The 139,077-nt window shown below is 38.7% G+C and overlaps 3 protein-coding genes and 2 long non-coding RNA genes across 9 annotated transcripts; 3 read left to right on the forward strand and 2 right to left on the reverse strand.

The window, feature by feature from the left end:
- Positions 1-3,058: 3,058 nt before the first annotated feature.
- Positions 3,059-71,115, forward strand: osbpl3b (oxysterol binding protein-like 3b). Of its 3 annotated transcripts, XM_053494173.1 has the most exons (24): positions 3,059-3,392; positions 16,663-16,777; positions 37,061-37,285; positions 41,909-42,025; positions 42,699-42,752; positions 43,552-43,665; positions 44,803-44,967; positions 46,528-46,639; positions 46,867-46,970; positions 47,855-47,947; positions 49,650-49,809; positions 51,197-51,327; positions 53,109-53,216; positions 55,965-56,102; positions 56,760-56,853; positions 57,004-57,227; positions 60,139-60,276; positions 60,385-60,448; positions 60,558-60,636; positions 63,732-63,876; positions 66,632-66,776; positions 67,483-67,609; positions 69,141-69,263; positions 70,192-71,115. In XM_053494173.1, the coding sequence occupies exons 3-24, from the start codon at positions 37,190-37,192 to the stop codon at positions 70,286-70,288; spliced, it is 2,628 nt and encodes an 875-aa protein (XP_053350148.1). In that variant the 5' UTR covers positions 3,059-3,392; positions 16,663-16,777; positions 37,061-37,189; the 3' UTR covers positions 70,289-71,115. The 3 variants fall into 3 exon arrangements, with proteins under 3 accessions (XP_053350148.1, XP_053350150.1, XP_053350149.1); XM_053494175.1 differs by lacking the exon at positions 53,109-53,216; XM_053494174.1 differs by lacking the exons at positions 3,059-3,392; positions 16,663-16,777 and adding an exon at positions 22,800-22,904.
- Positions 71,116-77,884: 6,769 nt separating this feature from the next.
- LOC128519760 (uncharacterized) lies at positions 77,885-78,857 on the reverse strand. Its single transcript, XR_008357879.1, has 2 exons — positions 78,757-78,857; positions 77,885-78,642 (listed from the first exon to the last, which is right to left on the reverse strand). It is a non-coding gene; the product is annotated as an uncharacterized LOC128519760 (long non-coding RNA).
- gsdmeb (gasdermin Eb) lies at positions 78,832-89,538 on the forward strand. Its single transcript, XM_053493599.1, has 10 exons — positions 78,832-78,954; positions 79,616-79,835; positions 80,863-81,055; positions 82,743-82,917; positions 85,695-85,812; positions 86,143-86,259; positions 87,250-87,377; positions 87,999-88,191; positions 88,301-88,374; positions 88,718-89,538. Exons 2-10 carry the CDS (start codon positions 79,625-79,627, stop codon positions 88,949-88,951), a joined length of 1,443 nt encoding a protein of 480 aa, XP_053349574.1. The 5' UTR covers positions 78,832-78,954; positions 79,616-79,624; the 3' UTR covers positions 88,952-89,538.
- A 1,059-nt stretch (positions 89,539-90,597) lies between these two features.
- Positions 90,598-117,273, reverse strand: pals2a (protein associated with LIN7 2, MAGUK p55 family member a). 3 transcript variants are annotated; one of them, XM_053493596.1, is made up of 13 exons: positions 117,163-117,273; positions 113,025-113,137; positions 104,992-105,110; positions 103,764-103,916; positions 103,074-103,223; positions 101,723-101,950; positions 99,788-99,919; positions 99,524-99,620; positions 99,340-99,411; positions 99,046-99,207; positions 98,698-98,900; positions 97,705-97,833; positions 90,598-92,919 (listed from the first exon to the last, which is right to left on the reverse strand). In XM_053493596.1, the coding sequence occupies exons 2-13, from the start codon at positions 113,053-113,055 to the stop codon at positions 92,743-92,745; spliced, it is 1,653 nt and encodes a 550-aa protein (XP_053349571.1). In that variant the 5' UTR covers positions 113,056-113,137; positions 117,163-117,273; the 3' UTR covers positions 90,598-92,742. The 3 variants fall into 3 exon arrangements, with proteins under 3 accessions (XP_053349571.1, XP_053349570.1, XP_053349572.1); XM_053493595.1 differs by lacking the exon at positions 117,163-117,273 and adding an exon at positions 113,364-117,140; XM_053493597.1 differs by lacking the exon at positions 113,025-113,137 and having other exon boundaries at positions 117,163-117,268.
- A 10,003-nt stretch (positions 117,274-127,276) lies between these two features.
- On the forward strand, positions 127,277-132,722 carry LOC128519911 (uncharacterized). Its single transcript, XR_008357887.1, has 4 exons — positions 127,277-127,389; positions 132,093-132,217; positions 132,447-132,505; positions 132,597-132,722. It is a non-coding gene; the product is annotated as an uncharacterized LOC128519911 (long non-coding RNA).
- The last annotated feature ends 6,355 nt before the right edge of the window (positions 132,723-139,077 follow it).

Here is a 139,077-nt window from a genome sequence, read left to right on the forward strand (position 1 = left end):
TTTCCACATTCATAGACCTTGAGATGCTTCTACTGTATTTAACTGACCATCATTTCTTGAAGTAATGATGGACTGACTTTTTCGCTTTACCTAACTGAGTGTTTCTTGCCATAATATGTAATTGATTTGTACATTAGTTGTATATTGTATATGATTTGTAAATTAGTTGTAGTAGCACTAATAGGGCTATTGACTTTGTACCCTTTCACTGCACAACTGATGGTCTAAAGCAGATTAAGAAAGCAAGAAATGTCACAGATAAACTCTTGACAAGACACAGCTGTGAACTGAGGACCATTCCAGGTGACTACCTTGAGAATCTGCTAAGAGAATGCCATGAGTTTGGCCAGCTGTCATCAAACCAACCATATACCAACTACGGACAATGTAAAACATATTCTATGTTGTTTATCTTTTTTGTACTACATTATCCCATTATTTAATATGTGTTTTTTCAATCAATGTTGATAATAAAAAAGAAAAATCACTGAAGGAAAAGGTGTGTATACAGTGTTTCTTTGTACAGTACAGTATACTGTACATTTTACTTGTTGCAATACAAGCAAATCTCCACTAGATGTCAGACATTAACAGTTATTTAAGGTTGTCTTTCAGCATGCATTCTGTGAGCCATCTTTCCCACACGTTCAAATTTTGCTCCTGGAATTGGTCCCCAAACTTGTCCCTGAAACCTTTATTACAGGATCCAGTTTCATCCTTTTTCTTATCAGGCGAATTAATCAGGCAGATCAGATCTGTTAGATCATGGCTGAAGCCTTCCTAAAGATTTAGTGTACACTAATGTAGGCCTATACGTGAAATAACATAAAACATGAATATTACATAGGTAAACATTTACAAAGCATTTAATGTCAAGTGGTGTGATGCATGATATATTCTATCATTCCCGTTTCGCAGATTAGAGAAGCATCATTATTATCACATCCAGATTTGACTTTCTGGAAGAAGAAACCAGGTGAATTGTACAGTAAGCAATGTTTATGTCTCTCAATGACACCCATGTGTCTTCTGGATACCCAGGATCCCTATCCCCAAATCCATACTAGTTGCAAGGATATTGAGGTGGTTGCTGGATTGCAGTGTGTTAAAAGCCCACAACACTTACGTAATCTAACACACCCACTTCTGTGTGCTTGTTCCTGTGACACACCTGAGCCCTTTCTTTCATGAGGCAGTGTGTAATACCCCTGGAATGTGCTAAAAATACATATTCCATAGCAAACACACTCCCATTACACACACATCATGCTGGACCATGACTAACAATATGTATAAATATACACAATTTATACATATTCATAAAAATGTCTAATACCACAAACAGTCTTGTGTATTGAGAAAAAAACCTAGAGGGAATTTGTATGCGCTAAATAATTTTTATATCACTTTTAGACATATGGAATGAATGTACAGAAAAAAACACTGCCTTTGCTCAACAGATTCTGTTGTCATCTCACAAACATTGGCATTTTTTAAAGAAATGTTGATTCCATGAGAGAGTTACTCATTTGTATCCATGCATGAAACATTCAGCATCACTTTCATTCCTCTACCAACATTTATCCTCTTATTGGTGTTGTCATGGTGATGAAGAGACTATACTGGGTATAAATGAGCAGATGTAGACCACATTTAGCAGGAGGATATGGCATACTGTAGACATGGTAGCAAGTGTATCACTGAGTGGAATTTTTGTGCAAACAGCTTATACTTTTTAAAAATCATAATAAAATTAAAGCAAACTGTAATATTACACTGGAATTAAAGTATCCCAGTAGTCGTATCCAACAATAAAAATATCATACGAATAGCTTTCAATATCAGATTTGATCATGGTATCACATATGAAGAAGGACCTCAGGTACGTAGTTAGTCAGGTAGAATGACAGGTCAGAATGTGACAGGGCAGTTCTGTGTTCTCTATGTCTCAAAGAAATAAAAAGCACACCCTTAGTACAAGCCCAAAATGCCCAGTATCTAAAACACAAATGTAATGTCACAGTAAATCACGTTCAATTTAAACTTTGTTTATTTGTTTGTACCAGTGGTTGTAAAGGTGGATCCAGGTATCTATGAAGCATAGCCAGGGAGTGATTTGATGATAATGATTATAATATCTAGTGAACGCCTGGTTGATGACATAAATGGGTGTGCCGCAATTTAAAAGAGGAAGCTGGAAGTGGCCCTCACTGTCTGTGTCTGTATGCAGTCTTGTATGCAGTTACTCTGTCACAAAAGACAAGACATTACAATCATTATCATTGTCATCATTATCATCATCATCATAATGATCTTATATTGGTTGAAATCACAGCACCTTCAGTCAACAAGTTTGTATTTATTACCAATATCCATAAGAACTTAATGAGAACTTATTCACTTAAAGTGCAAGTGACTTGTAATAAATAATCATATTAGTAGATTTGTTCATCCCATGCTTGGTGGGTTTCCTCTACATACTCTCGTTTCCTCCCACAGTCCGGAGACATGCAGATTGGGACTCCCAAATTGCCTGTAGTGTGTGAATGTGTATGTGACTATGTGTATGTGTGTGTGTCCTGTCCAGATGTGTCCCTGTATAGAGGATAAAGCGGTGTGGATGATGAGTGAGTGAGTGAGTGAGTGAGTGCCTGGGTAATCCAATTCTCAATATCTCAAAAACAAATAGCTTCAAAGATAGTTAAATTAAGTTAAATTTGATGAACATTTCTATAAAATGTGTTCTGTCTGTGAAAACTACACAATAGCCCTAATAAATATAACATTTATTAGAAGAAATTTGATGCGGCCAATGTTGGAGAAAGTCCTCTTTACACACACAATTTTAGGGGAACACATCTGCGGTTCATTCAGATGGGCGGCCGCTTCTGGGGGGGAGACGCTGCGCCTGCGTCACGGAGCGACGTTGATCAGGGTAGAATAGCCCCGCCTATTATTGCAACCCTTCTCCTTATTGGCTTGGAGGGGTGTCAATCACTCTTTGAAGGCACAACCCCAGCTGATTGTGGACTGCTCTTTCTGAAAGTAGGCGCTCGTCGGACGTGACATTCTATACTACTGTGTAGGTGATCTGTTGGAGGAAAACCCATACGAAGAACGGAAATATCTGTTCACTCTGACATTTTCAGATCTGCTTCTTATTGGGGAGAAGTTGCGATAGTGAAAAGGAGTGGAATAGTTTCTTAAATCTAAGGCGCTTCTATTTGTATTTAAAGTAGTGTAGTAGAAGCGTCCATACTCCACTTTTACTCTTCTCTACTCCATGTCCGTGTTGCTGCCTGTGATTTCTTAAAGCTTCCGACACACCAGATCACTTCTCGTCTTTTGCCGGAAATCGGAGCTGAAACACGCTTTAGCTTGCCGACAAGCAGGTAAGTGAAACGCCTGCCGTTACTTCACACTTCATCATAGCCGGTGATGGATTATCCTGTACCCGCCTGCGTGGCATGCGATCCAACGGCATGTTATTACCTAACTGGTCGAGCCGTGTACGTTTAGCCCGGAGCCTGGAGAATAGGATGCGAAACAAAGTTCACTAAAAAAAAAACGAAAGTTTCCTACGGCTTCTTCGAATAAGTAAAAAATTTTAAGCTTCATAAACATAAAACTTTTTTTGAAAAAAGTTCACGGCTTACATTTGCTGGTCCGCTGCACTTCCTGGAAAAGTTTCATACTGGTTTTAAACATTTTTTTAGTTTCTATTTGGTTTCCCAGAGTACACTATATGGACAACAAATATTTTGCAAAATTTACAATGCCATTGTATCCACATAAATACAGAGTTCTCCTTTTGCAAATGTAACAGCTTCCACTTTTCTTGGAGGGCTGTCCACAAGATTTTGGAGTGTTTCTGTGGGGATTTGTGCCCGTTCGTTCTGTAGATCATTTATGAGGTCCGATACTGATGTTGGATGAGAAGGTCAGACTCGCAATCTCCCAGTTCCAGTTCATCCCAAATGAGCTTGATGGGGTTGAGGTCGGGGCTCTGTGCGGGCCAGTCGTCAAGTTCTTCCACACCGAACTCATCAAACTATGTCTTTATAGTCCTTGCTTTGTGCACTGGGACACAGTCATGCTGGAATAAAAAAGGGTCTTCCCCAATCTGTTGCCACAAAGTTGAAAGCATAGCATTGTCCCCGATTGTCCTTCACTATAAGGGGCCTGATTGAAAAACTTGAATTCATTAATTAACAGGCAAAAATAATTTGTTTGGGCAAATACATATACGTCTTATTTACGTCCATATGGTTTATATATTGTGCATGCATATGCCTAAATCCTATGTAAACCTGTTACTATAGTGATATAAACAGTTGTCTATATAACAGTTATAATATCGTTTTTCTATAACAGCATCATAAACATCACCATAAAACAACATATTATTCCTAATAAAGGGGTGTCATAAAGGCACAGTGGTTAGCACTTCCATTTCATAGCTACAGGGTTCAAATCTGTGTTCCAGTTACTCTCTATGTGTAGTTTTGCATGCTCTCTATATATTTGCCTGGGCTTCCTAAAAGTTCTCTGGTTTCCTCCTGCTTTCTAATGCATGCAGGTAGGTGGACTAGTCACACTCTCTCATGCCATGCAGATGGATGGGGTTTGATTCCCAGTCAGTGCCTCAAACCCAGCCACTGCTGTTCCCAAGGAACGATGGGAGGGGAAGCATTAAATGTATTTTGTGCCACAATTAATGTGAGCTTTGGATGGTCCATTGTGGGAACACCTTAATAGGAGCAGGCAAAAAAGCAACAATAACAAGTGTCATATTGTTTTGTCCTACTTTTTGCACAAAATTTCTACCAGTGTCCTTGATGCAAGCACTATGGCAGACAGTGCTTGCATCAAGGATACTTGTAGGAATTTGGGGCCTTACTTGATTTTTGCAGTAGGGAACAATTTTGGTGCCGGGAATCCACTTAAAATTCCTGAGCAGTAAAATCTTTACTGTTGATTTAACACATCCAAGTCCAATCTGACCTATCTAAACACTGTACGATGATGATTTGACACTCTGTGTTTTATTTTAAAACTGAAAACTTTGCCCTGTGTCTGCCAAGGACTAGTCTGACAAACCAGACCCCTACCAGCTCTAGAGAGCGTGACAGATTTGTCAAATTGTCCCACAAAGGGCCAATTACATGGCAGATAACCAACCAGAGACCTTTTTCCCCTGCAGCCTGTTAGCCAGCATGTAAGAATATCTAATTTACTCATGACTGAATGTAATCTTGAACAACATTTTAACATAGAATTCTCTTAATACTCAGTTAATTGTGTTTTTACATGGGTATAGGGAGAGTCAATCAGATTAAAATTTTGAAAGTCTTGTTGGTTGTATACAGGAAAGTGTACAAAAGAAAATATATATGTTGTGTTTAAAGGGTACAGTGTCTGAGGCTGAGACAAGGACATTCAGGTCCAAAAGTCCATTGAACACTGCCATAATCTTTGTAAATTTGTCTTAGTACACCACCACAATGGCTTTGAAGTAAAGCAATCAACATGTGATCAATTTTTATTAAATTATAAAATGGCAAAAACATGCATAATAAAATAAAAATAGGTAATAAAACGCTTAGTAAACAGGTTAATTTTAAAAACTGGTTTAAAAGCAGACAGAAACTGTGGACTGTCTGGGAAGACATTCCAAAGATGAGGTGCAGTAGAGCAGAAAGCTCTATCCCCTACTGGACAGAGCTTGGGCTCCAGCAGACGAAAGAAGCTTTTCTTTCCCGGTTGGAGGTTAGGGGAGACAGATGTTCTTTAAGATAACCGGGGACAGTCTTATGGATGCGCTAGTGGGTCAGAAGTAGAATTTTATAGTCATTTCTGTCGAAAATATAATGCAAGTGAAAAGAATTGCAGGACAGTTATGATTTGGTGAATTATCTACATGGTAAATATTTATTGACTGTATCCCTCATTTAATAAAATATCTGTAAATAAGTAAAAAATTTAATTATGTGGGTCACCCACATACAATTAAAGAAATGAGACAGATTTACGCACTGGTCAATTATGCTGCATGTCAATTCAGAACATTTTGCACTAATATTCAGGTTTTCTCGTCTGGGCTTTATATCTGTGTGTTCACAAATGCATGGATTTATAGAGTAAAAAGAGGTGCTTTATATGTTTGCGATTTGTGTTTAAGAGTAAAATTTTACTAAAAATCCTTGACTAAATGTTTAACATCTTTTGTTATACAGTATATGGGCTCTAAGCACTGTGCAGTTGTAGGCAATTATATTATTGTGTCCATAAAAAAGCATGGTGTTCATTATCATTTCAAGTTTAAAATAATTTTATACATTATATAGTATTTATTTTCTTAATTCCAGCAGTGTGGAAGGTGTGCTTTCTCTGGAGTGATTACTTAGCTTTATGAAGGAGTCAGGTAAATCTAGTTATTTTTAGTTTAAGTTGTATATTATTTTCATACAATGCAAATGCTGATCTTTGATCAAGCTTAGATATATTTGGATAGATCAAAGTCATTAAACATAAAATATTTAAAGAGTGTAATGACCATTCTTATGCACACACATACACACATATCCAGGGTGGGCCATTTATATGGATACACCTTTATAAATTCGGGAATGGTTGGTGATATTAACTTCCTGTTTGTGGCACATTAGTATATGTGGCGGGGGGGAGGGACTTTTCAAGATGGGTGGTGACCATGGTGGCCATTTTGAAGTCGGCCATTTGGGATCAAACTTTTTTTTTTTTAAAGGAAGAGGGTCATGTGACACATCAAACTTATTGGGAAGTTCACAAGAAAAACAAAAGTGTGCTTGGTTTTAACATAACTTTATTCTTTCATAAGTTATTTACAAGTTTCTGACCACTTATAAAGCAGTTATAAGCAGTTTGCTAACTGTAGCATGAGAGATGGGTGGTCTCGTAGGGTGTCTTGCATTGAAATCTGCTGCAATGACCCGGTTACTGCGTTTACCAGACATCAACACACAATTTCTATCCGTTCCTCACGTGTCATTAGTATGTAAACTGCTAATAACTGCTTTATAAGTGGTCAGAAACTTGTAAATAACTCATGAAAGAATAAAGGTTCAGTAGTAATCCAGTAGTCTTTGAATGTATTATAGTATAATGTATCTCCAGGAAAATATCTGTATACCGTAAATAAAAGAAAGGTTTTGACTGTGCATTGGTTAAAACTCATTGGTTTCATAAATTGGAGGACCCAAGAACCAGTTTTGGAAAAAAAAATTTGTCCATCTCTATGTCTGTCCAGATTATGTCACATATGTCACATATGTCACAGCAACTAGCGTAGTTTTTACTCATTCAATGCTTTCGTCATAAGGTTCGCGTGGCTATAGGTGTCACTCAGCAGAGGCAATCAGTTCAACACCTTTGCCAGGGTGGGCCTGGTTATATGCGTCACTTAACTGATTCAATCACCGTGATAGTTTACTTTGTATACACAGAGTATGCGGAAGACAGAAACAACTGTAAGGCATCTAATAGCTGGCACTCCTGAACACAGTGCGACTCATCATGGCTTACTCCAAAAACAGGATGTTACACTATGAAAACTGAACCTTGCACCATAAGTGAAATCAAAATTTTTAGCAGAAGGGAAGTTATGAGCAGTTATGTGCCAGATTATGAACTGCAAGTTTTGCGTCAAACTGTGGGTGCGTCTTAAATCGACAGACTTTTATCAATCATTTGTGCAGTACTGTACTGAGATATCTGTCTAAAGTGTAAACTGTACCATAAGGGAAAATAAAATGTTGAGTAAAAGTTATGTTATGAACAGTTATGTGCTGGATTTAATAATCTACTTTAAAATAAGCAACTAATAAGCTAGTTGCTCAATGCAACGCAATAGATGTTAATTAGAAAAGCTAACCTGAATATTTTTACGGATATACTAATATTTTCATCACTGAAATAACAGTGCTGAAGTGGTATAAGTAAATTTTAACACGCTGGAGTCCTTTGAAGATGAATTATAGTCTGCTTTCCATCTACTTTTTCGATTTCTCATCTGTGATTCACTCTCCGATTACTGAACAGGGAGTGTATTTGGCTGAAGACATAAGAAATAAACTACGCATAGGATACTCAACTTTACAAAATTGTATTTCTTTGTATTAATAGGTTAGGCTGATAATAATCAGGAAGAGAGTTCTGTCGTACAGAGAGACAGGAAGACATGTACATAGACTTCAACCTGAAAAAATATCACTGATTACATTAAAGCTAATCAGCTTAAGCTTTTAACTATTTCTAAAAACTCTGTAACCATCAATGCCGGGTACTAACGCAAGTTCTTTAATATTTCCCTGTCACCATGGTAGCAGACTGTGAAATCCATGTGCAGTAGAGTTGCATGCCAAGAGAAAAAGCCTGTTTAAGGCTCACTGAAATACCTTCACTATCATTATGGGGAGCTAAGGTGTCAATCAACAGAACAATTAAACTATTGTTATGCAAACGTATTTATTTTGTGTTTTTAATTAGACATGTTGCCTGTTATCTCACTCATACCATTTTAGTGTAGGAGTTGTAAGGAAGATCTTTTTTTCCCCCACAGTGTGCGTTTGTAGGAGAGCGAGACAGTCAAGCCACAAAGCAGCAAGGCACAGTAATGAAAGCATTAGGAAAAAAGTGCCTTATTATATTATGAGATTTATTGCATTAATGAAACATCTGTTTAGTTCCAGGTCCATATAGATGGGTGGATTCCAGGGGAGGTGATCACTGATGTAATGCTAATAATCATACTAGCCATCCACGTTACATAAATTATGAATATTTTTTAAATTCCAGTTGCAAAGCTTGAGAGTTGATTTAATATAAATGTTGTAGGTGTTACATAAAAAGCTGGACAATCTTCTGTCAAATAAATAAATAGAAATATTATGAATCATTAGTTTATCTACATAGCGTATTAACTTGACCGCCTTTTTTTTCCTTTTGCTTTGATTATGTCTCTGACATTGTTTTTGATAAACTTATGCAATGTAAAAAACATTTATTTCCGTTCAGAGTTGCCTTAATTTCTGTTCTAGATCTTACATTGTTGGGGGAGTCAGACTGTGGAATTAAAGTGTTCTCCAGCCAAAGATTTTCAATGGGGTTAAGGTCTGGACTCAGTTGGGGAAAATCCATGTGTGAGAATGATATCTCATTCTTCCTGAACCACTCTTTCACAATTTGGGCCCAGGGAAAAAAAAAAATCAATTGATGCTCACCTAATTTTTTTGGCACATCAACCTCTCTTTACCCACCATTCTTGAACTTGGGTTAATCTGGACTTTGGGTCTGGATCAGACCACATGACCTTTTTCCACTCTTCTACAGTCCATATGTTACCTAGCAAATTGAAGCCTTTAGATTAGAGTAAACAGCTGTTTAGTCCCAATCCCTTCACATTGTGCTCTTGGAAATGTGCTTTCTTTTACTACTAAACATAGCCATGAGTTCTACTGTTGTTTTTTAATTATATGATTTTACTAAGCATTTAAGTGTTATCCCATCACGCTCATTCCATTCATGTTTTTCCGACTATATTTCGTTTTCGAAGATGTCGATTACCACTATCCTTACAAATTTTAACAATTTGTTTTTTAGTTATTAACCCAGTTTTAGCAGCTTCAACAATCCCCTTTGTTGTTTTCTTTTACAGGACAATAATTTGACCCGTCTGAAACAGAGTGACATCATTGTCATGTTGTGAATAATTTTTTTTCACTGTAGAACGTTGAACTTGATGCTTCCTGATAGGGGAGGACCTTTCCTTTTCTGGTTTCTCTGTAACATGAAAATTTGCATCATTTTTGTTGGCTTCAAAACAGAGAAAAGGGAAATTACTATTGATCGTTCAGATCTCTCTTATAAGAACGTTATCCCATCACACCTGAATGCTCCAGTCCTGCAAATTGGCAAAAACTTTGCTTCTACAGCGGTTTGTACACCTGGTGATAATAATTAATCAAGCTGATGATTAGCAGCACCTGGCTGCAGCTTGCTCTCTAAAATCCTGCGGAATAAAACTAAGGGGATACTTAGTATTGCCCATATGTTTTTATTTATTTATTTATTTATTTATTTATGTGAAATAAATAATGGCACAGTGAAGAAAAGTTATATATTGTTATTTGTCTGAAGTTGCATGTGGCCAATACTCAGACCAACTATGATTTTATGACTCTGACTCTCTCTCTCTGTCTCTGTCTATATACAGTATAGAGAGTAAAGGGAAATGCTTGTTGATAGTTGCCATAATTAAAAAAATGTAACGTGTAATTCTTCTAAGGAATTCCGCACAAAAGGAATTTTTTTTTGGTCCTAACCAATCCTTTGTTTAGCATTTTTTGTGTGTTAACAAATCCTTTTTTTAGCATTGTCCTAGAATAAAGCACTTATGAAGGTGTTGCTAGATAACCAACACTGGGAATGTGACTTGTGTTTTATTATCACTAGAGCTCCTTTCTCTGAATTCCTCTGTGCTGGTGTGAACATGTGTCTTGAAGTATGTAGGGTTGGGCTGAAGTAACAAGCTGAATTCAGTGATCACCTATAGTGGGTGTTGTCTCTGTCTGCCAGTCCACAAAAACAGAGGTTTTGCCAGTTAAACTATGTTGTTTATACAAGAATACTGTACATGTTAACATCTGCAAATCCATGTATGTGTCATTATTTAAGGCTATACGTAATATATACGCTAAAGTAAATTATATGAAATAACATGGATCCATGTTTAAAAAATTTTGTTTCCAAAATTGTCCAAAAAAATACATGTGTACCTTATGTTATTTATCTTGAACTGTACCAAAAGTCTTGGAATAGTATTAAAGAATAATTGTACACCAATAGTTGCACACATTGTGTTTTATAGCTCTGCTACAAAGGTACATAGATACATGACATAGTTCTAGGCTAAAGAACTACGCATCAAATAATGCAAAGTGGTCACTCAAAGATACACCTTTTCTTCGTGCACTCACAGATACAGATATATATATATATATATATATTTTTTTTTTTCATTTATATATTTATATAAATTAAAGCCATAATTACTGATGAGGTTGTTTACTACTTCTTTTGTATATGTAATATTTTTAGTTTTTCTGCATTTACACAATATTAAGGTTTTAGTGTTAAATTATAATGATACATTTATTTGTTTAATGTTTTAGGCTAAACAGATACAGTACTTGACCTGACTTATAATAAAAGTCATAACACAAGTCAGTGTTAAAGTCATAATTTAGCAAGTGTAATGCTAAAGATTATCTACCTGTAATACCATTTAAGTATTAGTAACTTGATGCTTTCTAATAGGGGAGGACCTTTCACTTTCTGGTTTCTCTGTAACATGAAAATTTGCATACCTTTTGTTGGCTTCAAAACAGAGAAAAGGGAAATGACTATTTATCGTCGCTATAATTAAAAATACAGGAACTATATGGTTTCATGGACATTTCATAACATTACACATACTCATAATTGGGTAAATTGTGTGATTTGACGATCTTCACTGCAAAAGGAAGAAATCGGCACAAAGGCAAATTCTTTTTTGGAAATAACACCACATTTGTGTGAGCAAATCCCTTTTTAGTATTGTCCTAGGGGTACTGAATTAAACAATAAAAAGGTCAATAAGATTTTCTTTGAGATGAGGTCCAAATTTAATGTTTGTGTTAGTTTTCAGATCTATCTATCTATCTATCTATCTATCTATCTATCTATCTATCTATCTATCTATCTCTACTGTATACATACAATCAATTATAAGTCTATAAATAATAAGCACATTTTAAAAGGCATTTCAGTAATATTTATTGTTAATTTTCAGTAACTATTTTAAACATGTGGACAATTTAAACTTTGATAGCCTCAATTCAAGCATTTTACAGTCCCTAACCTCGGACTGCTCAAACTGGTGTTTTGACTCATGGTTTCACGTTACTGCTTTTTATTATTACCACAATTTTGTACCATATGAGACAAACTGGTGTTAAACTTCACCGCTGGAAGAATAAACATATATTGATCTGTCTATTCATTGACAGTTTAGTTTTCCCAGTCTGCTTTCCTTTTCTTGGAGTAAGCCAAGTGGTGTCTCACTATTGTTTATGTTTTTTGCACACATTCTGTCTATACACAGTAATATATCGCGTTGAAGTATAGCCACACCCTCCTCAAGGGGAAAAAGCCCTAGATTGCTGCTACAGTAGAGCCTTGGATTACGAGCATAATTTGTTTCGGAAGCATGCTTGTATATAAAAACACTCGTATATCAAAGCGAATTTCCCCTATAAGAAATAATGGAAACTCAGACGATTCATTCCACAACCCGAAAATATTCATATAAAAATAATTAATAAAGTAAAAATAAAACAATTACCTGCACACAAGTGATACACGCGCACTGAGACCGAGCATGGGAGACGATTATTTACAATTCCACATCTTGAGAGAGAGAAGAACCATTGCCTCAGTTGTGATCATGTGATGCTCGGCGTCAAAAAATATTTGTTAAACCGTCTCTGTGTGCAAGGAGTTTGCATGTTCTCCCCATGCTTGGTGGGGTTATTCCCACAGTCTAAAGACCTGCAGATTAGCCTAATTGGCATTCCCAAATTGCCCATAGTGTATCAGTGTGTGTTTGTGCGTGCCCTGCGATGGATTGGCACCCTGTCTAGGGTGTATCCTGCCTCGTGCCCTGAATACACAGACGATGAGTAAGTGAGTTAGTGAGTGTAAAGCACTCAAGGTGTCAAGGTGTTGCTCTCTCTGTCCATACTGTATATAGAGATTAAAAGGGAATGATTGTTGATAGTTGCCATAATTAAAAAAGCAGGGACTATATGGTTTCATGGACAATCCGCAACATTAAACTTACCAAAAATGGGTAATGTGTCGTTCTTCAAAGGAATTTCGCACAAAAGGAATTTCTTTTTTGGCAGTAACAGCATGTGCGTTAACAAATCCTTTGTTCAGCATTGTCCTAGAATGAAGCACTCATGTAGGTGTTGCTAGATAACCAACACAGGGAATGTGACTTTATTATCACTAGAGCTCCTTTCTCTGAATTCCTCTGTGCTGGTGTGAACATGTGGCTCGAAGTACGTAGGGTTGGGTTGAAGTAACAAGCTGAACTCAATGAATCGTTGAGCTCATTCACCTACTGTATAGTGGGTGTTGTTTCTGTCTGCCAGCCAAGTCCACAAAAACACTTTTCATAGTGTGCTATTCCTCAACTTGTTCCTCTCACTTTGAATATACTGTAAAATACCTTTATCGAGCAGAAAAATGACAGGACGGTGAGTAGCCATTTTGTATAAGGAAGTATTTGTTGGTAAGGTTGGACGCTTTACAGAACTCCTCTCCCCTAGAAATCATTGCGCAATCCATTTATTATATCCCTAAAACTTTGCAGCGTTTCTCGTCACGCACTTTCGAGACGACCCACACGTATTTTACACCGTTCCGTGCGGCTCGCTCTGGAATGTTGTGCTATGACTTTTGGTGGGGGGCCATCGGGCGGTCCCATGGACTTAACATTGAGGCCGGCGTCTGCTGTGACATCACTGCCCTGACTGTGATGCATCTGAGGGCTCGACCACGCACTGGATGGTGTCCACGTACATTAGCTGTGACCCGGCCGTTGCATAGGCACACTTAAAATTTCTCCAGAAATTTTAGCTTTCTAGTATTTATTACCTTTCTGCTTTTACAGTAGGTGTAACAACTTTTCATGTATGAGATATGACAAAACTTTTCATGTATAAGATATGACATCATATTCTGTTCAGCTTTGCTGCCCCTTAATGCTAGCTGTGACTGTGACATTGAAGCATCTGCCCTTTGAAAACAACAGCCTTATCATCCACCTCCAGATAAATGTGTTGCAGATGTTAGGCTCAGCTTGTGTCTGCTTAATGCCTGTGTGCTGTCCTCAAAAAGATCACACCATTAAGAAGAGATACTGCCTTCTTTCTATTTATGTACTGTACAGCTCTGTTTTTAGCCTCCTGCATTTAACTTGAATTACAAGGCCATTTATTTTTACTCTAGTTTTAATGCTGGTAAGTAAATCACTATTAAATATCCATTGTACTGTTATCGCATGATTTTAGCTGTATTTGACTTGCCATTATTCCTATTTTACAAATGATACATTCAAAAACTTTTTGGTGTATTAAGACTAGGTATTACCATAAAAACAAAGAAGGGTTAGGACCACTGATAAATATATTTATAATTGATTTATAATTTGTTATTCTTAACTTATTTATCCTCTAAATTTCTACTTTTTTAAAAAAATTCTGACTTCATTCTTAGAATTCTGACTTTAATCTCCTGTAAGGACTTAAGTGAGAGAGTCACTTATGACCCCTCAAAAAATTTGTTTAATGTCAGAATTCTAAAACTAAAGTCTCTTTCACAAACTACCTGTTTGTATTGATTTCAGTTGAATTTAATTAAATTTTATTCAATTCAAATCCATTTTATTCTATTGAATTTTTTTGAACAGTGGTCATTTTCGCAAAGCAGTTCTATGGAGTCTAAAAAAATAAATTAGGGAAATGAGTATGAAATGTGTGATGAAATATGTATGAATCTAAATGATCAGATTGTCCCTTATAAGCAAGCCGAGGATGACGGTGGCAACTGGTTATGTGTGTATTTCTGTGCAACATGAAGCACATTACACATAAACATGCATACCAAATGGAAAGATTTGATTCTAATTGTCAACGTGAGGATTTTTTTCTTTCTTTTCCTTGTCTCCTGGGAAACAACAAATAAAGAAAAAATAGTCTAGACACGAAATCTGCGCATCCCATGAGGGTACTATTTGTCTACTTCTGAAGAGCACAAATTAATAGCCAGTCAAAATGTGGAAGAGCTTCAAATAAGTGTTGATCATTAATCAGCAAAATAACACCGATCAGAATTGTGAGCTATTTTGTTTTCAAATCCCTATTCTTTCCTGTTTGCACAAATTGCAACTCCAGAAAGAAAATGATGTGATAGATTTGTGTTGTTTTTTGTTGTTGAGATTTTTGGATACGTCTTACATTTTGTCAGGAATCTCACAATGTGAAAAGTCTTGAAAGTCTTTATTTGTGTGACTAGGGTTTAAGGAACTCACAGGAGATGAATGTTGGTACTGTACAGTATATGTACAGTAGTGTCAGAAGTAAAGGAATGAATATTAAATCACATGGACATCCTACCAAATTATAAAGTATTATTTAAAGGTTTGGATTTCTGTTACTTTGGACATCTGTTAATTTTTAATGTTAGGTGGCTCATTGTACCAGCTTTGTGTTCAGGACTACACACTTGTTTAAGCCTAATCAAACTTGCAAAGTGTAAGGCCAAATAAATAGGAATGTACAGTTAATTCATATACTTAGTTTAAAGGTCCCATATGTGCCTGTTAATGCTGCAACTGAAATACCCATTAGTAAATTAATTTTTTATTTCTGTTTCATTGTTCTAATAAATGCTATTTGGCATTTAAAAATTGCATGTATTTTAAGAGTTAATGTGTGTTTGTGTGCCCTACAATGGATTGCCATCGTGCCGAGGGTGTACCCTGCCTTGTGCTCAGAGTCCAGGCCTCCAGGCCTCCCGCGACCCTGTACAAGGTCTAGAGAATGAGGGGGTGAGAGTGATGACTAAAAATAAAACTCAAAAATGGAAACGTGAAGCATTAAAAGGAAACATACATGCAGTAATCATGTCTTATTATAAAGCAACAACCTGATTTTTAATGGTTAGGCTTTGAAATGATACAGTTGTTGCCATTCAATTATGTAAGCTACTTATCTTGACTTTTGTAAGCAAAGAAAAATTTTATATAACATGACCTTCTCAATTTTAAGTTGAAAAAAAAAAGGACCAGATTGGAGTACGTAAGTGTTTTTGTTTTGAGAATTGGTAGAGAAGTGTGGCTTTTTGTGACGGCTGTGTGGAGACAGTGTTATTGTGTGTGGGGAGGATGTTTATGAAAGCAGTCAGCACTGCCGATGCAAATAAAATTTTGCCTGGGTATATCTGTTGGATGAAGTTGTGAGACTTCATTGCAATCCTTAATAAACACATCTGATGAATGCTGGCCTTGCTACGTTACCCCTCCCAAAAGTTTCTATTTGCATAGAAAGCAAATGATGGTTAGCAGCCACTCCTCTGCAAACAAAAACCACAAAACCTGTGATACTATACTTGGCTAGCTCTGTCTTATGTATGTAGCAAGTGTCTAGTTTCCATGTACCATCATTCACAGCCATCATCATTCTTATTTTGGCAAATATACATTTAGGATTATGATACATAGATGTGTGTAATATTAATTATACAGTTATTATATATATATATAAGTTATTATACAGGCTTTTAGTGCGTTAGTGCTTGATGAATGTAGCATGGCCTTTGTGAGAACGTTACAACCGAAATCTTACCTTTATGCTCTTACTTGTGGCTTGTGTTTCTGCTCAGACACAGCCACACAGCCGTGTACAGCTGTTTCCTACTTGCAGCCCTTTTTTTTCTTCGCAGCACTGTGGCCATCCAGATATAGTTCTTTATTAGTTCTAAACTTTGTTTCTGGTGTTCTTCTATATTTTGGTACAGGTGGACGTATCTTCTCATGTCAGGAGGATGCGGCTGGTGAAGCTGACTTCACATGACTGAGACATGGCACTGTGGGTCTACTAGGATGGTGGTGTTGCCTTTGCTGCTCTAATCAGTGAGTGTGTTTAGATACAACTGTCAAATTGGAGAACTTTAATGAAGTGGTGTTTGTGAGACATCATGAATCCCATAAAGACGTAAAACAGAACAAGGAGGATGTGGTTAATGCACAGGATGCACAGCATGGGAGATAAAGTTTGCTTGTAGAAAAAAATAACCTCAGCTTTTAAATACCTGAGAATACTCACTGCTTTGGAGACATGGGCATGAGTTTTATAATTCTCTCTTTAATTTTCTTTAGGTATTTATCCTACTGTCTGTAGGAAAACTAACTAAATAAAATAAATAAGTAGAAGTGGACAGCCCGAACCCAGGCAAAAGCTGTTCTACTACTACTAGAAGTGGGTTGTCTTTTTTGTCTGTCATTTTATCGATCTGATTTTAGTTTAATTATTATTCGGTGTTTACAGTACCCCACTTCTATACTTCTATTCTCAGGGCACGAGAATAAGCTACAGTTCCCTGCTACACAGAATAAGTGGTATAAAAGATTAATAAATGAATGAATAATGAATAATTATATGATTATTCGAATATGCAGTTATGTAGAGCAAACTCACAGTCATATTAAGTTTTAATAAAAAGCAGAATTAATTAACTGAATTCAGAATTTGAAAGTTTTGTCTCAAAACATTTAAATCCTTGGTAGACTGAGCCAAAATGTTATCATGGAAGATTTTAAAATGAGGTGACACAATGATGGAGATACGCATGGGTACAGGGATAATGCAGTATTGTAAGCACAGTCTAAGGAGTACATCAAGCAGAAATTTGTGTTAGAGAGTGTTCCACTAACCTGTCTTTTGCCTCTTGTAGTTCCAAGGTGTTTAAAAGTTTAAAATCTGCCAGTAATAGTTAGATCGATTGATCGATGGATAGATAGATAGATACAGTAGATAAATAGATAGATACTGTAGATAGATAGACAGATAGATAGATAGATAGATAGATTGCATAATTTGCTTTGTTTGCTATAGTACTTTAATGATTTAAAGATCCATTTAGGACATTTGGTATTCAGGTAGACCCCATTCTTCATCATAAAAGTTTGTCCACCCTACTTTAGAGAAGACTAAGCCAAGTTTAGTCTTAGCGTGTATGTAAAACTGGGCTTTCAGACCACATTTAAGATGCTCTCGATCTCTGAGCTAAATCTTGCACCGGCAAACGCACTAGTGCAGGCTTCTTGGTATCTTGCCAGAATTGGAGCCCATCTGTTTGGTCTCTCGGCGAGCCCATTTGGCCTGAAGCACTGCCGATAACTACAGGCTTGTAATGTAGCATTATTACTTTAGCGTCCTCTTTAATGGTCAGACTGCTTTTATCCTGGTCAGTGCATAACATGGAGATAGAAACAGTATTCGTATTTTTTTTTATAAGGTGCCAGTTTTTCAGCATTAACTTGGCAACACTGATCAGTTCATGTAACTGACAGGTTGTTTCAATCTCTGCTTTGAGATGGAGAGGCTTACAGATGTGGGCCATGTACTCATTAAAGCGTGTATGGATCTGACTGTTTTTGAAATCATGTGTGACTAAATGCAACTTGAAGTTTAAAGGGATTTTTATTCATTTTTTATGAACTCATTTAAAAAAGTTAGTACCCCCTCTTTAATTCTACGTGTGTTTGTGTAATAAATTAAAAATCATCTGATTGTAGTGGGTCTAAGTAAGTTGCAGCCATGTGCTGCTAATGATCACCCCCTGATTAATTGATCAGCAGCAGGTGTGCAGACCCATAACAGACTCTATAAAAGAAGTGTTAGCAGTTGGCTGGTCTGGAGCATTCAGGTGTGTGTTAACACAGTGCCGAGAGGGAAAGACATAGGCAATAGTCTTAGAGAAGCATTTGTATACCGATCTGGAAAGGGTTATAAAAACCAAACAATTTGGAGTTCAAAACACTAAATTTTTCCTGGAGTAGATTTCCCAACATAAATGTTGAAGTCCATTACAGGACAATAAGTAGAAGACTGAACAAGTATGTTTTGCTTGGAAGGTTTGCCTCTTCTGTCTAAAAAGAACATGGAAGTATTATAGAGGTTCACAAAACTGCATCTGAACAAAGCACAAGGCTTCTGGAACAATGACCTATGAACAGATAGGACCAAAGTGGAGTTGTTTGGCCTTACCCATCTGTCCAACGCCATGTTTGGGAGAAACATGCTAAACAGCCTTTTAACAGAAACACCTTATACCCACTTTCAAGCATGGTGGTAAAGGTATGAAAAATAGGGCTTGTTTTGCAGCCCTAGGACTTTGGCACTTTGCAGTCAGGTCAACTATGAACCCCTCTGTATACCAGAGTATTCTAGAGGCAAATGTGATGCCATCTGTCTGACACCTAAAGCTCGGTCGAAATTGGGTCATGCAACCAGATAATGATCCGAAGGAAACCAGTCAATCTATATCTGTACTGCTGAAAAAACATAAATAAAGGTTTTTGGAATGGCCTTACCAAAGTCCAGACCTCAACCCAATTGAAATGCGGAAAACTTCAGAGAGCTGTTTATGCAGTAAGCTCAACCACCCGAAGTAATGTTGTGAAGAAAAAAGGTCTAAAATTCCTTTACAATGATGTGAAAGACTGATAAAATCATACAGGAAACATTTCTTTAAGTTGTTGACAATAAAGGTGGATCTTCAAGCTATTTAAATTATGGGGGCTACTTAGTATTTCTTAGTACTGTATATATTACTTAGTATATACATTTTTATTTATATTTTTTTGCATTTTTGTTAAATAAATAATGGCACAGTGAAAAACCAATGTTTGTCAGAGTTTGTATTTATGTAATGCTAAATCTTGCTACCGTCAGATGATTTTCATTATGTTTTTACAGAAACACACAGAATTAAAAGAAGGGGTACTAAATTTTGAACATGATTACATATTAGGAATGAGATATAAATCACTGTTGAGGAAGTGAAACTAGTGCCCTGATATTAATCAATAATGAGGAAATGATACTGGCTAATGCTACAATTGTGCTGCACATGATATTTTTTTGTGATGTTTTATCTATCACTTCCTTTGCTGTAGAGTTATAAAAACCGACAGACAGACAGAAATCTAATTTTTTCAGATAACTTGTTATTAGCATTAGCTTGTGTGAGAGGAGCATAGTGTGAGTGGTGGTTCTAGTTTGACTTTTACAGTACATGCATCATTGGTGGCCTAAATCTGCAGGACCCAGTGGACAGATACAGTATGAATTACCATGTCCAATAAATCTAGTATGTGTGATCTTGTGTTTTCCTAAATAGTGTCTCGGTAAGACTGGAACCACATGTATGTTTTACATTTACGCTATATTAAATTTAGACTTGTATCAATTCTCACTAAATAAGACTGATTTAAGAAAATTTGCCTGATCAAAATCTCCATATTTATCACTTTAAGTGTAGAAACCTCAAAGTGAGATGTTCAAACCATTTATTCATCAAGGTGTCAACTTCAGAGGTGTACTTTAAACACATTTACTCTATGCAACTTCATTATTATAGCTACTGTCTTAAACACCTATTCCACTGAGCCGAATTTGCTCCTGAATCTACACCAATGCAAATTTATTATGACCTCTGGAGAGCTCTGTAAACGGCACCTTATTTGGGCTCGGTGTAAATTCTGACATGTTTAATAGCGCCCTTAGTGGCGGAAGGAAAACTGGAGCAAGAAGTGGTTATCGTTTTTTATCGCCTTCTTACCTGATTGGCAGTTGAAAATATTTGTTTTAAATGTAGATGGAAGTACTGACGAAATTAACAATGTGATATTTTAAGGAAAAAAAATTGTGATGATTTAACATGATTGCAAGATATATTACATGTTAAAATCCAATAGAATACAATATACAATAGAAATGTTTTTGATCTAAAATGTCTGTGGTTTGATCATTTTGGTTAATTTCATAATAAAGTCTGATGATAAATTTACCATATAATTTTTATTCCTAAAATATACCTGGCATAGCCACCCCCTTTCTAAAAAAGTTTGAAGTAAAATACACGCAAACGACGCCCTAACCTGCGCTCACCATGGCATTACCAACACTAACCATACATCTTACCCTGCATTGCTTAGGTTCTGTATATTCTAAGAGTAAAGTATAATATAATAATATCTGCATTGAGTTTTATCATACACAAAACAGTGCATCACTATTTATATTCATGAGAATATTCAGGGGATAACACACTTGATTAAGAGAGAATTCAACAAAACACACGCAATATCATGTGTAATGTATGACGGCTTCTGCACACAATCGTATCGCCGAAGCTCAGAATCAAGTCACAAAATAAACAGAAATAAATAGATAAAAAAATATATACACAGATTTAACTCTGCGGTCAAACAATAAGTAGACTGAAAATTAATAAAAATTATAATAACTGCAGCATTATTACTACTACTACTACAGCTATTAATAATAATAGTGATGATGATGATGAAGGGGAAAGTGCAGTCAAAGAAGAAGCGTTCTTGATACAAAAGAACAAGAGAAGAAAAGAAACGGAAAAATAGATACCAAATATATAGTGGGATTGTGTGTAACAGTGATTCTTTCCCTCTCTCTCTCTCTCTCTCTCTCTCTCTCTCTGTTTCCCTCTCACGCACGTGCGCTTTTTTCATAATCATGTTTATTAGCCTTTCAGTGTCTTATGGATATTAAAAGTGCTACATGATTAAATTCGAAGCAAATATGTTGCAAAAATGCAACATGCCTCTTTGGATAATACTATGTCGCTGCCTTCATACACTCTTTAATGTGTAACTTTGCTGTAGTCTAGAAATGCATTTAATGCCCATGGTAATGCATTGTGCCCTCACATAGTCGTACATGTGTGCTAATTACAACCTGATTACACAATTATTATTTCTCTTCACTTGGAGAGAACAAAGTGGCCAAGCCTCGTGACAGTGCCCTCCGGCTGGAGTATACGTATATGTATGGCAGAACATGTGCTCCATTTCTCTAATGTTTATAGGTCAGCGTCTATCCACACAAGGACACAAGGATACAGGACAATATGAGGTCATTATCACATTAATATAATAATTGTAATAATGTTGTAATGTTGGACGAGAAGACTTGGCTTGCAATCTCTGCTCTTGCTTTGTGCAATTGTTCGCACTCATGCTGGAACAGGAAAGGGCCATCTACAAACAAAAGTTGGGAGCATGAAATTGTCCAAAATATCTTAGTATGCTGAAGAATTAAGAGTTTCTTTTGCTGGAAGTAAGGGACCGAGCCCAACTCCTGAAAACCCACACCAGTTCTAACATGACTGCGCACCAGTGCACAAAGCAAGCTCCACAAAGACACGGATGATGTGGAAGAACTTGACTGGTCTGACCTCCTGTCGTGTCCTGACCTAATAAATAATTCCCATAAACCTTGTGGAAAGCCTTTCCAGAAGAGTTGAAGAGTACAAAGTGTGAGCCAGCATCATATAAAACCCTATGGATTTAAGAATTGGAAGTTACTCAAGTTCATGTGCATGTGAAGGCAAGCAAGTGAATACTTTTCTTTTGTTGAATACGAATGCTATTGATTGTGGAACAACTACAGTCTGTTACACCACTGAGATTCATTTTGTTAATCATTTAAATGAATCCAGATACACCACAGAATCATCCTCATGTGATATCATGTTCACTGAGAGTGAGTGGGTTAGTGCTGGACTGTTGGCTGTCAGCTTGAGCCTCATGTTTCAAACAAAGTTAACGGAAGCCATTTACAAGGCTGTTTTATCTGTATCATATTTCAGTATTATGTCAGAATGTAATCTCTTGATTTTTTTAAATATATTTCAGGATTATTTCAGAGTCAAATCTGTGACTATATTGGTGATGATAAAAATTTGTCATAGAATGCTGGTAGATTTCATTCAGTTAATGAGATATAACTTTCAGAGGTTGCTATAGTACAAGTACTATGCAGTTATTTGTTTGCTGACCCATTACAGATTCTCCCTCTAGCATTTCCTGTAGTGCTGTACTGTAGTGAGTCATACTCGGGAAGCCCGTGACTAAGTTCCATATCGTTTGAAACTGTTTCTTTTAGGGCGTCTCCAGCAAATCATAGCAGACGGATGATAAAGACATCCTGAAGCAGGTAGGGAGTTGGTTGCTTTGTGCATTTGTGTGGATTAGCCTTTCTTAAAGTGGTGTTTCTCAGTGGAGGGATTTAGTTGCAGTTTTTTAAAAGCTCATTTAAAGAGCATTTTTTAATTGCTTGGCCATGAAGAAGTTGTATTAAGAAATAAATAGTGCCAATGGTCGGGGTCTCTCTCTCTCTCTCTCTCTCTCTCTCTCTCTCGTAACCAATCAGGTGACTGTCAGGAGATGTTCTCTTTGTTACACAGTAACCCTAGGCAGTCATGCATATTTTATCGTTGGTGTTCTCTCCCTAAGGCAAGGGAGTATCCATGTTAGGTCTGTGGTATTCCACCATGTGTCTGCAAATCATATGAACAGTTTGACAACAAAAAGCAATTAACACCATTTTTGAACATTTATTGGTTTTGGCAAGAAGAAACACAGAGTACAGGTTAAGTGTAAAAACAGGGCTAAAGCTTGATGTTACAGAAATGCCTGATAACATTTCATGATAAAAGAAAAAAAAAACACAAAAGTATAAAAAAGTAATCAAAAACTGACTTGTGCACACATAAGGGGGGACAAGTTATATATATATATCAAATAATTGATAGGTCATAGGTGGAGACAAGACAGAGTCCTAAACAAATGCACACAGCACAACAAACAGAAGCACACAAAAGCAGCATTCATCACAGCGAGAGTGAATTCAGAATAATGATTTGACAGTACACTCACCAGAAATGTAATTGCTGATTGTTCGAACTAATCAGTATAAATTGTGCGTTTATAGAGTGCTTATTTGTAATTAGTTACAAATTGTTACAAACTGAGTGTGGCTCATTTTGATTGCACAAGCAAATATTCAGAGAACAACCACACTGACTAAGCTTTATAGAAGTCCTTACAGAAATATGCTATTATGAACTTATTAAAGGCGAGTGGTAATAGTATCATTTCCCCAAAGGACTGCACTTTTTTAGTTGGAAAAAACATTTGTTGAAAAATTATTTTGAGAACAATCACATCGAGGTCTTGCCCCTTAGGCAGTCAAGCCATGACAAACTGCCAGAAAATGTTTCCAATATATATAAAAAAAATCTTTTGTGATGATCTGAGTGGTTGTCATCCATCTACTGTAAGCCCTAGGGTTAAACATCCACAAGGCCATTCTTTCTCTTCATCCTTCATTACTCACCAGTTCCTGTATCCTTACTAGTATGATTTGATTAAAAAGATCATATTGCATTTATTTTAACATATGAACCTATAATATTTAACTATTAAACATACTGTAACATTTTCATTTAAACATATTTATTAGAGACGGAGGAAAATCAACTCAGTGATGTATCGTGAAAATTTAAGTATCCCCCTAAACTAATTAGATTTGTCTAATCTAATTAGATTTTTTATGTATTATAACTTATTTTTAAATTTGCCAGAAAAAATTAATGTTGCCTTTCCTCTATTATCCTACAGGTGATAAACTATTCACACATTGGCAGGCAGCAGAGCATCCTGTGTGGTACAAAAAAATATTTGCTAAGTTTGTTTAAAATTGTAAAAAAAAAAAAAACAAACTAAAAAAAAAGTACTATGGAACTGGGATATTTATATAATCTTATATATATATATATATATATATATATTGCAATACTGATTGAATTGGCAACTAGGTATCATGCTAATATTGTATTGGGTGGTATGAGTCATATATATACATTATTGACCAACTTGCGAGCATAATGTGTTCCAGAAGAATGCTTGTAATTTAAAGCGTAATCCAAAGCACTCATATATTAAAGTGAATTTCTTCATAAGAAATAATAAAAACTCTGATGATTTGTCCCACAACAACGGAATCACAGCTCTCTGACAGATGGGGACAAAAAGGGTCATTGTTGCAGTACAGTTACGAAATAACAGTCACTAGACTTGGACATGAAATGGAAGACGATTACCCACAAACCCACATTGGCTCAGTTGTGATCACGTGACGCTTGGCAGACAAAGCGCATGCGTACTACTCGTACTGTATGTTAAGACCTCGTTCGTTTATCAATGTAAAATTTATAAAAAAATTTGGCTCGACATGCAAAATAGGTTTCACGGTATTTTCTTACGCTGGAGTGGTCCAAGTACAACTGAATACATTTTACATTTTCTCCTTTTAAAATGTCCTAAATCTAATCTCATAGGATTGCAGGTCACCAGTGCTTTATAGTAATGGAGTCAGTTAGGGAGAGTTAAAAAAGTGCATGGCATGGACAACTTTTTACAATTAAAGTTGTCTATTTTATAGAATATCTAACATATTGCAGTGTTAGGGTATAATATGGATACCGAATCTATTTACTTTTAATGTCAAAAATGTTATTAATTGATTGGTTATTGATGATTGGTTAATTATTAATGATGCATACTTTTAAATGAGTGATTACACAAGTAATCATACTGTGCTTCATAAAACCCAGGAGTAGGTCATAACAACTACAGCAAGGTGTGGTAACAAAAATGCGTATTTATTGCTTTTTTTTCTGTTTTAGTAACAAAACTTTTTTTGCACTACATTTTGCACTAAATTATAATCCATTTTTCTTACAAAGACATAGTGTGATTTAGAAAAATAAATCTGTCTTTTATTTTAGAAATAACAAAAGTCTAGTGCTTCTGGCTCTAAATTCTCTATGCTCTATTCATGACGGTGTCAGAGAGAAGTATGTTGGTATAGTGACAACACTAATTTGAATTTTGAGTTTGAACAGCAATTGTGTTTAACACCTTATTTAATTATTTTTTTCATCCATGACTGATTTGTAAAATATTTTTTTTATTTTTCTTAGAAAGCATGGATATGCCATTTATCTGTTGAAATTAGTATCCATTGCTAGTGTGGTCAAGCCTGTCAGCTTACTGTCAAATCATTTTAAGAAAACTCTGGTTTAGAAAACATAATATAAGCCCTGGTCATCCACCATGTCCTTCCCTTCTGAAGCAGCACAGTCTCATCTTAAACACTGTCATCTCAGTAAACACAGTTGCTCCTCCGCTACAATTGGGGAAGTTGTCATTAAAAGAGTAAAAAGCTATGAGTCACCCCCCGGGTGTTAGAGGGAAGCAATAGCCAGCAGATTCTGTGCATTTTTTTCCAGCGCAATGAATTGCCTCTGTCTTTCTTCTCAGTTGTTATTAATGGAAAAGTCAACCGTGTTCAGCCGAGAGTGTGACTCTGTCCTACACAATTCACCTAAAACTTGTTTTTTCAGTTTTTTTTTTTTTTGCTGTGTTGAAATAAATTGTTTGCCATTTATATTTGCTTTCACATACCTAAAGGTCATAAAAAAACGAGAAAGAGAAGCACCTATACATTCACCCACACCACAAAATCCTAATTCTACAAATGGAAATACCCCAATCCTCTACACCTCACTTGCTTTTCTTGGAAAGCCTCTGTTGTGTAACATACAGTACATTTGCATAATGAAGCATAATTTCATGTGCTATGATATAATGCTAGAAGGTTTTTCCAGTGGTACCAGTAGGTTTTTCCAGTAAGCACTTTTCAGGTCCTTCTGTTTCTAAAAGTAAGGCAAAAAAATAATAACAATTCAACGACTCAGACAGCTTCCACTGAAAGCCGTAATCCACTACCACCTATTTGAGAAATTTAAAGCTTAGGATAACTTTTAGAATTTTGTTTTTACCCAATGAACTTCCACTGACAGTAAAAATGAGAAGGACTCTGATTGAGAAACAGAGGGGCAACACTCTGGAGAAGCTCCTGCTAACTAACCTGTTACTACATCAGCACTGGTGGCTTTTTGACACAACGTTAGCAGGTTATGGTGTAACACTCTGTACTGTGCATGTCATTGTACCTTTTTTAAGTCTATTTAAAAAGGTGGTCTTGGGTTTGGTAGAATGTACTGAGGCATGGGTTGAATCGAATATGAACCCAACTTAAACACAGAAGTTGATCTTCTGTTCAGAGCACGAGGTCACCGTCTCCTCTGATATTTCTATATGCATATAACACATATTGATCTCATCCTCTGAACAACGCAGCCATAGTAAATAGCTAAGAAAATTAGAAGTCAGGGAAAAGGGTGACTGTTGATATCTCCTCCCAACTTTTGATTTTCTTAAATTCTTTTGTTTTTGTTTATTGGTGACTCCAATTACAGGCATATTGCTACCTGCTGTATTAATATACACCTAGAGTGAAATCAGTGAGGTCTCTAACCTGCAACACTGTGCCCATGGCATAGAGAGATTTGAGAGCCACATGCCATTTGCTTAAACAAATAAAGAAATTAAATCTTTAATCTCAGTAGAAAACACACTGTGGCAGTCAGTTCTGTAACTACATGCCATTCATTTCGCTCGGTTAACACTTTGTGCCGTTCAGCCACAGACTATTAGCTCACTATCGCAACTGATACGCTAACAGGCTCCTGCTTATCCAGATGCTCCTTAGTGCAGGGGATTTTGCACTGAGATATTAGCAGTCATGTGGCCTGTCTTATCCCGCTGATTATCCAGTGTGTTTAAGAAAGAGAGAGCTACAGAACAGTTTCCACGGCTGGGTTCTGTATTCAGCACCTTTAATTCAGTTACAGGATGGCACGACATATTGATGTTCTGATTAGTACTGTACACTGTAGATGTAGATCAGAATAAATAAGAGTAAAGTGAAACACTGTTTGTCTGGACTGTAACAAAGTACAGTTCCCAGTATACAAAAGTTTCATAGTAATTATTGACTTTTTGGAGAAAAGATATCTTATATTTGACTGAGTCTATGAAAACCCAGTTAAAGTCATTTTTTCAGGAATTATTGTTTTTATCATAAACTCATATAGATAATGCATTTAGGTTTTTACACACAATGTAATGTCTTTAGCTGGGTTTTCTCAAACTAGATCACATGGCCGTACCCAACCCACTTTTGTCAGATGCTAATGCTCCTAAACTATAGTTTATTAATAACTATTAATTAAAGGATCAGCATTTTTTTAGGATTGTAATAAAAGCATTTAAATGTTTCAAAGTACACTTACCAGGACTAGGCTTTTTTCAGGCACTAATAGAGGAAGTTAAATAATCTTTTCCTGTCAAATCCGGCCTTCTGAGTTATTTTTGGTCAAACATACTCGGTATCTGTAATAGTGCAGAATCCCTTTTAAATAAAGTTTATATAGTTCTGGGCTGAGCATCCTTAAGCTAAAATAATATTTAACTGACAGTAAGTAACAAATGTTACTGTTAAAAGAGGATGCATAAAAAGCAAAAATAACTTCTGGTGTCCAAAAATTCCGAACGTTTAACTCACACGAGTAACTCTTGTGGTACAGACTGCAACAGGCTGGGTACAGCCAATCTAGCCACTATAAGGTATCTAGGGTTTGCACTTTAACTCAGTGAAACGGTAATCTCACACACACACATGCGCGCGCACACACACACACACATTGTCAGGTTTCACTGGTGACATACCGTGTCTTGCAGTTTTTATGCGCGGCATTTCATTTTTCTTTTTTTTTATTATTTTGTTTGTTTACAAATTTTTGGAAAGCTATTTTTATCATCTGACCCTGACCTGGTTATTCACCAAACACAACACTAATGCATAATTCATTTCTTCATGTTCTTCAATCCTTATTCTATTAACTGTTCTTAACCTTGTCTCGTTACAAAGGGCAATAATTGTATTATATTTAGTGTTATAGATGTCAGTGCATTAGAACTGAATTTCTTTGCAAAGGTTTGGTGGCATATTTTTTTTGCTGTCAACAAACCAGTTTGTGAATTTTATTAGCAGGTTTTACATATTTAACTTATTTTTGGCATGCCCCTTTGATTTTTTAGACACACATTTATACAGACTTAGCCAAAGGCAGTTTACTTACTGTAGAAGTAAATGTGCTTATATGTACAGTGTTAATAATATATGACTGTATGTATTACACTCTTCTTCTGCCTATATTCTAAATGAAGCACAAAAACAACAGAAAAGACAATCATGAATAATTTATTTTTAATGATATACAGTATGACAGTTAATAGCCTGATCAAATGTCATAATAGACATGATAGACCTGATGTAAATTTCTTTAAGGAGTGTGTGTTCCAACAGTTGCACTTTCTAAATATAAAAATGAAAATATTCATCCATCTGGTCCATCTGTTACAAAAGTCTTAGTCACTCTTATGTAGTTTTAAGGAATGCGGTGTAATATGATTATTCGTCAATAATAGTGCTCTTGTGTCTGTTGGCCTTATGGAAAGTGTTTTTACTGAATCATGGAGGATTACACAGAATTCATTGGAAAGCATAATTTCTCTGCAAACATCTTGCAAACAATTGTGATAGCAAGTAAATTTGTACTGGCAAACATTTCAATTTTATTTGTTACAATGAATGATATTACTCACTTTTTTGCAAATTAGCTGTTGAACCTTCATTTGATTGTCAATGATGTCTGGTAGTGTAGACTGGTTTTTAGCTTTTTTTTTTTTTTTTTACGTTATTGATAAAGTCAGTCTCTGAGGGATGGGAGGTGTGCTCACGCAAGCGGGAGGGATGACGCTATTATGCCACTCCCAACAGTGTGTGAGTGAGCAGTTCGAAAAGGTGCGGTTGGTTGGCGTCAGGTGGATCGGAGAAAAGCTTGATAGTCTTCATCCCTCCCTGACTGGAAGTAGCAGCATGGGGAGTGCTGGGAATTGGGCATGACTAAATTAAAATCTGGCAGGGTAAATAATTTTCACTTCAGCTTTAAGTGTAACTATGTTTGATGCAGTGACAGTAAATTTGACTAGTGGGTAATAAAAGTACTTTTGTTATGTCAAGCTGGCTCCACACATGCAAATATTTTGGTAATGTTTTTTTTTCCTGGTACATACAGAGTAGGAAAGCTCTTAATGTGAACTGTTCGACAGCAAAATGAGATTTCTGCAGTTTGGGGGGAATTTTTTTTAAAAAAGCAAGAATTATTGCAAACTGATAACATTTTTTTTGTGCATGCTGTCTCTCAGTAATAAATATTATATATTTTTATATGCGAATTTTGTATGATGATGTATGATTTTTTTGAAAAAGCTATAACTTCATCTTCAACAGTTCCCAGATAAATCAGCTTGCAGATGGGTTTATGGTCATTTATGTATACAATTCAAAATACTGTATATAGTAACACATGCTTTATTTGTGATTTTGTATTAAGTCAGTTGCACATAAACACTTTTTAATGACTAAGATTATTGAAAATCACAAGAATCATAAACAATACAAAACCTTAGTTTATAGCATGATCATGATAGACATCTTCCTATCATAGTAGAGGTATGTATTATGTAATGTCCATTCATTTATCAACCGATGAAACCACATTTTTCAATGGGGACCATTTAGATTATAATTTAATGAGGTGGAATGGACAGAATGCAAACCGAGCAACTTCCCACACAGTCTATGTACCTTATTTCTCTTGTACATTTTTATGTGTATGTTATTTCTCTTGTACTCTTGTGTATCTTATATTTGTTATAACATTATTTCTTTTTTATATATATATAATACCCCAAATTTATATAATGTCCCCAAATGCAGTAAAACCCGTTCTATTGCTAGCAGGAAAAAGTGATATGTTGATTCACAGAACACATCATGTGGTATCTGTCATTTATTACTGCTGGAGTGTAGTAAAATAGAGAGTAAATATTCTTTTTCTTGGCTTCAATATTCTCCCAAAACCCACTGAACACATTTTGTTCACTCACAGCAGCCAGACAGAAAGAAGCGAAGCAGTTGTCATGTCAAAAATGTGGGCAGTTCATATTGTGGTTTGCTTAAAACATGGACGTTTAAAACTAAATTAAGGTTATAAAATGTTTTGTTATAGACAACTTTGTCCAAAAATAATGTTGATCGCGTTAGCGCTTAAACTCTTCACATGTAAATAAAAGCATCAAAACAATCAAAATAATACAGTCATCATTGTAAGTAAGCGTGGGCTGAATGAATCAGCCTCGTTTTGGAACACCATTACTGCACATGCACAACCATTTAAAACATTTAAATAAAAGATGAAGACATGATAAAAACAACTTAATTGTATTAAACATTAAAAAAAAAATTCTAAAAACAATCTAAAAAATGATGTTGGCCATTAAAAGTACAATTTGTTTTTAAACCACTAATTGGGCATCTTGTTATAACAGCGCCTCTTTGACTTTGCTCTAATCTCCCGGAACATTATACGAGCTCCTCCTGCGTTCATCCCTCTGCTGCTCCTGCTGCTGTTTAGTCACAGCTTTGTGCCGGTTATTTTTAGAACGGTTCTCATGGTGCTTCCCTTTAGAGAAAACACAAGCTCTACCTGCTGCCTGCGACGGAAGGAGAGGTGGAATTACGGAGCGACGGACGCAAACAGAGCTGTCACCTTTAGCTGAGTTTGTAATTACACCGCTGTCCCTGTTGCGTGGGAGGGATGTGAGGGAATCAGGTCGCCACTGATGGAGAAAAGATGAGAGCCGCGACCCGTGGAGTTGCTTCAGTGACACGTTCTGCCCTCCACTCCATCTGTGTTTAACCTTTAATAGGACGTGTGTCATCCCCGTCCTTTCTTTCAGCTATACCACATCAAATTATAGGCCTGACATACTGTCTACTTTTTAATTGGTGCTGTTTTTTTCTTTCTTTTTTTTATGCTGGGGGGAAAATATTTCCTTTTGATTTAACTTTTAGTTTTATTTGTGCTTGTTTTTGTCAAGGTGTTTTACTACAAATAGAAACTGATGATGTGAACAGCAGAAGGAAAGAATGAGTATTGCTCTGTTGTCATGTCAGTGTGTATAATTAATGGCCTGTACTGGAGGTCCTGACGATGAGTCAGATTTGCCTTAAGCCTGTATTAATCTTTTATTCTCACCGGCTGTGAGATCTGTTAAGCTTTACACATAATCTCTGCAATATTTCCACCTCAGTCATTTCGCACATAGTCTAATTGATTTCACAGTTTCTCAACTGAAATGTAACTTCATCTGCCAAAGGACCGTGGATTTTAGTATGACCCTGTCCGGTAGAATTTACCATGATTGTGGTCAATTCAATGCTAATTTTATGTCTTATACAAAAGCCCTACCTGCAATAAATGGATTTGGATGGGTGTGTAAGGATTTTGCGTCACACTGTGTGTATGTGTGTGTGTGTGTGTGTGTGTATGTGTGTGTGTGTGTGGAAAGTGAATGAATAAATGATTGGCCAAACACAAAGAGGCAGCTGCTCTCTGCCGGCTTCTAAAGAGGCGCTCTGATGAGGTGGGGAGTTAAGAAGTGGCAAGTGTCGTTTACGCACAGCCTGGAAAGAGTTTAGCGGAAGAGCTCAGTCATTGCTGCTACTTAAAGAGGCATCATGCCCGCGCTGTAATTAGCCGAGTCCAACATTGCTCAGCGTGCGGTTTAGAAAGCCACAGGTCTGCACATGCTTCGATAGGAATTGAAGAAAAAAAAAAAAACGCCTCCATGCTGCCAACCAAAGCTCATCTCGTTGCATGAAGGCAACCTGCCGGCATGCTCTGGAGAAGCAAATGAACCTCAGAGAAGAATGTCCACCTGGATGACTGCATGCATAATCATCAGATGCTAATCACAGAACACTGTGGCTGGTGTTTAATGTGTTAATAAGCCGCATATGAAACATATTCAAAATAAGCCCTGAGGGGAATCTGTTTTATAGAGGCCATCCAGAGTCTCTGTCATCCCTAGAAACATCTATAAATATAACCAATCATGCGTTGACCTTATAAGGGATTTTGAAAGGGCAGAAAGCCCCTCGCTAACTGACTGTCTGAGTGATCCCTGTTGCTGAAACATAGAGTTGGCTGGTTACGATATTATATAGGACACCAAAAAACTGAGAACATACTGTAGATATTAAGGTATTACAAGGTCTCAGTGATGGCAAGATTTAGTGGTTTGTGATTTCTATTTTTAAAGTTTGTAATACCCTTCTGTCTTCTTGCCATATTTCCTCTGAATACATTACATGTATTCCAATAATTATATCTTCATTCCCTGTAGTCATCGGCTGTTGCCTATTGATATATAACCTTTCAGCCTCCACCTTCATTCTATCATATTTACTCTTTCCTGTATTTAATTGAAACATTTCACTATGTCAATGCTTGCAGGTGTCACTGCAAGTAGTTGCATCATGCTTAGTGTCTGATATCTGTATTGTATAGTTTCTGCACTGTACAGCTTTTTTACACATCTGTACAAATTAGAACATCATCAGTAAAAATACATCCAGAGAAAATGGATCATATCCACTGTTTCTATAACTATAGCCAGCCAAACTAGCAAACTCTACATTTCGAGGGCAAGTGTTGCAAAGGGGTTGGTCTCCGTCCAGATGTGTGAACACACCAGAAACATAACAGCTGATGCTGCACACCTGAACCTCGGCAAACCCATTTATACTTGTCCTCTCCCTCTATGTGTCAGGCGGCGTAATCAGTGAGTGGCTGTGACAGCCTACAAATGAAGTCAGCAATTTTCAGCTGGAGTTTTACCTTTTTTTTAGATGAACCTTGATGCTTTTTTGATTTGTAATTTATAATCTGAATTATAGAAATAAATGCATGGGTGAAAACCAGTAAGTGCTACATGAACAGGCACAAACAAAGGCTAGGATTTACAGTAACAGGTAAAAAAGTGCTTTGACTTTGCCAAGCTTATTGAGTAAATGAACAATCTGATAAACTACTAATACAATGCAGGTACACACAATCAAGAAACACACCAATAATCAAATGGAGCAATCCATCCATCCATCTAGGAACCTCTGTAGTCCAGTCAGGGACTATGGAGGCCAGTAGTGACCATTGTATCTATTCCCATTTTGTACTGTGGTAGGACCTCACATACAATTTCATGCACTCTTTGGAAAAATTTGGGAACGCCAATTAGCCTAATCTACATGTGTTTAGACTGTGGGGGGAAATCTGAGAACCCGGAGGAAACCCACCAAGTGCAGTGAAAAATGCACAAATATCCGACACTGGAATCAAACCCTGGGCCTGAAGGTGCAAGACGACACTGCTAGCCACTACTGCAATAATAGTAATGCACACATACGAGCACGTGGTGCTTGTTGCCATGGGAACCATCATATGAAGGGGAATCTGTGACAGTTTTGAGGTTAGGTTACATATTTCCACCCAACCCTGACATGTATTACATCGCACACTTATTTTCTTTCTGTGTTCTAGCTAAAAACCAAAAAAAGATAAACATACATTGGACTCATTGGAAGTCATTCTCGCTGTTACAAGTTTGAATCCTGACCAATTGAGGCAATCTTGCTCTCCCCGTCAATCACAGTGACACCAACCAATCATGGGCATCTCATGTACAGCATGTGAAACAGGGTGGATAGTACTTTTTCTCGGGGTGTTCACCTGCTTATTGATGTAACACATTCACTCCTGTACAGATGTAATGAATATGAAATCCAGTATCCAGTAAATCCAGAATACAGTAGCTATGAAGACCAAATCGTTTTTGCACCATGCTTTTTGTTGTAGATTTGGACATTTTAACATGGGGGGTCTTTGAGGATTGAGTCAGTTTTGGAGCCATCCTTAACTGTCTTCCTTTAAAAGACACACACAAACCAGAAAATCTTCCTTTCTCAAACATTCTAAGGGCATTTTATCACATTGTGTCAGGAATGTTTTTGGTTCATTTTGATCAGTAAGAACTGCGCCAGAATCTGCTTGAAAAAGTGTTCTTGAGAACCATATGCATACTTGAGCACTGATTGAATCAGATATGGATTTGTGTCCTCGTAGCCGATCTCATCCTTGGATCTACAGTATACAGCCATAGCTGGTAAAGTAGGAAGGCACGTGAGAGCGTTGTTCTTGACATTCTTCCCGAAATATCAGTAATATTAGGTAAAGCACAAAGGTTGACTTCTTCTCTATGTGATGGTTTCTGATGGTGAAAATACACAAGCGTTCCCAAGTACTGAGAAAAATGAAAATGTGAATGCTAGTCTTTGGGGGAGTGTGGAGAAGAAGGGGAGCAATCATTTCTGGGCACGGTACAAATCAATTATGCCGAAATTGAAAGTGCCCTAAGAACCAAACCTCTCACAACTACGGTTCACAAAATCAGACACACTGGACTGTGGTTGGCTTTTAAGTTAATGCAAGTTATCAGGTTGTATTTTCTCTGTGTGTGAGTGTACCGCGCTGTGGGGATTGGTGCTGCAGCGGGGCTAAGCCACTCCACATCACTCAGACACACACACTCTATGGGAGCACACGGGTAGGGATGGAAAGAACTGTGTTGGCAATTATGTGTGTTTGCCCAGGAAAAGTGATGCATCCACATGCCCCTATCTCACAGTTCTTACAGGAATTATATCTAGTCTTTACATATTAAAGAATGTACTTAGTATGTAATGTAGATTTGGTAACATTTTAGATTTTTTACTCGCTTTTTTTTTATAACATTTATCGGAAAAACTATTTGTAGGGGTGTTCTGGAGTGTGCAAGGCCTTAAGCAGCCACTTATACCTCTTATTAAGAACTCCCACTCTAATAAAACCGATTTGACTGAATGATTGATAGCTAATTTTATAAAGTTTTATAAATAGTAATATTTCTTTTTATCAAACACTATGGACATAAGAGCATCACAGTGGCTTAGTGGTTAGCCTTGCACCTTCAGGGTCCGAGTCCGATTGCTGGCCAGATTTTCCCCATTCTTGGTGGATTTCCTCGGGGTACTCTGTTTTTCAAAGACATGCAGATTAAGCTAATTGCCGTTCCCAAATTGCCCGTATTACTGTATGTGTGTATGTGTGTGCCCTGCAATGGATTAGCACCCTGTCCAGGGTGTACCCTGCCTCGTACTGTAAGACCCTGAATCCAGGATTAAGCAGTATAGACGATGAGACTTTCTAGTGAAGACCGTATAAGGGGAGTATGAATCATAGTAGCTCAATTTTTGAAAATTATCAGTAAGTCAGATATCTGGGAATTATTTAAAAATGAGTGTGTGCGGGTCTAGTGGCACTGAAGTGGCTATAATTGATGTATATGTTATGGGTTCTTTGGTATATGTAATGTAGACTCAGTGCAGTATATTATTTGCACTGCATATGTAAGTTGAGCAAGGCTGTCATTTTGAGACTGCTATTAATTAATGTCATATAAATAAAGTCAGTTTATAATGTTAACCGTCAACAGGTATTTTGTTACTTGTAAAAAAAAATGTGCTACATTTTTTAGATAATACTCAAAGCATTTCCCTGCTCAGCTTTTGTATTAAGGTTTCCATGGAATAAAACTGAAAAAAAAAAAAAAAACGGTGCATTGTGCAGAAATGTGTCACAGTGAGATATAATAATGAGCAAATGTTTGTAATGGGATTAGCATCACTAATTGCTAGACTCATGCTGATTCTGTGAAGTAGTTTTTATGCATTAAAATCTTGATATTTAGATCTGATGAATAAATTTTTGTTAATGTCAGTGGCAGTAATGGTGGACGTGTCGTGTTCTGCTCTGCTCTGTTGTTTATACAGTATACAGTATGTGTGTGTGTGTTGCTTTCACCTGTCGAGGACGTTAAGTGGCAGTGCCCTGTGGGTCAGCTCTTAATCTAATTTACCTTGAGGTGCTGAGATACAGAGAGGGTGCGTGAACAAGGTTGAGAGCTCTAAAGAAAGAAAAGAGCTAAGAGGGTAGATAAGAGAGAAAGAGAGAGAGAGATTTTGAGAATGCATGAGTGGGAGTAAATGATGTTACAGGGATGAAACAAGTGTCAAGAGGTTATACAAAATCTAAACCGAAAGCAATTGTGGCTTGACTTTCTGCACATTTCATATACATATACGAAGGCACACACAAACACACACATTTTAATTTTTAGCTCTAAAGAGAAGAGTATATGGCCAGTGATGGTAATACCTCATGAATGAAATTGATTTTGAAAAAGGTCCTTACGGTTACTCCAGGCTTTCGCTATGCTTTTACAACCTAAGTGCTAATTCTGAATATGGTAATGAAATGAACAGTAATAGTGAGCACTGATTCATTCATCATATCTCTCTCTCTCTCTCTCTCTCTCTCTCTCTCTCTCTCTTTAAAGGGCTACACCTGAACCAAGCCAGACTTTTGCAGAAAGCATAGCTACATGGATGTCCAAAGCTGAGTCTCCTTTACTTCCTTACCTTCCCTCTTCTTCCTTCTTCTCCCACATTTTGTGCAATTGTGGGGGATGAGCTCTGAAGAGAAGAGCTCCACTATGTCCCAAAAGATCTCCTCTCCATCCCGTAGCAACAGCAGCACCTCCTCCAAACACGACAGCCGACAGGTGAGTATCAGCGATTATACAAAAAGATAAAAACTTTACTCTACAACGATGATGTGACCATAGCATCAGTTTTATTTACTACAATACTTTTGTATTTTCCATTTGTGTAAGTACCAATGGGAAGAAAACGTACCTGCCTGGTATTTCATAGATTATAAAAATTTTCCTAAGGACCAGTTTGTACAGGTGAAACTAAATGGAAATGATAACATTAAACTTATCGCACAGCCACAACCTTTAGTCCCTTTGTTGAAAGTATGCACTGCAAGGACAGAATGTACTGTGTATAACAAACACCACACTTTGGCACAGAATTTGATGTGACCATAGACAGAAAAGAAAGTGATGTAATTACTAATGTTAGTCTTGGGGCACGGGGAGTGATACTGTACCATGACTAGAGAAACATCTGATTTAGAACAGTGAATGTATCAGTAAATTGAAAATACTGTGATGTACCTTCAGGAAAGTCTTATAAGGTGACAAATTTATACAGTTTTCCTGAAGTCACTACACAGTGATATTTTTTTTTTTAATATGTGCCAAAGCGGCTCACAGCTCACAGTTAGAGACTAAACTAAGTTTACCGTCTCGGGAGTTTCTGTGCATGTAATCTTTTTGCCTGCATGGATGCCTCTACATTTTCTCCTGCCTCTGAAGAACATTCCGCTTGGTGAAATGGCATTCCTAAATTATGTGAATGGGTTTACTGGTGACTTATCCCAGGGTGTATTTCCAAATGGTATTTCCAAAAGGCTCTGGACTCACCTATATTAATCAGTCACTGTACCTGAATGAATGTTATTTTTATGTATTTAACAAACTAGTGGCAAGTTACAGTTGTTTACAAAGTAGGCTGGTGCGGTCCGGTACTGTGTAGCACAAAAAGATTAAGTGGCACTCCACAGTACTGGAAAGAGAGGAGAGCAGCTGCCTGGTCCAAACCCACATTCAAGAACTTAGTCACTGTAGCACTTTCCAGAGGAAAACTAACTGAGATAGTGTTATGTCATCTTAAACAACACTCTTTCTTTTGCTTCTAAGTTGATTTCAATTGTCTCTGTGTCATCCTTTATGAGTGCTAGTTAATATGACCTCTAGCTTCTGTTAGGACACTGACATGTTCATGACACACCTCACCTCTTTGTTCACAGCTAACGTGAGCTACAAAGCTAACTAACTTCTAACACTAGGCAAAGCTAACTAACTTTTAACACTTCTAACACTAGAATCCAAAATCCCTTGGTGTGTGGAAGAAGGCATTCTATACGAGTGTTCCATTTTATACTATTTGAGATTCAACCTCAGCCCAGTTACTTAGCTGATATCCTAAAGTGGTATAAGTAAAGACATAAAGAGGAACGTTTTTAAGAGGAAATTTACAGGACTGTCCGCCACCTTCATGATTTATTCTTATAGCCTCTTGGTTATGTGGCTACTGTATGTATGTTCCTCCCACAGTCCAAACACATGTCGTGTAGGATAATTGGTGTTTCCAAATTGCCTGTATAGTGTTCATGGGTGTGTGTGTGTGTATGCTTGTGTCCTGCACTGGGTTTTGGTAAGTGATAAAGATAAATGATCATTTTTGCTATGACATATGACCTACAGTACACAAACTGTATTTAAAATAATAAATAATAATTAGTTTTAAATATTCAGTTAGCTAATTTTTTAGCACCATGATTCAGGTTGTGATACTGTTCAGGGAATTAAACTGCATTGATAATTAGATTGATAAACGCAATCAAATGTGGTTAATGACAGGCTTGTTAAGTTTGCTATGTTGTTAGAATGCAAAAGACTAACTTTGATTTTACATCTTGCCAGTTACTTAAGAAGCTACAGCATTATCAAGGTTTATTTCCTTTTTTAGATAAATCCTAACCTGAATGTGTGTGGTCAGCTGTGTTTGATAGACCAGGTGAAGGCAGGCAGCTCGTGGGTTGACAGTTATTTCTTGAAAACAGCATTGGTGTGGTGCAGAAGGAGAAAATGTCTAGAACAGCCTAGAACCTGTTTGTGCCAAACACATATGTATGGATTTTTTGTGTGGAGGCTGAAGCACCACCTCTTACCATGTAATGGACAGTAAAAGCACCTGGCATCAGATAACATGTCAACCACTTACGTACTTACCCCTCTTAAGCCGCTCTCAACCACTGCCCCTGACATCCAGATGGTAGTGTGGAGGAAATATATAATATATCAAATCAACCATTGAATGAATCTAAGACAGAATAACAATTAATATTCATATCAACTGTGTATTGAACTAAACTAATTAAAAATGAACTATTAAACTGATAGGATATGTGTAGATGTATTTAGAAAGAGATTGACTTACAGGTCCGGGGAGTTTGACCTATGCTTTACAGCATGGTAGAATTTGATAACATCAATTTTTAATGTATTCTATTTGAATCGATGTTGCTGTATGTGGAAGTGGGTGTATGTCTGTGATGCTTGATTAAGCTTAGAAAAAGCAGGCTAGGCTGTCTTAAATATGAGACTATCTCTCAGCTGTTGCTTGAGCTACATTCAGCTCATTACTCCTAAGCAGAAGCATGTTCCACCGATCAGTTCATTGACACCATTCTCCTATGCAGGCTGTGATCACAGAGTCTTATCACAGAAATGAAGATAGTAATCTCATCCAGTTAGATAATGGCCATCACTGCTGAGCACAGAGGAATCGACTTACTTGAATAGTTGAAAGCCGATTCCCAAGATCCGATGCAAATGCAATTCTATTTGGTGTTCACTCAAATTTTTTCCATTAAGGCTTCTCCCATCAGTGAACTTCACAGTGGATCATCAGATCAACACATTTATTTTTTGCACCGGATGCCCTTTATGATGCAACCAGCCCATTTTAATCCAGGCTTGGGACTAGCACCACTGGCTGGAACTTTCACCAAGCCTTCCACATGGTAGACGATCAGTCTACCACCGAGCCAACTTTTTTTCCATTGAGGTGCTTTGGAAAAAAATTATTTATGAACATCAAAGCAGTTATTACCGAGCAGCCTGGGCGATACGTGCAAATTTGTAATTTCCTTCATTGTCCCATAATCCTTATAAATGGTTGGCTCACAGAATCACAACTACTAGTGACAAAAGAAACATTAACATTATTAAATTTACTGTGTATTCCTACTTTGGATAAGAGGCCAGTCCATCACAAATGACCGTTCACACTTGGTTTTACATGTCCGGGGGATTTAGCATAGACAGTTCACCCAGTTCTAGGAGGTAGGAAGAAACTGAGAACCTGAGACCCAGGGAGAGCAAACACCATGAGACTTCAGGTAAAGAAGTCAGGCGGATCAGGCAAACCACAACTGATCCGAGCATGGCAGTAGGAGTACCCTACAGTTCCGTGCTGCTGCTCATAATTTAAACAACCTGAAATCCCCAAACCCGGGGGGAAAATTTGTATTGGGAAAGTCTACAGCAGAATGTCATGACATTTGTCAGTGATCAGAGTGATGCAACACAACTGCTATCCAACCCACAGGAGTACCTCAACTGCAGAGTTACATGACTAGATATAAAACACAATACATTTTAAAATAGAGAAACAAAGCCCTGACATCAGTGCTTCTAAGATGCTGTGGCATGGTGTGAAACAGGTCATGTAAGAATTTCCAAAAATACACATGAACTGAAAAATCTTTGGAAAGTACTTGGCCCAAAATACCTACGTGAAACAACACAAGACTGTTCAACAGAAAGTCCTTTATTAGTAATTAGTAATTTTACATAATTATACATACCTTGTGGCAAGCTCTTATTATGACTCAAATGAAATGAATATACAAATGAAATGAATATATACTGTATACACAAATGAATTCAATGTTTCACACAAATGAAATGAATATATACTGTATATCTGCTTAGATTTTGGCATCACTTAAATGTGTGGATTAATTACTAAATATTTTAGCATAAAGGATCACAATAAATGTATAGTCTTTTAATTGTGGGACGTCCAAGAATTTTTTTTGTTGGATTTCAAAGGTCCTATATTGTGTTATTTCTTTAACAAATTAACACAGTTCTCAGAACTCTTTAAAAGTGTTTTTTAATTATCTTTAAGGCTCAGGGGTAGTTTGTTGGTAAAGGCATTGGACTATGGTTCAGAAGATCCCAGGTTCAAAACCATCAAGTTGCCATTGTTGGGCCCTTGAGCAAGGCCCTTAACCTTTAACTGCTGCGATGTATAATGAGATAAAAATGTTAGTCGCTCTGGATAAGAGCATCTGCCTATATGTAAATGCTACATTTAAAATTTCCTTGAGTGCCGTTGTTGTACATTAAACTCTTTTGTTTCCTCCAAATACAGTGTTACATTGTCTATGTAAATGAGCTATTGTCCAACCAGAGAACAGAGCTAAGAAACAAAGCAGGGGAAGAGATACCTTTATATGAGGTCATATTAGGGGAACCATTGGCTTGTTTAAGCTCTGGCCAATATAAAAATAGAAAAATAGCAAAAAGCAGAATGTTTTTTTTAACCTTTATCTACTATGAACCACATTCACCTACTGTAAGATTAATCAAGGCTGATTTCTGTGCATGTTTCTGCATATAATCATGTGCTTTGTTTGTTTACAGGACAGCTGGGAGATTGTGGAGGGGCTGCGTGGTGGTCTAGGGAATGTTCAGCCACCTGAGAGACAGGAGGGCTTCATGCTGAAGAGAAGAAAATGGCCCATGAAAGGCTGGCACAAGGTCAGTGTGTGTGTGTGTGTGTGTGTGTGTGCGTGTGTATGCATGCAAAATTCCCTACGGTTCCACATAGCGGTCACTTTCACTCACTTGTCCTCAACAGCTCTTGGCACAGTGGGTTTTAACTGATTGCGCCACTTGATGAATGAGTGCCTTGTGCACACAACGTCATCACTGTGTTTACTGTATCCACAAATGCTGTTTTATGTGTGTGCTTACCGGATGCCTCCAGCAATGGATATGTGATGCATTAGTTGATTAAGTACATACTGTAGAAACAGAACGTATATAATGAACAGCATTAGACAAGCCTTGCAGCACAGAATATAATATCCCATGTGCTCGCTTTGTCTGATTGTATATGTGTGGAGGGATGGCAGGTGATAGTTTTAGAATTGGAAATCTTTGGTTATACTCAATATCCCGATGTGGAATAGCTCTTCTGAGTAATTATAATTAGCTCAGCCTTGTAGGCAGTGTCAAGAATGAATGTGGAGATTTTTTTTCTCACTGTTGCTAGGTAATCAATTAATGAAAATTTTAAAGACATTTATTTAAAAATGTTCGCACCCTTAGCCAAGTATTCAAAAACCATGTTAGAAGCAGAAATGAAAATATGAGCATTAAATAATATAACACAAGCTATATTTTGTAAAATCTCTCTTTCTGCTTACAGAGATACTTCTTCTTGGATAAGGGAATCCTGAAGTATGCCAAGTGCTCAGCAGATGTTAGTATAAAGAATGTCTATCATTCATGTGTCACTATACATATGCATAATCACTAATTGCTCACACACATTCCCTGTCATTCCGTTGCTTTCTATTGTGTGCAGCAGGTGGGCTTCCTCCTCCTCCTCCTCCTCCTCCTCTGCCTTCATCTTGTTACTGACAGAGCTTAAACATATTTTTTTTTCAGCTTTTAACTGCAGGGTGATTCTATCTCAGTCGTTCCATTTACTCTGCTGGAGTGCCAGGCTAGTGATTTGAAGAAATCTAAAGTCTGTCTATTAAAACTGTAGCATGTCAGTGGTTACCAGGATACTTTTTCTCTGTAATGACAGTGGCACAAAACAACAATTTACTCAAAACTTTTTTAATTAAACCCTAAGGGCAGCTTTTGGATGGATCAATAAATGTTCAAGAATAACATTATTTTTTTTCTTCTATGATTTTTTCTGTCAGTGTTGTTTGCAAATAAAGCTTTAAATCGGTTAATTTTCCATTACATAGTAGTGTATTTGTAATGTTTATTGAGGACAAGTCAGCGGGATCCCTAGGGCCTTCATTACAAGAGAGTTTCAAATAAAAGACTTTTTTCAGTAAAGGAAAGTAAAACCTGTTCAAATTGGTGTCTGTGGTAATTGACCATACACCATACACAGCAGAACCAGCGGATGTACAATAGGTTAAAGAATACCTCAAATCTGTGTACACAGACTGTTTACTCACACAGCGGAGGTTTTGTTTTTTTCTGCCAGACTGTTGTGTAGATTGATGGTTAACCATATAATCCTGCTGCGTTTAAAGATCGAGAAAGGCAAGCTTCATGGTTGCATTGACGTGGGTCTTTCTGTCATGGCCATAAAGAAGAAGTCCAAGTGTATTGATCTGGATGCAGAGGATAACATCTATCATCTAAAGGTAAACATCAGTAAGAAATCAAATGAACAGATTTAAACTCAGAAATAGCATGTGAAGACTGAGATATTCAGAAATTGTCAGCAAGCAAGCATATGAGGGAAAGTGATGCCCCTGAAATTCCTTCTGAAACATGAAGCCAAAAAGACAGCATGTTGAAGACTCATGTAATAGCCCCCGAAAAGGTAGCACTGTAGCCTCATTTTCTAAAGTCAAGGGTTTGAGTACCACCTTCGGGTCTGTGTGTGTAGAGTTCACATGTTCTACCAGTATTTGCTGGGTTTCCTCCCATAGTCCAAAGCCAGACGGATTAGGCAAATTGGTGTTTCCAAAGTCTGCATGCGTGTGTGTGTGTGTGTGCTAGTGTGTCCTGCAATGGACTGTCCAGGGTGTACACCACCTAGTGCCCCGAGTTCCCTGGGATAGGCTCCAGATCTCCTCAGACCCTATACAGGATAAGCGGTATAGAAAATGAGTGAATAAGTGAGAGATTCCCCAGTAGAAAATTACATCTTTTTTATAAGGGTGTATTCTTATATGGTGTTCATAAACCCACAACAAGCAGAAATGTTTATTCTTTATGTCCTGCCATTTTTAAACCTTTGTAACCTGGCAATACAAGAGAGAGAACTTTTAATGTAAGACAAAAAGACCATGTATAATGGTAATTTTGTGAATGTAAAATTGGGCAGTGATCTGAAGAGTTTTGATGGTTTAGTTGAAAATAGCAAAGCATTTGTGACCTTGTGTAAATACATGCTTTATATTGAGTCTGGATCCATCTGGCAAATGAGCAAATGCTGTAAAATTTAAAAAAGCAGCATGATCTCTGTGTGAGGAATTCTGTCTTATATACACAAGAGTGTTATAATAGATTATAATAGAGCGTTATAATAGAGTTAGAATAGATACTTTATTGTTAGTATCAAGGCCATCTTGAGTCTGAGCTAAAAACAAAATATCATACTTCATGTAAGAAGAAATGTCCATTGATCCAGAATATTGGGCCACACTGTAAAATATAAAGCTAATTTAAAAAATCTAAATGTGCTTAGATAGGAGACACCCATAAATTCTCTAGAGGTACAGATCTGGAAAATGTGTGGAGTTGTTAATTTTATAATCTCTGTGCTATGACAGATCAAGTCTCAGGAGCTCTTTGATGAATGGGTCTGTAAGTTGCGTCACCACCGACTGTACAGGCAGAATGAGATTGCCATGCTGCCCCCTGAGAAACCGCTCTTCAGCCCTCACTTCGCTGCCACCTCATCTCCCAACTTCAATGAGAGCCAAGCTGCCAGAAAGGTAATTCTCAAGCACGGTTTGTATCTCAATTATTATTCAGTTCTCAGAGCTCATTTTTTAGTGTATGTAAATCCATCACTGGTTTATCCTGCTGTGAGTTTGAAGGACACATCTGTGCCTCGTGAAGAATACGTGAGGTTTAACACAGGACAGGACATGCTGGTTACTGTATGTACTGTAGGAAAAGAATCAGACAGGGTGGTGTAATGTGGTCTGAGATTCACTAAGAAACACAGAGATTCATTATATAAAGTAAGTTTCTCTATCCAAGATTGATTTATTTCTCTTACACTACAGCATCTGCCAACAATTAAATTTTTGCATTAATTGAAAATAGCGCATAGCTTATAGACAATTTTTTTAATTTTATTATTTAACCCTTAAACCTCAAGCAACACTGATCTGTGGTCAATAGTTTATTAAAAATTAACTGCTCATATGGATGCTGCTGGTGTGTGTTGATGAGTCGGATGATGGCTCAGACATTAAACTGTGCATTTAGGTTTTTAGATATTTCAGGCATAACTGACAGTTTAGTAATTTTAAAATGTAAAATTTTTTTTCAGCTACTAAATAAGGGAATAATCAAATGCTTACATTATTATTGTTGTTATTATTATTATTGGTCATCAAAACAAACAAAAAAAACTGACTGTAAAAAAATGTGATCATATCCATCTGTGCTCTTTCGTTGCCTATGTGACATATTTTTTTATTTTTTGTTTAGTCAAAATTATAACACGGCCACCCGCGCAAAGGGCAAATCTGCGGACAACTACAGTAGGCAGATTTATAGGACGGCCGTGGTTGCTAGGCAACCCCACCAATGCAATCAGAGGAGACAAGACTACACCTGTCCGGCAGGTTATTTAAACCCCCAGAAACCAGCACACTATGTGCGAACATAAAGGTTGCTCTGGTGTAGGGGAAAAGATAAAGAAAAGTAAAAAGATAAAGAAAAGTTAAAAAGATAAAGAAAAGTGAATAGATAAGGAAAAGAGAAAAGTGAAAATAAAAAGAGAGACCTAAAAAGAGAGACCTAAAAACACGGGAAAACAATCAGAAGTAAGGTGGCATTATAGTAACACACACCCTTTTCTGAACAGAAGAGAGTTAATTAGAGCGGTGTATACTGTAAGCGCCCTTACCTTGCGCTGCGTGGTGCTCACACGAGCCAATCATCCTTGGCCAAAATAAACACCCCACGTCCTAAAGATCCCTTATAAGTCCTGCATTGGGGATCCCACGCTTAACAACATACAGTACTTGGTGGCGCCATACAGTACATAAGCACCCCCTTGTAAGTATAAAAAGTATACGACACTGTATTTTCCACAAAAGAGGGGAAATGAGGTTGCTGCTAAGGGTGAAAAATAAACAACTTTTAAAGGCACTTTACAGCCTGTCTCAAGAAAACATTTGCCTCTATTTCTTTCATTGAATCTTAATAATTTAATATGAATTGAATATAAAATGAGGGATGGCTCAAAACATTTGTACAGAGCTGTATATTTTGGGATACAGCAACATTAATGCTTTTTGTTTTTGTTTTCAACTCAGCGTGCTTCTCTTGCCAAGCAGGCTTCTCTACACTCGCCCTTCACCTTCACCAGTCAAGCTAAGGTGGCCGCCTGGCTCCAGTGCTCTGACGACATGGACAGATGTTCTAAAGGTGTGTATGTGTACTGTGTGTATTGTATGTATGCACATCTTACTATAACTCACTCTTACAGTAGTGCCATGTCTCCTCATATGCTTCTTTTGTTCATGATTTTATGGACCTACCCATCTCCCACTCTCTTTCTGTTTTTCTCCTTCCTCTCACTCTTTCTCTGTTACACTCCGCATTCTCTCTTTCTCTCTCTCTCTCTCTCTCTATCTCTCTCTCTTTTACCACAGAGCTTACTGAGTGTGAGGCCCAGTTGCTAGACCTGAATCACCTGCTGAGGAGTATGGAGGTTCTACACCGCACCTATTCTGCGCCTGCTATCAATGCACTGCAGGTCTTATTCAATTTTTCATTCTACAACAGAATGGAGTCTGCTTTTCATTACACAGAACCTATTTTATGTGCAAATCAGTCTTATCAGGAAAGGAAGTGTCTTCAGGAAGTTCACAGTTAACGAACGCAGTGTGAGAGGAAATAGTCATAATAGTCAAAATAGGTTTTGTCAGTCCCACTGTGAGAGATGGAGGAAAACATTGTAAGTAATTATAGGCAAAAGTATGTTTTAGTTATATTTTGCCCACGTAAAAGTCCATAATATCTAATTAAATACCCGTGGTAAAAGGTGAAATATAGACATTATCTACCCAAGTAGAAGTTATTCATTAGATAATTACTTTGAAGCTTTCTGTTGCTACAAAGGTTCCAGTAGGCAAATATAAAGGTGTATTTATATTTTTAAAGTAAAATATTAAAAAAACCATTATTTATTTAAGGTATTTAAATATTAAATTTATTAAAATTAAAAGTTATTCAGAGATGCAAGCAGGAAAGTGAGTGAGAATACTTTATCTTAGCAAGACCACATCACTCAAACAGTAGTCAATCAGCAATTTAATAAATTATTATTATTACATACCAAAAGTATCAAGTGGTAAAAATGCCAGAGCAGACCAGGAAAGGAGTGTCAATTTGCAGCCTGAAAACCCAGACCAGAGGCCTGACAGTAAATGCATTTCCTCTTTTTTATAACCTTGCATTAGTAATAATGGTAAGATAATGCCTGACTCCACATCCAAATTGTTTGCCAATAAAACCGGATGTGCACAAGTCCATTTCCACATTAGTTGTTGCTGTTGTGATTTTGTGAAATCCATCCATCTGAACAGACACTGCTTTTGGATTATCATTTTACTTGTTTTTTAATTTCTCTACTTGCAGGCATTTGCATATGACAGCCCTAAAAAAGAAAAGAGACATCCCAGGAAGTGGCGTTCCAAACATTACAGCAAAGACAATAAAACAACCCTGCAGGTATTATGCCTTCTTATCTCCCGCCATGTATGATTGAAGGAGAACTTCACTGTTTATTTTGATATATTTGTTTGTTTAAAGATTCTGGTGCTAATTTGTTGGTTTGTGTCATATTTCTGCTGTTTCTGTGAGAAGTTGGCAGTTGGCCGCTCTGATAACACATTGTAATATTGCCAGTAAAATCACATATTAATAGGGAAAATACAGCCATATTAGACCTGAGATGATTGATGATTCTATTCAGGATGGTTGATGGGTTGTATCCGTCAAGATAGCTTTCATGTTTAATGATTTAAATGTCTGTCAAAAACCAGACGTGTGCAGCTTAATGATAGACAAAAATAAATCATGTTGTACACTGCCGGGCCAAAAAAAAAAGTCGAACTTGTTTTAGCTTTGATTTAGGTGTGCTGTGAAATGGCCAGTTGATGCGTGAAAGTGATTTAGCTACGGTCATCAGCTGACTTCATTTTATTGCCTCATAAAGTTGCTGAATCTAGACCTGGCCAACTGAAGCAACAGATCATAACTGTACCTTCTTTTTTGGACCAGACGGTGTATTTCCTAATGTTTTTATTTTTAAGCTTTATTGTAGTTCTGCGTAATTCTTATTAACCTGTTGTATGACTTCAGCAGCTTGTATGTGCTTTTCTTTTAAATGTAAAACATTGTTGCCTGTAAAACATGAACATTTTTCTTTAAATCATGAAAATGTAAATAAAAATTAGGATAAATTAATAATAAGGATATTTGGTGCTGTATAACAGAGTATATGCAAATAGAATCCAAATAATTTATTTCATTATTACATTTCATGGTGTGAATTTCATGTTAAATAGTTAATACCGTATTATTTATTAATAGAACAGTATTTTATGAAATAAAAATAATTTATTTGATTATCACATATTAATTAGAATAGAGGTATGCAAATTTCATGCTGATTTCTTCAGCACTAGCATGAATATATTTATCTGTGTGAGAATTTTATTTTTAAAAAGCCATTTAGTCAAAGAATATTACGAATATGAGAACAGTTCCCACATATTGCATAGTTTTCAGCAATGGCAATACCCGTAAATGAAATAACACTGAATATGCTTTTGTCATGCTTTCTGAAGAAGACATAAAAGCCTTAAAAATCACAAGAGGTTCGCAAATGGACTGACTCCTACTGTTAAAAGTGTTTTTAAAAGCTAAAACGAAGCAGACTTTCAGCTATTTGTATGGTAATGATTATACAGTTCATTATACTTTGTTCATCTGGAGCCATAATTGTGTCATATGGGCTTTTAATTTCAGTACCTAAAATATTCTACTTCCAAATCATATCATCACATGAACCTTTTCAGCAACTCTTTTAGCAATGTGTCACTTTTTTTCCCTGTTTTTTTTTTTTACTTGAGTAACTGGGGCTGATTTTAGTTCCTGTGGGGTGTTCAAGGCAAACCGGGACTTGTGATGAACACAAGGATTGTGTTTTTTTGGGACTGATTGACATTTACAGAGGAATTCGAGGACAGTATGGAGACTCTTAGCTGCAGTAAAACATTTTAAAGTAGCTTGTATACCTGTGAATGATCATACACCCATGGTGACTCACAGAGCCCACTGCAGTCGTGACTACTCAACATTCTTGTTTCTGACAAACTTGAATAACTGTGTGACTTGTGCTGCCATTTCCTCTCTCATCCTCTTGCAGGTCCCCAGCTGTATCTCCTCAGGTTCTGTACGTCTCCATGCCTCCAATCCCAACCTCTCTTCTGCTGATCTGGTCATCGAGAAAAACTATCCAGAGCCCCTTGACTTGCCCTTAGACGTGTCCAAACTGCAAGAAGATTTTTGCCGTGTGGCCAACAGCTGTGAGTTCTGCAGAGATTCATAATATCTCTGTATTACAGAAGCATCTTGCCAATATACAGCAGTTTTTCTAAATTGAATCATCTATGCAAAAATTTGTATTTAGGGGCCTGGCATTCAATTAGGGGCGTAGTGGTTTTCTGCCTTATAAATCCGGGGTTTCCTCCACCCGCATGTGACTCTAAGTGTTAAACGCTCTGTTATGAGTAGTGCTGTGCTCACACTTTTAAGAGGTTTCTCCTTCCGTCTGGCTTCTGAGAGAACAACTGTTTTAGGAGGAAATGCATTTGCATAGATATTTTTGTGTCGCTTTGTTATTATACAGTGTCTAATATTAGAAGACTCTAAGTTGAAAACCCTTAACATGTTCCATACTTGCATTATAAATGGATTTTTGTGTAAATGCAGGCTGCAAGTTAATTCTCTCATTAGTGTAACTGTATGTAGGTACAGTACAGACTTAAAAGCGTGGAGCATGTCATGCTGCTGAATTAATTATTTTATCTAGAGATTCATAATTTCTGAACCTAATTACAATATTTCTATTCTTTAACTGATATAAGGATCAGTTTTTTGCTCTATATAATATGAACAGTGTTGCAGGACTACTTCATTTAGCCACTTCATTTGCATCATGTGGCACAATTAATTATTGTACCAAATTTGTTCTTGGATTGTTGTGATTATATTATTCCTATGCTCAAAAGCAAATCTTTGTATGGTTAAGGATTATTGTAATGCAGTTCTCTAAAATTACATTGTCTGAGATGTACTGAGATTAAGGTTGCAGCATTTTTATTCACTGAGTTAGGTTTACACACTGATCAGCCATAACATTAAAACCACCCACAGTAGGTTCTGGGTCCACCTTGTGCCACCGGGGCAGTTCTGGCCCCTCAGGGTCTCTAGGAGTGTGTTGTGTTGTCTGGCACAAGGACCCTGCCAGTGGATCCTTTGGGTGCTATGGGTAGTGGAGTGTATTTTGTGCTTGTGTTTTAATCCAAGCTGCGCACAACCTTAGGCTTTAGGTCTTAGCCTCCCACTTAAATCTGAGTTCCTGACTCAAGTAACTTTGTTGATTTAAAAACATATATATCATCTGATATTTAAATTTTAAGATATTTTAAGATGAGTCGTAAAGCCTCGATGCTCAGTAAGGTTGAATGCATTTTTATATTTTGCATGTTTTATGTACTGTATATATTTATTTATTTTGCTCCAGAAAACCTGAAGTGGAGCTGTACTGGTCTCATGGGTTTTTATGACAAGTGTGCAAAACCAAGCCACAGTTTTATAGATGACTCACACAAGAGATGAGACTATTGACACTTGGCAGATTTTACGCATTCTGTCAGGAATAAAGATTTTTGAATGTGTTTATGATTCCAGTGCACACAAACCTGAAGTCGGCGCTAGGCTCCTTGAAGTTAGAGAAAGAGAAACTGAGGCAGATGATGGAGCAGGAGACATGCACAGCTCCTTCTGCACAGCTCCTGGGACTGAAAAGTGCTCTAGCATCTGTAAGCTGGTTACACACACATACAATATCTTTCTTGTTTTCTTTTTCCTTTTTACATTGTCTACTCTGCATGTGCTTTTTAACACCCTGCTACCTGCATATTGCCTTCACAAGCTGGATGCTTTAAATTATATGAGCTGTCCTGCTTAATTAACAATTGCAAAGTAGAATTTGGGTTGATTTCACTGTGATGCAATGTAATGGCTGATTTTAAATCATTTGGTACTCAAATATTATATGAATTGGATTGCTGAGCTTGTTGACCTAGAATCGGAGTTGCCAAAATTTTTAAGCAGACAACCTCAAATGGACAAATTAACATTAAATTTTCTGTGATGTTAATCTTTGTCTACCCGACATGTTTTATTACAGATGTTAGGATTAGAATTTGGGACTATTGTAATATTTGAACATTTAATCATTGTAACGATTGATTATAGTCAGGATAATGAAGAAGAAGAAGAAGCTTTTATTTGTCACATATACATTATCAATATAATAATCATACATTCCATCCATCCATCTGTAGTAGGTACCTCTGTAGTCCAACTATGGACAGTGGAGGCCAATTGGGACCATTGTATTTTTTCACATTTTACATTTTTTACAACCTTGTTCTAGGCCTGATCAGCACGGATCGTGTTATGGACTGTCATGCACTAAGAGTAATTTATGACAGTCTTACTGTATTCTAGTAACACGCAATATACTGTAGGTGCCTGAAGAAAAAACAAAAAGTACAGTTTTGACTCCACAGTCCCTTCTAACTGGAAGGGTGAGCTTGATAGTTTTTCAAAAGGTCAGAGATTGTGTTTGAAAGCACAGATCTTGTTTCCCCTGTCACATACAGTTTTAAGCAAGATAAAAGGAGGAAAAACATAGCAGAGCGGAAGGAAACGAACAAGGAACTTTGCCCATATTATTACTAAACCCCTACGCTAGTGCAGCATGCCAGGATAAAGAAAAAGGCTAAATGACACAAAAAAAAAATGTGACCCACATTTAAATGGCATGGTTGCTTAGTGACTGACTGCTTGTTGAAAAATACATCCTTTTCCTAAACCTACTCTAAAGTATAGACCAAAAATCCTCAAACATTAGTGAGGAAGTGAGGAATAACACCAAACAATGCCTTTTTTTTGTCGCATTCCAGGACAATCATTTCCAGCTGTTTCTTTACTGTAGTTCATCCAGTCCTGTCAGAATTACAGTGATCACAAATAATAGCTTGGGATACTTAAAACCTTGCATTATGCTGTTTCAAGCCACTGTTCCTGTTTCTCAGTGGTTTTTAGTGTCACTTCACACACCTCCAAGTCAGAGTTTTGAGAAAGTTCAGCAATCCCAACTGCTAATTATGAGTTTGGCAAAGGTGCCTTTTTGAATGCTTTTAAACTCTTAATTACTATCATTCTGACATGACTTGAATGCACCACTACAACTACACTCTGCTATTTTGTACTCATACTCTGAGGTAAAACTTTTATACGTTCTTTAATAGGACATCAAGAGGTGGACACCTAAGCTAGACTGTAGAAAATTACTACTTTTCAGTTTGAGAATTTTACTGATGGCACTTTGAGTCTTGGCAATAAGCAGAATCATCTTTTTTTAATACCATGTTTTAATAAAAACACATTCAACAAGAGATGGTTATACAGTAAATGGGTTCTGTTTCAGGAGAGTGGAGAATCTTTTGGGAACACTTTGCTGTGTGTGCGTGTGTATGTGTGTGCGTGCGTGCACGCTCATGCTTGTGCTGGTTGCTCTTTGCTTTTGCAGGCTTTAGCACAGAACTCTGATTTGAGAGAGCGCCTCTGCAAGATACACATAGAGTCGCATATCTCAGATCCCACCGTCCTTAAAAACTTCAGCGCTGGCTCGCTGCAGGTGGGTGAGGAATACATTCATACTGTACCAACCGCACAGTCTTCAGCATCCTTCCTTGATTCCAGGAAAAGCCATTGGCATGGGTTGATCCGTTTTTATAGATGAAACACAAAGAAGGGTTGACTCAGTCCTTCTGCTACTTCCAGCTGTTGTTAGCAACGACTAAACATGTGCTTAGAAACTCCGACCATTTCTGTGAATCATCAGGAAAAATTATTTAGAACTATGTAGGGGAAAAACAAAAAAATCCAAAATAGTTCTCTGTGTAGGCGTATGATATTTATAGATTAAAGCTGGGCTTGACATGGTGTGATTTTCAGCCAGATTTTGCTGTCACAGATAATAAATAAATAAATAAATCTTCACCCGTGAGCTTCATCATGATTGATTTAGTGCCAGTGTGACCAGAGGAAGGCGACCTCATACTGTAGTTCTGCCATTATCTGTTTTGTTTTGTTTTGTTTTTTAAAAGGGGAGTGCTACTACAGTTCAAGATACACAATATGATATGAAGCTCCGAGATAATATGCAAGTGGCAAAGGAGAAATGAAAACCAAACATGAAATTCCACAGAAAAATTTCAGTATTACCCCAAGCTCACATAAAAAACGCCTCTGTTTATGCAACACTATTTCACACTATAATCCCCAATCACAGTGACTGATGTAAGTACAACATATTCATTCACAAGTCTATCCTCAGAGCATCTTCATTGTTTAATCTGGCATGAAGCACATTATCACACGCTGTCCTAGAATTTGATAGAAATTTGTTTTGCACAGTGTGACAGGAAATAATTTTCAAACAACATGATAATCACACCATGTTAAAATAGCATACGGGTAGATTCAAGGAATTTTTACGTTGTTTTAAATAGGGCACATTTCTGTACATGAACTTCAGGAAGCAATCTGATAAATGGTCTGAGCAAGTGACGCTAGAATACCGCGGACGTTTTTTTGATCGATCCAGCAGGTTTTGACAAATTACAAAAAAAAGACATCATACTATTGTAAATAAAAAAAAATTAAGAATGTCATTAAAACATTACATTTCACTATTGTCTCAATACTTTTAAATGCTACTGTATATATTCAGTACATAAACCGATCAGCCGTAACATTATGACCACCTATCTAGTATTGAGTAGGTCCTCCCTTTTGCCACGAAACAGTGATATTGTATAGTGTATTGTGTATTCTACTGGATCCGACAACATGGGCCAGTTTGTTCACTGCTTTTCCTTCCGTGAATTTTGGTATGTCCTAATCACTCCAGACCAGAAATTTCCCTCAAGAGTTGCCGTTTTGAGCTTATCTTCTAGCAATCAAAACTTGGCCCATGTCGAAGTCACTCATATCCTTAAGTTTGCTCATTTTTTTCTGCTTCCAATTAATCAACTTTAGGAAAAAAGTTAGTTTTATTAGGCCTGCTGCCTAATATATCCCGCCCACTTCCACCATTGTAACGAGAGATTAAGAATTTACAGTAGCTACTGTGAGAAGGGCCAAATTGTAATGGATAGACAACTGGGTCAGAGCAACTCCAAACATGCAGCTCTTGTGGGATGTTCCCACACTGCAATTGTCAGGACATACCAAAAGTGGGGGGGACCCACTCAATATTAGGCAGGTGGTCATAATGTTAAGGCTGATCAGTGTATACAGTGTTGTTTTAAACCACCCCTCATTTCTTTATATTCAATTTAATTAAATGATGTAGACTAAATTAAAGAAACAGGAAGAAATACTTTACTGTGCAAATGGGTTGTTTATGTAACAACCTTAACAGCAATCTCTTTTCTCCTCTCGTTTGTTCCAACCACTCAGAAACGCATTCAGCATCACTAGTGTACTAATCACTCACCTGATTATTCATCATCAACACTTGTTTCTTACTGATTCAGGCCTTAAATTAGATGTTTTTAGGCTTGAATGATTCATAGGTCACTGTGTGGCTTAACAAACAAACAAAGAATTTTACTGTAAAACTGGTCAGGTACAGGGACTGAACTAAAAAAATAGTTCAAAAACTTGCCAAAAATGAGAGCCAAAAAGGTCCTCCAGGAAGCCTGGAGAACAATACTTCAAGGCTTTATTTAAAGTACAATACAGTCTGGATCTTTGGAAATAAAATATGAAGAAAAGAAAAGAGAGACGGAAAAAAAGACTTTGCACAGGACTATAAATACAATATTCAGATGAGTATAGAGAAAAAAGGTAGGATACGTTTGTTCTGTTTTCTTATTACAGTACATGATAAAAAAAATTAATATTTTTACAGTTGAAAATATTGTACCATAGTCTAAGCATACGTAAGACTGGATATTCATTCATTGACTCGTTTGAAGTTGGCGCTAGTTAAGAAAGTTCCTTGACAACACATACACAGTCAAACTCCCACACTTGCAAAACATATCACCCTTGGTATTTCCTGTGGTTTACTCTGTCAGCAGTGTGCTTTCTGAATCAACGCCTTCTTTCTGCACTAATTAGCATGGCTTGCAGTACGAGCCTATAGCTTTCTTTTTTAGATTCACAAACCATGATTGCTTCTAGCATCTTTGCTAATTAGGTTTGGCCATGTTTCTTCTATTAACAAGTATAGGAGTAAGTTGTATTTGGTGAATAAATTTACTTAGATTTCTAATGTCTTTAAGATTCCTGTTTGATCTGGTTAAATGCTTATAAGTAGATATCTCAGAGCGATATAGCTGCATTTCTACTATGCTATGACTTGCCCTTTCAGAAGCAGGACTCCTTAGACTGCTCCCGCCACCTCGTCCACCAGGCGTCCAACGAGAGCCGAGCTTCCATTACAGAGTCCCTGTCCGAGTTCTTTGACGCTCAAGAAGTTTTGCTTTCAGCAAGCTCCTCTGAGAACGAGGTGAGGACCTCTGTGACCAAACATACTGTAACGCCATTTTATTTTATATAACTTGTGTGGGACTATTTCTATGAATGTTACTATGGTGCGAGCTATGCCCACTTTCACTGCTGCGGATGTGTGACTCATATCCTGGGAGTAGGATAGTTTCTAGTTCGCAGTTGACTGGTGTTTGATGCTACCAGTCAACAGTATGCTGGATGATGTTGTATAAACCAATCTTAGATATTTCAGGTTCAAGGCATCTGCATGTTGATTCTCTATCGTTTTTTTTGTTTTTTTTTGCTTCAGGCAGACATGTCCAAGCAGAACTCCAGTAGCAGAAGTAATGTGAAAATGAAGCTAATTGCTTGCTTCTAAAAATACCTCTCCAAAGAGCAGAGTGAAAATTTGTTCCCATCCCTTGAGAGTCAGTCTCTCTCTCTTTCTCTCCTCCACGCCTACTCTCAAATTCAATCATACGAACATGCTTCGCACACTTGAGTGAGACTTTTGAGTGAGAAAAAAATAGGAGCAGAGGGATCAGTGCTCCCCAGGCATGTGAGTTACCTGCTGTGAGCAGGAGGTGTTAATCGGACAAGACAGCAGAACTTCTGCGATAAAGCTCTCTCTCTCTCTCTAACTCTGCCTGTCTTCTCTCTCTCTTTTTCTCTTTAGCCATCAGAAGATGACTCGTACATCAGTGATGTCAGCGATAATATCTCCATGGACAACTTCAGCAACGAGGTCCAGAATGAGAGAACTGATCCAGGTGGCTCAGGCATTTCACTTCATTTAATTTCCTCTTGTTTATTTCAGTTGAAGTAAAAATTGATGCACCAAATAAAGCCCCTTCATTTAACATTCTGATTGTCAAGAATAATCTCCCTTATCCAATGTACTGTATATGCCCTTTTCTTAGACTGTGTTGCCCGCCGTTCTGTGCTCCCCTCTCCAAGCCCAAACACCAGCAACATCAGTCTGTGGAACATTCTGAGGAACAACATAGGAAAGGACCTGTCTAAGGTGGCTATGCCGGTGCAGCTGAACGAGCCGCTTAATACCCTGCAGAGGCTATGTGAGGAACTGGAGTACAGTGAGCTGCTTGATCAAGCTGCAAATACACAGGACCCGTTTGAACGCATGGTATCTGTCAGGACATACCGTACACATACACATACTTTACATGTACACTCATCAGCCATAACTTTAAAACCACCGCCAGATGAATTGAGCAACATTGATTATTAATTAAATAACAGTAAACTGGTGACACATGGGCACCCAAGGCTCATTTATTCCAGTCCCCTGGTTTGATCCCGTAGAAAAGCCAAGTTTGCACTGAAATTGCTGAAAAAAGTTAATGCTGGCCCTGATAAAAAGGTATAAGAACCTTTCACTACAAATTGATTTTTATGGGGCTTAGCAGGCAAAGAGCTCAAGGTTTTGATCTAGCCTCCAATTTCCCCAGATCTCAATCCGATCGAGCATTCATGGGTTGTGCTGGACAAACAATTTAATCCGTGGAGGCCCTTCCTTGCAGGTTACAGCACCATGGCACACCTTCAGATGAGTTGTTGACTCATGCTTCAAGAGGTCAGAGCCTACAAGGGAAACCTCCAAAATAGGCTGTTTAATTGTTAATTGTTAACTGTTTTAGTGTTATGGCTGATTGGTATACCTGTGTATGACATGATTAATAAATAATAGCATGTCTATGACATTAATAATACATTGGTTTTTAAAACAATAATCTATCAATTTTACTGGCTTATATAAAATTTTTTAATTGAAATCATAAAGCTGTAAAAGAGGTATATACAGTCAGTGCGTCTATTTGCACAGCTTTCCAGGAGGGACTGAACTTCTTATTTAAAATAATACATTGTATATTCTGTCACACAGATACGTCCAGTCATCTACATTATCTTGCCTCTGTTGAGTCATGTGTCTGATTTACAGTGTCAGTTACAGTTAGCTGATCATGTTTACCATTACTGAAGCTGTGCCTTTTAAAGGCCAGTCTAATCTGAGCTCATCTCTGACATCTGATGTCTCTTGCCCATGACTGTGTCATTACTATAATGAAGTGATCTATTTTGTGAGGAAAGTGGCTAAAGTGAGCTTTGTCCAGCGCCTCTTTGTCCAGCACAGATCTACAGACATACAGACAGATAATGGAAGTGGAGCTTGCTATGCTTCCTGGAGTATTCACTGTGAGGCTTTTAGTGTGTGGCTTCTCCACTGTAAAACCATCAGACTATAGAAGGCTTATGTAATGCATTGTGTACATTGATTGACTTAAATGCAAAGCTTTTTCCCATTAATGATTGTAAGTAATAAAGAAATTGTTTTGTCAGAACAAAACGTGACCGTTAGAGCAAGAGTCCCAGGAAAAAGTGTTCAGAACAGTGTAATGGAGAGTTAATTGCCTTAGTCGGGTTAGTGGCTTTCATTAAAAGCTGCACAAAGCTTTCCAGTCACTGCTCAGTGTTGGCTGAGTGGATCTGAGTGAACTAGCTCACTTCCACCATATCATCCATTAGAGGAGCTTTCAAAGTGGCCACACTCAGGCACTCTGTGTGAAAGAGTATTTCCAGTACTCATTATAGAGGAGAGGGAGAGGCAGCGGTGGACTTTAATGGCTTGATCAGTATTGTCTCCAGCTTTAAGAAGCATCAATGCTTTAGTGATGACATTTATATATCTTGGGTAACTATGCTTCACTTTCTCAAATGTCCAAACTTCAGGAACTTTGAGAATGCACACATGAGCCAGGTGCCAAGTCCAGTTTGTCACTGTTAAAATTTTCATCTCGGGCTGAAATTTTTTGGCCATTAGGTGTTAAAGGAATTATTTTTATTAGCATAGTATCAGCATATCAACTAGTTAAATCTTTGTAGGATTTATGTAGAATGGTCATTGTTGAACTGGTACTGGAAGTATATTTTAAAGGACATACAAAATAGTAACAAGTTGGACATGTACAGTAATGGTGGCGGCAGTGTCTCCCTATCTAGGCAGACTGGCTTTGAATTCTTCTTGTTCCAACTGCTTTTGAACTTGAGTAATGGTGCTGGTTGGTAGGTAATGTATGAGGGTGAGTCAAAACGTACCCACACTCCAGTTATATTAAAACACCACAGTCACTGCTGTGCAGGTGTAAACGTGTTGCATCAGTTCATTTGTACTACGGTGTCACAAAAATGGATGGCCCACTTGTGATTTTCACAAAATAAGAGCAGCATGCAGTGATTCGTTATATGTGGTTTGAGGGTGTACCTGGTGCCGTTATTCTTTAAATACTTTGTGTGCAGTAATATCTCCAAACTAATTTTGAACCAATACTCTAAGGAAGGTTAACATTTTAAGAGAATGGTTACTGGTGAGTAACTAAGTATATAATGTAAACATTGACCAAAAAAAGTTCAAAAGTCAACCACTAGCTAGAAAATTGATGCTTACAGTTTTCTGAGATTCTCAAGGGCCAGTATTGGAACATTATCAGGAAAAAAAGGTTAATTAACAGTGCTCATTACAGCGAGATGTTTATTGAAGAGATGAAGCCTAAACTTCAGATTAAACACAGATGACTACTACCCAAGGGCGTTGTGACCTTGCATGACAATGCACGTCCACACACTACTGCCTAAACTGCCGACATTCTGCAAAAACTTTGTTTTGAGGTCTTAAAGCATCCTCCCTATAGTTTTGATCTTGCTTTATTTGACTTTCACCTGTTTGATTACCTGAAGCCCTAAGAGTATGAAGATTTACTTCTGATGAAGAAGTGAAGACAGCGGTGCATTCGTGGTTCGCAGCTCAGCCTAAAACATTTTTATGAGTCAGTTTGGAAGCTTGTTGGCAGAAAGTGAATTGAAAAGCAAGAAGATTATGTAGAAAATTTATGTGTTTGTTTTTTCTAAAAGTTAATTAAAATAAATTATTATGGATAATTTTTGATTCCCCCTTGTATTCGTATATTCGCACAAGTGTTGTACTGTATAAACCTGGATGGATAGAGATCAGTGTCTAATTGTGTTGTGTGAATGCGTAGGTGTACATTGCAGCATTTGCTGTCTCGGGCTATGCCTCCACTTACTACAGAGCAGGAGGGAAACCTTTCAACCCAGTGCTGGGGGAGACGTACGAGTGTGACCGACCAGATAAAGGATTCCGCTTCATAGCAGAGCAGGTATGATTATGTTAATGCAGGTTACACGCTAGGTTTGTTTATGTATATATTTACAATTATGACACTCTGGGTTCTGTCATTTGTTTGTTATTCTTTGATTTACTGTAGGTTAGCCATCATCCTCCTATATCTGCATGCCATGCTGAATCGAAAAACTTCATCTTCTGGCAAGGTAAAATAACAGACACAGGTAGATATGTTTGTAGTGCAAATGGGCTCTGAGGCTCTGTAGGCAGATGACTCTCAAAGTGACCTTGAGGTTTTTTGTGTGTTGCATTCAGATGTGAGGTGGAAGAACAAGTTCTGGGGGAAGTCCATGGAGATTGTCCCGATTGGCACCACTCATGTCGTGCTCCCTGGGTAAGTGCTGCGATACTGAGACTATGTTTCTGTCACACCAATACGCATTAAGACTGATTTTTACATATGTCCTATACCATGCAGTTTTCTTTCAGTTGGATTGTTTTTGCACCACTCTACACAATTCCTTATTTGTACATAAACATGCCTCTCCTTATTGAAACTATAAATACTGTTATGTACAGATCCATATGCTGGAGGTTTATTTAACAAACAAAATAAAAAAACAAGGGCAGGTCAATCCCGGTCAAAATTAAATGTAGACAGAATGTGAACAAGTCTGAAGTTTAGGTCGGGCAAAACACGGTCATAAACAAAATCACATAAAATCTAAAAAAAAAAAAAAAAACTCAGGTTTTGCACCACACCCAAGGTCTTATATATGCTTTATATGTTGGAAAACCTTGAAAAAAGATTTGCTATATTCATAGGCAGTAACTATGAAATTCATTCAAAATTCATGAAAGGGCGCCCTCTAGTGCTATGGAGGGGGATTGTCTATTCAATTTAATTCAATTTTATTTGTATAGCGCTTTTAACAATTGGCATTGTCCCAAAGCAGCTTTACACAATAAAAATAATTATTTAAGTTTGGATGGAACTTGAATGTGTATGAATCAAAATGGTCAGATGGTTCCTAGTGAGCAAGCCGAGGGCGACAGTGGCAAGGAAAAACTCCCTGAGATGGTAATAGAAAGAAACCTTGAGAAGAACCAGACTCAACAGGGAACCCATCCTCATCTGGGTGAAACAGAGAGCAGGAATTGATCTGCATTCATACTGTGTGTTAGTTGGCAGGCAGTTTAGCATAACAGTTGATGGAAATTGATGTTAATATGGAGTCCAGTTAGTTATTGAAAACTCAGGTAGACTTGTATAAAGTTCCAGTCCTGAACTATTGAACAGTCAAGTCCTCAGAGAAACAGCTGCCAACACCAGTTGAGGCCAGAACCATCTTCTAGGTAGAGAGAACCATCCACACACACGGGGCATCCATGTGACGAGATCTCCAACCAGAAGCGGGGCACCAGGATGGGTCAGACAGGTCCGGAGGGCAGAGGGAGTCTGGTTCACTGGCAGCTCAGGAACCACATGTGTAGCTCAACAGAGAGGGAGAGAGAGAGGGAGGGGGAGAGAGGGAAGAGAAAGAGCAGAAGAGATAACAGTTGGGTCTGGTCACAGTCATATAATGTATAATGTAAATGTATATTTACTGTAAAGTGCAAGCAGAGACTCCGGCAGGACTGACTATGGCAGCATAACTAAAAGGGAGAGCCAGAAGGAAACACAGACATGAGGGTTCCCTGAGATGTAAAGCAACCAATCACCTTACCGTCAACAAACCTGAGTGATCAATGAGAGTGAGGAAGACAGCATCTAAACATACCAGTTCACCATAATACTCTACGTCCATGAGTACCCCAGATCTGCTCCTTTACCTAAGGCAAATCTATTTTAAAAAATGCTTGATTAAATAAATAGGTTTTTATCCTGGACCTAAACACTGAGACTGTGTCTAAGTCCCGAACACTAATTGGAAGACTATTCCATAATTTTGGGGCTTTGTAAGGAAAAGCTCTGCCCCCAGCTATAGTTTTCATAATACGCGGTACTGATAAGCAGCCTGCATGATCGTAAGACACTAGCAGTTCGCTCAGATACTGCGGCGCAAGACCATTTAATGCTTTATATGTCAAGAGTAGTATTTTAAAATTAATGCGAAATTTCACAGGGAGTCAATGAAGTGAAGATAAGATAGGTGTGATGTGCTCGTATCTTCTGGTTCTAGTGAGGACTCTCCCTGCTGCATTCTGGACTAGCTGAAGCTTGTTTATGCACCTAGTTGAACAAGTCTAGTCTAGGTTAAATGTTACACATGGCTTAGTGTGATTTCTTCCAACTGTGAATGTCATGCTTCAGTTACAGTAAATGGAGATAAACTAATCAATTCAGTGACCTGTGCCAAAGTCAACCTGCAGAATTATTGAACTTACTTCTGTTTAAGATTTACACAAAACACACTCAGAAAAACATAGTTTTCAGAACTGCATATACTGAATAGTGGCAGAGCTTCATAATTTGAAGGGGTTTCCCCAGACATTACATAGGCTGATAAGGAACCAGAGGCAGAATATCCACATTTAAACATTTAACAGCTTTTATGTGAAGCCGAATTCACAAACAGGCGGCTTGGCTGCAGCTTTTCATGCTAACCACTACAACCACACCTGATTACAGTACATCGCTTTAATGAGCTCGTCTAGGTCTTAAAACAACTAATTGTGGCTTTTGCTTGGTTAGAAATTAAAACATGTATTCATGCCAGCCGTTTGTGTGTAAGACAAGACTCTCCTAGTTTAAGGAATCTTTTGTTTGCTAGATTTTTTTTAATGAATGCAACTTCTGTTGATTAATACAGGAAAGGGCATCAAATTAATGTACTTTATTTACTGCACACTGTATTATGGCATCAAGTGTCTCGGGTAGTGAGGAGGGGTATCCAGCATAAAACCTGTGCCAAGTTGTGCAGAAAAGCAGAAGGACCAACAACAACATTTACAGCGTACAACATTTACAGCGTACATCATTGACATGTTTTTATTTATATTCAAGTTCCTTTAAAATGAAAATACAAAGTTCTTTATGAATTGATCTGTATTAAAGATTTACTGTATTAAAGATTTAAGTTGCCTAAAACTAAATAATGTGCTGTTGGGCACAGAATGCACTAAGCAGGTTCTGGAAGACAATGATGTATTAAGCACTTGCACTATATGGAATAGGAAGCCATTTGGGATTTGGCCTTTTAGGAAGAGTGCTTTAAAATGTAATAAAAAAAAACTCCTGAAAGAAGGTGGGAGATTGTATGTGGATCTCGGGTAGTGTATGAAATATAAACATTTATTGAAAGCCTTATTTTTGGTTAATAAAAACAAATATAAATCGAACATTTCATGGTACAGTTGTGGCCTCGCCTTCTTTAGGTCTACAGTTAATAGTGTAGAGCTTTTGCAAACACCTGCCAATACTGTAAATGTTTTAGGTAATCAGTCATGACCTAAAGTGTTATTGTAACTACCCATTTTCTTTCCTAGCTTGGGAGACCACTATGAATGGAACAAAGTGACATCATGCATTCACAACATTCTGAGTGGTGAGCGCTGGATTGAACATTATGGAGAAATCTGCATAAAGAACTCCAGCAGCGAAATGTGTCAGTGTAAAGTCACCTTCCTCAAGGTGAGCTACATGTACATTTCCCCACATGATGACAGAGTGCTACAATGAAATCCTCGGGCTGTGTAACCTCGATCTCATTCACTGCGCTGTGTAATATTAAAGAACGATATATGTAATAAATCTAGCTAAACCTTAGGCATATATAAACATCCTGTACACCTGATTTATAGCAGCTGCTTCTGATTATCAGAAGATGTTGTATGATATACAGTGGTGTGAAAAACTATTTGCCCCCTTCCTGATTTCTTATTCTTTCGCATGTTTGTCACACTTAAATGTTTCTGCTCATCAAAAAACGTTAACTATTAGTCAAAGATAACATAATTGAACACAAAATGCAGTTTTTAAATGAAGGTTTACGTTATTAAGGGAGAAAAAAAACTCCAAATCTACATGGCCCTGTGTGAAAAAGTGATTGCCCCCCTTGTTTAAAAATAACTTAACTGTGGTTTATCACACCTGAGTTCAATTTCTGTAGTCACCTCCAGGCCTGATTACTGCCACACCTGTTTCAATTAAGAAATCACTCAAATAGGAGCTGCCTGACACAGAGAAGTAGACCAAAAGCACCTCAAAAGCTAGACATAATGCCAAGATCCAAAGAAATTCAGGAACAAATGAGAACAAAAGTAATTGAGATCTATCAGTCTGGTAAAGGTTATAAAGCCATTTCTAAAGCTTTGGGACTCCAGCGAACCACAGTGAGAGCCATTATCCACAAATGGCAAAAACATGGAACAGTGGTGAACCTTCCCAGGAGTGGCCGGCCGACCAAAATTACCCTAAGAGCGCAGAGACAACTCATCCGAGAGGCCACAAAAGACCCCAGGACAACATCTAAAGAACTGCAGGCCTCACTTGCCTCAATTAAGGTCAGTGTTCACGACTCCACCATAAGAAAGAGACTGGGCAAAAACGGCCTGCATGGCAGATTTACAAGGCGCAAACCACTTTTAAGCAAAAAGAACATTAAGGCTCGTCTTAATTTTGCTAAAAAAACATCTCAATGATTGCCAAGACTTTTGGGAAAATACCTTGTGGACCGATGAGACAAAAGTTGAACTTTTTGGAAGTTTGGACAATGCGTGTTCCGTTACATCTGGCGTAAAAGTAACGCAGCATTTCAGAAAAAGAACATCATACCAACAGTAAAATATGGTGGTGATAGTGTGATGGTCTGGGGTTGTTTTGCTGCTTCAGGACCTGGAAGGCTTGCTGTGAAAGATGGAACCATGAATTCTACTGTCTACCAAAAAATCCTGAAGGAGAATGTCCGGCCATCTGTTCGTCAACTCAAGCTGAAGCGATCTTGGGTGCTGCAGCAGGACAATGACCCAAAACACACCAGCAAATCCACCTCTGAATGGCTGAAGAAAAACAAAATGAAGACTTTGGAGTGGCCTAGTCAAAGTCCTGACCTGAATCCTATTGAGATGTTGTGGCATGACCTTAAAAAGGCGGTTCATGCTAGAAAACCCTCAAATAAAGCTGAATTACAACAATTCTGCAAAGATGAGTGGGCCAAAATTCCTCCAGAGCGCTGTAAAAGACTCGTTGCAAGTTATCGCAAACGCTTGATTGCAGTTATTGCTGCTAAGGGTGGCCCAACCAGTTATTAGGTTCAGGGGGCAATTACTTTTTCACACAGGGCCATGTAGGTTTGGCTTTTTTTTCTCCCTAAATAATAAAAACCATCATTTAAAAACTGCATTTTGTGTTTACTTGTGTTATCTTTGACTAATAGTTAAATGTGTTTGATGATCAGAAACATTTTGTGTGACAAACATGCAAAAGAATAAGGAATCAGGAAGGGGGCAAATAGTTTTTCACACCACTGTATTACTACGTCTGATATTGTTTAGGTAAATATTCCATCACGCTTGCTACTGTGGTTTATGAAGAAGCAACAGCATGCCGCGATTTGCTTTTCAAATTCTGAGAGACACTAATTGACATATTAACGCAGAGAGGCCACCCAGAGACTGAGAGATCCTTTAGCACAGGAATGGGACTGAATTTTGGAAAAAGAAATTGACACCGGCACGTTTCCAAAGGCACTGTATTTCTAAAGTTAAAGGTTACTCTAACAGAGAGAGATTGAGATAAGTACAGGTTAAGAGACATAAAGTGAGTGGAGAGAGAAAGAAGTGATGAATGAAGGTTTATTTTTATTGTTTCCCCACTGATGTCTCAGTGGTGCCATCTGCTGAAATTCAAGGACACATACTGCCTGTAATCTGTCTTTAGACTCATGTAGCGATCTTACTATGAATTGTATAAATTAAAGTGGGGCATAGAAGTATTTAGTCAGTCACCAATTGTGCAAGTTCTCCCACTTAAAAAGATGAGAGAGGCCTGAAATTTTTATTATAGATATATCTCAACTATTTCTGGATTTTCTAGCCAGAAATCTTATTTGTTTGTAGGTGACCAAATACTTATTTTCAACCATAATTTATAAATAAATTTTCAAAAAATCCTACAATGTAATTTCCTCGATTTTGTCTCTCATAGTTGAGGTATACCTATGATGAAACTTACAGGCCTCTTTCATCTTTTTTGGTGGAGAAGCGGGAAAACTTGCACATGTGGTGGCTGACTAAATAGTTTTTTGCCCCATTGTAGGACCATGCAGACAGTGTATTCATCTTGAACTGGTTAGACAGAGACAGTGTTGATGATGATGATGATGATGATGATGATTTAATTTTATTTTTAAGTTAATTTAATTTATTTTTGTTTTAATGCATTGCAGTCAAACTACTGGAGCTCCGGTTTGAATGTTGTGGAGGGGACAGTCATGGACCATAAAGGGAAGGTGATACATAAGCTGCGTGGAAATTGGCCTAATGGAATATACTATGGAAGCCTACCAAAGGCTAAATGCATCTGGCTTGCCAGTAAGATTTACATATCTATGTGGCCCATCCTATCAAGTCGCACTGATTAGTTTTGCGCTATGGCTTATAGAGTGCAGTAGGTGAAATGTATAAAATTTTACTTATGGAAACTTTATTTATGGTAAAGTTTTAATCCTGAAAAAATGTTTTATAGCACTTTAATGAACACTGTCCAATGCAATTCTTTCATAAATAAACCACTCTGCTGGCAAAATAATTTTTTATTTTAGCAAGAAAATTCTGGGGTCAAAATGAGGCTGAGAGTTCCCACTTTCTTAGTATATCATGGAATCCTCACTTAAATATTCTAAAAATAGAATATCATTCACCCCCACTCAGGCCCTCCTGCGGAATCCTGTAACCAAGTTGTAGTCCAGTAGACAGGGACATTGCTAGAGAATCTAGATCTCTTGAAAGTCTGATATACTAGACCCCCATGCTTTACCTGCCATAGCATTTTTAGGGGCTCCAGGCACTTCGGGGCCTTTGGATTTATCCTTACTGCACTTACCTGCTTTACAGCACCCCTGCCATTTCTCATGCATTAAAATCAAGCATTGTGATTAATTAATACTTTTACCATTGGATTCATGCACACTGACCAATAACATATGATTTACAGCATAAATGTAAATTCTTTTTATGACCCCTATATTTAATTATGCCTTTGATGGTGAGTTTAATGACCTTAATGTCGTTTGTGTAGAGCCAATGCCTCGTGACTCCGAGGAGTACTACGGTTTCACAGAATTTGCCATTGAGCTGAATGAACTGGATCCACAGACCAAACATTTACTGCCACCCACAGACACAAGATTCCGTCTTGATCAGAGGTAAATCTTCATAACATTAAGCACTTATGCATGTAATCTGAGTCTGTATATGTGTAATTAATTAATGCATTTTTTTAAATTCCATTTTATTTTAAGAATGCAACTGACTGGGAGAAACCCCTTACAAAATATATTTTCATATATTTTGATATCTTATAAATTGGTGTGCAACAGTCTGATAAATATATTATTGTATATGAAGGCTTTTGTTGCTATAACAGGACCTTGAATTGAAAAGAACTACATATGCTCACTTTTGAAGCTTTGAACATACAAGTTTTGCAATAATGAATATATCTAAAAAGCCAATTACATCACTTCTGTTTGTCACATGATCAGCAAAGCAAAAGTGGGCAAATTGGGGCTAAAATAAACTTCATTCGATGGATATTTTGAGAATGGTATAGCTAAGAAAAAGGACATTTACTATCTGTTGACTAAAGCAGTTTCCCCAGCAGTAATGGCCTCCTATGATAAGGTTCTGTCATAAATTACTGGAATTGTAGAGGAGATAATGATACATTGCTGAAAATGACAATGATATTGATATATGATCAATGAAATTGAATTTCGGCAGAGATAAGTATACATTTGGTTATTTCCAAGGTTCCAATATTTTGTTGACTCAAAAAAAAACTGAAAAAGTGATATTCATGTCCAATTATCTCCAATCATTCAGTCATCTATCCTTCTCATCACTTTTATAATAATGATCGTGTAGCTAAGACGCATTTGACTGCATTCAGTTTTGATTAGAGTCTGCAGTTTTGATTCAGTTTTGATGTGGTGGCGAGTTCATGTGTGCATGCCCCTAGAAGCACTTTTCAGCAGTTTGAGTCCTGGAATATTTATATAACGATTCAATTTTATTTATATAGCGCTTTTAACAATGGTCATTGTCTCAAAGCAGAAATTATTGCATGTATCATCAGGGGGGAAAAATCCATAGATGTAATAACCTGGTTATTCAGTACATTCAGGCTATTAGGTGATTTCATTTTATTGCCACTGAGGCTAGATCTACTTGAAGTAACCCCAGATCATAACACTGTCTCCAGAGGCGTGTACAGTGTCGCTGTACATAATACGTCTCAAAAACAAGTGGTTTTCTTATGGCAAAACAGCTGTTTAAACCCAATTCTGTGAGTTCTGGATTACTTTTGCTATTAGATGTAGTTGTGATTTCTGCTGATTTTTAAAGATGCAGCTTCACCAACAAGTTAACTCCGATTAGGGTCATTCATGATTTATTTTTTTTCAACCACATTTCTTCTGCGAAGTTGACAGTTCAGCAGTATCCTTCCAGGTTTTTAATAATGTGTTAGTTCTTAATCTCTGTGTGTGTGTGTGTGTGTGTGTGTGTGTGTATGTGTGTGTGTGTGTGTGTGTGTGTGTGCGACAGTGAGAGAGACACCAGATTGCATCCATTCATACCTCCAGGCTACCAAAAGATGATATGCTGCATTAAGCCTTATTCTATGCAAGGACAAAAGGACAATGCCATGGTTTCTAACATTTCATCTGTGTGTAGGTTACTGGAGGAAGGGAACATTGAGGCTGCAGAAACACAGAAGCAGAGAATCGAACAGCTACAGAGAGATAGGCGCAGAGTCCTAGAGGAGAACAACATGGAACATCACCCACGGTTCTTCCAGTAAGAACCACTCCATAACGGTTTCCAATTTTTCTCAATGCAGTGTCTATCCATCTCAGACGTCCTGCTTAGTAATCACTTTCACATTTTATCTGGTTCAGAGTCAACTATGACTTAAACAGTAACTACAGTGTAACTAATAAGGCAGCTATGTAGTCATTACACTAGGCATTGTTAGGGTTACAATACAACTAATGTAGGTTAGTGCAAAGCAAGTGCAAACATGATTTGTGTTCATGCATTAAACTTCTAAATGTACTGTATACAATTTACTGTGTACAAGTGGTTGAAAAGTCTAGCTGAGTGTCCCAGACACCCTCTAGTGGCTCAACTGCAGTGCGTTATTTAATCCCTAGTAGTAAATAAATCTTTTTGGCAGTTTGTTCGATCTTTAATACCTGCTGTGAACTGTTTCATCATGACAAAAGTGGTATGATAAAAGTTTTTATATTTTGCTTGGTGGGTTTTCTCAAGATACTCCAGTTTTCCCACACAGTCCAGAGACATGCAATGTAGGCCAATTGTCATTCCCAAATAGGTCATAGTGTATAATTGGATGTGTGAGTGTGTGTGCTTGAGCACTGTGAATGGATGGCACCCCATCCAAACTGTAAACCTCCTTGTGCACTTTAGTTCCCTGGGACAGTCTGCACGCCCCATAACCCTACACAGGATAAACACTATATATAATGGATGGAGGGATGAATAGAGTCATGGTTCTCTTTGTATTCTGTAGGGCTGAGTTTGATGACTCTTAAAACCTTGCTTTATTATTTCAGGAGATTAAAATTCAATTACATCTTGAGTAAAATACATAACAATAAACATCAAGGAGATCATATTTATGACTGACACACAAACCCATTAAATTAAATGTTTATACAAAGCCATAGCTTAATCCATTCTTGTGTTGGCTTGATTCTTACAGGAAGTCAAAAGATGACACGTGGGTCAGCAACAACACTTACTGGGACCTGAGGAAAGAACCAGGCTTCAGTAATCTGGATTTTCCAGTGCTGTGGTGATCGACAGCTGGATAGTGCTATCTCACAGGCCTGCCTCCTCACTACTGCCTGCTCTGACTTTCTGTGTATGAAAGGAAAGCTTAGCTCACAGTGGAGAGTGGAAACTGACCCCAGAGATGACGAAGGCAATATTTTTGCCTGAAAAAAACGAACTGATAAACAGATGAAGAACTTTACTGGTACTGCAACACTGTTTTCCCCATATTCAAGCACTCTTCATTATGTCATGTTCTATTTTAATGCCTTAATATGCTTCTAATATATTTGACAGTGTGTTTAAGCAGGCATCTACCTTGAATGTCTAGAAATGATCTCTACTACAGCAGTGTGCAACTTGTAGCACAAAAATACTGACACATACACTGTTTCATACTGTACTCTTGTGGTGAAGAGTGATATTGCAGACAGTGAAATGCCTGAGACCTGCCTAAAACAAAAGACCTTGCGCATGCACCTCTGAAATATGCCGTCGTCTGATCAAAGTAACATTGTCTACCTCCTTAAAGAAATGGTACTCTTGTTTATAATATGAGGAACATATCGGCGTATGAATTCCACATCTGTCTTATGCCTAATGGTCATACATATTCCATAACATCTTTATTATTGCCTTTAATTATGTAAAAAATAAAATTACAAACATGTATCACAATGTTGCTAGCATCTGAGAAATAATCATATAGCTTTGTTTCAAATACTAAATAGTCACCACACTGCATTTGGATGTTTAGCTGAATGTTTCAGCGTTTTTTGTAATCTGTGTTCATCAAGTTCTTCCTGGAAAACGAAGATTCCACTCTTATTCAATAAACCAATCATACCTGTGACTCACATTTTTATTATTATTTTATTACATTATAATGCTCCATCCTAAAAGTAAATCAATGCTTGTCGTTTTATCCTGTAGTGTCGTTTAGATGCTATTTTTAACTGATGTTAAAAAAGCAGGTATTTGGACAATGTATATGACATTATCTATAAAACATTGGCCTTATTATTTAGTCTTCATCTGTCTATTGTCCTGTGCTATGGTGTCAGGTTTCATTCATAGCAGAATTCCTGCTGAGGAGTGTAAGGACATGGGTTTGTTGCTGCAATAAGCTTATGGTTGAGATGTTTTAAGGTTGCTATCTGCTAGTCCTGACAAGAAACATCATGCTTGTGGTTTTGGCACCACTGAGCTCTTTTGTTATTGCAGTTTTAAGACCTGCAACCCTTCTACATATCATAACCCCCTTTATGTTCTTCTATTCCTGATGAATATCACAGATCACTACCTGCATTATCGGTCATTCTCTGTCATTCTCAGGCAGCTCAAAAACAGTCACTCTTTTGTTTTTCTCTGTCATGCATGAGCATCACAAAAAATATGTGAAACGGAAACCAGGAAAAAAAAAACATCATTGGCCAGTATAACTGCTCGACCTGTGCTGTAAAAGAAATTACAAATTGCACAGTTGTACTGTATATGGACATTCAGGCTCAGATTCCATACTGTACTGTATTTAAAACTTCATATTTGTCGGCTTACAATTCAACAACGCTTTTCATACTTAATCCTTATGTACCAAAACTCCCCTAGTGTGTGTAAAAGTACCCTGTGCTATTTGTGATTTGAAAAGAAATCAAGAATCAAAACCTAATGGGCTATACAATAGGAATGTGGTATCAGTACTTATAAATCAGATTGATTAGAATTTTTATTTCGTATGTGTAATTAGGATATCTTGTAATTAAGAATAGTTCTGGTGTAAGGGACTGCCCCTAGAGGGCACTGTGGCTGTTTGTTTTTTTGTATGTAGTTTTGTTAGAAGACCCAGTTTCCCAGAAGGCACCTCGGTCAGGTGTTGACGAAGTTCACCTGAACCGAGGTGGCTCATTAGGGACATTATAAAAAGCTGTCAGTTCTGGGAAACTGGGTCGAGCATTAATAATGTCTAGTGGGCTTTTGTTTTATTTTGTTTGAATTCAGTTTTTGAGTTGAACTGGCTCTGAGTGCATGTTTAAGTTAAAAGTGATTATGTGTATTTTTGGTTTTGCAGTCATTTGTGATTATTAATTGTGTGACTAGTGTTCTTTGGTTTGCAGTCATTCCTGATTATGTCGTTTGTATGTATTTAGTGTCTTTTCCCAGTGTTTAATATAAGCTCTAAAGCCTGGGTCTGCTCTACGAGTCCGCGGGTGTGTGAGGATGTGTGTGTAAAGCTCTTTGAGGTAGGTAGGAGCGTGTGTCGTGTGTGTGTGCCGCTCATAGGAGCGTGTGTCGTGTGTGTGTGTGCCGCTCATAGGAGCATGTGTCGTGTGTGTGTGCCGCTCATAGGAGCGTGTGTGGTGTGTGTGTGTGTGCCGCTCATAGGAGCGTGTGTGGTGTGTGTGTGTGTGCCGCTCATAGGAGCGTGTGTGGTGTGTGTGTGTGTGCCGCTCATAGGAGCATGTGTCGTGTGTGTGTGCCGCTCATAGGAGCGTGTGTCGTGTGTGTGTGCCGCTCATAGGAGCGTGTGTCGTGTGTGTGTGCGCCGCTCATAGGAGCGTGGGTCGTGTGTGTGTGTGTGTGCCGCTCATAGGAGCGTGTGTCGTGTGTGTGTGCGCCGCTCATAGGAGCGTGGGTCGTGTGTGTGTGTGTGCCGCTCATAGGAGCGTGGGTCGTGTGTGTGTGTGTGCCGCTCATAGGAGCGTGGGTCGTGTGTGTGCCGCTCATAGGAGCGTGGGTCGTGTGTGTGCCGCTCATAGGAGCGTGGGTCGTGTGTGTGTGTGTGCCGCTCATAGGAGCGTGGGTCGTGTGTGCCGCTCATAGGAGCGTGGGTCGTGTGTGTGCCGCTCATAGGAGCGTGGGTCGTGTGTGTGCCGCTCATAGGAGCGTGGGTCGTGTGTGTGCCGCTCATAGGAGCGTGGGTCGTGTGTGTGCCGCTCATAGGAGCGTGGGTCGTGTGTGTGCCGCTCATAGGAGCGTGGGTCGTGTGTGTGCCGCTCATAGGAGCGTGGGTCGTGTGTGTGCCGCTCATAGGAGCGTGGGTCGTGTGTGTGCCGCTCATAGGAGCGTGGGTCGTGTGTGTGCCGCTCATAGGAGCGTGGGTCGTGTGTGTGCCGCTCATAGGAGCGTGGGTCGTGTGTGTGCCGCTCATAGGAGCGTGGGTCGTGTGTGTGCCGCTCATAGGAGCGTGGGTCGTGTGTGTGCCGCTCATAGGAGCGTGGGTCGTGTGTGTGCCGCTCATAGGAGCGTGGGTCGTGTGTGTGCCGCTCATAGGAGCGTGGGTCGTGTGTGTGCCGCTCATAGGAGCGTGGGTCGTGTGTGTGCCGCTCATAGGAGCGTGGGTCGTGTGTGCCGCTCATAGGAGCGTGGGTCGTGTGTGCCGCTCATAGGAGCGTGGGTCGTGTGTGCCGCTCATAGGAGCGTGGGTCGTGTGTGCCGCTCATAGGAGCGTGGGTCGTGTGTGCCGCTCATAGGAGCGTGGGTCGTGTGTGCCGCTCATAGGAGCGTGGGTCGTGTGTGCCGCTCATAGGAGCGTGGGTCGTGTGTGCCGCTCATAGGAGCGTGGGTCGTGTGTGCCGCTCATAGGAGCGTGGGTCGTGTGTGCCGCTCATAGGAGCGTGGGTCGTGTGTGCCGCTCATAGGAGCGTGGGTCGTGTGTGCCGCTCATAGGAGCGTGGGTCGTGTGTGCCGCTCATAGGAGCGTGGGTCGTGTGGGTCGTGTGTGCCGCTCATAGGAGCGTGGGTCGTGTGTGCCGCTCATAGGAGCGTGGGTCGTGTGTGCCGCTCATAGGAGCGTGGGTCGTGTGTGCCGCTCATAGGAGCGTGGGTCGTGTGTGCCGCTCATAGGAGCGTGGGTCGTGTGTGCCGCTCATAGGAGCGTGGGTCGTGTGTGCCGCTCATAGGAGCGTGGGTCGTGTGTGCCGCTCATAGGAGCGTGGGTCGTGTGTGCCGCTCATAGGAGCGTGGGTCGTGTGTGCCGCTCATAGGAGCGTGGGTCGTGTGTGCCGCTCATAGGAGCGTGGGTCGTGTGTGCCGCTCATAGGAGCGTGGGTCGTGTGTGCCGCTCATAGGAGCGTGGGTCGTGTGTGCCGCTCATAGGAGCGTGGGTCGTGTGTGCCGCTCATAGGAGCGTGGGTCGTGTGTGCCGCTCATAGGAGCGTGGGTCGTGTGTGCCGCTCATAGGAGCGTGGGTCGTGTGTGCCGCTCATAGGAGCGTGGGTCGTGTGTGCCGCTCATAGGAGCGTGGGTCGTGTGTGCCGCTCATAGGAGCGTGGGTCGTGTGTGCCGCTCATAGGAGCGTGGGTCGTGTGTGCCGCTCATAGGAGCGTGGGTCGTGTGTGCCGCTCATAGGAGCGTGGGTCGTGTGTGCCGCTCATAGGAGCGTGGGTCGTGTGTGCCGCTCATAGGAGCGTGGGTCGTGTGTGCCGCTCATAGGAGCGTGGGTCGTGTGTGCCGCTCATAGGAGCGTGGGTCGTGTGTGCCGCTCATAGGAGCGTGGGTCGTGTGTGCCGCTCATAGGAGCGTGGGTCGTGTGTGCCGCTCATAGGAGCGTGGGTCGTGTGTGCCGCTCATAGGAGCGTGGGTCGTGGGTCGTGTGCGCCGCTCATAGGAGCGTGTGTGTGTGGGTCGTGTGCGCCGCTCATAGGAGCGTGTGTGTGTGTGTGTGCGCCGCTCATAGGAGCGTGTGTGTGTGTGTGCGCCGCTCATAGGAGCGTGGGTCGTGTGTGCGCCGCTCATAGGAGCGTGGGTCGTGTGTGCGCCGCTCATAGGAGCGTGGGTCGTGTGTGCGCCGCTCATAGGAGCGTGGGTCGTGTGTGCGCCGCTCATAGGAGCGTGGGTCGTGTGTGCGCCGCTCATAGGAGCGTGGGTCGTGTGTGCGCCGCTCATAGGAGCGTGGGTCGTGTGTGTGTGTGTGCCGCTCATAGGAGCGTGTATGTCCCAGGTATTAGAGCCTGTTTGTAACTGAGCCTGTGTCACAACACAGAGCGAGTGTGTGTGTATGTCCCAGGTATTAGAGCCTGACTGTGAGAGTCTCTGTCCCCACTCTAGGTAGATGTGAAGTGTTAAGGGTTTTCTTGTATCCCCATGTGATTTGGTTTATAAATACCTCAGTGTGATGTTGTCCAGAGCCAGTGTTTTGTTTGTTTAGTTTCATGTTATTAGTTTGTTTTGTCAATAAAAACTCCTTTATTTTTGAAAAGAACCCTCTGCATCTATGCCTGCCCTTTGTAAGCCCACGGCGTCCCAACAGCCCAATACACCCGAATCGTGACATCTGGTCTCTGTTCTGGTGTTCATTTTTGGCAAATATTAAATGTGAAAGGTGTGTAAAGGTAATTACAAATGGGAAAACTGCCTGCTTTTATTTAAAAAAAAAAAAAAAAAGGTTTTCCATTAGTTTATTGAGTAGTCTGATTTTTTAAAAATGCTTTCTGCAAACATGTACCGTATGCTACATACAGTATACTGCTGAGAAAGCAGTCTGTATCCCACGGAAAGCTTTGAAGAATTATCACTTATACCTCCATATACTTACTGTAGGCCCGGGGTTCAAACCCCTGGTACCATCAAGCTGCCACTGTTGGACCCTTAAGCAAGGCACTTACTGTAACCCTCTCTGCACCATGTCATGGCTGACCCTGCGATCTGACCCCAGCTTTCTACAAAAAAAATCTGCCATTTTTACATTAAAAATTTTCACTCTGCTATAGAGCAGGAGTCTTCAACTCCATTTGGCACCAGTGTCGAGCAAACTTTGTAAATCACCAACACCTAAACACACACAGAGAACCTGGTGACTAACAAATTAGTTAATTTAGCTGTGTTTAAATGGACACATCACCAAACTGTGTTGAACACATGCCCACCAGGGCTGGAGCTAAAGCTGTAACGTATATAAAGTACTGTATATGTGACAAATGCACTTATGTTGTATTTGGCTTACCACAAAGGTAGGAAAAGTGTTAAAAAAACAAAAAAAAACAGCTCTTGTTTCCTTTATATATGTGAGGGTAGAAAAAAGAACAATCCACATCAAAGGTAAAAATTAACAGTATCAATTTCACTCTTATTTTCATGTTATACTCTGACTAGTAAGCATGAAAGCACCCTAAATTTCAGCTTGGTTGCTTTTTCCCCTGGGGGTCCCCCAGAGACATATGTGCCATGGCGGTGCTTCCGAATAATATTGTTAGCCATTAAAATAATACAGTAAGGTGGCATGTTTAGAGAAGGGGAAAAAATAGAAAGTGTTCTTGGTTAAATTTAACAATTCACTATAAGACAGAACACAACAAAATAAAATAAATGCCATTAAGAAATAAAAAAGGCCATTATAAAAAAAAAGGATTTTAGTACCTCCTCAATTCTACCTACCTTAATTCTATGTGTTTTTTGTGAAAAAAAAAAAAATTAAAAGTCACCTGATCAAAGTGGTTCTTTGCATTAGGTAAATTCAACCTGAGATGAACATTATGCTATTATTTGTTTAACAAAAATAATGCCAAAAAGAAAAAAATTAAACATGCATACCTCTCCTCCATGTAATTTCATAACTGTTAAATCTACCTTTCGCAGCAATTATTAAAAAATATTATTTTCTATGGACTACATCAGTTTTTCACATGATTATGGATGATAATTTTGTTCCATTAGAAAATTGTTTTATTTCATTGACATTTTTGGGCATTCATTTATACACAGCTCTCTATAGGTGCCGGCACAGCATTCAGGTCTGGATTTTGACCAGACCATTCTAAAACTTCCATTATTTTCATTGATGTGCTTTTAATAATTGTCATGTTATATGACCCAATTTTGACCAAGCCTCTAGAATACAGTACTGGTATACAGAGGACTTCATGATCATCGACTCCAAGACCGCAAAGTGCCCAGGTCATGCGGCAGCCCAAATCATAAGTCATCCATCACTGTGCTTGACAGTGGGTATGAGTTTTTTTCTGCTGCAATGCTGTTTATTTTTTGCTAAACATGGTGCTGGGCATTAAGGCCATACAATTCACTTTGGTCTCATCTGTTTATAAGACATTGGTTCCAGAAGCCTTGTGCTTTCTTCAGATTGCAAACCTCAGTCGTACTTCTGTGTTATTTTTTTAGACAGAAGAGGCTTTCTCCAGGCAACCTTTTTCAAAAAAGCTTCTTCTAATTTTGCTGTCATGGACTTTAATATGCTCAGTGAGGCCTATAGTGTCAGAGATGTAGCACTTGTTTTTTTGTATTTCTCTGAGCAATGTACGGCCTGACCTAGGGGTGAATGTGTTGGGATGTTCACTCCTGGAAAGACTGGCAACTGTCTTGAATGCTTTTCACTATAAATAATCGGTCTGACTGTAGAACATTACAGTCCAAATTATTTACACAACTACTGATGATCAATTAATCACTGCATGATGATTTACAGCACCAGGGGGGTACTTAGTTTTGGTGCATGTTTTATTTTGGCTTGACTTTTATTAGATAAATAATTGTACAGTGAAAAACAATTATATGTTGTTGTTTTTAGAGGTTGTACTGTATTCTGTATTTGCCTAACACGACCTGCAATGATCAGAAGATTTATATTATCACTAAATAGATAGACAGATAGATAGATAGATAGATAGATAGATAGATAGATAGATATTTATTATTGTTAACATGGATTTGCAAGCCCATTCAACATTTTTTTTATCGATTGTTAACACTTGATTTAATTAGTACTGTATTATATCAATGTAGAACTCTTCTTTACAAACCCGAACAAACTGTCTCCGTCCTGAACAACCTATGAACACTACTGTAAGTTGGGGAAAATTGGAATTTTTGTTTGTTCTTTACCATTTACTGATTTTAATTCAAAATATATAAAAAATATTGTTACATGTTTTTCAATGTTAAAGCCATAGTAGACACAACTCACTTTACTTGGGCTTGTAAACAGAGAGGAAGGTATCTTTTTTTGACAAATATAATTGATTTTGAACAGTCTGTAATGTTGGTTGTGTAATAATTCAATACAGCTCTTCAGCTCACATCACAACTGTACTGCACAATTATAGAAGTTGAGAGAACATGCTCGGTCAACTCATCCCCATTTTTAAAGCCAAACTGCATTGTTGTTGCCTAAGCCATATGTTTATACTTATCAAATATATTCATAACTGCTACAAACATGTTGTGATTGCAATTACAGAACTTCTCTTCTTATATTGTAATCTCTTTCTGCATCCCCCGCACCGACAGGGTCTGGGTTTGATTCCTGCCTTGGGTCTGTGTGCGTGGAGTTTGCATGTTCTCCCTTTGGTGGGTGGCTTTTCTCCGATGAACATGCTGTCCTGTGTGTGCTGTGCCTCATGCTCTACTTCTCCTGGGATTCCCCTGTGACCTGTATACACAATCAAGCGGTATAGAATAGTCCATGGCGTAATTCGGTGGCTTTATAAAACTACAGTAGGTATTTCCCCTTTTTTTTAAAAACGAAAAAAGGCTTTACGCTTACCTGGCCAAACACTTTCAATCAGTGGAAACATTGAAGAACGTTTTCTGAGTCAGTGGAGTGCCCTGTTTCTCAGGCGCGGGGGAGGAGCTGAGGGTTAAAAGATAGTGTAGTACCAGTAACCAAACCCACAGTGATTCGCAGGAAGGTATCGCGGATGACCGTCTTCCACTCTCTTTACTACACCCCCTTGCAAAGACGGTAAGACATCAGTGATCCCTGTTTTATATATATATATATATATATATATATATATATATGTGTGTGTGTGTGTGTGTGTATACAGTAATTATATTTAACGCGAAACTGAAGAGCGCGAGCTCAATAAAGCTTGTTTTGTGTCGCGTGCGGCTTTGTTGTTTCCGGTGTTATCAGAGCGCGAGACTGGCTGGAAATAACTCCTACACTTGTATTTAGGCATATCGCAAAGCGCCATTATGTTGACATAATAATAATAATAATAATAATAATAATAATATAAAACACTGTATTTTAAGGTGTTTATGTGCAGTACAGTCAGCTCTCCACTGACTCCAGCCGATGAATAAATGAATGAATGAATGATTGAATGATTGATTGATTATCACGGTGGCGTAATGGTTAGCACTTTGGCCGCCTCCAGGGTCGTGGGTTTGAGTCCTGCCCTTGGTCTGTGTGCATTTGCATGTTCTCCCTGCGCTTGGTGGGTTTCCTTCAACGGTCGGAGGACATGCAGATTAGGCTCATTGGTGTGCATGTTTGTGTGCCCTGTGATGGTCTGGCACCCTGCCCAGAGTGTACCCCGCCGGTGCCCTAAACCCTGGGATAAGCTGTAAAGAAGATGAATTAATTATTGTTGTTCTTATTATGTTCCCTGTTTTAGTGGTTAGAGATGTTTGCAAAAGCTACCAAGAAATTCGTGGCTGAGATCGACCCAGATGGTAGCCTGATCCCAGTCTTCAGGCTGAATGAATCGGATAATTTAAATGTCCTCTCACTGGTCATCAAGCAGACTCCAAGCTGGTTCTGGCAACGACCGAAGTACATGACCACAGACTTCACCCTGAACGATGTGCTGCTCGGAGACACTCCTATTACTCCAGGTACAGCGCCTTCACATCTTGCGTTTAACTCAATATTAAGTGCAGTGATTTGCAGTGTTGTTCACATTCACACTTCACAAGAGTTAGTTTAAAGTTTGGTTTACACATTAAAATGAACTAGTTCATGTTTATTTGTTAAGCCAGTATAAAGCTCGTTCAACCTATTCATTTCCAGCCCACTTGAACTTGCCATAACTGCAAAATAAAAAGTCAGCCCACAATATTTTTTACATCACCTGAGGGTTCTTATGCTTGTGCTACTCATCTCTGACTAGTTCAACTAGAGAGAGAGAGAGAGAGAGAGACAGAAATGAGTAATTTCTTTTTTCTTTGGTTCACAGAATATTATCAATATTATAAATAGAATGACAAAGGATTTGCCACTTAAATTAACCACCATGCATGTCCTTAATCATTGATCTTCTTATTTCTTTAACACCCATGACTGAAGGCATATCCCATGTTCATGGAAAAGTTGATACCATGTTTCAGAAATGCATGGCTTACCCGGGCCTGGAGAGTGAGATGAGCATTTTACAGACCAGAGACGCGGGTTTTATATATAAAACCCGCGTCTCTGGTCTGTAAAATGCTCATCTCACTCTCCAGGCCCGGGTAAGCCAAGCTACACATACTGTACACATGCACACTCTCTCTCTGAAATATAGTCATATGACCATTAAGTGGCCACGGCATGAGGAAGTTAAATAAATCATACCATGTCCAAGGTGGGGGTGGGGTGGTAGGATTTTACATTGCATGGGACTTGGACAGCAATGTTTATCAGGGCAAATTTAATATCGTCATTTTAGCCCAAATTGTGGGTTGATTCATCATTTAATGATCATTCCACAACATTAAATGTAACCAAAAAGTTTACATTATGATATGCTAATCATTTGTAATAAAAAAATTCTGGCATTAAATACTTGATCAAATATGGAGGAGACTATATAATGGAAATGTTTTATAGGGAGGTAACTGAGTACAATGCATTTGAGATGACGCGTTCCTGTGTTCTCCACAGAGGTAGTTGAGGCATACTTCTTGAATTATAAACAGACAAGGGAAAACAACGTTACTGGAGGAGCTCAAACAGAGGTTGGCCCTGGAAATGTGAAAATCAAAGGAAGAGGTTTATTCAAGCTGGCCTCTTCGTTTGGGAGCCTTAAGAAGCAAGAAGTAGATGTTCAGAAACTGCTAAATGACTGTAAAGATAGGTAAGTGAATGCAGCGGCATCCTACCATTCTGGAGCTCAAACATTCATTCTCTAAAAAATGTGGAAGTGAAAGTGCTTACTAGCAGATGTTTGGTTACAAGCCAAGTCAAAAGTATGAAAGACTGGAATCTTTAATGACATGCTGATTTTTTTGTGTGTGTGTTGTAAAACTTTGGAATAAACAGTGTTTGTATTCAATTTGGTTATTGTAAAATCAGCCTAAGTTATTACATAAGAAGATAACATGGCACAAAGTTGCAGGTAAAACAGCTTAGGTTGTTGTGTTTTTAAGAGCTCAGTTCAGATTTTTAGAAGAAAACCTTAATTTGTGAATGTAGGCAAATCATCTACAGAGATGTCTTTCTTATAAAACAAAAAATTGGTTAGGAAGTGACATTTTTATATTTGTGACATTAGGTGACTTCCTCAGTACTCTTAATTTAGAAACTCTGGCCCAACTCTAAAATGTACCCTCCCTTTATCACCCAAATATCACACTGCTCCACAGCCCAGCCTATTTACATCAGCAGCTTTATCACCCTCCCTGCATTTTCTGTTTATCTTAAATGCTGCTAAACTATCAATATGGCAGAGTAAGATAAATTTTATAGCAATTTCAGCACTGGGGCCCAGTCTTCCGTAATACTCTCACCAGCTTTTTAGCATGTTTTTAAAATCAGAAGGTCAAATAAATGGTGGCACGAAGTATGAATCCATGGGCAAAAATGACTTTGTGGCACTTGTGTATACACTAAATACCATACTGGTAGTGAACATTAACATATGAACATTTCTTAAGATATCAAAACTGATGTTACATACAGAGATGATTTCTTTTTTCATGAAGCAACCATTCGGAGCAAATTCAGCTAGACTACTGACTTAAGGTCTCCTTAAAGAGAAAAAAGGTGTTGGGTCTTCTTGTTAGATTTGATCAGGTTAGATTTAATGTAAGGAAAATACAGATTGAGCCAGACTTTTTTGGGGACCCTGAATATTTATGGTACTTTTATCGCATTTGACACCATTTTCAAAAGCCCCTTCGTCATGCTAATACAAAAGTTCAGAAAGCTAAAATTAGAGAGGATATGGTAAAGCACAACACAAGTTAAAGGTATTATTATGTTTATTTTTAACAAGTTAACGTAAATGTGTCTATTAATATTCCAGCTGAAATACCTCTCAGGTCATACATTGTCATCTCTAAAACCCCCTCTGTTTTACTCCAGTTTCAAATACTCTGTTAAAATGTCTGTAACTTTGTTATATATTGGTGCTGAGGAAAAATTGGTTTTAGTTTTTGCCTGGAATGACATACCAGGTGGAAAGTTCAAATGGCTTGTTGAAGTGCTTTGATTAGAAAGGGTTTTTTTTGCTTGCTATCATGCATGGATATTGTGCAGTTCCAGAATCCAAAATCCAAAAGTTAAGCAACTTAAGAGGAGTTAAAATCTCGTTTTTTGCATACTTTCCATTGTGAATGTTGCCGATTGTTCTGACCTGAGAGGCAGGTAAGCAGTTACATAATATATATTTTGCATGTTGTTGTTTTTAATTAGCCAATAACATTTGATTGTGAAAGTAAAATTAGGAGAATATGAATTATATCAATTAACATATTAGTTTTCTTTAGTTTTAAACCAAATATGCACTTTGATAAACAATGTGTATTATGTGTTCTGTGTAGATGTCTGGATTTTCAGCACTGCCTGTTGAGGCAGGTCATAAAGAGGCGTCGTGACGTGTTTGCGCTGGTAAAGGAGCGAATTATAACCACACAGACCTGCACAGTTACCGAGGAAGTTCAGGAGGGAGGCAGCTGCTCAGCCTTTCTTGGGTTCAATGTTCCCACACAGATTCAGGTCAGACCAACTGGGTTACAGTGTTTAAAGCGTTATAGTATTTGAAATGTTAATGCATTAGTTATTATTAAGGCAGTTCCATCTTGAGTTAACCTGGGATCTGAGGATGCAAAATTCTTTTGTCTTGAATTCAATAGTTACTATGCAGCTGTTAGAATGTCTATGACAAATTATTTTTATAATAATAATTATTATTATAATTATAATTAATATTATTGTTATTATCCAGAATGAGTTGTCAAACACACAAACAGTTGAAATTGCAGTAATACAAAACACCAGCACATCTGCATTCGAGAATACTAGTGATAAATGCTACATTAGGCTAGGTGGTTAGACTATCAAAATCAGTAACAAAAAGCAATTTCAAACCAAAGTGCGTGAATAATAATAATAATAATATAAATTCTGAGAGGAAGTTTTTGAGATACTTAATAAGTGCATAGAAACTAAAGTTTGCCACAGTTACTCAAGACTATAACTTTTTAAAATATTCAAACCATAAGTGACTGCTACTCCTTTTTAGCCCAACTGTCAGGTTGCCTTTATCTGTGGTTTACAACTATATGCAGAGTAGGACAGGCAAACTTCAATGTTTCAATGTATTAACATTTTATCATGCAAGCTAACATAAATGTAAATGAAAACTATAATAACCCACTATAAATTAGTATTTTCTTATTTATTAACTAGAAAGACTTTATTTATGCCTATTAACATCCCTGATATAGCAGGTAATTTTTACTATCCAATCTAAGGCAACCATCTTAAAAGAGGATCTTAAACACTGAACCACAGCTTCGGAAAGTTAATGATAGGAATACCAAGTAATATAACAATAAGGAAATGTTGACACAGACATTAGTAGTGTTTTCTGCAGAGAAATTACCAAATAAAAAATTATTTAAAAAAAAAACAGTTACTAATTCAGTTAGTGGTAACAGTGAATTGTAGTGACATATTGGATTTTACAGTTTGCATCCTCATTCATAACCATAAATGTGTCAGCATACAGCCACAGAGACCTCTTTCAGTCTGTTTTCAGTTCATCATTTTCCATGGTTTATAGATGATGCATGTCACAGAGACAGCTCTGCATGTAAAGACACTCACTGATCACTTTCTTTGGAACAACATTGGGTAGGATCTCACTATGCTCTCAAAACAGGAGCAATACTTCATGGCATTGATTTCAGAAGACATTGAAAACATTTCTTTGTGATTCTAGTGAATGTTCCCATGATTGAAACAGACACTTGCTGCAATTTTTTTCAGATGAATTTTCATGTTCTGAATTTTCCTTTTTTTTTTGTTGCCAAATTTCAACCATCCTTTTGGTTTCACATTAAATGACTCGAAAGGCCACTAAAAGCTATCATGTGAATGTAGCTATTAGAAAATGATTAATTTGTAGGTATGAAGGAATGCACATGGTCAGAAACAGTTCTCAAATAGACCAGGGGTGGTGCACCTGTTTGCCATAATGACCAAAAAAAACGTTATCACTGCAAAGAGCCACACAACAGATGACAGGCTACTAACGAACGTCACATCAATCGTGCATATCAGCTGGCTAACGTATGTTAAATCGAGCGAGCGGTGGTGAAAAAAAAAAAAAAATTTATATATATATATATATATATATATATATATATACACTCAACAAAAATATAAACGCAACACCTTAGTTTCTGCTCCGATTTTTCATGAGATGGACTTAAAGATTTAAAATTCATTCCAGATACACAATATTACCATTTCTCTCAAACATTGTTCACAAATCAGTCTAAATGTGTGATAGTGAGCACTTCTGCTTTGCTGAGATAATCCATCCCACCTCACAGGTGTGCCACATCAAGATGCTGATCTGACATCATGAGTAGTGCACAGGTGTACTTTATACTGCCCACAATAAAAGGCCACCCTGGAATGTGCAGTTTTGTCTCACAGCAAAATGCCACAGATGCCACAAGCATTGAGGGAGCGTGCAATAAGCATGCTGACAGCAGGAATGTCAACCAGATCTGTTGCTCGTGCATTGAATGTTCATTTCTCTACCATAAGCCGTCTCCAAAGGCGTTTCAGAGAATATGTAACTATAAATTAGAAATACTATTCAATGTAATCTTGTCAGTAACCTCAAATATCTATCATTGATCAGCAATAACATTACAACACCAAACATTAACCCCAGTATAGTTTAGGTTCCATTTGTGCCAGCTGTGCAGCTCTGGACTCCTTTGAGACTCCTCAAAATCTAAAATTTAAATTTTATTTGTCACTTACACCGTCATAATATGCAGTGAAATGCTTGTGTGCTTGAACTCTGGAAAGGCGCTATATAAATAAAAAATATTATTATTATTATTATTTTAAGACCGCCCCCATGACCTTAAAAAAAGTATTCAAAGAAAGAATGTGAAATAAGAACATAATAATAAAAAATATAATATAGAAAACATATAAAACTTTTAACTGAAAAGGCTAAAACACAAAATTAACACAGCTCTGGATCCATTGAGTGTTGAGGGGTGTGAAGCCTCTACAAATCAGCTTGATTGGCGCTTACTATTGGAACTTGATCAGTTTAAGAACATTGACCTTCTTCAGCAAGTTGTGCTGCATTGGCTTTTCTGTGAGATTGGACCAGACTTGCTAGCCATTGCTACCCACAGGCATAAATGAGCCTTGGATGCCCATGATAATCAATGTTAATGTTATGGCTAAAAGTGTAAATGGCATGACTTCTTCAAAAGCTCTTACCTCTCTCTCCGCAGGTTTCGGTAAATGATGGCGGCATTCATTGTGACCGTAATGTCCATCTAGAAATCCCAGCTCAGACAGCCCTGGCTTACAGTTTAATGGAGCTCAACGTTATGAACACGGGTCAATTTGGTAATATATTTTTTGCTCACACTAATAATTAGAGAACATACAGTATGCAGTGCATATTTGGTGTGTAATCAATAGATTTTATAATAAATATCAAGTCTCTAAACAATCTATTCCAGTTTTATTACAGAAATTATGGTATTCTAGTCTGATTACATTTACTGATGGAGTAAAGTGAAATTGTGCCTTGTACATTATATTCATACATATCTCCTGGCTTGAATAATTTCCTTTAACCGACCTTTAACAGAGCTCCGTGCCAGTGGTGTTTAACTAGGAAATGTAAAGAGGTCACCAGAGACTTTTCTGACTACTGCTGTCTTGTGTCCTTAGAGCTGTGCCTGATGCCAGACACCTACGGATGCGTTGAGGTTGACGGCCTTCTCAAAACAAACTCAACCCTGCTAAACAGGACTCCACCTGAATCATCATTTCAACAGCTACAGGAAGGTGCGAGCTGAAGTGGAGGATTGGCCATGACATGCAGCAGACACTTACATTTACATTCCATTTACATGTACAGCATTCAGCAGATGCCCTAGTTACATCAGATATCTTACAGATGTCCACACAGATATCTCACTGTGAAGATCTCCTGGGAAGTTCACACAGATTTTATTAATTACTTTTTATTTAACTATTCAGTCATTTCTTCTTGCAGATTGCATAAAAAATCTGCAGTTCTGTGCTGTCTGGTTATATTGGGTACAAATTGAAGCATTTTAGTTAGAGATTACACCATTCAGATAACACCACGGCTATCAAAGATCCTGTTTCAAACGACACTAGAACACCAAATCTAATACCAGTATTAGTACAAAGGATCAGGGTCGAACAAAGCTGTCAAGCTGAAACTCATTAAAAAGCGAGAAATTTATATATATATATATATATATATATATATAAATACAAGGCAAGGACCTTTAAGAAATTAAGTTAACAATTAAGTGCTTGGTGAAGTGTATGTCCGCTAACGTGTGCCACGTATTTTACTTTTTGTTACCAAAAAAAAAATGCTATCAAATATTTATAAGTTAGTATTTACAAATTTAAAAAAGCAATAAAACAAAGCATTCATTTTCATTTCGTTTTCCTCATGTCTTCTTGGAGTTTATTGGCGGTTGGCATCCACCATATTGCATTACAGCCACTTGCTAGTCTTGATCTCTCTTATCTTCCTTTCAGTTTAAAATCTCTTTTCTAGTCCCATCACCCTTAGAAACCTATCAAACACTTTCTTCCTTGTCCTATTTTCTCCATTTTCCAAAATATTGTTCACAGTGTACTCAACCTTTCATTTTTTCACCCACATCTCTCTTACTCTGGGTAATTTGATTTACAGTTAACAACCTGCAAGTTACCCCAGTACTCATAACATTTTTTATTTTACTGAAATAATGCACACAGAGTACATCACCATTTTCTCTCTCTCACACACAGAGTTGGATAAACTGCAGGATCAGTTCCAGGTGCTTTCAGGACTCCCTGCCAACACACGCTCAGGTCTCTTCCAGCAAATCACTCTCCTCATGAAGGACAAGACGGCCATCACTAGCCTGGACCATGCAGTGAGTAAGAATAGGACATTTATCGTAGTTTACATACAATAACCTGCATACATTGCTTATTTTTAAAGAGAGGAAATAAATTAATAAAGGAGAAGGAAGTACAGCATGTGTTTAATTATTACACACCTCCTACTTTTTACGGAAGCAGTGATCATTTTTAAGAACTGGCCTTTGTTTCCATTATGCAATCAGTGATGACCAGTGAAAAATAAATGTTTTTTATATGTACTTTAAGAATTTATTTTATTACACATGGGCAAATATTTCAGCAGAGCTTAGCTCAGCAAGTGTAGCATTAATAGTAATCCATCAGTGATCTTTAAACACGCCTCAGTGCTGATTTTTTTTAACAATGGTCTTTACGTTGCCTAAATAATTGTCCAGACATTAAAATGATGACTGATGGACTTGTTCAGTAATTCATTCACTTACACAGATTTGATTTATTACCCTTTATTCATCTATTAAGTCACGTCTTCCTAAAATAGACAAAAGTTTCACCACGTAACTCAATGTTTTTTTTTATTTTGCTAAACCAAATGCTATGTAACAAATTCATTACATAATATCTCCTTTGCTCATGTTTCTACTAAATGCTTTGTTTCTTTTTTACTGTGTCAGTTGAACAATTCGCTCTGTGGTATCAAGTCTGATCTCTCAACACTGGACAAATTGTCCTGTTTGAAGAAAGCAGCAGAGACTACATTGGAGCTGCTCAATCAGAATGAAAGAGACCATGCACCAGTGGAAAGAGACCAAGAGCCAGAGCCCTCTGTCCTCACTGCCACCCACATCCTTGTCAGTGCCTTAGAGGGTAAGCAAGGAAATAGATAGTTATCATGAATGTGCTGCTAAGAGTTAGACAGGACTGGATATGAGATGATTGTTTATCTGAATTTCTTCTCTCTCTGTTTCTCCTGTAGAGATGTCCCAGTCAGCCTTGACTGTGCTCGAATCCTGCTGCCAACCTCTCACCATACAGGCACTGCACCTGCTGGTGAGCCCCTGCTCTTCTTCACAGTCATTATCAGACTAAGCACTTATAACAATATAATTGAATTAAAGCGATATATGGTAGATGCTTAAAGAAGCTTACCTAACAATACATTTTTGTTGAATAATTATGGTTATATGGAATTTCCTCTATTCTCCCTCCCTCTGGTTAACTCCCAGAAATATGTAAGTGGTTTGACTATGCCAAATTTATACTAGATACTGTATTAATGTGTGTTGCTCTGTAATAAACGGCTTCAGAACCATGTCGATACTGACCAGGATAAACAGGGTACTAAATATGGCGCGCTTAATTTATTGGTTGTGTTGTCTGTGCTATCTTACAGATCCAAAACCTAATGGGAAACAAAGACTGCTCCCTGAAGGACAGCACACTGGCCGTGTTTGCTGAAGAGGACACTTATAGCAAAGTACAAGTGCTCTTTGGATTTTTCAGTGTGATTCTGTCCAAAGAGGAGGACTCGATCCAGGCCCAGATCAGCACCCAAAAGTGGCACATTCCAATAATCCTGTGCATTGCAATCTTTAGTTTGGCCTCTTTAGTGCCCCCAACTGGCTAAGTGTTGGGTTAACACATACTGATGGTGGAAAGGCCACATGACGAAGAACTCCATTTTTCAAAAAAGATAGTTGATATGGAGAATATATTTTTCTTATATACTTTATATCTTGTACACGCTATTGTATTAATTAATTTATACAAAAGAACACTTTTATAGTATAACATTTATACATTTCATTAGTAACACCTTGCTGCTCATTAATCATGTAATGATTGTGAAAGTAGAGTGTACTTATTTTTGCTACCTGGTTTCTAAGTGTTGGTTAACTTTTTGGAAAAAGTAATATTAAAATATGTACTTTGTGGTTACTGTTGGCACCTGACGTTATTTGTTTATAATAACAAAAGTTGTTTTATAGAAATTAGTTAGGGTCGCCAAATTGTTACTTTTTTGATTGATAAAAACACAATAGAACATGACTGTACTTTAAACTGAGAGGAAGCTATTAAAGAAAATTAGTTTCAAGCGTTTTACACCCAAATCTTATACTGTATGCTGCGTACAATAATAATCCACATAGTTCTTTTGCACACTGTTGCCTTGGAGACAATCATATTTTAATATCATATTTAAAAAAAAAAAAAAAAAAAAACACATTTTAAAAATACTCCCCAATCAAAGAACTTCCTGAAGCCTATTTTAAAGTTGTCTTAAAGTGAGGGATTAATGTTTTTGCTCTGAAGACCTGCACAGAATTTTTTTTCCTTAACCATTAAAATGATTCACATTTGTTAGTGAATCTTCATTTTTAATTATTATCTACTAATAGGCAGTGGACATTTATTTCTATCTGGAAATTAAATAAATTTTTGCAGAAATCTTGTATTGACAAAGTTTAACTCCACTGTGAAGTCTTCATTTGCACACCCCTTACACTTTGTGACTAATGGTCAGGACTCTGGCCGCCTGCTCATGTGTGAAAACGACTCATGCTCCCAGAACCACTCTTTCACAGTTTGTGTCCTGAAATATGCCTGTGTCATGGAAAAATGCATAAATGTAATAACTCGCAACCCCAGATCATATTACTGCCTCCAGAGGCTTCTACAGTGAAAACTATGCATGATGGGTGCATCAATTCATGCACTTCCATTTTACCCTGACAAACCAAATTCTCTGCTTGAAGCAGAACAACAATCTGAAACAGAGTCATATCTTTATGATGAGGTAAAAAGCTTGATTATGCCTTGGCACACACTATACCGCAAAAATAATAATTTTTTTCAGAAGACATTTCTTTAGTTTGTATAATGATGTGATAGACAGTGCTTCTCCACCACCATCAGTCTGAAATCGAACACAGGTTCAATGATGATGTGTAGATCCAGTGACTAAGACCTGTAAAGGACATAGCAGATACATCTTCATACAAACCGTCTGACTTTCTGTGCATGGAGAGATCATCTAATCTCTAAGAGATTACAAATCCCAAAAAGTGATGGATCAAAATATCATTTGTATTGATTTACACTGTGCCTCCTTTGTAAGGGGACATTCTCAGTAAAATGCCCCAGAGCAGATCAGAGCCACTTTTTTTCTGCTGTCACCCCTTCTTTATGCCAGCGTGCAGGTTATACATAGTAATGCAGACAAGAATTACATTTCAATGCTTATTACAAAATTATGCTTAAAGTTTCTCTCTAAAAAAAAAATGACTTTTTAATGGCTGGTGTTCAAATGTTATACAGATCTGGTCATAGTAAAACATATTTGCAGGTGTAGCCATACATGTAACCAAACACAAAGACAAAGGGAGACAGACCACACTGTCCAGAGCAATTTTCTCACCTTTCATTGTAAAGAACTGCAGCATGGCACAAGGTAGTGATTTCATCACCTGACAATTAAGCTGTAGTCTCTGTATTTAACTCATCAGGTAGTCACTAGGTGCCGTTGAGCAAGAAAACATTACACACTGCAGTGCTACAGTCCTCTAGCATTTTAGTAGAGGAAGCTTAGATATCTATAAAAAAAAAATCTGACATTAAGAGTAAACCTGACAAGGAAAGTTTCTTTTCTTTTCTTATACAAACCATCAGGGAAACATTTCAGTACTACTCATTTGACAAATATAAATCATATCATGGGATAATGATAAAATTATACTGTTCCATACAAAGGCTGTTAACTGCTATAATAAAATTGCTGCTGTGAAGCAAACGTGCTAGTTTAAATTATTTGCTTTTTCATATCTTTGCAATAAAATTAGTAATCATTTTAAACTTGAACTTAATATTTTAGGGACAGAAAAAAAAGAAACATGTTTCTGACACTAATAAATCAAGTCCTGTCGTCGAACCATGACACTTTCCTGACTATACTTCTTATTTTATCTCACTATCTGTGCAATAAAAAGTAACCACTTTATCATTGTTGAGATTCTGAATTAAAAAGTTACTATTAAGGAAAAAAAAAAAAAAGAATTGCTGTAAAATGCACATTGTCTTATAGTGCAGTCCATTCTGTGCAGTGAAGGGAATAGGGATGGGAATCACCAAGGACCCCTGATATGATCATAAACTACCTACTCTGGGTCCCAATTCGAAATGTATTGCGATCCTAAAAGGATCATGATTTTATGTTGTTTTTCCAGAATTTTTTGTTTTTTCAAATTTGCTCATACCACACCGCTATGCTGCCTGTCAGCGTTGGAATAGTTTAGAGCACCACCTATAGTATTACAGAGGAATGGCACCGTTTTACCCACTCTAATGCGAATATACATTTTTTTTTAACAAGTATAATATTATTACTAATAAATCTCATTATCCTCATCATCATGATCATAATAAAACATTATTTTGGAGTCAGTGTTGTGATACATGTATTGCCATACCAAAGTAGTATGTAATTAAATATTGAATCTTTTTTGTTTTTAAATCTTCTCCCCAGTTAGCCCTAATAACTGCGATTAAAAAGAGAATTATGGCACATTATTAAAGTCGGAGCAAGATCACACGGAGACATGGACATAATACATCACAAATACACAGGCAAGTCATATTGTATAGAAAAAAAACTTTAGTTGATTAACCTTGTTTCCCAAAATCCATATTTACTAAGAACATTTGTCACTACTGTTAATTTTCCATGATGCTGCTGCTGCTGCAAAGGCATTGAGATGAATACTGTGCTCCCCCCCCCCACCTTAGATGTCAAAGACATTTTTGACAACACGGCAGCATATGAATTGGACATTCTAGTGCCACTAGTTGCAGCATAATGTAAAAATCAAAGTGGTGTTACATTTTATATTAAAAAAAAAATCTTGGTAAAAATATTTTCCACTTCTTTGCCTCCTCTTGCAATCACCAGTAAAAAACTTTCAATATTGTAATGTGTTTCAGTGTAGCAGTAATGTGAACACTGCGGATTACTTTTACTAATATGTAGAAACCTATCCTTAAGAGATCACTGGCTTCTTTAGTCAAACGCTCCGGTCCTAAAGTGGATCACAGCTTACAGCAATGACGTCTGCCTCAACTTCTCAATGTAAATATCAAATCTACTTTAAACACCCTGCAAGTACATTGTTTGTGTAGTAATACAACGCACAGTTATGCCTCAAGATGTGCTCTGCTGGTAGATAAAAAAAAAAAAAAAAAAAGTTAATAAATAAGTACACTTCCCTTTCTTTTCTCATGGATGATGTAGCTTTGCATAGCAGAGTTGGACCTCAGGGTCAAGCTGAGACACAATGACCACTGGCAGTCCTGCTGTGGTCCATGACACCAGCGATGAAGGTGATGAGGATGGTGGTGCTGTTGGAGGTGATTACGATGGATGGATCAGTAAACCCAGTTAACTGGTACCCACTGAGGCTCTGTGCACAGCTGCTCCACAGCCTCCTGCAGTTTCTCAAAAGCCTTATCCAGATTATCATTCACTATTGTCAAGTCAAAGTAATGGCTGTAGGCCCGTTTGATCCTGGCACTCTCGTCTACCGTTTTCTTTAAGTCCATTTCCTGAGAGAGAGAGAGAGAGAGAGAGAAATTAACTAAATTAGGAAAGACAATTGGAATAATTTAAAAAATAATTTAAACTTTTGGAAAATACAAATTAAACTGCAGAGTAAGATGCATGTGTTATCTGGCCCTATACAGACAGTACAATGTGGCAAACTATCTGGGCACAGTGACAGCCAGGACTGTCCATGTCAGCCCCAACAGGCGTGCCAGCAGTGCATGCTCAATAAAATAAAGACAGAGCTGCACTTCCTCACTGAATGCCTGAAATATCATCACATTTGCACTCAATTCTTTACCAAATTTAATAAAATAAAATCAAATCATCCCCACCTGCCTTCCCCGACCCTGACAAACCCACTTACTGTGGAAAAACACAGGGAAAAAAAATTTTTGGTGCCGGTGAGGTCGTCTACCGTCACGACTGCTCCGACCACCTTTTCTTTGTTTTTGTTCTTTAAGTTAGTTTTTAGCGTTTTAAAACCAGTCAAATTACCATCATGGAGTACATTAGTTATGATAGAGACACTCTTGTTTCTATTGGTATACGATGTACTCACAATTCGACGTTTTTAACTCCGGATCCAAGCTGGCCGAGTGAGATCCTGAGGGACAACAAAGGACGCGACGCGAAGCGGCGGCCCCGAGGGAAACGAGCCGGCGTCAGGAACAGGCTGAGAGCCCGCGCACACCGCACACCTCTGCCTAGCATCCTGCTCGCCAACGTCCAGTCACTGGAGAACTAGCTCGATGACCTCAGGGCCAGGGTAAAGTTCCAGAGAGACATTCGGGACTGCAACCTCCTCTGCTTCACCGAGACATGGCTGAACCCAGCGGTGCCGGACCACGCCATCCAGCCGGCCGAGTTCTTCTCGGTTCACGGCATGGACAGGACACGGGACTCGGGGAAGTGGCGTGTGTTTAATGGTGAACAGCAGCTGGTGCAACAGCGCGAGCGTTGTTCCTCTCATACGCTCCTGCACACCAAACCTGGAACTACTGTCCATCATGTGTCGTCCTTTTTATCTACCTCGGGAGTTTACATCAGTCATAATCAGTGCCGTTTATATTCCACCACAAGCGGACAAGGACACTGCCTTATGCGAGCTGCATGAGGCACTCACACAGCACCAAACAACACCAGGATGCTGCGCTTACCTCAAACGCGCAGCGCCGAACTGTTATCAGCATATCACCTGCCCCACCAGGGGCGAAAGGACACTGGATCATTGTTATACAACGGTCAAAGACTGCTACAAGGGACAATCTTGACCACCGTTTGGTAAATCCGACCACGCCGCCATCTTCCTCATGCCAAAATACAAACAAAGGCTGAAACAGGAAGTTCCGGTTCAGAGGGAGGTCGCGCGCTGGACGGACCAATCGGTGGCCGCGGTACAGGACGCGCTCGATGATGCAAACTGGGACATGTTCAGGAACAGCTCCAATGACGTCAGCGTGTTTACGGAAGCGGTTGTGGGATTCATCGGGAAACTAGCGGACGATACCGTGAAAAAAAAAAAGACTATTAGAACGTTTCCCAACCAGAAGCCGTGGGTGGATAAAACCATCCGCGACGCTCTGAGATCTCGCACCGCTGCCTACAACACGGGAATCGCGTTGGGGGACATGGAACCATACAAGGCTGCGGCATACAGCGTCCGGAAGGCGGTGAAAGAGGCGAAGCAGCGCTACGGGAGAAAACTAGAGTCACAACTCCAACAGAGTGACTCTAGGAGCCTGTAGCAGGAACTAAGGACAATTACGGATTATAAAGCAACAACATCTGGTATGACGAACGCGGACGCGACTCTGGCAGACGAGCTGAACACTTTCTATGCTCACTTCGAGGCTGCAGCTAAAGACACTAGCGATGCTAATGATAGCGGCGCTAACGGCTGCAGACAGGAAGACACTGCCAGCACCGGAAACGCGTCCATCATTACCGAGCACGACATGAGAGCCTTCAAGAAAGTGAACACCAGGACCAGACGGCATCTCAGGCCGTATTCTCAGATCCTGCACAGACCATGAGATGCAGATATTCAACATCTCTTTATCTCAGTCGGTGACCCCACATGCTCCAAAGTGTCCATCATTGTTCCTGTTCCAAAGAAACCTCATCCTGCTTCCCTCAATCACTATCGCCCTGTAGCCCTCACCTCAGCAGTGATGAAGTGCTTCGAACGCCTGGTCAGAGACTTCATTTCTTCACTACCAGACCCACTGGACCCACTACAGTTTGCATACCGTCCAAACCGTTCCACGGACGATGCAATCTCACATCTCCTCCATACATCTCTCACTCACCTGGACACTTGGAGGGGGAATTATGTGAAAATGCTCTTCATCGACTACAGCTTTGCATTTAATACCATAATTCCCTTCACACTTAGCACCAAGCTGGAGCACCTGGGACTCAGCTCATCAATGTGTCAGTGGATCTCCAATTTTCTGACTGGCAGACCACAGGCAGTAAGAATGGGCGGACATTCTCTCAGGGAGTCTCAGCCTCCCTCACTCTCAGCACTGGAGCCCCCCAGGGTTGTGTTCTGAGCCCCCTGCTGTACTCTCTGTACACCTATGACTGCGTGGCCACTACCAACTCCACCACCGTCATCTAGTTTGCTGACGACACTGTCGTGGTGGGCCTGATCACAAACAAAGATGAGACGGCCTACCTGGAGGAGGTTGGAAATCTGGAGAACTGGTGCCAGAGAAACAATCTCCTCCTGAACGTCAGCAAGACAAAGGAGCTGATAGTACAAAGCAGGTGAGGAACTACCAGACCCCCATCATCAACAAGAGTCCAGTGGAGAGAGTGGACAGCTTCAGATACCTCGGTGTTTACATCACGCAGGACCTGTCATGGTCCTGTCACATCAACACCGTGGTAAAAAAGGCCACCTCAGACGCTTGAGAGACTTTAGACTGCCCTCCAAGGTGCTCAGGAATTTCTACTCCTGCACCATAGAGAGCATCCTGACGGGAAACATTACGACCTGGTTCGGGAACAGCACCATGCAGGACAGACGAGCTCTACAGAGGGTGGTGCGATCAGCTGAGCGCATCATCGGCATCCGAGCTCCCTGACCAGCACTTAATCTACACCAAGCGGTGCTGGACCAAGGCCAGGAAGATCGTGAAGGACTTTAGCCACCCCAACAATGGACTGTTCACTCTGTTGCGGTCTGGGAAGCGATTCCGCTCCCTGAGGGCCAACACAGAGAGACTGAGGAGAATCTTCTTCCCGGCGATAAGGTCTCTCAACCACACAACCACACCACTATGCAGAACTAACACAATCTTTTCACAATCAATTAATCAATCTTTATACATCCATGGACACTATGGACAATTCCACGCACATCTACCTTCACATTTACACTACATGTTTACGTTTACATTCTGGACCATTGCACAAAGACACTTTAATAACCATTGCACAAAGACACTTTTTTTTCTATGCATATTTGCACACCATCTTTCTCCCAAAAAGATAAAAATTTGACAATTTCTTAAATGTTCTTGTACAGTATATTTCTATTTGTACAGTATATTTCTATTTTCGTACAGCATATTTCTATTTTTAGTTCTATTTTTCCTAGTTCAATTTTATTTTTATTTATTTTTTTTTTTTTTTTTTTTTTTTCTATCGTATTTCTTTTATTCATATTTATTACTTATTATAAGCTTTAATTCTCTTTTTAAGGTCACTGGCGGTCGTGTAAGCATTTCACTACATTTCGTACTGTGTATGACTGTGTATGTGACAAATAAAATTTGAATTTGATTTGAGGGAGAGCTAAATACTAGCAGCACAATAAACACACACTTACTAGAAGTGAAGAGCAGCGAGTGACCATAACATATTACTAACAAATGTACGCATTTTTTATAGGTAATCGTCTCCCATGCTCAGTCTCAGTGCGCATGCATCACTCATATAGTCAACACGTTCATGCAAGCGTGCATGTACCATTTATTACAACATTGTGAACACGTGTGTGTGTGTGTGTGTGTGTGTGTGTGTGCGCATGTGCATAAAGAAAAAGCAAGTGTTGTTAGAGGTTCCTTGTTAAAGATCCAGAGTCACTGTGTCAGAGAGCAGTGACTCAGTTAGTGTGTGTGCACGCACCCGAGTGTCATTGGAGAAACACCTTGTTAAAGACGTTTCCCAACAGAGCAATGTTTCCATTAGTGTGTATGTTGTAAAGTCATCCTACACAGTAGCCCTCTCTCTCCTTTTGTCTTGCCACACACACCTGTCAGGATTCTCGAATTAAGTGCAGGTTAATTAGTTTTATTTTTAGTTGATATTTTGTATAAATTTTTTTTATATGAATATTTTTGGGCTGTGGAACAAATTTGAGTTTCTATTATTACTTAAGGGTGAAATTTGCTTTGATATACAAACACGCTTACGGAATTAATAATGCTCGCAATCCAAGATTTACCTGTATATGCTTTCCTTTTTTATCATGTTCACAAGTGTCTCTTTGACTTCAACTAAATGTCTGGACTCTTATTTTTATATACATTTATTTAATATTACTCTCTCTATACTATTTAAATTTTTTTGCTTTATCTACTCCAGTTATTTTCTTGTGACTTTTTTTCTAAGCTTTGGAAATACGAATGTAGATATTTGTCATGTCAATAAAGCACTGTGAATCTTGAGAGAAGGAAATGCACAAGTGTGTCTTCAAAGCATGCAATTACACGTGCACATATTCCCAATCTTGTGCCCGACAGTTCAAGAAAGGTATGAGATTTGAGACTGACCGTCAGTAGTTTGGTGGTGATTCCTGCATCCACCACAGCTTTGTGCATGGCTCGTAGTGTGTCCAGCTCTGGAGCAGCGATGAAAACCACAAACGGCATGAACTCCGAAGTTCTCAACAGCTTCAGTGCCTGGTAATGACATTCACTTTTCAGTGATTCATTGGTATCATATTTTCTGTCATCAAGTTAAATTTATCTACATAAAGCAAGTCCAGTGCCACACTACACACCTTTATTTTATCTTTACTTATGTGTAGATGCTGTCATCCTGGTTACACTGTTAAACTAAGCAGCTATAAAATCATCAGCAGAAACAGAAAAAAAAAGCTTTTACTAAGCTTACATACACTATAAGCCAAAATTTTGGACACATCCTTTAATTTAATAATCTTCCTTAATTGTTTCCTACATTGTAAAAAAATACTGAACAGCTGATGCCGAGATGTGTTTGCTGATTGTGCTCTGTGAAGCATTTACTCATGTACGCTCTAATTGGATGTGCTGTTAATTCCTGATTTCAGGGGCTGAGAACTCTAAATGAACTTCTGCTTTGCAGTAGAAGTAAATCTAGTTCTTCTCTCCCCTGGGATGTGACATACTTAACAAGAGCCAGTTTCGTTGTTGCATGTAAAGATACCGTTCGTGCACTTTCTTGCAATTTTTTCAGGTGGACGGACTTTAATGTATGAAAGTAATAATGGACTGTAGTTTCTTTTTAATCAAATTACACAACTCCATAGTTTTGCTACCTTTAGTATTATTGCATAATGTAAAAAAAAAGAAAAAAAAAAAAAAGAAAAAAGGAAATTAATTGAATAAGAACATGTGCAAACTTGCACAATCAACAGTAAATAGAATTCCCTTTTCTAATTGCAGCTTTCTGTACTTTCTCTACTTTTACTCAACTCCTTTGTGGTAGAAATAAAAGTCTAACATGCACTGGCATCTGCAGAAACTTTTTCTGCTTCTGCAATTACCATCTGTTCTACTCACCTGTGGGTTGACATCCAGTATGCAGGTCCGCCCGGCGTGTACCACCTCATGAATAGAATCGATTTTGGTGCCATACAGGTTCCCATCATACTCCCCATGCTCGAGGTAGCGGCCGGCTTTAATGTCCATCTCCATGTCTGCTCTGGACACGAAGCAGTATGAATGACCGTCCTTTTCTTCTTCCCGTGGTCGCCGAGATGTGACTGATGAGAAAGAGAGAGGGAGAGAAAAACCACAGGATCAATATTTTTACCCTGATATCCTAACAGGACTGCTTAAAAAAGTCCAATCTGGTTATATGATGCTGTTAAAAATACTACACTGACTAAGAGGAGTTTTTGAACGTACATGGTACGGTAGTGCCAAAAAGCAGCGGGTTTAACACAATCAGCCTGTTCTTCAAGCTTCTGCGACCCACACCCTGAGCACCAATCAGGATGAGCGTCTTCCTCTGGAATGGAGGCATCCTAGCTACCTCCTCATAGATCTGCAGCTCATGACGATCAAATTCTGATACACAGACAGAAAGGGGGAGGTGGATGACAAGATGAGAGAAATTAAATGCGTGTCCCATGTATGTACCCATGTATCAGACACCTCATACTAAGTAATCAGAAAAAAAATTCTTCCTGTCATGCCAACCTGCATTCTTTGCTGTTAAGTACATCATTTTCTTTTTCTTTCTTTTTCCAGTTAGTGTTCCACAGAGAATTCCTGCATTTAAAAAAGGAAATTAAGTTACAATTGTTTAGATAAATAAATAAAATGTATGTATATATATATATATATATTTAAAAAAAAAAAAAAAACTCCATTCGTCAAATACCTGAGCCTTCCAAGTCTCTCCGTACAAAAGCTTTCCTCTTCTCTTCCAAATACTGGCTTGGGATGAGACCAGTGCAACCACCAACTACGCTTCGCGCCTGAGGGATACACAGCGTACCTTGTCAGGGAGTGCTTACCTGGCTTAATGGATTACTGTTAATATTGTTTCATGCAAAATACATGAACATCAGTACATAAAATATCCCAATAATTTTATATGTTGAACAAGAACAACAGCTCAGAAACATTGAGGTGCGCTACCAACCTGCCACCAGTTGGGGTCCTCCCTGTTCACAATGTGCAAGATCTCCCCTTTGGAAAAAGCCAGTCCTGCTTCTTTGCAGGGAATGAGGTTGTCTGTTTCAGGGTTGTACTTGAAATGAGGTCTCAAATACACCTGAAAACACAGTGTTGTTTTTATGAGAAATGTTAAGTGAAAGCCTTATCTAATGTTAAAGGAAGCTACAGTATAGAAGGAGAAAATGCAAGTGCATGAAGTAGGTGTAAGGAATTCATGAAAAATTTCCAAAGAAACCTTTATCAGGATTATAAGTGATAAGACCATTGAGTGTAAAGGAGGACAGGGCAATCTTCGGGACTGGGCAATCTTGAACATGCAACCGGCTGTCATGCTGCCTTAATTCATGCTCATGTGTCAGGAGAAACAATTGTCAGCTGATTTTTTAATTTATTTTTTCTTTAGGATTGGTTGAAAAAAAAATATTTTTGCTGTCTGACATTTAGTTCTGAAGTGACCAATCCTTTTCCTATGAATGGTTTTGTGTTTTTCTGGACCTATTATAATCAAAAATAAATTTTAATCCATATAAAATATTAACCCAAATCATAGTTCCATTTTGAAAAAAAAATTCCACAATTTTTTCTTTTATATGGCATATTGCTGCTTGTAGGATAAATGTTTTTTTAAGTTAGTATACGGGTTACCCTCAGTACCAAACAAAAAAAGCAATGCCTGACAACAAACTAACATGTCTCAAATAACTACATTTAGAGTAAGGAATAATTTATGCATATTTACATATAAATTTGCAATCAAATGCAATTTTATTTAGTTTTTATTTATTGCCCAATTCATTGCAAACCAAAAAATAAAGCATTTAATTAATTCATCAATTAAGTCGTTAACCTAGTAAACCGACTGTCAGTCCTCTTCAAATGAGAAGATCTGAAATATTTGCATAAGATATTAATTGTACAATGTTAATATTAATAGCTTAACATGCTGTATTCACTGGGTTATAAACCTCGAACCTGACTCTCAGTTTCTGGTCTTTTATGTAGCTCTATTCTTAAGGACAAAGAGGATACATCAACATCGAAGGCTGTGTTTTTACAAGAAATATTTAGATGACTTTTAACCTTAAGTCCTTGTTGCGCGTACTGTCAACATACAGACTGCCTGTTCTCTAAGCACAGTGAAATAGAGTAAAGGGCACTTGCGCGCAACGAACACAGCTCTTATTATCCTACATACCTGCTTCATATAAAGCATCACGAAATGACCCGTGTAAGTGAACGAAAAGTGTTTCAGTCCAATTTGACTCAGAGAATGCCATAAAGATCAAATTGACCTTATTTTCATCACATTCCAGACCATACTAATGAGTATAATATAAACATTAAACACTGTATATAAACACACATACAACTCTGTGTGCGCGTGCGTGCGCACATGTGTCCATGTTCCTCTTTCCAAGTCTCTTATCCCATCTGCCCTAGATAGCGGAGAGTGTTATTAATAGGAATGGGCAGGCTCAATTTCAGCTGAGTGGCATTCTTTCAAATCCGCCTGAGGGCAAGTCTCTCCTCCTTGAGCGTGCCAGGTAGAATCAGACCTCTACTCATCTACTGCACCCAATTAACTGAAACCACAGCCAAGACCAACTGGCGTCTGGACTGATGATAAAAATCAGAAGTACATGTGAATTCACGTTTCCCTTATACCGAAACTCTTTGTAATGTAATAACTGACACAAAAGCTAAGATGCAACCCTGTCAATGAAAACCTAGCCAAAGCTATTATTTGTTATTCACCGCTTTCTATATCAAATTATATGTCCAATAATTTTATGTAGAAAACAGTGATCAACTAAAAACAAAAAAATGACACCCAGCTCATGACACTCAGTTGGGGACACAGTTCAATAAAACTGCAGTCCGTTTCCTTCCCTGCACCTACCTGTGCAGGTGTGGGTGCATCTCTGTAGCTGGGCAAGATTTTGAGGGTGACGCTTCCGTTGATGTCTTTCAACATCTCCTGCAACACTGTAGGATCGCTGCCCACCTCCTGGCCATTCAGCTCCCGGATGACATCACCCGGATGCAGCATGCCCTGCCTGTCAATCATGCTGCCATGAAGAATGCGCGCGATTACAAGCTCACCGTTCTCCACTCGGAATGTCACACCCTAAAAATATATAAATAAATAAAAAATATTTTTTTTAAAAAGCATATATTATGAATATCATAGACCTCACATGCATGTAGAGAAATAACTATCACCTCATTCATTATGTGAAGACACTTTTTAACACTCATCTCATAAATTCCACTAATACAAGGCAGTCTTTAATAGGTGCTAATGTTTGACTGGCCCGTTAAGTCCATTAAAATGTTTATTTCCGAACGTTGCAGCACAGGGGGTCATGTCATGATCCATTGAAAGATTTTACACAATTTGGAGAATTTGGCACCTGGATTTCTGTGTATAGCTGCCTCACATTTTACTACATGCATAAAACAAAAATTATTAAGTGAAAATTTATTTACTACTTATACACACACGTTCTAGCAACTTGATTACGAACACCATGCAAACATGTGACCATTCTTGGGATGATTCAAAATCAGGATCACTTTAATTCTTTGTTGTGTTGGTTCCACATAGTGAGAGAAACATTCCTTTGCAGTTGTGGTCCATGTGGTCCCACTGACCACATCCTAGAGGTCCTGTATTAGATTCAGATATAGTGACTAGGAAGGTCACTCACTAAACAAACGGTCATGCACAAAAACCAGTTTAAGATCATTATGCTGGAAGTATCCACTAGAAGATGGTAAATAGTGACCATGAAAAGAGTTGCATGGTTAGCAACAATACTCAGGCTTTGGCAATCAAGCAGTGATTGGTTAGTGGCTTAATGTGTGCCACAAAAATGTTTCCTACTACTAACACAAGGCATGTTGGATTCATGCATGAAAATCCCAATGAATAAGCTTAAAAAAATAAATACTCAAACTAGATACCAATATCGATTTTATTTTGCTGTTTGATGTAAACATTACCTAAATCTTGATTTTATGAATTGCTTCCACAGGACTGGCTTACAGACTGAGTATTCATAATTCAAAGTGCACTGTATAATTACACTATTTTTTTTTTTTTTTTAGGTCCATGTACATTTGGGCATTAAGGAAGATGTGACTGTCATCTTTAAATAGCTGGCTTCATTCCAATCTGGGGACTAGACAACAAAGACTATGTGGTTCTGAGAAACATTTACTCGAGTGAATATACACTGCTTCCTTACCAGTGGCTCTCCTGCCTTCTTCTGGATGCTGATCATACGCACAGTGTCCACTGGCATAAGAGAGTTGCTACTCGTGGTAGTGTTGTTTGTTGCAGATGAAAGTGTTTCAAAAGACTTAGCAGCCACCTGATCATGAGTTTCTATTAAGGACTGGAAATATAAAAACATCCCAAATTAAATACACACACTCAAATACTTATTTTACCAAGGAATTTACCAATTAATTCATAAAAAATCCTACAATGCAATTTTCTGGATTTTCTTTTCTTATTTTGTTTCTCATAGTTGAGGTATACCTATGATGAAAATTACAGGCCCCTCTCATCTTTTTAAGTGGGAGAACTTGCACAATTGGTGGCTGACTAAATACTTTTTTGCCCCACTATATTAGGCTATTAGAACAGATCACATGCACTGGCTGATATAAACCCTCATAAAAGGTATTATTCACTTAAATGAGGGAATATTTTTGGTAATTCCTTCTTCAACACACGCATTAAACCCGCTAATTAACTACTGAATTAAATCAAAAGTCTTTTTGCGCGGGGAAATCACAGACAAATCATAGGATAATTACAAACCTTCCTTGTACAACAGTATTAGCTGCACATTAAACACCAATTATTTTAAATCCTTATGAATTAGTAAAGATTACCAGAGCCAGTGTCATACCAGCAGGAAATGGATTACCTGGAAGTGTGGTTCTTTGAGAATCTTGGAGAGCTCTGCTGCACTGTCGTCGTGCTCAGCCAAGCCACTGATGTCGGACAGAATCTCGCTCACCAGCTCCATGTTGTTGTTTCGCACTGCCTCAAGCTTCACATCCTCCAGTCTCTCATGAGCCTGAGGAAAGAAATAGACTACAGTCACTACAGGCAAAACCTAGACTTCAATAAGCGTTAGGATATGTAATTATAGTGTATTGACCAGCTCTCTGTTCCATACTTGTATGATACAATGCATAAATCTAAACTTGGTTTGCACGTCACTCAAAGCTGTCAACATACAAATGTTCTCAGATGGAAAAATACGGTTTAAATAAATGTCAAAAATAACTTAGTTTACATTTCTCTCTAGTATGTTACACTTCCGAACATCACCAAATAAAAGCCAAAGGTTTCCTTGTCAGGCATGTAGAATTGTACTCTGAGCGGATCGAGCAGTAAGTATTGAAAGAGTAAGAAAGCACACATCACAAAAGAAATTTTAAAAAAGCTATTTAAGATTTATAATTTTTAGCGGTCATTCTGCATTGCACATTGTTCCCCTCCAACCCCACTTCAGATGATGAAGCTTCACCCGAAGACTTTACTTAAAGCTCCTAGACAGGCTAAGCTCCAACGGCCTCCCTTAAGTTAGAAGTGAAAACTACGTACTGAAAAATGCATTTTGATTTATATATATATATATATATATATATATATATATTTTTTTTTTTTTTTTTTTTTTTTTTTTTTTTCAAATTTGTATGTGATGAACATTTAAAAATTTTACAAACAGATCAAGGAAACCTAAAACCACTCAAACTTCAGGTATTTAAAATGTATTCCAAATGTCCTTTGACTGAACATAATGGCATAGATATTTTTAAACAAGTCAAGCCAACGCAAGCTCTGTTCAAGGGTGATTAAATAGCTCATCACTTTCTCGCGCCCATGGCCATGACTTCTGAGGAAGAATGTAATGAATATATTGCTAGTGGGACCAGCTGACTGCAGACGTTACTCTTCTTCAAGGTGACAGTCTGTGTTGGGTGTAGACAAAAACACATACACACGTTGGATAGATAGACAGACACACAAACACACAGACATGTGAAAGCAGATAATTGTTTGATACAATTACACTGACTTTACATTCATACATAATTAAGAGAGATACTCTCAGAGAATCAACTAATCAGACAAGATTTTGGTACCTTGGCCAGAGAGCGGACTATGGGACTCTCCATGATGCCACGGAGGAAAATGAGGTCTATATCTTTGGCACCGCTGGAGGGAGGCAGCTCCTTGAGGTTATCCAACACCTTCTGCATAGCTGCAGAAGAAATATAATTTACATAAGAGAGTTGCACCCATATAAAAGTACATTCCAGTCTTGGATACATGTGGCTACACTCAGTAAATGTCTGGAGCAGTGCATTAATTATGTATTCTTTTGGCTTCGTCAGTTTACTGAAGTCCAAGGTAATGGAAATAAGGTGAAATGACAAAGATAGAAAGAGAAAAGAATAAATAAATAAATAAATAAATAAAACATAAGCACAACTATACATGACTGTAAAAGGGTTATGCTCACTGTTGCTCTAGAATTTATTTTAATTAACTTTTACATAAGACAACAGATGCCTGGGCTACAGTTACTTAAGGCTTTATCACTTACAGTTACAGAGCAAGTACAGTGCTGCATATGCTCATTACGCAGATTAAAATTGCAGTCTTACGCCACCAACGTCAACTCAATAAGTATCAATACTGTACCATCATCTTAAAAACACCACACTGATGAAAGGCTTCCTTTGCAGTTCTCTTTAGTTTTATTCTTAGCAAATGACACTGTAATAAGATGGCTTTACAGTAATCTGGAAGTAGATCCCTGACAAGCCAGTGATAACAGAACGGACCGAACAAGGGGAGAATCATCCTATTCTGGTTGACACTGGACAGTGGGATTATAAATGACAACCAATTATTAAATATTTTAACACCACCAGTATTCCCAATTCCACACTCAAAGACTCACTCAGTGCCCCTAGATCTAGCAGAATTCCTACTGATTGGGCTGTGTTTCAAACTGTCCATTTAAAACCACAAGAAAAAAAAAAAGCCTCTAGTTAGAAGCTATAATTTGGGTACACTTCGGATGTGATTAAAAGTGACACATGACAAGTTTTTAACCAGCATATAATCTTGCAATCTTGAACTAGTTGTGGAAAGTCATTCCCCAACTCAATCCCTTTTTCCCCCGTTTGCACATTCCTTAACATTTTATAACAGAAGCCAAAAATAAAGTCATTAGTCATTATTAGTATAATTAGTGGCCCAAGACATTAACTGTTAACTGATGTGCTAACAATTGGCACAGAACGTGCATTAAGCAGAATTGTTTATCAGTGCTTTTAACATTTCCAGGTAGAGGTTTTACATTTAGGTTTAATCAAAAAGCATGAATAACAGTCAATTGTTGTTGGTCTTTAGACAGCTCTCGTCGAGGGGTCGCCACAGCAAACCATCCGATCCACACACGACTCAGCACAAATTTTATGCCAAATGCCTTTCCTAACACAACCCTTGTATTTTATTCAGGCCTGGGTACGGCACTGCATCCAGTGGCTGAGGTTTGGGAATTGGGATGGAATCGAACCCTGGGCCTTCTGCATAGCAAGTTATCCCACATGAACAACAGTTCTTTTTCATTTGAAGTGTCCTGCGCTTCAGCAGAGAATTCTCACATCGGTTAATTACCTTACTGGTTTAGATGGCTCACATTTTCCACTTGTTAGCAATATCAGTCAATTATTCTTCCACATGAGAACCAGAAATTTACAGAAGATATGTAAAGCTGTCATCACTTTCACCAAAGAAACAGAGGCAAAGGTTTTTTGTTTCGTTTGAAAGAAAAAAAATCAAGAAAAAAATCACTCTCCAGGAAGACATCAAGTTATGGCAAAAAGTTGCAGAAAAATACTAATTTTCCAAACAACGTTTAAGTTTTTTTCAGACGACGTTTGTCATTTCATGTATGCATTCAGACAGGACCAACATCTCTGGGTTTTTTTTGGGGGGATTTTTTTTCTCCGATTTTCTCCCAGAATTTAGTTGTATCCAATTCCTCCCGGTCACTAGCGGGTTCCCACACTTCCAATCATTCAGGTGGGCAGCGGACTATCACGTGTTTCCACCATTGGGGGCAGCGTAACACAGCGCTATCCGCTCCTACTGCTTGCGTGAGCTCACAGACGCCCCTGATTGGCTGTAAAGCCATCATCAATGTGGGAGCCCAAAGTACCTCTTATACCTCCCCTGTGAGAGAGCGCAGCCAATCAGCTCTCTCTGGGCCTCCAGCTGTGAGAGGTTACAGCATCACCCGGAAATCGAACTCTCCAGATGATAGGGCTAGCACTTTACCACTGCGCCACTCGGAGGTAGGAGTGTCTGTGTGCGTTGCACAAGACCACATGTCCAGGATGCGTGGATTCTACATCCATTATTGGCGTGCAAACTTGAATAAAAAAAATCACAAATTACGTCTGTGAAGCAGAAATTTCTCTAACGACCCCCTGTAAAACTAGTCCCGTCCGAATAGGGCTAAAGATAAAAAAGTGGCTTAATTGTGGGAATTTCTGCCAATAACATGCTTGAACATTTGTACACACGTCAGTTACAGGGCCCACTAAATAAATGTTCCAAATGGTGTCTAAAACCTTATGATCTCTAAACCCCTGCTAGTGAAGGCTAAAATCCTCACAATGCTTTTTTTCATGCTTTAATCAGATTTTGGATAGTTACATTCCTTTGAGCTGGGGTGTTTAAAACTGTCAACCTGTACATGTTTTTCGCAAGAAGTTCACATGAAAGATGAGCTGATCAACAAACAAAAGACTGAAAGATCTGTCACAGTAAATGAAGATTTATGAGTTTATATATATGTAAAATAAAAGTTTCACATTACGTGTGTACAAGTTCTCAAAAAAATGGGAAATGCGGCTTAGAGGGGAAACTGTTTAAATGTATCTGAATTAGACAGGGACATAAGCCTAAACTTTTAATTTTAGAGTCAAACATCAGCTGTTAAAATGTCATGTACTGTATCATCATGAAAATTGAGAATACAACTTAGGCCTTGTTCACATGGGCATTAAATTTCCGGTTAAACAAACGCGCTCTGAATGAATTAAGGCCAGGGGTAGCTCAGTGGTTAAGGCATTGGACTACGGTTCGGAAGACGGTTCGGAAGATTCCAGGTTCAAACCCCACAACCACCAGGTCTCCACTGTTGGCCCGGCCCAAATGCCAAAATGTAAATGTCCTAGACGTTTATGTTGCGTTTTGTAGTGCCGCTCGATTGACTTCTACACTGGCGTTCGTTTGGCGCCGTCTAACGCCAGCCTGCAGCCCAAATTGTAGTTTGTGTGTTAATCTGTGGAGGCAGTGTCGGGAACTGGACATGAAAGCCTCCTTTTAATATGGACCATTTTGTTTGAAAAATTCTCGTAATACGGCGCCAAAAAAAAAAAAAAAAAAAAAAATACATTTAAAAAAACGCCGCAGCTACTGGGTTCACCCTCTGACTGCACAACATCAGATTAAAGGAAGTTTTTTTGTGGTTTATGAAGAAATGCGAAAATTTCTGTGCAAGTTTTATTTTTTAAACATTTTATTTAGCTTTTTTCCTCATTTCCCTAGGTATAGCATGTAGGATCATGGGATATATCTGTTCCTCCAAAGCATAAAATGAACATTTCCTTGCGTTCATTTGGATTTGAACAGCAAGAAAAAAGCTGCATGCAATTTTTTTTGTGACACCGGATAAAAGCGCAGCCAGACAAACGCACGTCACCAAAGCCTGTGAGAACACTCTCATTGACTCCTATGTGTAGAAAACCCTCTGCGCTCACCGGACGCTACAAACCCCAGAAAAACGCTCGATTTTAACGCCCGTGTGAACAAGGCCCACTGTCAAAGCACGCCAAAGCTGCGGGCAACGATATAGCTAACTGTAAAGCCATGTCAGTCAAATCATATGCTCAAATATATATAAAAAAGTTCATACTGTATGACTTGTATCTCACTCTTGACTTCAAACAAAGGAGCTCCAGAGCATGAGCTGAACAATCTTGAAAAAAAAAAAAAACAGCAGCAGCTATTTCACAATGAAGACCGAAAATATCTAAATATCTTCACTCTGGAATAAGATTTCTATAAAAGTTTTCCCTTAAAATACCCTTAAACCCTTGTACATGGGAGCAAGGCCTAAAACAGTCTGAGATATTTTGACACAAAAGATATCAAGGGTATCTCAATATTTTTTTGCTGTAGTACTTTAATATATGTTTGAAGAAGACATTTTCTACTCTGCATCAGCACTGATTTAAAAAAAAAAAAAAAAAAAAAAACACAATAAACCCACATTCAAGCCACCTAGTTCTCCTGTAGCGCCACTAAACCCTCGGTACCAAGCGGCAGACCAAACGGATCAATACTAATGCATCAAAAGGCACTCAAGCCACAACAAACAACTTGAGTGGCTCTGAATGGCTCGATTCATCACGGAGTGACTTCATTAGCATAAAGCTAAGCATTTCCATGGTGAGAACACCCACACAGAAACCTCTCACAAGGCCACAAACTGTGGGACAAAACATACGATTCCAGAGCTCAACGTGCCATTATCACTATTTTTTTACAGCACTCTCGCTGCTCCTTGAAAGCTAAAAATGTGTCACAAAAGAAATCATTTGACCCACTCTGCGCCTAAATTTAGAAATGACCCATGGTGCCCTTTGCTACCACAATCGCATTAAAGGGTGAAGTTAACCAAAAAAAGAAAAGTTTAAGGCTTTTTAAAATCCCAACACAAACTGAAAGTTTAGCTGTAAAGCTAATTCTGACTAAAGAAGTTAAAACAGAGATGAATTCGTTTTTTTTTATTAAAATACAAGGTATTTTTTTCAGCAGCCCAATATCTGGTTATCTCCAGACATCTTGATAATTGATTAATGCAAGTAAACAATTAAATTTAAGCTCTGTAAGGAAACAACCCAGCCTTAACATGGTACTTCAGTATGTATAATGTATTTTGCATCTTGCAATGTTTCATAATACCATTGTACTAGAAATATGTTGAAACATATTCCTTAAGTAAAAAAATAAATAATAAAAATCTGAGAAGCACTGACTTTATCACTTACCTCCGAGAAGGTTGTTTACAGCGTTTTAAAATCATTTACAACCAAAAGTGAAGAAAGAAAAAAAGGTGGCATCTAACAGGTACAACAGAAACCGCAGCTGAAAACCATGGGAACAAACTCTCCGTCAGTCACGAAGACACAAATTAAAGTCATCCGTGAGTTTGTGTACAGGGAGGATCTGATTTCTCCAAGTCTGCACATTTCTCTAAATGTGTAATGCTACCCTGTGATGCAGCATGAGAAGCAGTTTGACAAGATGTGGTAAGCCGGCTTTATGTGTCTCAGTGGCAGCAATTACCATATATTTGCCTTAAATCGGAAGTGGAAAGACAGACCTTGGAATGACATTTTTTTTTTTTAACCTCTGTGCTGAAAAATTAAGAAAAAAATAGATAGTTTCCTCATAAAAAAAAATTCTGTGGCACAACAGAAAAAGGGGGTAACCCCATTATCTGTGGATTGCAATATGGAAACCTGGTGATGCCCTGGCTGGGAGTTAAACAAAGCAAAAATAGCCATGCTTTCGGTAGCTTTAAGTCATCTCTGAAGAGAGAAATAATAGCTCCAAATGATTAAATGAGTTACATTTACAGCATTTGGTGGCCTTATCCAAAACGACTTACATTTTTATCTTATCATACATGTGGGCAGTTGAGGGTTAAGGGAATGCTCAAGGGCCCAAGAGTGGCAAATTGATGGTTGTGGGATTTGAAGCTGGGACCTAGACCAATGAGTTACCCCTGAGTACTGACTAAAGCCACGTCAGGACTTAGGGGTAACTGATCAAAAGATCATGGGTTTTAACCCCAACATCACCAATATGCCACTGCTGGGCCCTTAAAGCAAGGCCCCTAACGCTCATGAGGGATAAAAGATTTAAAATGCCATAAATAAAAAATGTTAAATATAGTAGGCCTACCAACCATGACAGTCTATGAAATCCAAATCTAAATCAGACATTTTCCCGAAGTTGCCAATGTGACTGCAATGAAGAATTACACAAAAAGAGACGATGTTTCGAGTGTTCTCAGAAACCAGCAGTAGCGTGAGGAAAAAAATTCTCCTGGAACAGACACGTTTGTCCACCATGTTGCAGTAATAAAATCACAATATTGTTCAATCTCGCATGTGAAGCAAACATCACAAGCATTACGTCTCTATTTCTCTCTCTCTGTCATGGTCGTGGGAACATCTGAATGTAGCTGTGCAGAATATTATTGCAAAAGTGACCCATGTCTAAATAGGGTTGGGTACCAAAAACTGGTGCCAATACGACACCGGTACCTCTATATTCAATATTTACCGGACCAAAACTAAACGCGAATTTTTGGTGCCACTTAAATGCCTGATTGTAATAAGCATCAGATTCATCAACACACATCAACACTAGTAAAATTAAAATACTGCATTCATAGGGTGTCAAATGATCAGAAAAATGAATTATTACCTTAATTAGAAAAATCTTGAGAACTTTGTGAAGCTTTGATAATACAAATCCAAAACATTGTTGCATTAATGTAACTTTTCATTTTATTTTTGTAGATTAAAAGTTTTAGATAAAAACTAACAATACACTTGCTCTGACGGCAGCAGGTGGTCAACCGCTATCTTAGCTTGCTAAATTAAACAACTTTCGTTAAAATGGCCAAAACTAAACGGTCAAAAGTGTGGCTATATTTCACAAACATTTGAGGGCAGACAATAAATTTAAAAGCAGAGGGAGGCACTGTGTTTGACAGCTTGCGGACAACAGCTGGCACTATCGGTGTGAATAAGCCCAGCCCCAGTCATACCAACCGTAGCAAAAAGGAGTCCACCGATTATGATGACAGGAGCCTTTCCGCAGGTTAGTCGTAGGCTAATGTAATGTTAATTGCAAAATGTAAATCTTCTATTCATGCTAACAAATGGTCTAATGATTTGTAAAATACAAATGTAACATGGATTCGGTTTATAATTATGGCTTTCCAGCTAGTACTAGTAGCACTACAACAGTGACGCCATTTACCACTGCAAAGAAGGCTAATTTGACTAAGGAGAATTTTTTGTTGTTGTTGTTCAATAAAAATGTATTCTTGAGTCAGGCACTGTTTTGGCACCGGTATCGTTTTAAAAGTATCGATTTGGCACCGGTATCGGAAAAAAAATAAAAAATAAAAAGAATACCCAAACCTATGTCTAAATAACAAAACTTTTATTTTAACAGATTGATAAAGCCAGAAATTATACATATTCTCAAAAGGGCTTACAAATATTAGTGTCACCTTCAGTACTGATATGGTTAAAAAATTTTCCACTGTTACCCAACAGGCACAGTTAGGCATCCGTCTATATCTTGACCATGACGGAGGGGTAGTTGCACACAAAGTCAGGTTATAAGGTGGCTAAATATAAAAAGCTTTGCATTAAAAATGTGTACATGTATGCAAAGATGTAACATAGATACATTAAAGTATTTTGTTGATCAGTACAAACTGCAGCTATAATGAAATGTGACTACCACACACGCCCGCTGTTAAACACAGGATGGATTCACACTCGTTGCCGGTTGTATGCAGCTGCTGTTATTTTTTTCCTCAGTATGCTTTGTTTATCTTGCATTAAAAATATATCTTGTTCTTGTCTACCTGTATTTTCTTTAGATCTCCATCGTTTGATTTAAAGTCTTTTAATTCCAACCTACAGATCCCCATAGAAACAAAGCTTAAAAAATTTGAAAAATAAGTCATAGATAAAAGTCTAGAAACAATAAAAGCAGTGATGACAAAGAGCTTGTAATTAGCTGTTAAACTAACAACAGTTTCAGCTCTTTTTGGTTTATATACTAGTACCATGACCCTTTAACGTTTTATTTTTCATTTACAAATAAAACTTGTTTAACAAAATATATTAATTATTTAAAAAAAAAAGATCGCAGCATCCTGTCACTGTGTACATATCTGTAAGGGCACAATAATGATGATGATGATGATGATATTATTATTATTATTATTAATGCTATTTAAAATAAGTCATGACACATCTCTTCCTTAGTGGCTTACCTGTACCAGACTTGGCATTAGCAACAGTCATTATTCCTAAGACCTTAGGTCAAGTCACAGCTTAAAAGAAAATGTGTGGGTGTCTTCAGAATGAGATCAGCGCACCTAGAGGACTGGAGAGAGACAAAACCTCGACATGAGAAACAAATTCGTTTATGTAATGTACAATCATTTATATAATAGAGAGGATTTTACTGTAAATATACACTAGACTAAGAATGATGATATTCCATTTTCCCCATCTACAGGATGTCAAAAACGTCTGCATACATATGAGAAATTACACCTTTCTGACTAAACGTATAATCAGTATACTTCATAATCAGTTTGTATTATTACCCTTTTAGGATGCCTTTGACAAAAGAAGAATGTACTGAAAAGTAAGGCTGTTAAGGAATTTGCCACGTTTCCTCTTCAAGCATCAAACAACACCGTTTAGAAACTTGTACACAAATTTTAAAAAATTGACATGTTTCAATCAAACTGAGAACTTGGACTTTGATTATCAATTATACACCAGTAAATTAGTGACAGGATTGTGGGCACCCAACACTCACCCATGCCCCGCAGGTAAACAGGCCAGGGCAGATCCCACAGGCCACAGGAAAAACCAAAGCAGAACAAATTGCAGAAGAAAAAGACAAAAATTAAACAATGTTGGCCATGACGCAAAAGCACCAAAACATCAAGTGCAGTACACAGATGCCAATCCGGTTTAGCATCCGTGGAATACGACGGACAAACTAGTCCCATCCCCACAATCCCTAATGGCTAATCAGTGTATCTATATAATACATACACTCCTGCTGTAGGACTGACTAAACTAAATTGGCCTTGAATGAATAAATATCTTTATCAGTATGAATTCTACTCTACGTTAGTCCACTGGACACCAAAACCTTTATTTTAAATATATGAACTTAGGACTGAGTGATGTGCAACAACGATACTCTGGTACTTAAAAAAAATAATAATAAAATTAAATTTCCCGATCAAGTACTAGATGACTGGAGCAAACTTTACGTCACAAACGGCTTAGGAACAAAAATTAATGATATTAGCTGCACATCTCGATTTTGTAAAAGACAGCATTTTTATAGCAAAACCAAGGATTTCTAATCCTCTAAGCTCATATATATCTAATGCTAACTCTTTACTATTGACAACAGTGCAAACAGTCATTTCAGCAAACAAATCAAGGCCTCACCCTATTCAAATAAGTAAAGGATCTGAGCCAATCTTTGCCTGCTCACAGATTTTAAAACAATACATTTAGTTAGTATTAGTGTGCGTGTTAAAAGGAATAAACCCCTAAAAACGTCCTGTGAATTCCCTCTATTTCAGGCTTATTTCAATGCACTTTGTTTAAAAGTAGCTGTGGTCCTAAGGGCCAGAGTCCAGCATTATTTACAGACATCCCTGCTCAAACAAACCTGATTCATTGTGCAAGTTGATTAAAAGTGGTGCGTTAGTGGAACAAAATAAATGACGTCCTATCTCGTTTTCTCTATGAATATTAAACATGAATAATGGGTATTCTATACCTGCTAGAGTACATCACTTGGACCCAAGCTTATTTTACAGCACAAGTATACACTGTGCTTTTTGGACACGTACAGTAAATAGCTCATCTGTGAAATTAACTCCAAAGTAAAACACAAGGCCCTCTATTTATAGGCTTATTGATTAAAAACAAGAAGCATCAGCACCTTGTTTCACAAAAACATATATTTTCTTTAATCCGCGTGTGTAGCTTAGGGTCTCTCCTTTTTTTTAAAAAGTTAAACACTGTAATCTTACTGTCTGCTTGGCCCCACTACGCTGTTGGTTCAGTGTTAGAACAATGTTCACTGTCCTTTTATCAGTGTCGCTTTCTGACCACAGGACTGCCGGTGGCTGGACAGATTTGGTTGGCAGACGATTTCTCACCCGAACCCTGATGTTGTCCAACACACCCAACCCACAGCTACACACACTACCATAAAGTGACAACAATACTGCGCTAAGAATAAGGATGCAACAATACAGCAATTTATACTGATGTGTAACAAATGGGATGAACTGAATATAAATGAATAAACAATCATAAATAAGTTATTATATATATTAAACTACCTGGTTATGAATCTATTATTACTGACAAAGTTCAAACCACTGGTGTGTATATATGCACATATAATTAAATAGTCTTGCGATAACATTTTTCCATAAAACTGATTATTAAAATTGGTCCGACAGTACATAATCATGGTTCACAATCTTTTTTTTAATTTGATTCACATTACATCATATCAGATACAGTGGCATCAATCACTGAATTGGTATTTTATCACTAGGAAGCCTGAGGTTTACAACCCTAGCTGAGAAGACTTTTCACAAGTGCTACAGCATCTAGCTTGTAACAGTCTAGTGCTTGAAAAACCCAACGCTTTTTATGAAGTCTTGTGTTGTTTTGTCAGTAGAATGTATCAAATGTGTTGCGCATGTACTTGATAAAACTCCTCAAAAGCACAGTTACTATTTGTCTTCCTAATAAATTGCTACCTCTGTGTAAGACAGTAGCCTGTTACTCCACCAACAAGTGATGTTTGAAGCACATTAGTCACAAAGGCTTTGACATCTTTGTCTCCACCTCAGAAGAAAATGAATCAACCAAGCATAAGCAAGACACAGCAAAGGTCCCACAAGACAGATAAACCTACACACATACAGCATATGACTTTACCCAACACCTAAAAGCAGGCCTGTACAAAAACATACCCAGCACTGCCTTAATATGAAAGACCTCATATTAGCTCTGCTCTGGATATTTATGGTTGCATTGCTCAGGGACATAGCCGGATCTGGACAAAAAAGGGAAATTGCATAAATCTATTACAAAGTCATGCAAATGTGTAATGTAATCATTTTTCATGGAAATGCATGATCATTTCCATTCATTCACTCATTCATCTTCTACACCGCTTATCATGTACAGGGGTCACAGGAGGCCTGGAGCCTGTCCCAGGAGACTTTAGGCACAAAATGGACAAGGTGCCAATCCATCTCTCTCACACACACATACACACTACAGGCAAGCCTAATCTGCATGTGTTTGGACTGTGGGAGGAACCCCACAAAGCACACGAAGAACATGCAAACTCCACACACACAGACTCAAAGTGGGACTCGAACCCTCAACCCTGGAGGTATAAAGCCATGATGCTAACCACTATACACTATAATTATACATGTGCTTATTATAGATACAACGAACCACCCCCTCATCATCATGTCTATATTTAATGTGTCTCCCAACCAATATCTTACTTTGTGCTTGATAAAGTAAAAGCAGCATGAAATCTTCAGTAAATGACTGTTAGTGACCACAGTAACGACAGGAAGACAGAAGAGGAGAATAGCAAGAGAGCACACCAGCCGTGAAACCTGGAGTAATTTGCTGCAGTTTTTGTTGCTGGTAAAGCTACTTCCCATCCATAGTTTGTTCATTCGAGCCTCTCCAACCTGTAGCCAGCTGGATCCTCTTTACGACTTCACTCACCTTAATCCTTCCACGTGATCGTGCTTAGCGGATACAATGCGACTTATAAAGACGAAAGTTGAGCCGCTGAGTGTAACTAGCGCTTAAACCTGAATGAGTCTCGGCTTAATTCCCTGCGCGACATTAAACCACGAGTGCACGCGCACCTCATTCAGCACAGAGCCACCCGTGTAGCGTATTAGCCCTCAGCTAGCACGCTTAGCCAGAACATCAGTTTGGGAAGCACACGGCTCAGCCAATTAGCTTCAGTGATACTAGTAATATCGGGATAGACTAAAAAGTTTACTTTGGTCACTTCTTTTTTTTTAACCACTAAAGTCAAGAGCTGGTTTTCGAGCTCCACGCCTTTCCTCTGCTCGCTGCCTAACGCAACAGCTAGTCCGCTAACAAACCCGTGTGTAGCCAACCAGTATCAGCTGGTTATTATTAGCGAGCTAGCTAACTGGATTTAGCTTGTTATCTGTATAATGAGAAGTAGCCCGCGCCTAATCCGTGTCTTAACCGAAGACGCAGCCACGTGCAGGCCCGCGACTCCGTCACTCCATGCTAACAATACGAACACGAGCGGAGCTGAAGACCGCTAATTAAATGACTTACCCAGTATTCCCGTATGGTCCCGTCCCGGTAAAATGGGCACAAACCCCCCTCCCACCCCTCTCTCTCCTACACTCACTCACTCACTCACACGCGCTCGCTCGCGCACACACGCACAATCTCTTACAACAGCCCGTAGAAAGCGCTCATCCTTTGCTGTCAATCAAAACAACTAGTCCCGCCCTTATGTAGTGACGTCATGATTCGCGCCCATCTGACACGCCCCTTTACGGTACAGATGACAGATTTACGAGGCTTTAATGCACTTTATCCCAAAAATACTAACCTCAGAAAACCCAGTAACTCAGAGCATTTTTAGCTATTTTGCTGTTTTTGCAGGATTATACAGTGTAGAGTGACAAATCCTTTTTTTTAGCCCAACCGGGGCAATATGATGAACTGAATTTTATGTCTATACAAACATCCCTAAAAACGGACTGAGCATGGGTCACATACAGTAGGCAAAGAAAAAGCGCAGATACACATAATCACTGGTGTTTCCATGACCAAAAAATATATTAATAATAATATGATAATTCTGAGAGCTCTACATTTTTTATTCCCATTCCCGGTGGTGGTAAAAATGTACACATTATAAAATAATGATGACTTCCGTTCTCCCTGACATATCCGAAAACCCCAATGATTACGTTAATTTATGAAGCCTCCACGTTGACTAACACCAGCAAGGCTTTCGGATAACTACACTCAACAAAAATATAAACGCCTTTGTTTCTGCTCCGATTTTTCATGAGATGGACTTAAAGATCTAAAATTCATTCCAGATACACAATATTACCATTTCTCTCAAACATTGTTCACAAATCAGTCTAAATGTGTGATGGTGAGCACTTCTGCTTTGCTGAGATAATCCATCCCACCTCACAGGTGTGCCACATCAAGATGCTGATCTGACATCATGAGTAGTGCACAGGTGTATCTCCTTATACTGCCCACAATAAAAGGCCACCCAGGAATGGGCAGTTTTTTGCTTTATTGGGGGTCTGGGGACTCAGAACTGGTCAGTATCTGGTGTGACCACCATTTGCCTCATGCAGTGCAACACATCTTCTTCGCATAGAGTTTATCAGATTGTCAATTGTGGCCTGTGGAATGTTGATCCACTCGTCTTCAATGGCTGTTGTTGGATATTAGTGGGAACTGGTACACGCTGTCGTATACGCCAATTTCTGTGCAATTTCTGCACAAACTGTCAGAAACCGTCTCAGGAAAGCTCAACTGCATGCTCGTCGTCCTCATCGGGGTCTTGACCTGACTCCAGCTCGTCGCCGAAACAGACTTGAGTGGGCAAATGCTCACATTCGATGGCGTCTGGCATGTTGGAGAGGTGTTCTCTTCACGGATGAATCTCGGTTTACATTGTTCAGGGCAAATGGCAGACAGTGTGTGTGGCGTCGTGTGGGTGAGCGCATTGCTGATGTCAATGTTGTGGATCGAGTGGCGCGTTATGGAGTTATGGTATGAGCAGGCATCTGTTATGGACAAAGAACACAGGAACATTTTATTGATGGCATTTTGAATGCACAGAGATACCGTGATGAGATCCTGAGGCCCATTGTTGTGCCATACAGCCATGAACATCACCTCATGTTTCAGCAAGATAATGCACGGCCCCATGTTGCAAGGATCGGTACACAGTTCTTGGAAGCTGAAAATGTCCCAGTTCTTGCATGGCCAGCATACTCACCGGACATGTCACCCGTTGAGCATGTTTGGGATGTGCTTGACCGGCGTATACGACAGCGTGTACCAGTTCCTACTAATATCCAACAACAGCCATTGAAGACGAGTGGATCAACATTCCACAGGCCACAATTGACAATCTGATAAACTCTATGCGAAGAAGATGTGTTGCACTGCATGAGGCAAATGGTGGTCACACCAGATACTGACCAGTTCTGAGTCCCCAGACCCCCAATAAAGCAAAAAACTGCACATTCCTGGGTGGCCTTTTATTGTGGGCAGTATAAGGAGATACACCTGTGCACTACTCATGATGTCAGATCAGCATCTTGATGTGGCACACCTGTGAGGTGGGATGGATTATCTCAGCAAAGCAGAAGTGCTCACTATCACACATTTAGACTGATTTGTGAACAATGTTTGAGAGAAATGGTAATATTGTGTATCTGGAATGAATTTTAGATCTTTAAGTCCATCTCATGAAAAATCGGAGCAGAAACAAAGGTGTTGCGTTTATATTTTTGTTGAGTGTATATACAATATCTTTTTTTAATCGTCATTGATCTACAGTACGTATGCTTTATTACCAACAAAGATCTGTGCCACTTAGATTTTAAGGGTTTTAAAGCATCCAAATCATGTCTCATTAGTAACCATTTAAAATAATTTATTACCACCATTTTCTATGAAAAATTAGGTTAAAAATAAAGTGTGTTATACTGTCAGTCAGAATTGCACAGTCATATAATGTATTGTATACTACCTTTCCTATGCAGTCATCAAATTTCTTATGTAATTTCTTATACTTTAGCACATTTTAATGTGAGTATTTACATCGAAACCCTTATACTATTGAAAAAAACACATGCTATTAGAAAAAACAATGAAAAACAACCATTATTACATTTCAAAAATACAATATGCATTATAGCGGTGGGCACACTTAATTTGTGTATAGTTATATTGATCTATGATCAGTTAGAATTACTGTCATACAGTATGCCTTGAATCTCATGGCATCTTTTCCAATAACATTTCAGTCAATTTAATTTAATTTTTCAGTCTTTTTCTCTTTTTCACCAACCCTTTTTTTCATGGAATCCTTCGTAATGCTTAATTTATGCGTATCTTTTTTTCCACGTTCTATGGTATATCTTGAAGAATTCAACATGCAGTGGTATTTTTGGTAAAAATGGGGGAACGTTTGTAAAAACGAGGGAACTGAAACTTGACTGTGGAGCAGAAGCTTTGTCATATCTTGCCTGATCCTCAACACAGGCAGCCAAGAGAGGTCTCCTTTTGTGTCATAATTGTTTCTTGCCAATTTTTTGCATGAGTGACTGTGCCAATATCTGTAGGAAAATGTGAAGGTCCATAGCCTCTCCCATAATGTCTGTGAAAAAGAAATGACCGAAAGCACCTTTAGAAAACATGCAAGCTGACCCACCACCACTTCTTAGACCTAATTAAGATATCGTGTCGTGAAATGTGTACTGTAGGTTGTTAAAGTTAACACCACCCATGTGAATATTGTATCAGTTAATGCATTTTGATTGTGGGACTGTCAGATGTGATGGAGTAGTGGTTAGTTCTGTGGCTCGCACCTCCAGGGTCAAGGGTTTGATTCCTGTTATGGGAAACGTGTGTGCCCTGCAATGGATTGGTACCTTGTCCAGGGTGTACCTGCCTAGTGCCTAAAGTTCCTAGTACTGTATAGGCTCCTGGCCCCTGCAACCCTATAAAATAATAAGCGGTATGAAAGAATGTGTCAGAGACATGTTGCTACTTGCTCTATCTCTTGGCAGAGGTTTTACTGTATTTCTTCATCCATGTTTTTGACATCCACTGTGACAATATATTTGTCATTCCAATAGTCTACAACATGTCTCTTTCGATTTGGGCCTCAAAGGAAGGGGTTGTCTTAAAATTACTTTAAACCTTCTCCACATTGAATGTGATATGCTTTCATTGTGGACATCAACGTCAAGTACCTAGTCTTTGGGAATAATTCTCCAGACTTACTAATGGACTTTTTTGCTTTAATTTTTTGGCAGGTTTTTGGCATTTTCAGTCCAGTCCCTGTGGGAACAGACGAGTGGAAAAATAAGGTTGCTGCTAAGGATGTTACATAAACAACCAAATTTTAAGGCACTTTAGGCACTTTGCAGCCTGTCGCAGTTTTTTTTATGAATTCTCCATTATTAAATTGAATTTAATATGAAGAAACAAGCAGTGGCTCAAGACTTTTGCACAGTACTGTACATTAATAAGAAACTAGTAAACGTTTTCACAGTTTTTACACAGCATTTGCCCTGTGTACTGTGTTTTGGATACACAGCAATAGCAGGCCTCTTCAAGTGTTTGAACACTCAGTCCTTATTTTTAACCACCTGCAGCTTGGCTTTTTTTTTTATTATTGGCTAAAGTTCCAAAAAAATTCAAAGCAAATCTACAAGCTGCTGAACATTGTAATTTACTGATGACACTTTCCTAACTTACTTCAACTGCATAGTTAATTTGAAGATAAAATAACAATGTGAAATTTTGAAGGGAACAACATGTGTTGTATTTGCCACTGTGGTCTATGATTCATTTATTTCGATATGCTTAGGCACCTTCAATTTTTTTTAAAACAAAACTTTTAAAAAAAGATGTCAGCAAAGGCTTTTGTTAAATTAGAACTAATATACGAACATATTAGCTCTTTTATTTAAGTAGTTTCCACCTAGCAGTTGTGATACAATAAACTTTGGTTGTCCATATCTAAGTGCAGTCAAGAGTATAAAGCTGAAAAGAGAAAAATAGTAACGTATAGGCTATATAACTTAAGGAAACCTGGATTTAAGTTAAAACATTTATCATTAAACTCCATATGCCAAATATTCCCCAAGCCCTACCCAGAGCATGAGGATTCTGACAGCATATATGTATAACAGTAGCTTGAGATAGCAGCTCAATCCACCATTGCCATGAAACTACTAAACTGATAGAGCCAACCACAATATATATCATAATTTCCTCTCCAAACATATTATTATATTTAATTATATTTCATACAGTTTAAAAGATCCTATCACGTGTGAGCTTTAACTATTTGACTCGCCTGTACAAGTATAGGTATGTCACAAACAGTTATTTGTGAACATGTAAATATATTACATAATTTGTCTAAAATGCATACTGTAATTAAATAAATTGATCAATAAAATTATATTGTCAATTGTTAATTTTTATTACACTTGAGTACATGGAGAAGTGTGAAATCTTTTCATAACCCCTATAAAGCTCAGAAGTGACATTACACTGCAGCTGTCTGTTACAAGACATCGACCCAACATAACCAATCAGCCCTTTCTACTGACTTATTTGCTTATTTGTTATTTTAACAATTGTTGTAGCACAATGCATTTTCTGTAATGATGCAGACAAAATGATTTGTCAGCAAAAAAAAAAAAAGGAAATGTTCTGACAAAGTACCCACAAAGTCCCTCTTCTGTGGCTATTATCAAGGATTTTGGAGTAATAAGGCCAACATAGTGGTTAATTTAAAATATAAAAAGCACCAAGCATCCAGTCCTGATGTGCTGTGACATGATGAGAAGTAAGTATCTGATATATCCATTAAGTTCTTAATTTTTTTTTGGCAGTTCTAAAGCCATAACTAGCTCTGAAGCATAACTATTCAACTTCCGCAATAGAACTGCGTGTGGTTACAGCAGGGTAGATACTAGTTAGTTATGATGACGTCATTGCATGACTGTTATTTGCATTGCAGGAGTTATTTGCAAACACAAATACAAAGGAAATGTCAAATGAAAAGACTATGAAGTACGGTGAAATGGTATAGTCACTTTCTTTTTGCTTACTTTCTTTAAACTCTAGCTGAGAGCATTAAATGTGTTCGTTTTTGCATTTTTCTTATGGTATCATTTGATTACTTAAATCTAGATAGCACATGTACTACAGAAACAAATATAATAACCCTTCACAGAACTCCCCATATTGATACCCCACCTGCCCTGACTTCCTGTTTACAGCCCCACTACATCTCGACCCACTCCCCTAGCATTAGCCAGGCCTCATTATCTACCCCTGCACATACCTCAGGCACCACTGTGAAGTCAAAAGCTGCCCCTTCAGTTAAAGGGTCAAAGACTGAGTATGGGCTGTTTTCTGTTTTAAAAAATTTAACAGTTCCTATTGCATGTGAAATCAGTGAGCATTCTCTCATTTTTTCCCTCTTTGGGTTGTAATTTACAAGTAAATTATCCAGACAGTTTTCTAATATTAGTAATAATTATTGTACATTTGTTCATTTATTCATTCTTTATCTACAGTATATCTTACCTTATGTAGTATTGCATGGGGCTTGGAGCCCATTGCAGGGGATACCCTGGATGGGCACAAGCGCACACACACACACACACACACACACACACACACTCACACACCCAGTTATAGAGAAGGAGCAAATTTGAAACGCCAGTTAGTCTACAATGCATGACTTTGGACTATGGGAGGAAAATGGAGTACTGAGAAGAAACCAACAAAGCATGAGGAGAATATGCATGCTCCCCACATACACATACAGGAGGCAAGATTTTCACAAGATTTCCCCAGCCCTAGAGGTGATAGACAACTGGGATTACCACTAAGCCACCATGCCCGTGTTTTTGTAAATAATTTTAGTAACTAAACAATGATTATAGTTATGGTTAGCAGTTACTGTAATTACACTGTAACAACAACTTAAATTTGGGATATGGGATAATCTACACAAAGCTGGCTAACATTACTGATTGATTGGTAGGCTGTTTAGGTATAGGTTTCTGGTATATAGAAGAATTTCAGAATCCACAATGTTATAATACTGATAATGAAAACCCAATGTGCATTAACATGGCGGTTAACTGTACAGTTGTTACAGTTGTTAACCCATCCAAGTACTTAATTGATTTGTTTCTAATTGACTTATTTGTGTCTTTGTTAAAACAAAGTGCTCTATTTAAGCCTGCTCTCGGTTGTGAACTTACATATTATTGGTATTCAGGGAGGCTTGTGTAATGCAGACTTCCTACAGACTCATCACCTTCCCTATGTCCTACAAACCATAACCACTGCAATGAGCAGACTGTATATTACTAGAGAAAATATTAAATGCTGCTACAAGTTATTATATAGCCATAATCAAGGCACTTAAGTAATATTTCTCCGTAAAGAGAAATTACTTTTCACACTATTGTTGCAATTTATTTATTTGATGAGATCAGTTAGGTTTAAGGTGGTTGGAAAAATGTCTCTGCTTAGTTTTATTATTTGCTCATATGCCCCTGTACAGAGCACTTACAGAAAAAGTCAGTGGGTGAGATGCTCCAAAGCTGTAGTTACATTTTAAATGTACCTTAAAATTACAACTGCACCTACGTGTCCCATTTGAGGTGTGTGTGTGCTTAATGATTTTTCTTACAAACACAAAAACATTGCATATAAATTGATTCTGGTTCTGATTCTTTAACTGTGATACATACTCTTGTAGACAGTTGAGTTAATGTACTCATTCAACAGTGATGTACAATTGGGCTATTGAAGGTTTTGGTCTTGCCTAACAACAACAGTTCAACAGTGGCAGCTTGGCAGTACCACCCTTTAGCTCATCAGTCCGGTGCCTTAACTGCTGAGTCACAGCACAGAGCTGTCACAATACCTGCATCATGCTCAGATCTGACATTAAAACTTCTGGATCTTAAAGTGTCTATTTGTCATCTGGCAACAGCAGGGGAGTCGAAGCAAGGAAAACTAAACAAAACATGAACTGAACAGCAAGAAAGGAGCACTCTGTTGGCGGCCAGTCCTAGTAGAGGCGTGACAGGGTCTGAGCTTTTATGATACTGCGGAGGCTGCTTAATCACCAGACTGCAGGTTGCCAATAGAGTTCAATTCTATGTCCTGTTTTAACTTTGTGTGCTGGAACCATTTAGTGTGTTGAATTGTTTTGTATTTGGGGTCATTAGTTACAAAATGATGTCTGCTATTGAATCTTAAGGCGCTGGCAGTTTTCGTCATTACTCTCGGGCTAAGAAAGCACCAATGATCCATCTCCATATATCACAGAATATCCATCATGGCAGTGATGTGTGCTGCCAATATATTTTGACTCATTTGACCAAAATAGACAACACGTCCTATAGATTTACTCACCAGGGAAGTGATGATGTCCCCTCAGAAGAATTTTTCCTTTTGCCAGCACACAGCTTATACCATAACACATTAGTGCATTATTTCTTTAAACATATTAGCCTGACATATTTAAAAAAACAAAAACAAAACACAACTCATGCTCAACTTTGCTTATGTGTTGCTCTTTATAATGTACAATTCCCTAAAAGAGGACATTCCTTATTACAACAATCAAGCTCATCACACTGTTACCCACTTGCAATAGCAAGTGCCACTCTTTCTGCACTTCCAAATATAGAAAACTGTAATGAATAACTCATAAGTGACTTCATGTAATATAAACACACATAAACTGTTAAATGTAAAGAACTCCTTCAGGCAGCTCAGCTCTGCAGGTTTACAACACAATAGTGAATGTAATGATGCATTTCTTTATCTGTAACTGTTTATCTGCTTTTGGTGTGTGGCTCTTGCAGCTTGTCCTTCTTAACCGGTATACACATTAAAAAAATATAGCATCTATACATAAATACAGCATCTCTTTAACCATCATTTATTATAAACAAACAGTATGTAATGTGTTTATTTCTTATTTTTTGTTATCATCGTGATCTGTCTTAGGCTACGGAGTAAATGCTGTTCTTTATTAGGAAACACTGCATCATCATATGCATGCAGTAGACTTGATACTGTGTTCCTAAGAAAATGCCATGTCATGTGAAGCATGTCAATGATGGCTTATGATGGCATTGAAGGTCAGCTTTGCTAGTTTAAAAGAAATCTGAAAGGTGCGTACGAAGAAATAAAGAGACTCTGACACTGAAAAGAAATTAAACGTCCAGCTCTTCATACACATCAGAAACCTACACCTTCAAGAGTCTTAGCAGGGTCAAGAAGAAAAACAAGTCAAGCTCTCTCAGTAGGGCAAAAACAATACCTTCAGAATTATACCTATTTTCATTTTTACAATTTTTTTATCCCTTTATGTTTAGCCTTGTTGAGTCACTCAGAGCACAGGGGGCCTCATCTGTCATCTGATGTACATTTATAAAGTTTTAAAATTACAGAATTGCAAGGCTGTCCAATTTTTTGGGCCTTTGTTTTGGCCTTCGACAGAACTATGGTATTTACTGTCTCTTCCACTCTCTGGATTTTGTATTTCATATGTTGTTTTAGTATATTTTTTACAAGTGAGTAATAATTGCAAAATGTTACTCATCTGGAGTATAAAGGGGGATTTAGGGACCAAGCACTATGACATCAGCACAATGTCGCCATGACTATGATGTTATCGCTCTGATAATGGTGTCATGTGCTGATGTCATGGTGAGATGTGCTCTTGTTCCTCTTGGGATTTTTAGGGCCCAAGCACTATGACATCAGCCATTGCCATTGCTCTAATAATGCATGTTTTAATAGTGCTAATGTCATTAATGTGCAAAGGCCCTTCTAAAGGCCCTTTTTTCCAATCAGCACTATTCATCAGCACAATTAAATACACATACTACACATCCCACACACTATACACACACATACTGCACAGACTACACATCTTAAACATACTAGACTAACACACTAACCCTAACCTACACACACTTATACATCCTACCGGCCCATGTGCCTGCACTATTACCTGATCCACATTGGGTGACATTAGCAACCATAGTTTTGGAGATCTTAACATGCTCAATAGGCACACAGGTTGTATATTGAGCACATCTGGCAATAGTGAAAGACATGTCCAGCCATGATGATGCCTTAAACTTATGCCATATTCAGTGACATCAATGTCAATGGCTTTTTATTTTAATAAAAATTTTGCTGCATGTCTCGAACACACTTGCACATGTACACGTCAAACTTGGTACACGCAACAGGAGATCAGATATTCTGGGTCATTTAAAAAACACACACAATGGGCACATATTACATACACTACACCACACACACACGCACAAGGAAGCCATCCAGGGTAGTTAGATCCTGACCTCAGCTGTTTTCCAGGTTCTTTAACTCCCCCTTCTGACAGAACATGCACAGCACATTTGAATTCCTTGCACTTTATGACAATTAGAAAAAAGAAACAATAAATAAAAATAAAAAACAAAATAGCACATGCAATGTTATTTATTGTGTTACAGGGACAGTATCATTTTATTTTTGTTCCTTTTTTTTTGTCCTTTTAAATACCAATCATGTTAGGTGTCATGCACACTCGGTCCGCGACCGGCACTAGGACCCAGAAGTAATGCAGTCGTGAACCAGGAAGCATAAAAGGAGTAAACAAACCACAACACATCGCTCAGTCATTGAGTTCGCCCATGCCACTTCGGATTTATTCGCCGATTCGTGAGTACTCACTTTCTTGGGTTTGCTTTCAGATTGAGTGTGTGTTTATAAGATGCGGGTTAGATTGTGTCTTTTTCCTTGCTCCCCATTTGTGAGAGTCCTTAGACTAAACAGCATGATTATCCTGCCTACTCATGTTCTTCTGCATTTGGGTTTACCATTTACGCAACAAAGGGCTAACCGCTAAAGCTACGTCTTCTGGTCACCTAAGGTTAGTTCCTGACAGAATGACTGAGACATCCGCGGTGAACCCAGCGGATCATGCTCATCTCTGTGGCGTGGTAAATCAGCCCACCAAGCTTATCAATAAGCTAAACAGAGAGATCGCTAATCTGTGCCGGGGCCTCCAAGACGTCGCGGCCTTGCAAGGTTGCGGAGCTCCGGCGGGAGAATGCGGAGCTCCGTGCGGCTGTGGAAAGCCAATCCCCCCCCTCCAATGTTTTTCTTGCACTTCCATATAGATGGGACAGCATGGACGGGAAGTGTAGTGTGTTTTTGACACTGCTGGATCTGGGGTTTGAGTTCAATTCCACCAAGTTCTCCACCGACCGGCTACGCATTGCTCTTCTTGTCTTGTTGCTATCCGCGCAGGCAGCTGAGTGGGCCACGGCAGTTCTTCGGGCGGACACAGACACCGCCCATTCATACAGTGAATTCATATCCTCGCAGTACAGACCAACTGGGGGGACGAGGGGCTGGCTTCACGAATTAAAGACAAGCTCGCCGGAAGAAGAGCTTCCCGCCACACTCGAAGGACTGATCCAGCTCGCTCTACATATTAATCAGTGCCTTCTCTCGTGTCCAAAGCCAGCCCCCGAGGACCCTGCCGCCCGCACTCACATTCTCCTACCCCACAGCACCTGCAACCTTCACTACCACCATTACTGGACCTGTCGGTTCTCCACCTCTCGCCGTGGCTGACACCAGAGCCGGGGAAGCCATGCAATTAGGACGCGCCTCCGTAGCCGAACACGCACGCCGGTTTAGAGAAGGTCTGTGCGCCTATTGTGGGTCAGTGGAGAGACTCACAGGGCCCTTTTCAAATCTCCACCACTACCGGCACCACCACCTCTCGTCTTATGGTTCAGGTATCCCTCCAATTTGGCCACAAACGAGTCCGAAGTACTGCGTTCATCGATTCCGGTGCCGCAGGCAACTTCATTGACTCCACTTATGCCAAAGAAATGGGGGTTATCCCAGCCAGTTCGTCGACGGTCGGCCCTTTTTATCTAGCCTGATCACTCACCAGACTCAACTACTCACTCTCACCATCGATCAGCATCAAGAACAGCTCCAGTTCCACCTCACCCCCATCGCCTCACCTCCCATCATCCTCGGCTATCCATGGCTACTCATGCACGACCCCCTCATCTCATGGATCCAAAACCGGATCCTCCAGTGGGGGCCGACCTGCAACGAACTTTGCCTACGGGCACAGACTGGGACGTGTTTCAAGGAGTCTGAGCCCCCCGACGTCAACACCACCACCATCCCCGTCGCCTATCTGGACTTGGCTGAAGTTTTTTGCAAGAGACGAGCTATCCACCTCCCAACTCATTGCCCATACGACCTAGCAATAGAACTTCAGCTGGGTTCCGTTCCTCCCCGCGGCCATCTCTACTCGCTATCCACCACTGAGACGCAGGCGATGGAAGAATACGTCACCAACGCCCTTTGTCATGGAACCATCCGGCCCTCCACATCGCCTGCAGCCGCGGGGTTTTTCTTCGTCAAGAAGAAAGGGGGCGAACTTCGCCCATGCGTCGATTATCGGGGGCTAAATAACATTAACATCAAAAACAGACACCCACTACCACTCACCAACTCAGCCCTGGACGCCCTCTCTGGTACCACCGTGTTCACAAAGTTGGACCTACGGAGCGCCTACAACTTGGTCCGCATTAGAGAAGGTGATGAGTGGAAGACTGCTTTCATCATACCCACCGGACATTATAAGAGCCTGGTCATACCATTTTGACTCTGCAATGCACCCTCGGCCTTCCAACAGTTTATAAATGACATCCTCAGAGACATGCCTCAGAGATTTACTCTCACAACCTCGAAGAACACATTCAACATGTACGTGCTGTGCTAAAAAGATTGCTCGCTCACCAACTGCACTGCAAGCTGGAAAAATGTGCCTTTCACAAGCTCTCCATCCGTTCCTGGGATTTGTCATCTCGCCCCAGGGTGTGGCCATGGACCCGCAGAAGCTAGAAGTTGTACGTCACTGGCCCCTACCCAGGACTCTCAAACAACTTCAACGTTTTCTCGGGTTTGCGAACTTCTACCGTCGCTTTATCCGGGGCTACAGTACAGTTGCAGCACCATTAACCACATTGACCAGGCCTTCATTCCCATTTTCGAGCTGTTGGGCATAAAGTGGGCATTGGAGGAATGGCGTCACTGGCTCCAGGGCGCCAGTGAGCCATTCATCATCTGGACCGACCATCAGAACCTCATTACGATCAGGAATTTAAAACAGTTCAACCCACGACAGGCACGGTGGGCATTATTTTTTGAACAATATAATTTCCACCTATCATACCGCCCGGGGTCGAAGAACACCAAGGCCGATGCCCTATCACGCCAGCATGATGAAGACCTTTCCCGGGCGGACCCCGTGCCTGTCATTCCATCGTCACGAGTTATCGCACCCTTACACCCTTACATTGCACCCTTACACTGCAAACGAGGGTCCGCCAGGCACAGGCTGCGGAGCCTGAACTGGCAGGCGTGCCGCCTGGATAACTCTAGGTCCCCCAATGTCTAAGAATGGAGGTTCTCCAATGGGGCCACTCATCCACCAGCGCCGGACATCCTGGGACCAGACGAACCCATCATTCATCAGACGAGCTTTTTGGTAGCGCTCCATAAGCAAAGAAGTCGTTCAGGCGTGCCTGGTGTGTGCCAGGGCCAAAGACACAAATCAATCAACACCTGGAAAACTACAACCATTCCCTGTTCCTCGACGGCCCTGGACGCACATCGCCCTGGACTTCATCACGGACCTGCCAGTTTCAGAAAGAAAAAACACCATCTTAACCATCGTCGACTGGTTTTCCAAGGCAGTGCACCTGGTGGCTCTCACCGGACTCCCCTCAGCAAAAAACACAGCTGAGCTGATATTGGAACACGTAGTCTGACTGCATGGGTTCCCCAAAGACAACTTCTTGGACAGGGGGCCTCAGTTCACTGCCCGGTTCTGGAAGGCCTTCTGCCATCTAATCAATTCCACCTGTAGTCTGTCATCTGGTTACCATCCCTAGACTAATGATCAGATGGAATGGACCAACCAACAGCTGAAGCGCTACCTGAGATGTTTTGTTTCTGATCGCCAGCGCTCCTGGGCCCGCTAACTCACATGGGCAGAACGTCCCACAACCTCCACGTCTCCTCTGCTACCAGCTTAAGCCCATTTGAGGTTTGCTATGGTTGACGTGCCATTGGCCCAACAGTTGGTCCGCAGATGTCGACGGCTGTGGAATCAAGCCAACCTTGCTATCCAACACGACAACACCAGTTACATCACCGAGCATCGCCCTCGGGACCCTCTGGGACGCTTGTACAAAGTAGGTAACAGGGTATGGCTATAAACAAAGAATCTTCATCTGCACACTGAGTCACGAAAACTTTTACCTCGATTTATTGGCCCATACCGCATCACCCTAAGGATAAACCCTGTCACCTATTGGCTCCAGCTGCCTGCGGTGCTCCGGATTCACCCCATATTCCATACATCACAAATAAAACCCTTCATCACCACACCTATGATTACACCCACCCCCCCTGCTCCTTCCCGAATCATTGACGGTGTTCCTGCCTACACCGTGCGACGGATCCTCGACTTGTGCCCTCGGGGCAGAGGTACCCAGTACCTGGTCGATCTTGGATCCTAGCGTGTTTTTTCCTTGATCCCGAGCTCATTCGTGACTACCGTCACAGAGTATCCTCTACCCGAGGACTGTCTGGAGCCGGTCCTGAACACTAGGAAGTAATGCGGTCGTGAACCAAGGGGGTATTCCAGAAAGCTTGGTTTACCATTTGGTTAATCTTAACCTCTGGGTTAATTAACCCCAAACCCGCATACCGCGAGGATGTCGGTTCCAAAACCCCTGAGAAAAGTAAGTTTAATCAACCTCCTACTGGTTACCCAGAGTTAGTGCACGTGCACGGTGCATTCATAAAGACATTTTTAATGGATCGCCGATTTCACGAGTCAAAATGGAAAATCAAAATGAAAAAAAGACAGCGGCATACTTCACAGTGGTTTTAATGCACACATATGAGGAATTTAAGCAAAATAATGAAAAAAAAAGCAATACGGCTGCATCGCCTAAAAAAAGAGAGTTGGCTTGGCAAAAAATAAGGGACAGAGTAAATGCGTGGGTGTATTAAATTGCAAATTTGACATTGCCTCCCCTTTTATTATAATGCAAAATAATTAAACACCCCTTTCGCATTCTTTTGACTGTTTAAATGAAAGCATTTACTTTTCCTGTCATTCATTTCTTTAGGTTAAAATACCAATGTATACTGACTAGGAATATATGGTTTCTTATTTAATAAGGTGTAATCCTTTTGCAACCAGAAGCCAAGTGGAAATGAAACACAAAAATGTTCTGCAAAAAAGGTAATATTTAATTACATGATCACTGAACTATTTATCAAACATGATTTAGTATATTTTTTCTGTCATGTAGCTAATAGAAAGAAGGTTGAAGCCCATCTAACTGGCGGGGGCCCTTCACCACCTCCCCTCACCCGATCTGAGGAGCTGGCTCTGTCCCTTAATAGAGGGCAACCAGTGAAACTAACATGGTGAAATGTAAGTTTACCACTATTTATTTTCATTATACGACTTAATAAATGACGTTTTCTGTCACTTAAAGGCTTTTGAACGTGCTTTATGTTTTTATGCAGGCTTACTTTATTTAACTACATATGATGTATAGGCTACTGTGATCTTAGTTGTATTACTTTGACATGTTTTTTCCTGCATTATGGTTTTTTTCTTTGATAATATTGAGAATTTAATGGGTTGTATTTTCTTATAGGTACTGATAAAGGGATTGTATTATTGGACCCTACAGAAAGAACACAGTCTGTCACAGTTGTAAGTGTTTTGTTGTCAGGTACCTTTAGTTGCTTTAAAATTTATTTTTTCTTTTTGCATGATAATGTATACTTGCATATTTCCACTAAAGGATAAAGATGAAGAGACCACATCTGCTGTGACAGAAGTGGACAATGCTGGTAGATCCACTGAGGTATGATGCATACTATTATAATGCATGCCCCCTTTTTACATTAGAGTAACAAACTGTCATTGTTTAGTACATACCTGGAGATTTCTCCACGGATAAAGGCCCTTCAACCTCAATGCACAATGTAAGCAATGTAAGAATTTGTGTGCAGTTGTCCATATTTAAATTTTATTGTCTGACAGAATCAATAATTCCTAGTTTCCTTCCTAGTTGCCAGCAAAGGAGCTGAATAAGATCCATCTTCAAAAACAAATAAGATGGACCTTATACAGCTTCAAATGGAAGAGAAAAGGCTATCAATTAAAAAAGCAACACTTGAGTTACTGGAGCATCGCCTTAAGGTGAGAACTTGTGCGTATATTAATCTGTTGCATGTTAAAAGTGTTGTGTATATAAAGCAATGTCATTAAAAAAACACATTTTATTTCATTTTACTTTCATTATTTTTCAGGAAATAAAGAAATTAACTACACAGCAGACCATTGCAAACAATTTAATAAAAGTAATTTTGACAAATCCTGTCTCTCAAAAGTCTTCCATCTATGTTGTGTTCAAAAATCTGTAGAGGTTCCTCTGGGCCATCTTCTTTAATACAAGGAGGGTGGCTCTTTCCTCTTATCTCTGGACTGGCCCAGAGCCCACGCAGACACTGAAACCTAGACTTGAGGATCCCTATGGTCATCTCCACCTTGGCCCGTGTTTGGCTGTGAGCCAGTTTATAGCGTGTCTATGGTCCAGGATCAGGATTTAGAGTAGGGTGTCATTAAATAGGGCAGACAAGGGTATCCTCTGTCCCCCAGCAAGTAACCATTGTACTGTCCTGTAATGATTCAAGTATACAATACTAATATATTGTGTTATTATGTTTACATGGCGCGATTACTGGAAGTTCCGTGTGTCCCCCGGGTGTGTGCTACTAACATGTCTGGCTGTGGTTTGGGTATTAGCAACCTGGCTAACCCGAAATTACCACGCAGAGTTCTGTTAATTTAATCTTTCTAAAATTTCCAACCCCAAAATGCAATCCTCCACGATGTTACCCACAAAGAATTCATGTGAATGAACCCGCTCACCTATTTTTACTCGGACCGTGCGACACGCCTGTACCTTTACGTTGGTCCCAGAAACGGTGCGAATGGCTGGATCAGGCAGTCTGCAAACGCGCTCGCCTGGTCCCAGTAATCCACAGCGCAACGGCAAAACCGTAGAACCCGTGTTCCCCTTAGCGCCCTCCGGAGCTAGTTTAACGGCTGCTGGAGTACGCTGTCCCTTAGCCCTGAGAACATTGCAACGGTAGTCCCGAGGTCCCGTGCCTCGGCATCGCCCCGAAACACCGGAGACCTGTTCGTTGTCTAACCGTGATGGGTAGCCCTGTCCCCAGCTAGATTCACCTACCAAGCGCCCCCGAGCTGCGGGAGGTCGCTCGGCTTTTTCGCCGTGATGTTCCGCCATTATGAGTTATCACACCTCGCTGATATGGATTAAATGTGATAATATTTCCCAGGGCTGCCTGGTTGGTATAGAAGAAAAATTAGGAAAACGCTTGGATACAAAGTTGCGAACTTGCAGGTAACGAAAGAAATGAGCTGCAGGCAGCTCATACTCCAAGGACAGACTAGCAAAACTTTTAAATACACCATCTTCATACAAATTATAAAAATTTGTCATGCCTTTGTCATGCCATGATAAAAATGCTGAATCTAAAAGTGACAGGGGAAACAAATTATTTTTATGCAATGAACCAATTGCTGATGCAGATCCAGTGGCGTCTAAACTGATACCAAATCTTAAATGTATTAAGTAGCACTGGGTTATCAGTGTATTGAGCTGGTTTGATTGGAAATGAAGTGCAAAGTAGAGCTAATATACAGGATGGTTTACAAGACAGACTTACAGAAAACGTTTGACCTCTGTCATTGCCAACAAAGTGTATATAACAAAGTATTGAGATAAAATTTTGTTATTGAGCAAATACTTATTTTTCCACCATAATTTGCAAATAAATTCTTTTAAAATCCTACAATGTGATTTTATGGATTTTTTTCAGATTTTGTCTCATAGTTGAGGTATACCTATAATAAAAATTACAGGCCCCTCTCCTCTTTTTAAGTGGGAGAACTTGTACAATTGGTGGCTGACTAAATACTTTTTTTGCCCCACTGTATAACATTTGTATTACAGATAACACTGTACCTAAGCCTTTTGAACAGATACCCCCAACACACAACTATACAATATATACGTGTGTGCATATATACACATATACATAGTGTATACATAGACATAGACATACATAGACACACAATAAAATAATGTTCAAAAGCACTGTCTTTTGAATTGAAACCTCAGAGACACGTGTACATGGGGCACAGGTAACACAATATACACAAAATGTTTTTTAAAAACACTGTCTTTCAATTTAGGTATGGGAAACATATTTTCATGGGCATCAGGAAAATCAGTTTCCCCCTCCCTACTGGTTATGAAAGTATCAGGGATGTCTGAAACTGAGTCAGAGATACAGTATGTGTGCCTGTAGCAAAGATAAAATAGTGATCAGAATGGTTTAAAAACACTGTCTTTTAAATTAAAGTATGGGAAACGCATTTTCCTGGGCATCAGGAAAATCGGTTCCCCCCTCCCTACTGGCTGTGGAAATATCAGAGATGTCTGAAACTGACTCAGAGACGTGTGCTTAGGTAATACAGTGAGATGATGTTTAAAAAAAAACAAAAAACTTTATTTTTAACAAGAGACTCCTGGAAATCAATTCACCCAGTTAACATTTGTAATAAACTTCAAGTTTTCATACTTTGTGAAATTAAAGAAAAAGAACCAATTCAGATACATTATTTAATGTAAAAATGCTATTATGATATGTACTGTTCCAATTATGTATGTCTGTTTTATCATGGATATCCATACAGTATATCATGGTTTTCAGGATACCGTGTTTCCCCATCATCCCCATCCTTTGCGGTGCTAAGATAGATAGATAGATAGATAGATAGATAGATAGATAGATAGATAGATATACGTGAATAAGATGAATAACTATCAGTGTGGTGTCCTATAATCGCTGTAACTGTTTGTTTGATATGCACAGTACACCAGTTGGTTTAATAGAACTGGATGTATGAGTGGGGGGGAAAAGAGTATCGAGGTTATCACTAGTAGGCACTCTATCCTTGAGTTGCATGCTATAATAAATTACAAAGTATAACCTTAAATATATTTAGAATGAATCAGTATCACATCTATCATCACACAGCTTAATGTACGTACCCAGCAAATCAGCCTTTTTCAGCGGTTTAAAACGTCTGAATTATCTTCAAATATACAAAAAAAAGCGAAAAGACACTCGATTATTTTGCATAGGTTATCTGTTTAATTTACAAAGTTCGTAAAAACACTTTAAAACGAGAGAAAAACTGTTAAACACCTCGTTCGCCTTCTTGGCGTTAGGTAGCGAGTGACGTCATGATTTAAATCGGCGTGCGACCGGGGAAACATAGGGACACTGAATTTTCCTGGAACACCTGTATCGCCGTGTAAGTGGCGGGAGAGAATCGCGTAGTTCATGGTCAAATTGCCCCCAATCTATTGCAGACCAACGAAGATTCAGTAGTGATTGGCGATCATACACTAGTAGTAAGAAGATATTTTGTGAAGCAAATAAAAGTAATAATCAAAATACAAGTAAGACATACGACAAGCCACAAACACTGGCGCCATTTTGGATTCTTCCTAACATTACATCTATTTAATGGCTGCTGGAACATTCATTTTTTGCTTCAACGGTTTTAAATATACCATGACAGGGCTGTAAAAATCAGGATTTCAGTAGCAACCTATGGATATAAAGGTGTCAATTCGTGATAATATTGTAAATAATGTTTAGCAAAAGTTAAATAAAATGTTACTTTTAAATAAGAAGAAATAAAAGTTAAAATGGTACTGATATACAGCTACATCTCTGAGCACAGTTTTATTATTTTTAATAACCAGGTATATTGTATACTAATAAAATATCTAGCTATTACACAAATATGTGGCATGATAAAATGTAACAAAGGTCTGTGAGAATTTTTTTAAACCTATTTACAGTGGTGAAACTCCACCTGAAAATCCACCTCAACCTCTAGCACCTAAAATCATCAGTGCTATCTTTTATTACTGTGTTGTTGAACTGAGTAAAAAATTTTGACTGATTACTTCAATGGATTTTTGTTTTTTTACCCCGTAAGGTTAATTGTTTGTTCTTGGGGAGAGCCAACGAGTAAATACAGGAGGCCCTGATAAATAAAAACATATAATTGAAGCAGGGTTACTTGCTTTTTCCCATGACTACATCTTGGTTTAAGTAAGCATGTTAAAATGAGAAAAAAGGTTGCTAACCTTTTACTGTGTTTCAAAACCATGGATGTAGTATTTCCTGTTTGTTTCAGATTGTGTTACTGATTGGTTGGCACATGATGGTGCAATATCTCACTCTGGGCAAGTAGTAATCTACGAAATTACATACTAGATGGCCAAACAAAGCTTTCACATGCTCATGCTAAAACATTTTTAATGATGATTTTGATCTGATCTGACCATGGCATGCAATTCTGATCATAATTTTGGCAACATGATGAAATTCAGGATCTGCCATTTACAGTATGGTCTCCTCTGAAGAAAGGCGAATTTGAGGTGACTGTTTTTACAAGAGGTCTCAGAGATGGATTTGAAACCATATAAAACTAAGACCTAACTACAGTAAACTGTAAAAATCTAAATGAATATTGGGCTCTATTTGGCAATAAGTTTACTTATAATTTTGTGGGTTTTTACAGTCAACCTTTAATCAAAATCTCTAATCAAGGACATTGAAAGTGGAATTGCAGCAGATGCAGAAAGCAGTTCTCACATTATGGGTGAAACGTTTTGATAAGTGTGTCAGAGAGCTGCCAGAATTGTTCCTGTGATTTTTACCAACAAAATATGTAGAGTGAATTAAAGATCCATTTAAAGTTGTTAGCTAATATTACCTAGCTATATCGCTAACAAACTTATGCTAGCAAATGACAGATGTTGGGGGTTCTATTTTTATATTTGGACAGGTAGATTTCTATTTCGTTTGATTCAGTTTTATTTACAGTATATAGCACTTTTTCACAATGGTCATCGTCAACAAAAACAAAATAGGGAAATGAGTTTAAAATGTGTGATAAATATGTATAAATCAAAATTGTCAGATTTCTGAGCAATTTTCTATTTTAACATGACTAATAGTCTACTTCTAGTCCAAAAACAAAACTTATTTGTCAAATAAAAAAAAAAAACTTTTACATTACATGAAAATTAGACTGAATTATTAGAAGTATGACTGACCACATTTGTCCCGCAACCAAATTAATCAAAGGCATTCCAATGATTGGTATCACTATGACTTTTTGCAGACCAAAAACATTTGTGTTTCTGTTTTTTGGTTCATTATATGGCAGATAGTGATCATCAATCTGACCATTAGAGTTCATTCTCCCTTCATAGCTAAAAACGCTATAAGGAATTAGGAATTTGTTCGAGGGAATTTTTGTCCATTCAGTAAAAAGAAGATTTGGCTCAGTGATAGGTTTCTCGCCTGCTCTGTGGAAGGCCCTTTTTTGATTCCCACTGGATTCAGTGCCGGTACTGAGCTTGGATAAAATGGAAGGATTGTATAAGGAAGGGCATCCGGTGTAAAACCTGTTTCAAGCTTGCGTGCGGATTGGATGGTCCACTGTGGCGACCCCTTGCCGGGAACGTTTGGAACTCACATTGTCCTCCAACTTACCTCCAACTGATCCAGTTAATTGCAAAGGTGTTTACTGGGGCTGCATCTCTGTGCAGAATGTTGAATTTCCTAAGGGGTTTAGTCCAAACCCTAAAAAAAAAACAGCTCCATACCATCACTTCAATATACATTCTGTGTGTTGGGTTGTGTTCTCCTGAATTGCACCAAAGCCATAATACTGCAGGTATTGAAGTATGATTACTCACTCTAGAGAATACTTTTCCACTCCTCCAGAGTCCACTAATGTAGTGCTTTACACCACTCCAGCTGACACTTGCCATTGCACATTGCTTGTGAGAGGCTGCCAAACAAATAACTCTGTTTAGGTTGTTTTGAACTCTGTAGTGAATAATTTTAGTTACAAGATAGAGTCCATCTCTGTGAGCTTGTGTGGTCTACTGCTTCGTAGCTGAGTTCTTACTGTTTCTACACTTCCATTTTACACTTATAGTTGATCCGGCCGGGCCTTTTTTTCAGGCAAAATTCCTAAATTGTGACCCAGATGGCATCTTATAACAGTACCACATTTAAAGTTACAGAGCTCTTTGTTAGAATGACAAATTTTACTACCAATTTTTTTTCTATGGATATTGCATGGCTATGTGC

The sequence above is a fragment of the Clarias gariepinus genome, chromosome 4 (assembly GCF_024256425.1).
Source record: "Clarias gariepinus isolate MV-2021 ecotype Netherlands chromosome 4, CGAR_prim_01v2, whole genome shotgun sequence".
In the NCBI taxonomy this organism is placed as follows: Eukaryota; Metazoa; Chordata; class Actinopteri; order Siluriformes; family Clariidae; genus Clarias; species Clarias gariepinus.

Excerpts from the sequence above, each read along its gene's own strand:
- pals2a (XM_053493596.1), bottom strand. The coding sequence starts at position 113,055 with ATGACTGTTGCTAATGCCAAGTCTGGTACAG. Across the intron at positions 99,412-99,523 it reads GAGAGACTTGGAAGGCTCAG|GAATTCTCTGTGGAACACTA; the intron begins GTATTTGACGAA and ends TTTTAAATGCAG. Across the intron at positions 97,834-98,697 it reads TACTGGATGTCAACCCACAG|GCACTGAAGCTGTTGAGAAC; the intron begins GTGAGTAGAACA and ends TGTCATTACCAG.
- gsdmeb (XM_053493599.1), top strand. The coding sequence starts at position 79,625 with ATGTTTGCAAAAGCTACCAAGAAATTCGTGGCTGAGATCGACCCAGAT. Across the intron at positions 82,918-85,694 it reads ATGTTCCCACACAGATTCAG|GTTTCGGTAAATGATGGCGG; the intron begins GTCAGACCAACT and ends CTCTCTCCGCAG. Across the intron at positions 88,375-88,717 it reads TACAGGCACTGCACCTGCTG|ATCCAAAACCTAATGGGAAA; the intron begins GTGAGCCCCTGC and ends GCTATCTTACAG.
- osbpl3b (XM_053494173.1), top strand. The coding sequence starts at position 37,190 with ATGAGCTCTGAAGAGAAGAGCTCCACTATGTCCCAAAAGATCTCCTCT. Across the intron at positions 42,753-43,551 it reads ATGCCAAGTGCTCAGCAGAT|ATCGAGAAAGGCAAGCTTCA; the intron begins GTTAGTATAAAG and ends CTGCGTTTAAAG. Across the intron at positions 46,640-46,866 it reads CATGGACAGATGTTCTAAAG|AGCTTACTGAGTGTGAGGCC; the intron begins GTGTGTATGTGT and ends CTTTTACCACAG.